The sequence below is a fragment of the Diceros bicornis genome, chromosome 26 (genome assembly GCF_020826845.1).
Source record: "Diceros bicornis minor isolate mBicDic1 chromosome 26, mDicBic1.mat.cur, whole genome shotgun sequence".
Taxonomy (NCBI): domain Eukaryota; kingdom Metazoa; phylum Chordata; class Mammalia; order Perissodactyla; family Rhinocerotidae; genus Diceros; species Diceros bicornis.
In genome coordinates, this window is record NC_080765.1 from 28,924,549 (window position 1) to 29,031,227 (window position 106,679).

At 44.6% G+C, this 106,679-nt stretch overlaps 1 protein-coding gene across 2 annotated transcripts; it reads right to left on the reverse strand.

Moving 5' to 3' along the window:
• Positions 1-34,914: 34,914 nt before the first annotated feature.
• Positions 34,915-92,039, reverse strand: OTOA (otoancorin). Of its 2 annotated transcripts, none has more exons than XM_058570579.1 (28): positions 91,949-92,039; positions 91,561-91,589; positions 91,438-91,468; positions 91,293-91,320; positions 89,736-89,823; positions 87,062-87,193; positions 83,112-83,347; positions 79,566-79,669; positions 76,398-76,498; positions 74,349-74,488; positions 72,176-72,299; positions 69,519-69,734; positions 67,265-67,432; positions 66,358-66,498; positions 63,067-63,125; positions 62,758-62,875; positions 60,257-60,330; positions 58,146-58,281; positions 56,263-56,453; positions 54,652-54,745; positions 51,713-51,842; positions 48,749-48,936; positions 47,173-47,328; positions 41,488-41,630; positions 41,125-41,261; positions 40,535-40,632; positions 37,288-37,483; positions 34,915-34,998 (listed from the first exon to the last, which is right to left on the reverse strand). In XM_058570579.1, exons 1-28 carry the CDS (start codon positions 92,037-92,039, stop codon positions 34,928-34,930), a joined length of 3,420 nt encoding a protein of 1,139 aa, XP_058426562.1. In that variant the 3' UTR covers positions 34,915-34,927. The 2 variants fall into 2 exon arrangements, with proteins under 2 accessions (XP_058426562.1, XP_058426561.1); XM_058570578.1 differs by having other exon boundaries at positions 72,176-72,321; positions 74,329-74,488.
• Between the last annotated feature and the right edge of the window lie 14,640 nt (positions 92,040-106,679).

Here is a 106,679-nt window from a genome sequence, read left to right on the forward strand (position 1 = left end):
CCCAGAACTGAGACTCGACACATTAAAATCTCTTTGTTCCTTCCACAATGCCTGTATCTCCATTGCATCTGCAGCCTCCTTTAATATTGTTCATTACTGAAATGAACACAGAAAACCAATTACCCAGGTGGCAGCAGGAGTTGGTCATGTGCCCAGCTGGCCACACTGAGAGCCTGATTCCCCGCTGAGATAAACAAGAATCCCCAGGCACAGCCAAACCCCTCACCTCAGGCTCCTGGGAGCCACCCTGAGGCAGCCATGGGGCTTTAGACATTCACGTTCAGCTAATTCAGCGCATGCTTATTGTCACGAGGTGCAGTGGGAGGGCTCGGCAGGTTTGAGGTGCCAGCCAGGCAGCTCTGCAGGCAAAGCAGTTGTTAACACAGTGGTGGAGAGCATAGACTCCCAGAACACCTGAGTTCAAATTCTGGCTCCACTAGTAAAGCTGTGTGACTTTAGACTGCTTCTTAACCTCTCAATACCTTGGATTTTTATCTGTGGAATAGAAATAATAATAGTACCTACCTGTTGTGGGTTGAATTGTTTCCCTCAAAAAGTCGAAGTCCTAACCCCAGGACCTATGAATGTGACCTTACTTGGAAACAGGGTCTTCGTGGATATAATGAAGTCAAGATGAGATCCTACTGGATTAGGGTGGCCCGTAAATGCAAGGACTGGTGTCCTTGTGAGGAGAACAGATTTGGACACATGGAGACAGACACAGGGAAGACTGCCACGTGATGACAGAGGCAGAAATTGGAGTGATGCAGCCACAAGCCAAGGAACACAGGCAACCACCAGAAGCTAAACGAGGCAAGGAAGGATTCTCCCCCAGAGCCTTCGGAGGGAAGATGGCCCAGACGACACCTTGATTTCAGACTTCTGGCCTCCAGAGCTATGAGAGAATAAATTTCTGTTGTTTTAAGCCGCCTGGTTGTGGCAATTTGTTACAGCACCGTGGGAAACTAGTACACTCCCTCAAAGGGTCGTTATGAAGATTAATGTATTATAAATGCAATTCACATAAGGTGCTTAGGAGAGTAGGTAATACCAAGTGAATCATATACAAGTCTAGCATAATTGTTGTTACTAATTCTGATTATTATTACCGTGGTTGCTTTGTCCCATAAACAGGCAATTGTCCCCCATCACACTGAGTACTAGCTGACAACTGGACAGATTGGGTGCCTCCCCCTTGCACAGAAGCCTGGAGCTTCTAGTCAGCAGGTAGGTCCTCAGACCCTCTCTGGGGCTGGTGAAGAGACCAAGTTCTCCCATCTACACTGCTGCAGTCACCTTGGCAGGGGTATTGTGAGAGGAGGACCTCAAGGGCATCTGCACAGGTTGACAACTTTCCAAAGACTGCGCTGGTTACTGTTATGCTGAATCATCCTGAGGGGAAGAACCAATTCCTTAGTCAAAGTAATTGAGGCCTGGGTAGCATTGTGGTTAAGCACATGGGTCTTGGAGTCAGACTGACTGGCTCAAATCCCACTCTCTCCCCTTACCAGCTCTGTGACCTTCAGCAATTCTTTAACCTCTCTGAACCTCAGTTTCCTCATCTGTAAAATGGGCAAAGGCTAACAAAATGTGTGTAATAACGGATAGGTGAATAATCTAGAGAATGTTGGAAAGGGCCGTTTCTTCAGGACCAACACAGCCCCTCTCCCTCCTACACACACACACGCAAGTCTGGTGGCACTTCTGAGGTTACTCTCACAGCCTACTGTAATTATCTGCTCTTTTGTCTGTCTCTCTGTGTTGACTAAGCTCCTTCAAGAGAGGGGAAGTGTGTTCCCAGTATTCTGAATGTACAGAGTAGTTGTGAAAAGGAACGCATAGTGAACAAAGTGAGAGCTTAAACCAAAGTTTCTCAATCGTAAGGTATTTGCATTCCAGCTTTATGATTTCTGCTATACCCACTTATTCCCTGAACTCTTGTTTTAATAATAATTTCCTTTAAATCAGGAGCTGGCAAACAATAGCCTACAAACCCAATCTGGCCACGCCCATTCCTGTACGTAATGTCTGTTGCTGCTTTCAAGCTATAACAGCAGAACTGAGTAGTTGCAACGTAGACCATTTGGCCCGCAAAGCCGAAAATATTTACTATTTGGCCCTTTACAGAAAAATTTGTCAACTCCTGCTTTCAATCAACTCATTTTTAATTTACATGCATTTTTAAATAGGAAACTTCATATAACTAATGTAATAGAAACCAGTATTCCTTGCCATAGATGGAAAGTAACAATCAGATAAATATTTAACTATTAAAATAAACCACATCCAGCTAAAGGTACCTACCTCGCCCCAGGAAGCCAGGTTGTAGTGGAGAAAACAGAAGGCTAGGACGAGGCGGAGAAGACGGATGGTGGAAACTTGGTAGCCGACTTCTCTACAGGAACAAATGTAAAGAGAGAAAAGGAGAGGGTTAATACTGGATCTTGAAGGACATTCATGTGTTAGTGTGGGAGGAGGAAGAATATGCCAATAAATGAGTCCAAGAAGAAACACGCAGGGCAGTAGAAGAACCAGGATTTATAAGAGCAGAGCATCAGAAGGAACGCAGGCAGAGGAGCCCTTGAAAAAGACAGTGATGGCTCCTCAGGAAAGAACAGAGTGAATAAAGGCGTAAAGGAAAAAGGACGCTGGGAACAACTTTTCAACATCTGAAAGTAATAAGCATAATTTATAAACTAGATTAGAAAAGAACATCGCAGCAGATTTATAATGAAAACAGCTGATGCTAATGAGAGCAATAACATTTAAATAGAAATCTGTTTACCTTTGGGAAATTCATGCATAACTTCAACGATGTACTGATTGATTTAAGGACCAGGGACCAGACTGATTAACCTTCCTAGTTTTTTCATTTTTAAAGGATAGCTGGCTGGGGTACAAAGGCACGCTGGGAACTCAACAGCTCAACCAGTGATTGGGAGTAATTGGAACCAGGTGGATCAGAGGTCGGAGCACCCAACCTGGCCATATGCTACAGTTCTCTCCTTTATGAGTATCACAGACTTCTTCGAAAACCTAAAGAAAGCTATGCCCCTCCTTCCCAGAAATATGCACAGAAATACATACATCAAAACTTTCACATTTAAATTTTTTCTACATTGGTAATGTATTCCAGCACATGAAGAGAAGTTAAAAGCAATCTTTAAAAGAAAAAGTCTTGGTCTCGTTTTTTTTATAACTTAAGATTCAAGGTCTATTTGAGTGCTAGGGAATAAATCTTTTGAATCTAAAATTGCACAGAAAACAAAAATTTTCAGTTCTTCTCAAAATCACATGTTAATGAGATTGCTGTGATTTCTTGGCTTGAGTAAAAAGTTGGACGTGTGGAGGGGTCTTTGATATCAATTTCAAATGCTCATTTAAATGGCACCAAGGGTCAAAAACCCTGACCCCCCAGAATGCATAGGAAAACAAAAAATTAACATTCCTGTTATTCACTTTGCCAACTTAGACTGGGTTGTGTCAATAAACACCAAATCCACCAAAATTTTTTCAATTTTTTACATTGAATTTATGTCACTTGTTTTCTTTTGTTATTAAGTTAATGAGGCTGGGTCAATGAGGGAAGAACTTACGAATCATGTTTAAATTTGAAGATGGTCTGAGTATAAGTAATTCTCAAGTGAATTCCTGTGATATTGTGATTTATAATAAATATGTATTTGGTCTTCGTCTCTTTCTGGCACAGAGCTCCGAGAATCCTTGGAATTTCCTAAGTGATGAGAGTGATCAAGGTGTCTTTTGTCATGTTAATGAGGCGACTCTTGTAAAGCACCTAAGGATGGGGCTGGTTGCCAGTGGAGCCAACCATGTGATTAGAGGGTTGGAATTTTCAGTCTCATGCCCCAAACTCTGGGAAGGAGAGAGGGACGGGAGGTTGAATCAGTCACCAACGGCAGTGAGCTAATCAATCTTGCTTATGTAATGAAGCCTCCATAAAAACTCAAAAGGATGGGGTTCAGAGACCTTCCTCGTTGGTGAACACGTGGAGGTGCTGATGATACCGGCCTTGATATCAATTCCCCTACATTAAACCCAGCGTATATGGGGTTAAAACCAAAAGCACCCATCCCCTTTCCTACTTCTCTAAGTTACATTCATATGTAAATATCGGTTTTTTAAACCTTTGTATCCCTGAACTTCACAAGGCAAATAGAAGTTACAAACTGTTAGAGCCCAGGTGGCCTCATGCTTACATTTTGGCTAGTTACGGGTCCTTTTAAGTTTTAAGGTCCTTTTAAGGGAAACTGATACCCAGAGAATGTCAAGAAGCTGAAGCTTCCCAGACCTCAACTCCTTGGCTTCCTGGTGCCAGAATCCACCATCCACCACGGAGACAGACAACCAAGGACAGCCTCCTGCGGATTCTCTTGTCTCACCATTCTCCTCCCTGCCAGCAGCCTCACAAGTCCAAACGCAGGCTGGTGGGAGGCGCCAACCTGCAGAGCCACAGCTCCCCCTCCCCTCCCTAAAACCTCAAATAAAAACCCCTACCTTTTTTCCTTCAGGGAGGTGGGTCTGAGTTCTAACTCCCGTCTCCTCCTCTGGCTGCCTTTTGATAATAGTAAACCTCTTTCCTTGCCACAAGCCTGGTGTTTCAGTTTTTTCTTTATTGGCCTTACTATGCGGCGGGTAAAAGAGCTTGTGTTTGGGTTTGGTAACACTGAGAGAGTGGCACTCTTGCAGACAGCATGGGAGCCCTGTGCCCTTTCCCCATACCTTGCCCTACGCATCTCTTCTGTCTGGCTGTTCCTGAGTTACATCCTTTTGTAATAAACCAATAATCTAGTAACTAAGATGTTTCTCTGAGTTCTGTGAGCAGCTCTAGCAAATAAATCAAACCTAAGGAGGGGAGTCTTGGGAACCTCTGTTTTATAGCCAATTGATCAGAAGTACAGGTGACAACCTTGCAACTGGTGTCTCTAGTGCGGGCAGTCTTGTAGGACTGAACCCTTAACCTGTGGAATCTGATGCTACCTCCAGGTAGATAGTGTCAGAATCAAGTTGAATTGTAGGACACCCAGTCGGTGTCTTGAGAACTGCTTGTTGGTGTGGGGAACCTCCTGCCCCACATTGGAACTGATACCAGAACTTATTTAGTTCCTCAGCATTCCTAGGTGTCTTCAGATTTTGGCACACCAAAAAATGAACAAGGTTCTCTCATTCTCAACTCTAGTCTGCAGAAGTGTTTTTGTTCAGCCTTGTAAAGTTTGGAGAGTTGTCTACCTGCAGGGTAACTGTTTGGCCAAATGAGTTCATGGTTTTTCTGCAACATCCATAATGGCAACTGAAGGACCTTGAGTGGAAATATTTGCTTCATTCAGATGGCCAATAAAGTCCTCCAAAGTAAGTCCAGTGGTGAAAAATTCACTGCCAAATTGTTCTGCCAGGGGATTTTTTCATTCCCTCATAAAGGCAAAAATTCTGTCTAGTGTTAATCAAGAGTTTCGGAATTTGATTTATGGAAAAGCAACACACTTGTGTTTAACTAAAAGGAACATAATATTGTGCATCCATTTCGTGACAAAAACTCCTGAAAAGTCCAGCTTGTAGACAAGACTCTTTCAAAGATTTTAGCTGAGTCTTTGATGCCAATGTAGACAGTCATGAAGCGTGCGGCGTTGCCACCAAAGCGAGGAAGCCATATGTGTTGTCAAGCACGCCAGGTACTCCCGTCCCTCCCCACACGTTTTTCCCAGTTAAAGTTGTACCTGAAAGAAATAATCTTCTCAGCATGAATGTTTCCAAAGGGACTCACCAAAGGAAAATGTTTCTTCTGATGGCGCCAGAGTGCACGTAACGGATGAAGAGCGTTGGCTCCACACTGAAAGGTGTAGGCAGTCTCATGCAATGGCAGGCTGAAGGAAAGAGAAAGAGCGACAATTCCTACTTTAAGATATCAGGAGAAATGTTCGTCTCTTAGAGTAGGTGAAGGTATTTGGCAGAGGCACCACTTTATTGGCATCTCTGCTCCAAGTCATAAACAGCTTGATCATGGCTAGGGCACAGGTCTTCTACAAGACATCCCTTATCGCACAGATACTCTGTTGCTTGGCAGCGTGAGAGACAAAGTTATAGAATGTTCCATGGTATGGCTTTGGGGCAGGGGCAAAGGCAAATTCAGGTGTTCCATCCTTTCCCAATCCAACCTTCTCAGGAAACACACTTACACCGCAAGACGCGATATGCAGATGCTGAGAAGGAAGGTGCTCCTTCAGCTGTTTGTTTTGTGCATCCATTGACAAGTAATTTGCATTCCAAGAACCACTGCGACTTTAGTGACCCATTATGTTCAATAGTAGAAGTGAAACCATGGGGTACATACATTGCTTTGTGCTTTTATTTCTTGATACTTCCCAAATTAACTAAGCTTCAGATTTCCTTAAGCATTATGGCAAGGTATACCTTCTTTAATTTCTATCGGTGAGAAATTAATCTAGGCATTGACATGTGACAACCATAGACTTTGTATATTACCTCACTGAGCAAGCATCTCATTCCACAGCACAATTGTTTGGAATGAAACAACACCTCATTATGTAATTTGATAACAAGGGTTTTTTTTCAGAGATGACTTCTGTTACTTCAAAGCAACAGAAAGAAAACTGGAAGAAAAGCATTGTGTGTGTATGACTCCCAGAACACTTGACACTCGTCCACAGGCGCCACATCTGCCCCGCCCCCCTCCCCTGCCCCAGGTTAAGAAACTCTGCACTTAACATTGACTAGTCCACTGATGCTTGTACAGTCTCTTGGAACAGGCACTTCAAGTAGGATAATCAAATGGAATTGTAGTGAGCTGTTCTGGGCAACCAGACCAAGGGACGGAGATCTACAGTTAACATATATTTCAAGCCCAAATTGGCCCATATTTCCCACTCTCCCTCCCATTTTTACACTCTAATGTTGTCCAAATCCCTATATGGATGGGGGCCTCCACTGATAACCGATATTCCCTTTGTGATATTTGAGGAGCCTAGATTATTAGAGCATGGGCCCTTCACTTTCCTCCAGAGACTCCATGCAGCCCTTGTCAAGTGAACAGATTTGGAAGTCAGATGGGCCTGAGTTTGACTCCCAGATCCACTATTTATTTTATTTCTTTAATAGTTATGTGGCAAATTTAATCCTTCTAAGGCTGTCACCTCATCTGTAAAATAGGATTAAATGATATAATGTATCTGTGATAAGGAGTCTGACTCCATTTTTGATTTTTGACTGCTGACAGCTTCCAAGCCCTACCCTTTCTCTTCCCCTTCTGCTCCACATCTGAACAAGCTGATAAGAAAGCCCGGGTGTTCTTTGGTGATGGCAAGATGTTCAAACCACACAAGCCGTGGCATGTGGGCAAAACCCCTCACCCCAGCCCTACACCCTAACCACCACAGAAGCCAAGCCAGTGTCCTTTCCTTGCTCTCTCAAGACATATTGGACCTGCTTGGGAAAGCTGCTCTGGTCTCCCCAGAAAGCCTCATTATGTGAGTAATAAGCCTTGTTGTACCTTCTTGGTGTGTGTGTGGCATATGAACCAAACTTTGGGTGATGGGGTCCATCCCACTTCTTCAGGGTGATCATAACAATTGGCGCTGTGAGCAGGATGTCTAGGCGATGACCACCGCCACTGAGGGTCTATCTTTTCTTGCTTTGGCTGGTTAGCTGGCTCTGCTGTCTGCTGGAGAGCACGCATTGTGAGCTGCTGCTGGCTAGCATGCTCTGGGGTTGTGCTGCTGCCTGCACTTTGAGCTGAGCTGCTTTGTGCTGTGTTTGCTGAATTCTTTCAAGCCTGTGTTATATTTAACCAACCTAAGTTAGAATTTTCAATAATCGGCATTTAGGAACGGGAGTGTGGAATTGAGGCTTTCTTAAAGTAGCCCGGGGTCATGTGTCTTGGTCTGGATGCATCTGTGTGTCTCAGATTGAATTGTGTGTCTCAATTCCAGTATAAGCCATGAAAGCCACTAGGCTCAGGAGAATGACTCTTACGCTGTGACCATTGTGTGTGTCTCAACCAGGCTTTAGCCCCCCGGAGGGCTCAGAGGAAAGACTGATACCCTATGCAACATGCATGCCCTTTGGGTGGTCACTCATACAGAAGAACAGGCTGAGGTCATATGGTTAAAAGTAGATGTCTCACTAGGACCCTCAAAATACTTTTGCTGCTGCCTATGCCTCTGTCGCAATGAAACTTTTATCCTCGGGGTTATAGGAAAAAACACTCATGGCACCCACATGGCACCGCCAAAGTGTTAATTCAAACATAACTTAAGTCATGAGTCCTAAAACCCAATAAAGCAACCACTCCATGGGGAAGGCCTCTAATCCTGACAATACTAATTTGAGGGTCTCTGGAGAAAGAAATTTCTAAATATGAGCTGGGTAGAGAGGACCCGCTCTCCGAACTATATCTAGTAACCACCACTAAACAATAATAATAATAATATCACCTGGATAGAGGAGGAAACAAAAACACTGAAACAGAGATCCACAATTTGGCCCAATTGGAAATCCAAAATTTACTAAAAGAATTTATACAATGAAAAGATAAAGGAGTGCAGATCGGCTTTTACAGCCCTACAGCATAGGTTCGGAATTAACTTTAAAATCTGCTGAGGTGCACCAGTTGGCAAACTTTCACGGCTTTAATCAATACTGAGACTCAAATTATAGTTATACCTGGGGATGCCACTAAATTTAAACAAGGTACTCCATATAATCTTAGGGGAGTTACTGAACATAAAATAGAAGAGCAAAAAGGTGTGCCTCTCATTAGCCATCAGAAATATTGCCTGGCTTAAATTCCCCATCGGCAAATTGCCCATTGCCCTAAAATATCCCACAGTGGGCATGGACACTCTGATTCAAAGTGTGATAAATTAAAGTTAAATTCACTCTTTGGCACTTACAATCTGCTTAACAAAAATGGGGCCCCATAGACCTCCCTACCCCTGGTTAAAATATTTAATACAGTCTAATATAAATCCAAACAGGGCATTTAAGATTGAAACCCATTATGCAAGACATATTTAGAGAAAGGAATTATTATCCCCATTACTGCTCCATTTAATAGCCCAATTTGGCCTGTTCTTGACCTTGGAAGGCAAGAATGGTGCCTCACCATGGATACCGCAATCTGAATGTCATGATCCCACCCATTGAGGCCCCCATACCCAGTATTATTTAAATTACTGATTTCATCCAATCAGCAACTGGTAAATAGTTTGCAGTCATAGATTTGGCTAAATCTCTTCTATTCAGTGCTTATTTTAACAGCCTGTCAGTCACACTTTGTCTTCACCATCGAAGGGCCACAATACAGCTTTACCTGGCTACCCATGGGGTACCTCAACAGACCTGCCATTGCACACAGTCTTTGCAGGCAAGATCATAACCACACCCAATGTGATGGAACATGTTAGAAAGCTGCTGCTTTCCATCCCTAACCAGAACATCCCTGAAAGAGGATGGGATCCAAGGGTCAGCACAATTGGCTGAACCTGAGGAAGTTATCTTAGCACTGAATGCCCTGGCTAACAATCACCCCATCTGCACACTTTTAGAGACTCTTGGACCATTGTCAATGGTCTGGCCATCTGGTCTTGCCAATGACAGAAACAATTCCTTATCCAAGGTTGCCCCCTTTGGGGTAAAGAACTCTGTGAATCTCTTGCGTCACGGATCCCCAAAACATAAATCAAGGTCACACATATATCTGTACATACTAAAGCTACAGTACAAGGCCTCACCAAGACGCTTCTTATCTCCTTCAGACTTTGGACCAAAGCATTTATTTCACCTCTCAATACACATAGTGCTGGGCTCTTTAATGTGTCATTCAATGGAATTTTCATCTCTCTTACTTATCTCAAGATACAGGCTCATAGAGAACCATAATGGCTTAATTAAGCAAGTTCAAGCTCAAACGAAGTGGCACATTTCAGTTATTAGTCAAACATCAAGAGTGAATTGTAATAAAGAGACTTTCTCAATTTTTGATGTTTGATTGCTGACATCTTGCAAACCCACCCCTCCCTCTTCCCCTTCTGCCCCACATGTGAGCAAGCTGATAAGAAAGCCCAGGCGCCAGCGGGAAGTTCATAGCCTTAGCTCTCACACAAGATCCTTCACTCCAGCCCCACCGCCTAACCACCACAAACGCTAAGCCAGTCTCCTGTCTCTGCTCTCTCAAGCCATTTTTGGACCTGCTTGGGAGTCTATCCTGCTCTCCCTAGAAAGCCTCATTATGTAAGCAATAAACCTTTTTCCTACTCTCTTTGTATCTGTGTGGTATCAACAATCTTGACATCTGAACTAAGTTTGGGGAGGAGGGGAGAGTCCATGTCATCCTTGCAGGGTGTCCACAAGAGTACCCAGCACATTATGTGTTTAATGAATGGAAATTAGTGTTATTTTCATTTCCCTATTTAAATTGATGGATATATGTGAGCCTGATAGTTATCATATTTATGCTTGGATACAAGAGAGGCAATGGATTAATCTAAGTGATATCCTTGCTGCCAAAAATGTCAGAGAGTTTCTGTGCCAATGGCAGATCCCTCACATCACAGGATGCTAAGAACTCATAATAAAAAGCACTGAATCAAAACTTAGAGGATAAATATCTCCAGATTAAGGGAGAAGGTTGTACATATTGGGCATTCAATAAACATTTGTTAAATGGATGAATGGCCTCAGTATGTGGGATTTGAGAACTGATTAGATATAAGGCAGGGAAAAGTCAAAAGTCAAAAATAATTCAGAAATCAAGAATGAGAAAGTTGCCCTGATGTGCTTCATCCTTGCACTCGGCAAACTTTAGTGATTAAGAAAATAACGTTTTTAAAAAAAGTTTTGGTGGTGAAACATTCAGAAAAAACTATCAATAAGCAGCAAGCCTGGTTCTTCTTAAGACACTATGTAGAAATAATTCCAAAAAGATTAAAATCAGTGCAGAAACCAAGGAACCATTTTTTCTATATCATATTGATCATTCCAAGTAGGACTGTTAGCTATCTTAGAAAAATTGTGGTTCTGAATTGCTTTTGCCTCTAACTCTGGACCTCTGTTCCTAAAGGATTATTTCCTAAAGGAAAACATTCAACCAGAAAATTTTAGCACATCAGACTCTTTCTAAAGATTAAGAAGTCTCTGTGAAGGACTGACTGTCTAAATTGAAAAGTTTTTGCTGTCACATTGAGGTATAAGTGAAATAGTTCTTCAAATCTCCTTCCTTTCTGTCTGTAGTTCACCTATGTCAACTTTTCTCTCAGAAGTGAAATAAAATTAAAGCCCATGACACTGAGTGCCAGTCATGGAGGGACATGTCCCCAAGTTTGCCTTTGCTCAAGTGTTTCCAGAGACACTTGTCCCACACCAAGTCTCCACTCTATTTCCTTTCTACCAATTTCACATAATCCAAAAGTCACATTTCAGGTGCACAGTTTCTACTGGGGTAACCTCATTAGGCCTGGCCACCTCTGTAACTATTTGAAAAATCTCTTATTTGAAGGATTCATCCCCCTCTCCAGACTGTGTGGGTTGACTTTCTCCCCATCTGGGGTTGCTTGGAACAAAAATAACTACCTCAACTCCTTGTCACTAAAGTAAGAGGAGATAGCATTAGATTTCTCAGAACAGGATGTCATTACGGGTTTTCCTTGTTAGCTACATGTAAGACATTTGAGTGGCTCTCTCTCTGCTGACCTTGCTACGCGGTCTTCCCACATCTGGCATTTGGCCTCCAGAGTGCCGCCAGAAAAGGGACTCAGGGTCCAGCAACTTAAGGACGATCCAACACAAGGCTGTGGGCTCCAACTTTAGTGACTCCACCGGTGTCTTTGTGCAGCTCTGCTTCTACATAGCCAAGAGAAGCGCTTTCAAAATGGCGGCCAACCCTCTCAACTGTTGGCTAATCTGAATATGTAACCCCACGTCCTCCAAATCCGACAAAAAGTCAGCTGTTGGCTGGACTTCAGGTGCCAGGGAAAGGCCAGGTTTGGCTGCTACCTTTGGAACCCTGGTAACATCACACGTGGACCTAGGATGGAAAGAGACACGGGAAATCAGATCATGGTTTTACTACTCTTCCCTCTAGCTCGATTCTTCTTTGAAACCAAGGTAATTTTCCTGCTTAAAGAACTATTTTTTTAGGGTAATGGGCAAGGTGGACATGTCTTACTTCAGTGCTGTCAAACTTTCATTTCATACCACCTTCACTATTTTAGCTGCGTACCATTTGTTCTATTATTTGCTTAGCATTGTTCTTTAAGTCAGCTCATTCTTAATTTATTTTTTTTAATCTTAAGTGATAATATCTAAGAACTAAGGTATTTGAGGTGTTAGTTATATATTTCTTTTCACAAAACACATTATACTAAATAAATACCCATTCAAATATTTCTTAAATATTCAACTTGGTACCATTTAAAATAATCTTATACACCATATGTAACAGTCAAGATTCAGCAGGACAACAGACACTGTGCAAGTTTATTTGATCAGAATTTTCTAAACAGTATGAGAGAACTAAAAATGCAAGAAAGGAACACAGAAAGGGTTAACACAGAAATAGTAATTGTATGAAGCAGTTACTATCCTGCAGGAACAGAGGGAAGAGTGTGGGGTTACTAGAATCTAGAAGCTTGGAAGAAGAATCCCACAGAGCTGGGAGTCAGACCTCCAAGGAGGAGACAATGCCTGGACAGTGCTGGTGTCTCTGAGGGGGCTCCAAGGCTGGTTCTGGGAGTGTGGGGAAGAAATTGGGAGTTGGAATTACCGCTGGTCTGATCAACTGCCCCTGCCACAATACAGAATCATTGCTGGAGTATGCTAACCAGAAGAACAAGCAAAGAAAAAGGAAGGTGTCCCTTCTTCTTCCTCCTTCCTTCCAGTCTCCCTATTAACAGATCATCCAGCTGGCAAAGGAGAAAGATGGTTCCCAGATCCCCAGCCCCAGCATCCCAGAGTATAGTCTAGAAGGATGGGCTAATTGAGAGACAATAGCTTAACAACCAGCACAGCACACTTGGCAAAAGACTGCCTTAAAAGATGCTTAGAAGGGAAATGCCAGTTTGGGCAAATATGCTTGTGTGTTGTGAGAGAGAGAAGTTGGAACAGGCTTTCCAGACCCCCCTCAAGGCCCAACAAACAAATTGTAATTTAGACAAGTCTGGGATTCTTCGCAGCTCAGCTTGTGGTGAGGGTATTAGCTTCACAGCTCCAAACAAGCTAAGCTGTCTGTATGAAACCTCGCCGGGAAGCCTGGAAGTGCGGAGAATATAAAGGTTTCGATTCTTGTTTCCAGCCGAGGTGGTTGAGCCAGCAGATGGGCTTTATGTCCAGTCCTGGCAAAGGATACCACAGACCTTGCATCTAAAGAGCTCACAACCAAGATGGCAAGGTAAGACATAGACTCTTGAAGATTTCCAGCACCACGCAGCACAAATCACCTTGGCCATGTGCCCTCTTACAGCTAGTTCCTGCTTAAACATCTCCTGTGCCTTCCAATCACAAAAATTCCCTACATAGGAGCAAAAATGCCCTCAATTGTTCACTCTTCCCTGTATCCCGCCCGCCCTTTGCAATGTGACTTTGCAGCTTCTCCTATCAAGAGTTGGAGTCTATTTCCTTACCCCTTGATTGGGTTGGCCATGTAATGTGCTTTGGCCAATAGAATGTGGCAGAAATGATGGAGTGCCAGTTCTGAGAGTAAGTCTCAAGAGGCCCTGCGTGCTTTCACTTCCTCTCAGAACCCTGCCACCACGTGAACAAGCCTGCCTGAGCCAGCCTCACAGAGGATGAGAGATCATGTGAAGGAGAGCCGAGGTGCCCCAGCCAACAGCCAACCTACTCCCAGAAGCAGAGGCACCTGCTGATCCATAGCTGACTGCAGATGCAAAAGGGAGTTCACCCTCGGTCACAGAAGCCTCTCAGCTGAGTCCAGCCTCAACTGCCTGTGTCAGCCTCAACTGCTGAAGCGTGAACTAATAAATTACTGCCATTTTAAGCCACGACATTTTGGAGTAGCTGATATGCAGCAATGGCTAACTGATACACATGGCCTACAAGGCTGCGGGAGAATTTTCCCTGTAGAATTTTTCTCTGCAGCCACATATTTCCTTTCTCTCCCCCTACTTCACTATTCTAATCCCTCTACCCAGACCACCCTTTCCCCTCCCTCATCCACCAGCCAACTCTAGCACATTCATTTTTTAGCTCTCAGCTTACATGATACTTCCTCTAAGACCTCCCTCAATCTCTAATTAAAACTAGGTCCCCATTTCATACTCTTCCACAGAAGACTCTATTTTCCTTCAAGGAATGCTTCATAATTTGTAATTATATATCTACCTGTTGGGTTCTTTGTTTAATGTCTACTTCCTCCCATCTCTTGGAAGCTCCATGAGGACCTCTGTGTACCCAGCACCTAGGCAATGCCTGGCACGTAGAAGGTGCTCCATTAATTATCCGTTAAATGACTGAACGGATTCCAAGTTAGATAACTGGGCATCCTTGATAGCAGATTCTTAAAGAAAGAAAAGAGGCCTATTTGAAAGATCAAAGAAGAAAGTGGTGCCATCCCCTCTTCCTCACTATTTTGCCCACTCCTGGTGCTGGTTCGGGATGCGTGGAATGGATGCGACTGATGACAGATGCGGAATTATTGCCTTTTCCTGGACCATCATCCTGCCAGGCTCTGAACTCCAGTGGCAGGGATAGCTAATTGTCCTCCAACATCTATCACCCTCTTCCTTTTAGACTCCCCTCATGGAGTTTTAGCAGGTCAGGTGGCCACTCCACTGGAATCTCACTTCTCAGCTTCCCTTGCAACTACGTATGGCCATATGACTAAATTCTCACCAAAGAAATGTGAGTGCAGTGATGTACCAGCATCTTCATCACTTCCCTTAAAAGGAAATTGCTGGCCCTTGACTTTCTCTTTCACCCTTCCCATGAGCTGGAACAAGGATGTGGTGCTGGTGAGTCAGCTTCAATCATGTGACTAAAGGCAAAACTCCACAGATGCCAAAGCAATAAGACAGAAGGAACCCAAGACTCTGGATGAGTTTGTGGAACCAGCAGCCTACCCCACCTTGGACCAACCTGGACTGGAACATGGAAAAGAAATAAGCTTGAATTATATTTTTGAGGCATTGTATTTTAGGGCTCCTTTGTTACAGCAGCTCAGCCTGGAGTCTAACCAATACACCTCACCAAGTCTCCTGTTCCTGGGGGAGTCAGAAGAGGAAAATGAGTCTCAGAACATCATCCAAACCGAATGGATATAGAACATGAACTCCACCAGCCTTGGTCTGTGACTAGAGCTCAGACTCTTTCAATGCTCCTTCTCCACACCCCCCAACCTTGCTCCTGTCATCAGACAGGACAAATTCCCACTGGTCCTTTCCCCTCACAGATGTTACGTTAGAAACGAGAGCTTGGTCTTCACTGCCCTGGGTCCTCCTAAGACTCATTCAGGAAAGAGGGACATGTAATCATTTCCAGCATAATGCTTTATCTTGCTGAGGCTGACAGGATTTAACTAATGGTAGGAATTAACACATTCCAATCACCAACTCATGACAACTCACCAAAAAAGATTATTTTAACTCATTATACTTTTTATTTATTTTTTCAATTTTTTATTTGTTTCGTTTTTTGTGAGGAAGATCAGCCCATGAGGAACATCAGCCCTGAGCTAACATCCACGCCAATCCTCCTCTTTTTGCTGAGGAAGACTGGCCCTGAGCTAACATCTATTTTTCCCTTTAGCTCCCCAAAGCCCCAGTAGATAGTTGTATGTCATAGTTGCACATCCTTCTAGTTGCTGTATGTGGGACGCTGCCTCAGCATGGCGTGAGAAGTGGTGCGTCGGTGCGCACCTGGGATCCAAGCCTGGGCCGCCAGTAGCAGAGCGCACGCACTTAACTGCTAAGCCACAGGACCAGCCCCTCATTATACATTTTAAATGAAAACAAACTTAATGTCTTCACCTAAACAGATTCATTACTTAGGAGATTCCTTACACATGTGGACACCTGCTCTCCTGAACTTTTAAGAAAATCGCCCTTATGCTGATGTGCAAGACTTCTCAAACTTCTCTCTCAGTTTCCTTAACAGGACAGGAAAGAGAATCTGTACCCAAAGATATCTGGGGATTTAGCGCAAAATAGCCCTTCACAAGCAGGAGATTTCTTTAAAGTATTATATTTTGTCTTTAAAATTCCAATGAAAATTATTTACATACTCTGCTTGTTTTAATATGAAATAATGTTTTCATTTGCCTGCCATCATTTTTAAGCAGTTGAAAATATGTTCAACCTCACTCATAATAAAAATAAAAGCAAATTAAAACTACAATGACATCATATTTTTCACCTATAAAATTGGGAACACTTTTAAATGTGATCATAGACTCTGTTGACAATGGTGTGAGAAAAGAATTCTCTCCTCCCTCCCTGACTGTAAATCGGTACAGCCTCGTGGGAGGAGAGGGTGGCTAGATGATGCGTATCGAAAGTTTTAACGTGAAATTGAAATTGACCCACAATTTGACCTCTGGAAATTTATTCTCCAGATATTCTTGTGCATGTGTGCAAAGACATGTGTGTAAGAATTTGCATTCAGCACTACCTGTAATACTGAAAGCAATCTCAGTGTCAATCAATAGAAGACTGAATACATGAGATGCAGTATGTGGGTATGTGTCGAGTGGGTCCTCTAAGAAGCAGATGCCGAGAAAGACTGCAAAAGGTTTATTAGGGAGTAATGGCTATGAAGGGACAAAAGGGTAAATAGAACTGGGGGTATGTGGCGGGGTGCCTTTAGAGCTAATGAAGTCCCCACTAGCCCACAGGAAAGCAAAGATTCCCTGTTAGAGAAATGGCCAGGCCCTTCCTTGTACCACCACCTTGCCCAGTCAAGGGCTGGAGACTGCCCTGAGAAGAGCGTGACCCCAACTCGACAGCTGAGGGGGACCCTGACATATCTGCCACCTTAAGGCTGTCAGCTACCCACTCCTGGGCAGCGAGCCCTTAAAGGTGGGTCTGAGCAGCTCATCCTGAGTCTGGCACAAGGGGTACCCATAGAATAAAGAAGAAAGAGATGAATCTGTATTTCCTAGTATGGGATAATCTGCAGGATATATTGTTAAGTGAAAAATAAATAAATAAAGAGCAAAAGAGAACACAACGTTTTGGAACCAGATAGAGGTAATAGTTGCATAACAATGTGAGTGTACTAAATACCACTGAATTGTACACATTGAAATGGTTAATTTTGTTATGGGAATTTCACCTCAATTTTTTTAAAAAGAGAGAGAACACAGTGTATATCACTGTGTGAATAAAAAAGGAAATGTATTTATGTGCATGTATGAACAGAAAGGCGTGGAAAATCTCTGGAAGGAGCCACAAAACGCTGCTGCTATGCTCGCCACTGAAGAGAGAGACTTAATTTTCACTGAACACCCTTGGTCTGCTTAAATTTTTGCAATGTGCGTGTAATTATACCACCTCTAAAAAGAACATCATTAAAGTTGTTTAATTGTTCTGATGAATGAATAAATTACTTGCCATCAGGAAAAACAAATGAAAAATTCCCTGCCAGATTTTATTAGCAAGTCACTGTTATACTGATCTTTCAATTTCTGAAAATTCAGCCTCTGGAGAGGTGAGCAGACATCAGATATCAGGTTCAGCTCTGTCCTTTCTCTCAGGGTCAGAGTACTTCCAGAACACAGACACTGTAAATTTCTGGAACCACATGGCAAATATCGATAACTTCCTGGAAAAGGAGAAGAATTATATCTTACTGAAAAGTCCTTCACCCACTTCTAGACCATTCGGCATTGAGCAAATCGGCATGCCTTCGTTATTTTAAAGACGGTAAAGTGGCCAACTCATTGATTTTTCCCCTTTCATCAAAAGTTAAATGACTGGCTGCCCCTGGGTCTTTCCACCAATTGCTCAGGTACATCTTTTGAACCCATTTGATGGTGTCACTCAATAAGGACACCTTTTTCAACTTGGCTGCCTCTTTTTGACCCAAAATAATTTCAACCATTTCCGCAGCTCCAGGCTCCACCACGTTTTCTGCTACTGCATGGACCTTCCACAGTGATTCTGAACCGATCTTGAAAAAAGAGACAAACAATTTTTTATCTGTTTGTTTGATTGTACTTCTCCAAGCCAAGACTTTTCTTATGAGTTGCAAAAGACTCTAGTTCTTGGCCTCCAAAGTCACACAGTGGTTTTTCAATGTCTCTGTAAGTGTTTAGTTTCATGCAATCAATGCTCAGGCTTTTCTCGATGGAGAGACATATGGTTTGGGCCCATTTTAGCAACTCCATAATAAAACCAATTATAAAAATAAGCATCTAAGAATATCTTATGCTTTTAAGATTGACACCACTGCTCACTACTCAATTGCTAGTTGTGGCTGGCAGCGCACTCAGCGTCTTTGTGGTCAAGTTAACTGTGGCAAACTCAGAGGCAGTGCCACATTACAGCTCAGGGACTTCGGGTTGTATGCAATCCATTCATTATGTGGCACATGTCACTGATTTCAAGTTTTTGCTTCAAATTCTTATACCTTGTAGGTGAAAATGTAACTTTAAACTTACTGCTCTTTAAGAAAGTAAATGAAAAATGATACTAATATCCCAAAAAGCTAGAATTGTCAGCAATCCTATTTGTATTCATTCATTCAATCATTCATTCATTCAACAAATATTTATCGAGTGCCTATTTACATGCCAGGCACTGCGTGGGGCCCTGGAAACACAGTGCTGAGGAATAAGAACGAGTCCCTGCCCATACAGTGCTTGATCAAACAGGGAGATAGAGATGTTAAATAAATCATCAAACAAAACATATAACTACATATTGTGAAAAATATACTACTCTAAATGAGTATAAGAGACCTACTTTATTTCGGTCAGGTAGAGAAGTGACATTTAAGGTGAGACTTCGTCTTAGTCTGTTCACAGTGCTATAACAGAATACCAGAGACTGGGTGGCTTATAAACAACAGATGTTTATTTCTTTTAGTTGTGGAGGCTGGAAGTCCAAGATCAGGGTGCCAGCATGATAGAGTCCTGGTGAGGATCCTCTTCCGGGTTACAGACCGCTAGCTTCTCATTGTGTTCTCACGTGGTGGAGAGCAGGGAGAGAGAGCAAGCTCTCTCATGACTCTTATAAGGGCACTCATCCCATTCATGAGGGCTCCACCCTCATGACTTCATCTAATTCTAATTATCTCCCAAAGGCTCCACCTCCTAAGACCATCACATTGGAGGGTAGGGTTTTAACACAGGAATTTTGGGGAGACACAGACATTCAGTCCACAACAGACCTGAAAGATAAGTAATTTCACTGGTGAAAAGTGGAAGGAAAAGTGTTTTAAGTGGAGGGAACAGCACAAGTGAAGACCATGGGGGAAGGAAAGAGAGGATGTAGTCAAGGAAATAAAGGAAGGTCAGCATGGCCGGGGTGCAATGATCGAGGATGGTGAAGAAGGTATGACCAGAGGGGTTGGCAGGGAGCAGACCATGCTGGGCTTTGTGGGACACAAGGAGAGTTCTGGATTCTACTGTAACTTTAAGGGAGACTTTGAAGGTTGTAACAGAGGGAATAGCTTTAGTGGGCATGCATTTGTTTGAGGTTCCTCTGGCTTTTGTTGAAAGAGCAGACTAGGCAGGAGGCAAAAGAGAAAGTGGGGGGATCAGCTGTTGCCAGGTACAGTTGGGACATCATGGTAGCCTAGAATGATGACAGAGGAGACAGAAAGAAGTAGATGAATTGGAGGTATATTTTGAAGGTAGAATAGACAATATTTGGAAAGAGAATGACTGTTGAGAGCACAGGAACGAGAGAGGGAGAGTGTCAAGAATGTCCCCTTTTTGAAACCCATCTGACCATCTTCAATATCGTAGCCAAGCCTTGGTTTCCTTATCTATGAGCTAAGAACACCACTGCTTATCTTTTCAGGTTCTTGTGCTGATTGAAGAGGATAATGCATGGAAAGCATCAACGGGCAATGCTTGCAAATGGCCTTTTTATGATTATCCTTTTTGCCCCATATCTTCAACTCTGCCCTTTGTAATACCGCTATTCTTCAAGTGGGCTGGATTTTGTCCTCACTTTACCTTCCACTCACCTCCACCCAAATTCCTCTCTCTTCCTTTTATGCAAGACTGAGGTTACCCCTTTTCCGTCCATAAGTGCCCCCATCAATAACTTTCTTGTCCAAGGCAATTTCTTCAGTAATGCTGAGCAGAGAGCTGGGTTCTCTTCTACCATCAGCAGGTCCTTTAGGTCCTAGGGTCTATTCAACAGTCCCTCATCTTTTGTTATTTTTGATGGCAACAGCGTTGGCTACGTATGGTTTTCCTCCTCCCCATTGTGGTTACTAGGGCATTTGCTCAAACAAATGAAGAGTAAAATACCCTCCAATAAGGTATTCTGGATGTGCTTGTTGACCACACACATCATTCTCAAAGAAGAGTCACCACAATGAAGAAAATCACCATTGGCCCCCTCACAACAGGGGACGTCATCATGGAAATTTCTAAAGTATGAGCTGTTGGCTGTTCTCATAGAGCCTAATTGCAACTTCTTAGGTCAGGAATTCCAAGGTTTGTGGTAGTTGGCTGTTTCTGGGTAACTCCCCAATTAAATTAATTAAGAAATTAATAAATAAACAAAGCTTAAAAGTTAATTGTGGGGCTGGCCCCGTGGTTTAGCGGTTAAATGCACGCGCTCCTCTGCTGGTGGCCCGGGTTCGGATCCCGGGCACGCACCGAAGCACCTCTTGTCCGGCCATGCTGAGGCTGCGTCTCACATACAGCAACTAGCAGGATGTGCAACTATGACATACAACTATCTACTGGGGCTTTGGGGAGAAAAAAGGAGGAAGATTGGCAATAGATGTTGGCTCAGAGCCGGTCTTCCTCAGCAAAAAGAGGAGGATTAGCATGGATGTTAGCTCAGGGCTGATCTTCCTCACACACACACAAAAAAATTAATTGGGAGAGTATTATGCCAACATCAATTTCCTGGTTTTGACAATGTCACAGGGTTACGTAAATATCATTGGAGAAGCTGGATGATGGGTATACACAAAATCTCTGGGCTCTTTTTGTAACACTTGTATGTCAAACTATTTCAGAATAAGAGGTTATAATTTTTAAAATCAAATGCAACTTAAAAAATTAATTATGGCAATTCAGTTATGAAACACTCTGTGATTGTACTGCTACATACTCTGAGGAGGAAGAAAATGCTTCACAATCATCAAAAGCAGAAAGCGAGTCCTGTGGAAACCCAGGTGGACACAGCACTATAAAAATACATCCATTGACAGAGTCTGAGTTTCGAGCCTATTATCCCAGAAACCTGAGCGGTAGCAGTGGTCCCCAGGTCTTGTGACAAAGATTATCTCCTATCCTGGGGCTCTCAGGACCCCAGTGCAAGAGCCTTCCACTATGCCGGCCATCCCCAGGGCCCTCCTCACCTTCCTCAGCCTAAATCCTGAAAAGTTCACCGGATCAAAAGGTCAACCACACATTTTATTCTCCCATAACGCTTGGCACAAATGTCCTCCAATATGCCTGGTCAGTTCACATGCAGAACTGAGGATAACAGCAGCCAACATTGACTGGACACTGCTAAGCTCTTTGCATCCATTATCTCACTTAATTCTTATAACATGACAAGAGTTCGATAAAATAATCCACTGTTAAGCCAGCAATCCTAAACCAGTGTCTCCTCCACGTGGTCTCCTGTTCCCCTGGCAATCAGGGTCTGTCTCCTCACACCCACCTTCATTTCTAACCCTTCTGGAAACCTCTGCCCCTCCTCCTCTGAGGTCGAAGAATTTATAAGTGAAACACCACCCCATCTTTCTGAGATGTGGAGGGAGGGGAACAATCACTCCTGCCTTCGACTAAGAGTGTGAAAAATAAGCTTAACCAAACCTGAGATAAATTTTTAAATGCCTTGGAAAAGACTTATAAATCAAATAGCATTTGTCTATCTCTCTGCTCTTCAAAATTATCATGCATGCACCCGAAGTTTAAGCAAAGAAATCCATTAAACAAACAAACCTACAATCATAAAACCCAGATTTAGAGATTTATGCCCTCACTCTAATGAATGTCCAATTCAGAATAGCATTTTGTCTTCAAAGAGCCCCGAAGGTTCTTATCTTTGTTATCTTTCTGTACTGTTAGCAGAAATATTACATCTTTGAAAAGAAGAAAAACATTATTCCCAGAGCTAAAACAGAAAAGGCTTTGAACTATTTAGGGATAAATCAACTCATAGTTACTATACACCAAAAGGAATAAAAGAGACTATTTCACACTAAGAACAGTAGTCCCCCCTTATCCACAGTTTCGGTTTCTGAGGTTTCAGTTACCTGTGGTCAACCTGTCTGAAAATATTAAATGGAAAATTCCAGAAATAAAGAATTCATAAGTTTAAAATTGCACACCATTCTGAGTAGCATTATTTAATAACGGCCCCAAAGCGCAGGAATAGTGATGCTGGCAATTTATTACAGTACATTGTTATAATTGTTCTATTTCTTATTAGTGATTGTTGTTAATCTCTTACTGTGCCTAATTTATAAATGAAACTTTATCCTAGGTGTGTCTGTATAGGAACAAACATGGTCTATAGAGGGGTCAGTACCCTCCGCGGTTTCAGTCATCCACTGGGGTTCTTGGAATGTACCCCCCTGGATAAGGGGGGACTACTGTAAGCCTCTCTTACATATATTCAAGTGTTAATTTCCAAATCAGCCTTAGAATATACACATATATCTTCACATTCTGCTGAAACGTCACACAAACCCCCGTTCAATCAGTTAAACAATTGAATTCTTTCTCTAAGGATGAATCAGGTTGTCAAATAAGCAAACTTCAAGTAAAGCTTCGAGCCCCTGATTCAGGTAGACATTACCAGTGCCATATAACCTCTTTCACCAGGACGGCCTCCCTTATAATTTATACACAAATTTACTTCAACGTCATTTAAATTTTAAAATGCTTCTCTCAGCTGAGCTGCTGAGTTTTGTAATGAGGAGGAATAGCAGGTACCCTCAGGTCCTCCAAGCACAGTTGGGCTGTGTGTGCACTGCACAAAGGCACCTGGCCAAGGTGAAGAGTGGGGACAGAAATCCGGTCCATGCTCTGATCACTAGTTAAATTATCTGGTCCAAAGTGCTTTAGCCTAGAGGAAGGGATGCTTTTTGGTAATTTGTCTGCCCTACCCAGAGGAGGCACTTTCTAAAATTCACCTGTGCAGGAGTGGCACCTCTTTGAACTTCACCTAAAGGAAGTGTAGGTGCCGGCTGTGGCTCTGGACATCACCCACCTATAACCTACCTCCCTAAGGTGATCCACACACCTCTTGTAGGCGGAACGGGGCTTTTGTCTGCAACACTCCTCAGATCCAGCCCTTCTCCACTATTGTCTCTCACGCTGCATCCTTATTGTAAACTTTGGATTTCCAGTTCCACATATTGCAAGTACAAGACCCATTCTCTCTGATCCTTATTTTACCTAGAATTCAAGTACAGATGTTTCCCGGAATACTCAACCTTTGACACACACAGACTGTTTTGTAAAATGCATAATACAATTTCAGAGATAAAGAAAATGTTGCATTACAGAGGAACACACAAAATAGTCTGGTGTCCACATGAACACCAAAGAATCTCAATATCAGTCAATTTATTTATTTTTTTATAATTTTTTATTTATTTTTCCCCCAAAGCTCCAGTAGATAGTTGTATGTCATAGTTGCACATCCTTCTAGTTGCTGTATGTGGGACACGGCCTCAGCATGGCTGGAGAAGCGGTGCGTCGGTGCGCGCCCAGGATCCGAACCCAGGCCGCCAGCATCGGAGTGTGAGCACTTAACCACTAAGCCACAGGGCCGGCCCAGTATCAGTCAATTTAAAATTAAGTTTCTGTCTTACAGTTTCATATGAAAATGGCTGGACAGATTGTCACCAAAGTTGAAGCATACGTTTTTGATGAGTTTGATTTAAAATATAGGACACATGACACACGGGGCATCCACTTTGGGGGCTGCTGGAGAATCTCAAAGAGGCAGATTTTTACACTCTGGAGTTCTACGAGAGGCCTCTGTGATCAGGAGACACATGCCATACACATCAAGACGCTGTCATTAGAGAAAACCAGCAGTGTTTCAAATAGAAGCCCCAGTCCATTGGCTGGGCAACCACTTTTTTTTTTTTCTTTTTTTGGAAATTTTTTTCCAGCTTTATTGGGGTATAATTGACAAATTAATATTGTATATATTTAAGGTATACAACGTGATGTTTTGATACACACATACATTATGAAATGGTTACCACAATCAAGCTAATTAACATGTCCATCTCCTCATATAGTTCCCTTTTTTGGTGAAAACACTTAAGATCTACTCTCTTAGCAAATTTCAAATACAATATTGTTAACTATAATCATCATGCTGTACATGAGATCTCCAAGACTTATTTATCTTGCATAACTGCAAGTTTGTACCTTTGACCAACATCTCCCCATTTCCCTCACATCCCCCACCCCCACCCCCGCCGCCCGGCAACCACTGTTCTGCTCTCTGGTCCTATAAGTTCGACTTTTTCAGAGTCCACATATAAGTGATCACACAGTGTTTGTCTTTCTATGTCTGGCTTATTTAGCATAACGTGCTCCAGTTTCATCTATGCCATCCCACATGACAGGATTTCCTCATTTTTTGAAGTCGAATAACATTCCATTGTATGTATATACCACATTTTCTTTATCCCCTCATCCATCGACAGACACTTAGGTTGTTTCCATGTCTTGGTTATTGTAAACAACGCTGCAATGGACATGGGAGTGCGGATATCTCCTTAAGATAGTGATTTCACTTCATTTGGATATGCATCCGGAAGTGGAATTGCTGGATCATATTTTTAATTCTATTCTATTCTATTCTATTTAGTTCTATTTTTAATTTCTTGAGGAACTTCCATCCTGTTTCCCATAGTGGCTGAACCAATTTACATTCCTACCAGCAGTGAACAAAGGGTTCCCTTTTCTTCACATCCTTGCCAACACCTGTTATCTTTGTCTTTTTAATAATAGCCATTCCAACAGTTGTGAGGTGATATCTCATTGCTGTTTTGATTTGCATTTTCCTGATGATTTGTGATGCCGAGCACCTTTTCACGTACCTGTTGACCATTTGTATGTCTTCTTTGGAGAAGTGTCTACTGAGGTCCTTAGGATAGCCACTCTTAATTACAGGTGCTGACTTGGAATTGAGCTACTTCTCACATGGGCAGCTCTATATATCCTATTCCCGAGAAGAGCAGTGAAGATTCACTTATTAAATGATGTCTAACCATTCTCCAGGCAATTGCTCAGAGGTTGAGTGAAAAATAAGAGGAAAACTGTACAAATATGGGAATGTTTTGCCCTTATTTGTATAAGTTACTCTCAAGAGTGTGCAATTTAAAAAGAATACTTGAATCAATTTGACAACTTGTGTGGAATTTTTCTACACTATTTGTAGGATGCTAGTATCTCCTTAGCAGCTACTATTTTCCTATGAACATACAGTGAGTTCTTGAACACATGGTATCCTTTCATTCATTCATTCAACAAATGTTTATTGAGCACCTACCATGTGCCAGACACTGGTCTAGGTACTGAGGATAGAGCAGTAAACAGACAGACAAAAATCCCTGCCTCGTAGAGCTTACATTCCGGGACAGGGATGGGGAGACAGACAATAAACCAAAACGGGAGCAAACTATGTAATATGTCAGATGTGCCACAGAGGAAAAAGAAGCAGGGAAGAAACACTGAAATGTCGGGAATGTGCTTTTATTGGGAGTGGTCTGGGAGATAACCAAGAGGTGACATTTGAGCAAAAACCTAAATGGGGTAAGGGAGGAGGCCATGGGGGAATAAGCACCTCGCAGGCACAAAGAGCCAGTGCACAGCCCTGAGGCAGGAGCAGGTCTGGGTTTCTGGAGGGACGGGGAGGAAGCTGGTGTGGCAGGAGGAAGGAGGAGGAAGCTCAGACAAGTCGGAGTAGGAGAGAGTGTTGAGCCTTGTAGACAATTTCAAGAACGTTAGTTTTGACTCTAACATGGAAAACCATTGGCAGGTTTTGAGCGGAGCAATGTCATGATCTGACGGTTTTTTTCATTCGTCCCTGAAACAACACACCTCTTTGATCTCTCACCATTTCTATCTTTGGGAAAGCTATGATGTGTTACTGGGTGTTGAGAATTCTTTGCTTTTCAATGTGCAGTCACCAAAATGAATTTATTCTTACTCAAGACTGGATAGGGACTGTAAATCCAGCGACTCTCCAAAATTTAAGTTTTTCATACATCTTTTTTTTAATAGCTGTAATTGAGATATAATTCATACACCATACAATTAACCCATTTAAAGTATACAAGTCAATGGTTTTTCAGTGTATTCACAAAGTTGTGCAACCATCACCACAATCAATTTGAGAACATTTCTATCACTCCAAAAAGAAACCCTATACCCATTAGCACTCACTCCCCATTCTGCCCTCCCCGCAAATCCTGGCAGTCATGAATCTACTTTTCATCTCTGTAGATTCTAGACATTTCATGTAAATGGAATCACATGACAGATGAACTTTTGTGACTGACTTCTTTCACTTAATGTTTTCAATGTTTACCCATGTTGTAGCATGTACCCGGGCCTCATTCTGTCATATGGATATACCACATTTTGTTTATCCATTCCTCAGTTGATGGACATTTGGGTTGTTTCCACCTTTTGACTGGTATGAATAATGCTCTTACTTTTTTTGAGGATCATGTTCATTGTTGTGTTGAAAATAGACCCTAAAGGGGCAAGTCTAAGACAGGGAGAACAGCTAGAAAGTTCTTACAAGGAGGCCGGCCCAGTGGCGCAGTGGTTAAAGTGCGCGTGCTCCGCTTCAGCGGCCCAGGGTTCGCAGGTTTGGATCCCGGGCGCGCACCAACATATCACTTGTCAAGCCATGCTGTGGCAGCATCTCATATAAAGTAGAGGAAGATGGGCACGGATGTTAGCCCAGGGCCGGTCTTCCTCAGCAAAAAGAGGAGGATTGGCATCGGATGTTAGCTCAGGGCTGATCTTCCTCACAAAAAAAAAAAAAAGAAAGAAAGAAAGTTCTTGCAGGGATCCAGGCTAGAGCTCTTGGTGGCTCACACATCAGTGGAGAAGTTAGAAATGGCCACATTCTGATGTATTTTTATATAACCTGCTCCTGAAGTGTTCCTTGCTTCTTTTTCTTTTTTTAACCATTATTATAAGTACTTCACTGCATTTTTGCCAGCTTCTTGGATCACGTATTTAAAACCTTGATGTAAACACTTACGTTTATATTTCTTGCTGGGTATGTGTGAGGTATTCAACAAAGTCTTAGCTCTCCCAGGATTTGCCTGCATAAACCAAATCAAAATCTGCAAAACAGGAACTTAACAATGTATTTACAGTTTCACTGTAAAGATTTCACAGCCTCAGCCTCCAGAATTATTTCATCAAGTTGAATGGATACATGTTCTTCAATTCTTTTCTAGTCCATATTTTTCCAGCAATGTTGCTAACGATATTTCTGTAGCAGCCTTCTCGTCTAAAATTCTAGCGGAAATGTCAAAAAGCGTAGGGTTTAAAAAGCTTCCTCCAGTGGAATGTACTTCTCCTTCACATGTGACATGATAACTTGATTCAGACAATGTCATAAGGACATTTTCTTTGTTAGATTAGAATTTTGTTTGCACGCATTTTTCAATAGTTTTAAGCTGTTGAATAGCAATCTGCGTAAGGAGAAGCTGAGAGACTTCTGTAACAGATATTTCCTATATCTGTAAGCTGCACTGTTCCCTAAGAAAGGTGGGCTGTGTGAACAGAGAAGACTTTGTTCTGCTGGACGTCCAGAGGAACTTGTCAACAGCTTTGGGAGTAGAAGTCAGAAAGAACTAAAATTCTCTGCAAAGTAGACAGAGAAAGAATTGAAAACCCAGAGGAAGATAACAGACAATGACGCTGTGCATTGCAAAACTGAAGAATGCTGTTAAGAGAGAGCAAGAGCAAGACAGAGGACCCCTCAGCACTGAGAGAGCTGAGGATGCACAGAAATGCCTGACGGGTTGGTCGCTTAGCTATTCGTTGTGAGATGTGCAACGCAAATACCATTTTGGTCTCCCCAGTGGACTCATCGGCAAAGTCTAGGCTGCTGTATTATCTTGTGCTGCATAACAAATTACCCCAAAACTTAGCAGCTTAAAACAACACACATTTATTATCTCACAGTTTCTCTGGGTCAGGAATTTGAGCATGGATTAGCTGGGCCCTCTGCTTCAGAGTCTCTCACAGGTTGCCATCAAGGTGTCAGCCAGGTCTCATCTCAAGGCTAGACTGGGGAAGGATCGGCTTCCAAACTCACTCACGTGGTTGTTGGAAGGATTTAGTTCCTCATAATCTGCTGGCAGAAGCTGCCCTCAGATCCTTGCCATGTGGGCCTCTCCATAAGGCAGTTTACAACATGGCAGCTTGATTTATCAGAGCGAGCAAGAGTGTGCCAGGAAGAAGGAAGTCCCAGCCTTTTCTAAACTCATCTCAGGGTGACAACTCATCACTTTTGCTGTCTTCTACTGACTAAAAACAAGTCAGTGGGCCCAGCCCACACTCAGGGGAGTGAGTTACACAAGAGTGTGAATACAGGAGGTGGGGATCATTGGGGGCCATCTTGGAAGTTGCCCACCACAATTACCCACTACTGCTTTGGTGGGAATGAATTATTTGAGGAGATTCACACCTGGGGCAATGAGGTGCCTAAAGAGCATACAATTAGGAGTAGCCCAGAGGCTGTGATTCACTGGGAATTCACAGAAACCCAAGTGAGGCTTTCGTTTTCCTTGGCCATGGAATTGGGAGCTCCTCACAGGCTGGATAGACTCAGCTGACACCCCGATGAATTTCACAGCTGTATCCAGGTCTTTAACTGCAGGTGCAGGGCCCAGCTAGCTATTTCTGAGCCAGAAGTAAAAGGTATGCATCCTCATGACATCAATAACAAACTTGATCAGATCAAATAGGGCAGCATTCATTGACCTGATTCAGGCAACACTGGAAGTGGAGGACCACCTCAAATCAGAGGGACGTTGGAGAAACTTCTCTGGGATTCCACTTGCAGCCTTTGGAGGGTGTGTTCTTGATATCACATATTTTAAATGGACCCATCAGGAAATGGATGGCTCCCTCAAAAGGGGTAAAAGAAGACAGTTTAATGAAGAGATTATCACAGAGGTGTGGGCAGGGTTAAGAGAAAACAAAGGATGTGAAGTACCCTGGAATGGTCAACAGTGGGGAGCCCTTGCCACTCAGGTCTGAAAGGAAAGGGGAGAGACAGGCTTCTGGAACCCAGAGAGAGCTGTAGCTTTAAGAAAGAGCTGCCCAACAGGAACTGTGGCCTTTGAGGAGGAACGCAGCCACTGCCACCCCTCAGGCTGGCAGGAAGGGAGCCAAGACCCTCCAGTCTCCTGCTGGGCCCCTTTGGCAAATTGCAGCTGGAAGCCAGAGGCAGAGGAGCCTCACCAGGCTGCCAGGGCACAGTGGAGGTGAGAGACGTCGTCGACAGTGGATCTGGAAGGACAAGTAGAAATTATCCAAAACATCAACCAAAAGCCAGGCAGCTTGATCTGAGCCTTTAAAAAGTACAGAAGTCATAGAAAGTCTCCTGGGAATCAGCAGACATCGCAGGCCTCGGAAGCCTGTATTTCAACCAGCATGGAGAAACACAAAATAGCTTTTAAAATAAAGGTCTTCTCTGGAAGGGACAAGGCATGCATGCCTGGCAGTATGCTTGGGAGGATTGAAGTGCCCACCCTCACCCCCACTCGGCTGCATCCCCCTAGAGAGGATTCCCCAGAGCCTGGACTAAGGCCAACCTCGGGCCCACTGGAAGAAGCTATGACTACCCCAAATGAGAGCCATGATTTGGAAGTGCAGTGCCCGGCACTGGAGAGAAGGTTTTCGAGCATGCCACAAGGATGCTGCAAGAGTGTCGGGCCTGGGGGGGAGGTGGGGAGTGAAGAACCTTAACAGCATGTTTATAGGGATCAGTGTCGGGGGTCAGCATCACTGCATATTGTCCCCAAGCTTCCATTCTTTCATTTCTATAGCCAAGTACTTGACAAGACCAGTGTGGGTGTTTGATTATGGGGACAGTCATGGACTAAACACCAACAAAGAGAAAAGCCCCCGCATCTGGGAGAAGACCGGAAAGGCCTTTATGAGAAGTCATATGACAAGGCGCTGCTGGATGCTGCTTAGAAAGTCAGACTTGACGAGAGCAGGCTGCTGTGTAAGCAAACCCAGATTCTACAGGAGAACCAAAGGCACCTCCCCTGCACCCCAGAATTCTTGCCCAGCATGATGCTAAATCAGAAGGAAGAAAAGCAAGAGACATATTGGCTGTCCTCAGGGGACAGGAAGCATCAACCCAGTTGGACAAGCAGATCAGCATCCAGACTTGGGTACCTGGAGTCAGTCAGGTATGACTCAGCCCCCTGAGGCCAAATTCCCAACAAGGAAGGCCCCTGGAGGGTGCAAGGAGCAAATCTCCTACCTCCATGAGAGTCATCTCCTGAAGAAGTCTAGGGCTCAAGGCAAAAACCTTGAACACTATTTTGCCATTTTATCGTCTGTGTATAAAGACAGTTTTCAAAAACAGGGCCCTGTAGCCAGACACCAGACACTCAGATGCATCTGGGCCAAACTCAGGGTAAAGCTTGGGCTGTTAGGAGCCTGTGAAGCCAAGGAGTCCATACCCTGTTTGTTCTGGTTATGGAGAGGATGGCACTTTGTGATCAGCTACACCCACAATAAAAAACAATCTGCAGACACCCAAAAATTAAGAAAATTAAGCAGGGAAGTGAAGTCATCCAAAACAGGTGTAAGTATCAGAAAATCCAACTTAAATTTGTTCATGTAACTAACTGAATGGTCCAGAAGCAGAGCTGCAGGTATGGTTTGATTTAGCCTCCAAAAACTTTTATCAGAACCCAGTTTTTCTCACATCATTTTTTAACTCCATTCTTCTCATTCCACTTCTTAATTCCACTCCTTCAAACAGCTTCTCTTCTCACGATTTCAAGATGGCCGACCAGTTCATGTCCAGAAGGAAAGAGGGGGTCTCTCTTTCTCTAGTCCAACAGTTGAACAAAAATCCAGGGCCTGGCTTTCATTGGTCCATCCCTGAATCAATCACCGTGGCCTAGGGAATGGGATATGCTGATTGCTTTAAGTGAATCAGAGCCCAGCACTGGGGCTGAGGGTGGGATTAATCCCACCTAATCCACATGAGTGAGTCCCAGAGGGATATTTGCCCAAAGGAAATTCACAGTATTGCAGGGAAGGAAGAATTGATGCTAAGTCACCATAAATGACAAATGCATGACAAAGTCACATAGCAAAAGGCTTAGATGTATAATCCTAATAAAGGGGGTAATCTGAGGGGTTAGGAACAGTCATCTAGCCCCCTACACACAGGAGTGTTCCAGGGGCTCTCAGAGACTGCAGGGAACTCCTCAGGGCCAGAGTTCTCCTGGGAAATGACAGCCTCTCCCTCCAGATTTCATCAGCATATATCTAGTCTGCCTCATAGAAGGCCAAGATGGAGATGAAGGCAAATAAGGTCTTCACTTGCCGGCAAGCTGCAAATATCTCCAAGGATCAGACAAGCCCATGTCCCCCCCCCTTTTTTTGTGTGTGTGAGGAAGATCAGCCCTGAGCTAACATCCGATGCCAATCCTCTCTTTTTTTGCTGAGGAAGATCGGCCCTGAGCTAACATCCATGCCCATCTTCCTCCACTTTATATGGGACGCCGCCACAGCATGGCTTGACAAGTGGTGCGTCGGTGCGTGCCCGGGATCTGAACCTGCGAACCCTGGGCCGCCGAAGTGGAGCACATGCACTTAACCGCTGTGCCACTGGGCCGGCCCCAGCCCATGTCCCTTTCTGAAACAATAGTAACAGAGGCAGTGAAGGCAGAGAGGTGTAAAACGAACCTCCTGTGGTGGCTGAGAGCCCCAGGACTCAGTGGACATCTGCATGGATTTGTAGAGAGGGCACTCACTTCAAGACATACTTTACGGAAGTCTCACCGAGACACTGTGTGGCCTGGCCATTCTACAGCACTTAGCTTTTTATTACACATATGTTTAATAGGGGGGCAATATAGATGTTTTTAAAGGCCCTCAGGAGGCAAAGATGGGCAAGAACTTTTAAGGACTAAGAAATACCTAATATTGAATATTAAGTTGTTTACTGTGTTGTCACCCTCTTCCATGACAGCATTTCTTCAGGAAAGCCAGGTAAAGACACACACACCCCCAAGACACAGCCACCTCTCCTCGGCAGTACAGCCCCTCTCTGCAGCTGTGGCTGAACCCCTGGGTACCAGGGCTGGAGAGAATAACTTAATTCTGACTCCCAATGGATGGTAGACAGAAGTTGTGGGAAGACTTCCAGGCCCCATCAAGCCGGGCTCAGTGTCTGGAGTGGGCCTGAAGGTGGGGGCTCTGCAGAAGGATCTAGCTGGGGCGATATTCAAAATATTTAGTAACCAGGATGGTATAGGTCCTGAGCAATCAGAACCATGGCTAGCACACTGTGACCTGCATGCAAGTGACGGTGATTCCTGCATCCAGCTGGGGGACATTGTAGAAGATGGAGGCTGGGAATCCAACAGCAGGGTTGACATTGAAAGGTGAACGGGAGCAGCACCCGGAAGCCAGCGTGACCCGCTGCTTTCCCACGTGCAAAGGACTGCACATTTCAACTGGAGACCCCGGGGGGCCTGCAGGGCATAAGCTACGTTTGTCTTCCTGCCTGAGGCAATCCCCAATTATATGAGCTGTGAGGCAAACTGGCCTCCTGCCAGAGGAGGAGGTGAAGGGATTTACAGAATCTGTCTCTGATCTGACTTATTGGAGAAGTTGAAGGACACCCATCCAGGAGGCAGCCTAGTGCGAGATAACAAGTCAGGATGCAAATCCTTCCGATCTGATAGGCCTTACACAAGAGTTCTTTCATGTCTCTTGGGCTCAGTCCCCTCACCTGGAAAATGGTAATTAGAACAGCATCCACCCGGCAGGGTCATGATGACAATGACCTGAGCTAATGACACAGGTGGAGCCCTTAGAGTAGAGGGCTGATGCAGATTTGGCCTCCAGAACAGGAGCCATTACTGTCATCCAAGACAGGAGAAACGATGTAGGAATTAAATCAAAAACAAAGGAGCAGGAGGGAAGGTGAGACCCCAAAGCTACATGACACAGGCAGTGTGAAGTCTGACTCAGAGGAAAGTGGTTTTGTTGTTGTCGCTCAGGATAATCCAAAGCAGGAAGAAAGTGGGATTCCTGAGCAAGTCCAAGGCCTTTCCGACGGGACTCTGTGCAGACACCTTCTCATCCAGCATCCTTCTCATCAAGCATCCCTCACCAAGCCACGCGTCTGGCCCCACTAGACCAGGGGCTGGAGTTGCATAACAAGATAAATGGTCTGCGCTTGAGAAGCAGCATTAGCTGCCACCTCCCCACCAGGATGAAAGAAAACCAAATCAGACCCTAAATAACACCTGCAGGGCCACACGTTCCACATGCTGGTCTTTTAATTTTCTATGATAACCATGCGTGACATCTGAAAATCCGCCAGTCTCTACCACACCTACCCACGCTGCTGTTTAAGATCCACCCACCTCTTAGGGAACACCAGAGATATCTGGAAACTCAAGCAGGCCTTCCTTCTTATCTCCAGATGAGACGTCTACTGTGGATGTGTAACCAGGAAAAGAACACAGGACATGCTGGTGGCAGAACAGAAGTGTCCAGGATACCTAACCACCTAAGGGAAGCCACGCGAAACAACTTTGCTGTCTTTGAAAAGGCGTAACACTTACGAGGTGGCAAAGCACCACAGGTGTCCCCCTTCCTGACCCGAAGGCCAAGGGCATCCTGTGACTTTCCAGAAGTAACTCCATCCCAGCCTTCAAAAGGATTGGGCCAGTGGGCTAAGTTTGCTCTGCTGTGCCATAATCACATGGGTGACTGACTTATACGATGTGTTTTCTTTTATTGCAACCCAGCCCCAGAGCCCAGAGCAACTTAAAACAAGAAGAGCCACCACCACCACCAAAAAAGGAATATTTTGAAAGCTTAACTGATCACTCCACAGCCATTCACTCAGCTGACTCCCAAGGAAATGGAAGGCATCTGGAAAATGTATTTAAAAATTGATTTAACGTTGAGCCATGTTAAATGTTTTAATTTCCAAGCAATGCAATGCCCACCAAAACATCAATTAGCCCCAGCAATCGGGCAGGAATATTGGCTTCTGTTGAGGGATTCATTTATTTTAGTTTTGCTAAGTACCTAAGTATCTAGCTCCGAGGAAGAGAATTTAAGTCAGAGTAGAAACCAGTTAGGCCCTGGCTGAAATGGTGCCTCTGTCTGCACCCACCGCTCCCCGGCATCTCTCTCTGGAGGGAGGGCAGTAACTTGTACCTAAGGTCCTCATGCTGATGACAGAAGACATCCATCTGTCCCACAGCTTCTCTGTCTCCAAGTTGGAAAACAGGAAAGGCTCCAAGGAGACAGACAACGGCTCCCTGCTGAGGACACAAGCCAGCTTAAGAATTTGCAAGATCATTTTTAATAATTATTCTTCCTCTTGGTGCATTTTAAATTTCAAGGCTCCAGGGTCTCCCTGCCCTCGTTGGGGCTCTGGATCCGGGTAGGGGTCTCCCGCAGACCGAAGCGGCCTCTGTCTCCACGCGCCTTGGGCACTGAAGGGCGACGCGTGCCCACCGCTCACCACACGAGCTTGGGCGTTAGAACCAGCAGGAGGCAGACAAGCCAAAGCCCCCTGGAGATGGAAGCTCCTAAAAGGAAACAAGGCAAGAGTGCAGTGAGGTCTCAGCAGCCGTGGAGGGGGGATGCATCTTACCCGACCCCCTGAGGCTCCCCTGGAACCACTCACTTGATCTTGCTGCACCTTGGTTTGCTCATCTCTTAAATGGGAATAATGACCCCAAAGGAGGAGTGAGAATTAAATGAGATTGTGTGAATCAGCAAGTACCAGAGTTGTCTTTAGCATAACAGTCAGCTGGGGAGATTGTTAAAAATGCAAATTCAGGGGTCCTCCCCAGGAGACTCTGCTTCAGCAAGTCTGAGACAAGGCCCAGGAGTCTGTATTTTAAGCCTCAGTCCCAGGGGATTGGGATAATGAAGCAAGTTTAGGAAATAAGCGATTAAGGGCCTGGCCCACAGGAAAGGTTCAGCCAAGGTCAGCCCCACTCAGGCCTGTGGGGTGAGGGGAGAGCATCTGGCATCCTGCCTGGCTGGGGACCTGTGGGCACACCTTTTTAAAGGGCCCTCCCCACTTTCTGACACTGCCGGTTCAAGGGAAAACTGATTGGGCCTCTCTGCGGGGGATTTGGCAACACCCACCAAAACCACAAACACACACACCCTCTGACCCAGCAATCCCACTCTGAAGACTTCATCCGGCAGACAAACTTGAACAGATGCAAAGTATACAAGGTCACTCACTGCAACATTGTTTGTAACAGCAAAAAAATAGAAACAACTGAATTGTTCGTCAGCAGAGATCTGGTTAAATATGGTTATGGCGTAGCCAGAAAACCACCAATTACACGGCTCCTGTGTGCAGATACGGAACTGTCTCCAAGGTATGTTGTTAGGAGAGAAACGCAAGGTGCAGAACAAAGGGTATAATAAGCTTTTGTAAAAATGCAGAGAGAATCTATGGATATGCATAGCACAAGAAGCTGGCAACATTGGTTGCCTCTGGAGTAGGGAACTGGGTGACTAGGGGACAGGGGACAGAGGGAGAGGTTTCACTGCACACCTTTTCAGATCTTACATATTTTGAACATGTGCATTATTTATTGTGTATATTACGTAATATACACAAAACACTACCATTTTAAAATAATTTTTAAACATATGCATATTATATTTCAATGAAAAGTTTTAAAAATAATAATAGTAATCAAAGGGTATGGCTCCTGTTTGTAAGTGCCACCTCTGGCCACTTGTGGCTGCAGAAATTGGGAATCCCGCAATTTGCCATCATCCCCAGGGGAAGGCTGGGGCTGACCTGGGGACGTTCGAGTCAGGAAAAGGGAGAGTGGAGGTTTTAGGTAAGCATAGAGTTCTCTTTGCTCTCTGGGTGTCTGCACACGCTGTTCTCTACCCGGGACACTCTCCACCTGGCTGAGTCCATCTTCTCCCCAGCTTGGGCTGCAGCTCAGACATCACTGTCTTCAGGTGGTTTCCATGGCCGTTTGCCGCCCCATCCCCCCAGCCTAGGTCAGCTGCCTCTCCTACGTGTTCCCTCTGTGCCTGTGTTCCCCCATCACAGCACCAGTCACATTGGCTCACGCTCGCCTGGGTACGTGTGTCTTCCCTCACTCTCATGCTCCACTGAGTGAGGACAGAGGACACATGCTGGCCATTCACAGCTGTCTCCCCAGAGCCTAGCACCACGCTTAGTCCAAAGATGGTGCTCACTAATGACTCCTGGTGCTCACTAAAGACAGGAGTTATGCAAAAGTGGGAGAGGGAGGAGAGGAGGAAGAAAGGCAAGAAGGAAGAAAGGGAAGGAAAGCCACGCCCCCCACTGCCCCTCCTCAGCTCAGTTACCATCACCTCCCTCTGCATCTTTCCTTCCCTGGTCTTCTCAGATCTGAAATCTTCCTGTTCATTTACAAGAGAGCCTTACCTGTCTTGCGCGCCTCTGTATTCCCAGCCCCTACCGCAGGCTTGGCACATCGTAGGTGCCCACTATATACTGATTGGATTTATTAATTAATACTGGACAGTGAGAAGCAGGGAGCATGCAAAGGAACCACTGAGATGAATTTAGTCCTGAGAGATTTTGATTCAATGGGTTCTGGGTGGGGTTCGCGAACCGGCGGTTTTTAAAAGCCCCCCCCGGGGTACTTGCAAGTGCAGCCGGAGTTGAGAGTCATTTATATACAGCTTGTAGAGACTCTGGATTTTTCTGTGAAGGCAGAATCTCCAATGACTGTCAGAGATCCCATCCTGAATCTTAGGAACCTTCCCGCCCCAGCCCCAGCAGGGCGGACAAAGGGACAGAGAAGGGGGCAGGGGTGGAGGACGGGGCAGGAGGCTGGCCCGCTCACCTGGGAGAGAACGGGAGGAGGGGGTCCGGATGGGGCGGGCGCTCGGGGGCGCGTCCAGCCAGGAGCGAGTCTTGGCGCCATCTAGCGCCCGCTGGAGGCTCTGCAGCTGCAACATGCTGAGCTGCCGGCGCTGAGCTGGGGTCACGGCCGCGGCGTTCTCGGGGCCCAGGGCGGCGATCTGCTCCGCGGACAGCTCCTGCAGGGGTGCAGGGGCAGGGGGCAGCGCCCTCAGGGCCGCCCCTCCGCGGGTTTCCCAGACCTCAGTCACCCGCCCAGGGCCCGCACAACTTTGCCCTATGCATGTGCCATTTGTGCTCTTTGGGATTTTTCCTTAAAATCAGATCACTCTTTCACTACTGAAATAAATTTATTTTTTAAATAGAAATTTCCAAAAATATAAAACTGGGATGACTTACCATCAGTAATCGTTAAAAATAAGCCAAAAGAAATAAAACAACATTATTGAATTCTAGCTAGATGGCCAACATCTGAACTGGAGGCCTCTTTAAAAAGAAAAAAAAAAAGAAAAAGAAAAAAGAGGGCATTTTAAAAGTGTTAAAGACATTTTAGCTCCAAATTGAGACTTCCCCCTTGAAATAATCAGTATTAAAGGAGAGTTGAACGAGTCGTGATTTTCTCACGGTGTGACTTAACGTTTAATGCAATACGAGGCACTTCCCCAATGCTTCAAGGCCCCCACCTGAGAAACGCTGCTGTGGAGGAGAAAACACAAGCCTAAAGGCCAAAGCCCTGAATCTGAGCCCCAGCTTTGCCACATACGAGCTGTGTGACCTTGGGCAAGTTACATAGCCTCTCTGGGCTTTTGGACTAGAGGCGGGATGGCACAGAGAACTCATCTCCTATGAGGATTCTGATCCTTTGCTATGACTGCCTGAACACCATAGGGGTGAGTCCTGTTGGGGCTCAGAGGAGGAAAGGTATGGCGATCTATTAATGATGTCTGCCATGGACACTGGGAGTGGGAAAGCTGCCACGCACACACTGTCTTTGAGGACCCTGAATAAGATGTTTTCTGAAGTTGCTTCCAGCGTAGAGGACTTGGTGACTAGCTGCAGTGGGTCTGGAATGAGATGGGATGGCAGGGGCCTCTAGAGTCATCCTGCTTATTTTCAAAGAGCCCCAAAGATTCCGAGATAGAGGGTTATGTTCCTTCACCCCTTCCTCCTCTCTCCTTCACCCTCTTCTTCTTTCCTGTCTAGGCAGATGCTTCCCTGAATCGTGTCATTCCTCTGCTTAGAACCTGTCCCTGCCCCCACTCCAGGACACAGTTCCAGCTCCTGAACGTGGCAATGAGGCCTTCAAGCTCTGGGTCCTCCCCACCTCTCCAGCAGCCTCCCCCCGGCACTCTTCACTGCAGAAAGAGCATCCATATTTGTAGACCCCAGGAGGCAGCACCTTTGCCATGCTCTTCCTTCTGCTGGAACACTGTTCCTCCCTCTCCACTAGCTAACCTGTCCTGCGAGATTCCGCATCACCTCCTCCCTCTCACCACACACGCGCGCGCGCGCGCGCGCGCGCGCACACACACACACACACACACACACACACACACACAGAGTATAGCTGCTCTTCTGGCCTACATCTTAACATCTACCATTAACACAAAGTCTGCATTATGAAAATGATCTATTTTTCCAGCATTGTTGACATGCAACCCAGAAGCCAGATTCAGTCTCTAGGCCTAATGCACTGTGTTTTAAAAGATAAATTCAAAGTGGTTGCCAACATTTAATTATCAGGAGATTCACATGAAAATGGAGACTTCTGGATTCTTCAAAAAAAACAAAATAAGGATAGAGCAATACTGTGCCCACACTGTCACACTGCATTAATGTGCCAGAGATGAGAAGCAGTTTCCTCATTTAGACAGGGCTCTCCAGTTCACCTTGGTCCCTACCCAGGCCACTGCACTCCTGTATGTTACCTTCCAAGCCCCTGAAGGCACTGTGTTGTACCCCATCACTGGTGCATCCCCAGGTGCACCTAGGCTGGAGCCTACACCCTAACACCTAGGCTGGAGCCTACTGCAATGTAGGCAGTCAATAGGAATTTCTGGAATAGATAACTACCTGAACAAAGCAGCAGCCACAAAGTATACTCAAAACAAGACCAGGAGAAAGTGCTCAGCATCCAGGACCAAGCTACCTATCCCATGCAGAGCCCCCCAGAGGGGACGCCCAATAGCCGTAAGGACTATGTATTTCCCCCAAACAGCTATTGCGCCTGCTCTGTGCTGGGAACTGTCCTCGGTGCTGAAGTGGTTCAAGGTTGGCTGTCTTGAAATGAACCAATGATGTGGCACCATGGGTGTTTGTCTAGCCTCGTTTGCGTGTCTTATCCAGTTGTGGTGGACAGAATGTGTTCCCAACTTACCCAGCAAGCAAGAACACCAGTTCACTCCTCATCAGAGCAGACCGTCCCCACCAAACGCTCTCCTAATCTGTCACATGGACGGAAGCCAGATCCTCTCACTGGACTCCCTGCTTCCCTAACTTCAGTTGATCCAATTCCACACTCTCAACTGTTTCCATAGCAGTTTATCACCTGTCTTGTTGTGGTTTTCTTAATATTTTTCTTTAAATTAACTAAAATATTTTTACTTAAATTTATTTTAAAAGGAAATGTTATCCAGGTCCACAATCCCTCATCTGCAATTCTGAAATCCAAAGAAGTCTGAAAACTAAAAGTTTTTCCCGAAGTTTAAGACAAACGTATTTGCCAGCAAAACCTCACCTGAATTGGCGTGAGGCCATTTATAGTCTCTAGTTATTACAATTAGTGTGACTTGTGACAGATTTCTTCACAGAAATATTAATGTGTTTCCTTACGAGGTGCTTCCTCCAGACGCTGTTACGTAGTGTAGATGCATGGAATGATCTTTCTAAAATCTGGAAAATTCTGAATTCTGAAATATATCTGTCCCCAAAGGTTTTAGATAAGGAAATATGAAGCCATCATACCATCATAAGTAGAAAATCAGTACCACTTGCTATGAAGAGATGGAATCAGAAAAAAATAAAATTGAAACATAAATTAAAGTTTTAAGAAAAAAAAAACCACCTAAAATTATCTTGTGACCCATCCACTGTTGGCACACAGCTCTTCTCTGGCCCTGTCAGCAGAAGCCTGGTTACAAGCCCCTAGAACCCAAGGCCTGTCAACTGCTTCCCTGTGCGATTTGAAATGGGGTCAGGCTCCCATTCTCCTTGAGGGACTGAGTACCTACTTTGAATATCTCATCAGGAAGGCATTTGATTGCTGATGGCTGGAAATATGGCATCAAATCCTTGTCAAGCATTTGGAGCTCTTCCCTAGTTAATCCAGCTGGGGAGAAAAAGGAATCACAAGGGTTTAGCTCAAGCCGTCGGAACTCCGCTTGTTTTATTAATGGTGCTGCATAATGTACAGATCCGCGTGTTCTAGGCAAGCACCACTCCTTACAAAAGGCCCTGAAAATCACACTGGGGAATCAAGTTCCTTAATCAACTTGGGGAAAAAAAATGTGGGTCACATTAGCCCTGATTGATCTCCTACAAGGAAATGTGTGCCCAGAAGGAGCTTCACTTTACACAGTTTCAGATTGTGTACAAACCTATTTAGGAGCCAACTAAATCACATTTTAAACCACTTTAAAGTGCACAAGAATCACCAACAGAGCTTGGTTAAAAAGCAAATTTGCAGACCCCACCCTCTGCGACTTCAAGTCGTGAAATCCAGGATCTCCTGTAACTCTATAGACATTCGCTACACATGGCCTCGGATTCTTTTATTTTTTTTGTTTTTGTCCCCAGTTTTAAGACTCAAAGTGCCTCTTACCTGCAATGGTCCCAAGCTCCTGCAAGACAGAGCTGGACCACTCAGTGGGATTCCCAAACACAACTTCTGCCTTCCTCTTAAACTCAGCCAAGACTTGGATGCTGCAGAGCAGGGTCCCGATTCTGGCCACCACCACTCTGGTTAAGAGGGAGGGATATAGTGTGAGCCTGGGAGACTCTCCAGCCAAAAAAGATGTGCAGAAGGTAGGTAGGCTCAGCACTGAGAAAGGATCCAGCTAATCCTACTCCCTATTTTAGCCCAGAGAGGTGGCAAAGCATGAGGAAGCAGAGAACATCTAGCTGCATGAATTAATGGATCAGTTATTCAATCATTTACCACTTTGCACACTAGTGGTTTGGTTACCTGAATTCTGAGATCTTTATAAGTGAGATTTCGGTGATGTTCACAGCACACAGGGTTGCACCAAGTCCTACTAAGTGGAAGCTCTTCAGATCCTGGATCCTATAGCCTGAATCCTCTAGGAACCCTTGCAGAATGGCTTTAGCCTATAAAAATGAGGAAGGATAGGAGATGAACTATCCAGGGATGATCAAGACCCCAAGGCCCAAGGGGATAACTGAGCATTTGCAGTAGCCTCTTGGCTGATCCTGCACCCTACTCCTCTGGACGACCCCCCATTCCAGCCATCCGAGCCACTGCATCCAGGTTAACGTCCCTAAGGTACTACTTCTTCTGAGTGTGTCCCTGATCTATGGAGGTAACTTTAGGCAGTGAAACTCTCATATCCTTCACCAACATTAAAGGAACTGTATCCTGTGTCTGCTGGCTTATTTGCTTCAGTCACTCATGACCTTCAGTTTGTTTGGTCACTTAAGTTCTCCAGCAGTAGGATCCAAGCTTTTTCAGCATCTGTTTCTGCAACTTTGTGACAAAACCTTGTAATTTTCTGCCTTTTTTCCTCTGCTCAGATCAGTCCCTCCATCTCAAATGCCCTTCCTGCATTCCCAACTGTTAAAATCCAACCATCCTTTTATTTGGAGGGTTCAAGTCAAATGTCACCTTCTTCATGAAGTCTTCCCTGACTATCTCAGCCAGAATAAATTTTTCTTTCTCTAAGGTCCTACTGAAATAGCTTTGCCCCTCACTCTTCAATTTCAGAGAGTAATACATTAAATTCTTTGGTGTTAAAAACCACACAGGGATCTCTTGAATGAGCTTTGATTCAGGGGGGCTGACGTGTAGGTTCCTATAACTTTAGCATAGTGGCCATTCATTGTGCATGACTTTCCCTGGAGAACCACCCCTCCCGCACTCTTACTTCACGTGGTCCCGTTGGAGCTAACTGCATTCTGAGTTCCAGGGGAGATGCTATGGCCCAGTCCTGGCCAGTCAGGTCATCTCTTAGCCTGGCTGCAGTGACTGGTTCCAGATTGGGCAAGTGATCCAGTCAAAACCAACCAGGACCCTGGCTGAAACAATTAGGACAGAAGAGCTTTCTTTACTCTGGACTGGACCTTGGAAGGATAAACAATTGAATCTGCTACAACTCACCACGTAGAAAGAGCCTGCCTCCGAAGGAAGCCAACACAAAGGAAAGCAGGGTCAAAAAATGATGAGAGACAGATTCCTGACAACAGTGTTGAAGCTCCTGGATCCAGCTATACCTGAACTCTGCCCTTGAACTTTTTAATAAATTCCTTTTCTTGCTCCAGCCACTTTGAGTTGGGTTTTCTGCCACTTGTAACTAAATGAACCTTGATTTGTTTGATCTACCTATGTTGGACCTGAGGAAGGATCCAAGTCAATCCCTTGGAGATGAGCTGTATAATAATGTCTGGATCCCTCATTGCTCATGGAGGCAGGTGCAAAAGATTACAAGAGGAGAAGAGCTCATAAGGCAAAGATGGGGAGGAGACATCCAAGGACGAACATCTCCTGACTGAGAGCGAGGGTCACAGGGATATAGTGAATCTTCCCATCTCCCTTTAATGTCAGTCCATCCCCATCCCACAATATGGATCATTCCAGTGTCGAGAGAAAGTGTTGGCAAAGATTGTGAAATGTTGCAATGGGATGCCCCTTCTTATGTGGCTGTTGCCTTCCCAGCCCTCAGGTCTGTTTAAACGCTACCTCCTCAGAAAAGACTGCCTGGATTCCCCCATCTCAAGTAGCCTCCCTCCCCACTATTTCTGTGAGAACCTTGTCCATTTTCGGCTTATCATTTCTCACGATTTCTTAAATTGTTCACTTCTTTAGTTTTTCACTCACTTTTTTGTCTGTATTACCGAGTAGAGTCCCCAAAGACAAGAACCATGTCCAGTTAGTGCACTATTGCATCCCCAGCACCTGGCACACAGTGCCTGGCACATAGTAGGGTCCAGTAACTACTTTTTGAATTAATGAATGAATGAACATCTGAGTGAGTGATCCATAGAAGTTGTAGGCAATATGTACTCCTTTGAAATGGCATCAGATTGCTTCCTTCACATGATGGATTGGCTTCAGAGAGATTTTCCATGTTTCTGCAAATCCGACTGCTCAGTGTCTCCATGAAGTTGCTCTCGGTGGTTACAAAGCTCACAGGTTCTATAAGGGAATTTCAGTAAAACCATGCGCAGACTTAAATGTCTTTGGCTGCATGGGAATGTGCATCGAAAATAATAATAGCTGATATTTATCAAATGCTTACTGTGTGCCAGCACTTTACCTATACCATGTCATCTAATCCTCACAACAATCCTATAAAAGGAAGTATTAATATTATCCCTATTTTACAGATGAGGAAACTGAGGCACAGAGAGGTTAAGTAACTATGCCCAAGTTACACAGCTAGTAAATAATAGTTCTAGGATTAAAACCCAGGCAGTCTGACTCCAGAGCCTGTACTCTTCACCAGTGAAGATGTCTGGGTATGGAGAAAAGATGGAGATTCAAGTTAGCTTTTGAACTTTTCTTATTAAGTCTTCACCATCAGGTTTCACTAGTTGACTCATAGCAATTTTTGCTCTCCAACTATCAGGCATGCCCATTTTAAAATGAAAGTGCAAAAATACAATTCAAATAAAATTACTCTGAAGATGTGATATTAAATTGTCCTTGCCACTGGAACCTGGAAAATGCAAGTGCAGCCTGCAAGGTGATAAGCCAAAATATATTTACTTGAACGACTAGACCAGTGTATCTGTAATGATGCCGAGACAATTAATGCCAACACTTTTCAGCAATATTAACTACTGAAAAATGAATAGCTGTAAGATTTCAATCTCTCTGTTCATCCCTCCGGCTTCTATAATAGTTTTTTTTCCCTTATATTGGTTTTTAAGCTGAACTATCTGTTAATGTAGTTCCGCCAGGTCTGACTATTAATCTAGAAATATGCATTTAAGGGTTTGATTGGGAGCTGAAGTTGAGGAACCGACTGCAAATGATATATGCAAATGTTAGGTTTTCATATCCTCTTCAAACATATTGATAAATCTCACTGCCATCCATGGGAATTAAAATTGGTGCAAAGGGAAAGAGAGACTCTAGTTTCTAAGTTGGATATGTTTTTCTGTTTTCTCTCAGACTGTGAATAGAATGATTTTAATATCAGAGGCATGATGTGGCACTTCTCAAATGTCAAAACTAGTTTCAGAGTCATGGAACCCCACGATTATAGAATGTCAGAGTGGAAGGAACCTCAGATTGCTAGGTCTAACCCTCACATCTTCCAAATGAGGAAACTATTAAACTGCCAGAGAGAGGGAGTGTGATGATGATGATGATGATGACAATGATGAGGAAAACAACCACTTTTTATTGAATGCTGCGCACCAAGCATTGTTCAAAATGTTTTACATCTATTAACTCATTTAATCCTCATGGCCAGGACCCCCATGTTGCCCAACTCCGGGGGGGCACAATTCACACTGTGTTCTATTTGAATGGTGCCACTCAGAGTTATGGGGCATGGCAATCCTGGTTAGAAAAAGCTCATGAAAGTAGGGGACACGCATTAGTTCTGCCCGCCCAGCACCCATTCTCCCTTTGTTGATAACACCATGCTTTTCCTTTGGCAAGCCGCAGCGTATTAGTTTTCTCTCGCTACTCTAACAAATTACCATAGATTTAGCAGTTTAAAACAACATAAATTTATCCTCTTACAGCTCTGGAGGTTGTAAGTCTTCAAAGGGGTCAGCAGGGTGTGTTCCTTCTGGAGGCTCTAGAGAGAATTCATTTCCTTGCCTTTTCTAGCTTCCAGAGGCTGCCTGCAGTCCTTGACTCATAGCATCATCCTCCATCTTCAAAACCAGCAGCACAGGGTCTGGCCCCGTAGCTTAGCGGTTAAGTGCCCACGCTCCGCTACTGGAGGCCCGGGTTTGGATCCCAGGTGTGCACCGACGCGGTGCGGCTTGTCGGGCCACACTGAGGTGGTGTCCCACATAGAGCAACTAGAAGGATGTGCAACTATGACATACAACTATCCACTGGGGCTTTGGGGAGAAAAAAGGGGGAAAGAAAAGGAGGAAGATTGGCAATAGGTGTTAGCTCAGAGCCGGTCTGCCTCAGCAAAAAGAGGAGGATTGGCATGGATGTTAGCTCAGGGCTGATCTTCCTCAAAAAAAAAAAAAAAACTAGCAGCACACCACCTTCAAATCTCTCTCTGTGTCCCTCTGCTTCCATCGTCACATTGCCTTCTGTAGTGGTGTGCCCTGCTGCCTCCTCCTTATGAAGGACTTTTGTGATTATATTGGGCTACTGAGGAGAATCTCCCCATCTCAAGATCCTTAAATTAATCACATCTGCAAAGTCCCTTTTGCCACATAAGGTCACGTATTCACAGGTTCTAGGGATTAGGATGTGGACATCTCTGGGGGCCTTTATGCAGCCTACACACACCCATTCCCTACTCCCAGTTCACATGGACATGGTGAGATGGACTCCACTCCCTGATGCGTACCTGGCCAGCCAACACCTTCTACCCCTGGCCAGATTCTTTATGGGTGGGCAATTACATGATTGGAGTCTATGCTGGGACTTTTTCAAAAATTAATGAGAAAGGGCAATTTTTTATGGGGTTGCTCATTAGATAATATGTAAGCCTAGTGCTGGAAGCAATCACTGAGAAAGAGCTGCCTGAGAATGAAGAATTAACTGACTCGGGACTCACCCTCCCACTGTAAACAGTGAGAAAACCGAACAAATGATATGAAACAACTGTATTCAGACACTGGAGAACAATGAGCATAGAACTATAATCCTGAGAGAAGGAAAACAAATAAAGTGAACCCTAAAACTGCCCTTGCTTACTGCCCAGAGGCAGTTGCCAGGCCATTGAGCAGGAAAAGGAACACAAATAAGCCTGGTGGTCCAGCTGAGTTGAGGATACAGAGATCCAAGTTCAGAGAGGCCAGGGCACCTGTAATCTGTAGGGCAAAGTAGTGGAGAGAAAGAAACTGCACAGAGAGCTCCAGAAATCTGCAGAGAAGTCTTCTCAAGCCTTTGGCTGAGTACCGAGTACATGCAAGGAGTGAAACTCCACACAAATATCGGAAAGACATATCAGCAAGCGGTAAGCTGAACAATGTCCAGAGCTCGTCTGGAGTTGGAAAGAGTTCATTCCCACCTGCCAGAATGGAGAGGTTTTGAAATACGTGGAGCATTGGGTAGAGTCCTCAGAAGACTCGTGTCTCAGTAATGGGGACAAATTAACCACAGAATAAAGGTCACTCTGGACTCGCCCTAATAAAGCTCAAAAGGAAGTCTCAAAAGGATCAAACTGAAAGTAACTTAAATGTACCCCAGAACAAAGCCCAATACTCTTCAAAGGAGTACAACTAAATCAAGCACTCAACAATGTTAAATTCACAATGCTCATCATCCAGTCAAAATTATTAGGCTTGCAATTAAGAAAATGTGACCCATAACTAGGAGAAAAATTAGTCAATAGAAACAGCCTCAGAAATGACAGTGACGACAGAATTAGCGGCAAAAATTTTAAAGCAGCTATTATAAAGACTACAGGTATGTTCAATGATATAAAGGAAAATATACAAAATTAAGACAGAAGTGGAATATTTAAAAGATCTAGCAACATCTACCTACCTGTCCTGGGGTCCATTCTGTCTGTTGGCTTAGGGAAGCCACAGTGTCAATGGAGCTGAGATCCAGCTGCTCCAGCTCACTTTCGTTAAGAGCCAGAGCAATGCGCCCCAGGGATACAATATGCTGTTCTCTCCAGTATGAAGGCATGTCCCAAACCTTCAGATTAAAAAAAAAAAAGCCAGTTAAGACTGAACACTAGTGACAGCATTTAAAACAGACATAGGGTAAATCTCCTTAATATATAAAGTTCTCTTATAAATCACTAATAAAAAATGACTACATTTGTTTAAAAAAAATAGACAAAAGACATGAACAGGAAATTCACAAAAGAAGAAATAAATATACAGAAAAAAGTTCAATCTCAGCCATAATTAAAGAAACGTACATTAACAACAATCAAAGAATACCATGTTGGCTGATCATATTGACAAGGAATAAAAAGAATGATCATTTCTGTTGGTGGAAAGCTATGGGGTAAAGGATACTCTCATATATTGTTGATGTTGAGAATATAAATTGGTACACATTTTAAGAGGGCAATTTGGCTATATTTAAAATACTTATACTCTTTGACCCAGAAATTCCACCTCTGGGAATTTAGCCTAAGTAAATAATGAGAGAAGTGCCCAAAGAAATATGTACAAATATGTACCTTGAGGCATTAAAAAATATAAACAATCTAAAAGTCTAACAATTAGCTAAAAAAAATAAGAACCAGCCACAAAATGAAATATTATACAGTTATTTAAAATACTGATATAGATTTATATTTCTCATATGGAAAACATGCATTGTATGCTGTTGAGTGTGGACAGCAAGTTATTGAACAGTAGGTGAGTATGATACTATTTTTCGTAACACATATATGTGAGTATACATGAAATAAATGTATGAAATATCCAAATATATTCTACACACATATACAGAAGTCTGGGAAGCTCTATATTTTAGTGACGATACCAAAATATTAACAGTGCTTATTTCTGGGTAAAAGATTATGACTGTTTTTTCCTCTTTATTATTTTCTGACTTTTCTACAATAAACTTGAGTTACGTAAAAAATAGAGTTATAATTTAAGAAATGTAATGTCTTAACTCTACCAGGGTAACTAGATATTACTAGACAGCTGAAACAAGCCATTCAAAGGGACTTTTATAAAGATGGCAAACTACTTCCAGCCCTCTTTTTACTTCTTTCTGCTATGTTTTCTGACGAATTCGCAACAGATTCTGAGAAAACCTGCTGTGAGCAGCAGCTGGGGTTCTCCAAATGGAGAAAGAAAAGACACAATTCCTGGAAACTGTCTCGGTCAGAGCACCAGAATTTGATTTACTGAGCGTCCATTAGATGCCAAGACGCATCTCCTTCTGTTCTCCACCACAGCCCTAAGAGGGAAGCACTAGAAATTTCTCAGATGCGGGGATCACAGCTCAGGCACTCAGCCGGTGGAGTGAAATTTCTACAAGATACCACAAGCGAAAACTCCCGGAGAAGGGCTCTATGCACAGAAGTGCTGGGACCGTTATGTTGGGTTTCTTCCTCTGTGGAATGCTTCCTCCCTGAGGTGGGCTGTACCTGTACTGCCTTCTCCTTCAGGGTCATCAGCTGAGGCCAGCTGAAACCCCGGACGGCCCCCAGAAGCTCCACGCTCCTGATGAACGTGTCTTCCTCCATGCAGAGCAGGTCCTCAGGGGCCCAGCAGGCATTGGCTTCAGCCAACTTGAAGATGTCTTCTGAAGAGGGAGCCGCAACTCCATGGCAACCTGAAGAATGGGGAGACGCAGGGAAGGAACAGAGGAAAGAGAATTTCAGGAAACGTTAGTCTGTTTCTTTATCGAAATGAGTAATATCCTTCTCCAGTTGGATTTATTCACGAGAAATTGAGAGCAGGGACTCAGGGACCAGTCTGAATCCCATTTCTGCCATTTCTTGCTAATTACGTGGTAACAAAATTGTGGAAATGCCAACTTTTTGCACAGCCACGTGCACAGAGTAGGAGCCCTGTAAAATTACAACTGGACTGCACATTGCCTTGTGGGAGTAGGAGCTGGTGGTGAACAGTTCTGGCTTTAGATTCAAATCCAAAGTTATTTAGCCCCTCTGTGCCTCAGTTTCCTCATCTCTAAAATGAGGATAAAATTACCTCATAGAATTTTTGTGAGGACTAAATGTGTTATTATATATAAACCACTTAGAAAAGTGCCAGGTATACAGTAAGCACTCAATATATGTTAGCCATTTTTATTATTAATGTTACCTGCCGCCACCACCCCATGCATTTGAGCTTGCAACCCAGAGTGAAGGCTTCCAGAATGATGAGGAAGGAGCACTCCTATCTAAGCATGGAAAGGGAGGATGATTTGCCCTCCATAAAAATCTTAGTGGGGGCTGTGGCCTTCCCCTCCCAGGAGAGAGGAGAAATGGGCCTGCTGCATTGTTCTTGGCAACAGGAGAAACCCATCCATTTCACTCTCTGAATAAGTTGAACCTTACCTGGTCAAACCAGCTCCCCATCATCAACACACAAATGAGATCTTGTCTTTGCTGGCTCAGATGTGCCCAACCTGGGAGAGAAGCCACGGCTCCTTGCCTTAAGAGCAATCCTGGACTTCTGGTCTCAGTGGCTGACCACGCGGAGGCTAACAGACTCACCTGCACCACCGGGGCCCCAGCATCTCCCAAGCCCTGTGGCCCCTCCCTTCGCACTGCATCTTCAGTGGAAATTCACTGGACTCCAATCAAGAGGCAAAAGTGGACCAGGTCAAGGGGGCCATGTGTGGTCCTCACACATCATTATCACAGCCCACTTGGTGGGGAGAAAAGACCCACCCCCCCCAGACCCCCCTCGACCCCAATTTCCAGTGAAAGGAGGATCCAGTGATCACAGAGGTAGAGAGGAGCAGAAGGGTTAAATAGTGCAGCAAGGACTTGGTCTTATCATTGCTGTATCCCCAGGCCTGGCATAGTAGGTGTTCAGCAAATATTTGTTGAATGAATCAATACACACATAAAAATTAAGTAAAATAAAACCAAGTAGTAATTCAGCTAATTCATTAATTACTAGAAGCACAGCAGCAATTAATACTCAGAACCAACTAAAGAAAACTGACTATGCACTGGTAACAGAGCATCCCCCCCCCCGAGCATGGAAATCCTACTTTCATATATCCTCGGGGACTGAGCAGGAGCATTGCAATATGACAACCAGACTGCTAGGCTGGGAGGGCAGTAGGAGCTAGGGGCGAACACCACCAGCTTTGGGTACAAATCCAACAGCTGCCATTTACTACCTCTGTGACTTTGGCCAAGTCTGTTAATCTCTCTGAACCTCAGTTTCCTTTGTCAAGAAAATGGAAGAAATCATAGTGCCACCTCATGGGACAGAGGTCAAGATGAGATAGTGCGTGGACAGATGAGCAACCAAAGTAAACATAAATCAGGTTGTGACACTTCTTTGCCTGATGGTCCCCAAGAAACCCCCACCCAGAGTAAAAGCCGAAGCCCTTAGGGTTTCCTTTATATATGACCAGTCTTGTCTCTCACTCCACTCCAGCCACACTGGCCTCTCCTTTCCCATTCCTCTCCATCTCCTGGCACACTTCCTTCTGCCTAGAAGACTCTGATGCCCAATATCCACATTGCCCCTCCCCTGGGCCTTTCCTCAAATGTCATCCTCTCATTTACTGAATGTCACCTTCTTGGATCATTCTCTTCTCAAATTAAAACCCCCACCCCACACTCCATGACCCCTTCCCTTGCTTTATTTTCTTTCTTGCATTTACCAGTACACAACACACCATGTATTTTATTTATGTATGTAATTTATTGCCTGGCTATCCCCATTTGAACGTCAGCTCTGTGAGGACACGGATTTTTGTCTGTTTTGGTCACAGAGTCAGCGCTCCAAAATTATTTGTTGCAGGACAGAAAGCGAGCACTGAATAATAGTCGGCTCTCACTATTACAATTATTATTGGCTCTGATTAGCTTTGTCTCCTCCTGCCTGGCACAAGTATGTGCTTAGTAGGTGCACAATAATAATAAAAATATTTGACACTTACTGAGCATTTCCCACATGCCAGACACTGTTGTGAGCAAGTTTACAGGTTTAAACCCATTGATCCACAGAATAACCTAATGAGGTCGGGACTTCCATTATCCCCATTTTACAGAGGATGAACACTGAGGCACAGAGAGGTTAAGGAGCTTACCCAAAGTCCCACAGCCAGGAAGCAGCAGACCCAGGGTTCAAACCCCGCCAGCCTGGCCCCAGCACTACAGTACATCGCCACTCAGCCATTTTGGCTTTTAAGTCTATCATTTTGATATGTTTGTTGCACATGTTCACCCACTAAACCTACTAGCCTGGGTAAGGAGTGCAGGATATGATTCCAAACCATTTTATAAAGATGTGGATTTTTGCATTCTATTGCCTTGCAAACATTTCATCCAGTCCCCTGGACAAGGAGGGCTCAATGCCAGGGACTGAGCCTAACACTACCGCCATGGCACGGGCTCGGATACCGCAGAAACACTCACTAGAGATGGGCTCAGAGCTGGGCCTCTTCTCATCGCTGTTCCGAACAGACTCAAAGACAGCCCAGAGGAATTCTTGTGGCGGCAGAGTCCCCGCCATCTTGGAAGCTGTCTGTTGAAGGATGTGAGGAAACTGTGTGGGGTAGAGAAGACGAAAGAGGAGAAACGTATAGTAATTCAAGCACATTAAACAGATTTAAATCAGAGTTTAAACTGTAACACTACCTCACTGCCTCCATTGTCTTTTTTTCTTTACAGCAGCTTCTCATATAAGTTTAATCCCTAGCCCAATTAACTTGGTCTCTAGAAAGAATCATATAAAATGGTACCCAACCTCAATGATAATCCAATAAATGTTCAATAACGTAAGTATACGTTGTTTTCCGCCCATCGGATTGTCAAAAATAGAATAGTGATAATACCTAGTGCTGGCCAAGATATAGGCAACATGCACACTTGTTTTTCTGTGGGACTGTTAGATGGTACAGCATTACCAGGGCAATCTGATAATTTCTATAAAAAAATGTAGGTGTGTCTACCCCTTTTTGGTTTGGTGCTGTTTTAGTTTTATTAAACTTTATCAGAAAAAGGAGGAAGAGAGGGTTATCTCTGGATTCTGGGTGAAGACTAGCCATGAGGGGACTTCTGGCTACCCTGGAGAAGGTGCCATTTCTCAGCTAGAACTGATGCACTTTGTCAAGACTTGGGATATTATTGGTAGACCTGTCAAGAGACCAGAGAATTCATCAGACGGTCCCACATGGCTGTGTGCCACTGTGTCCCCGTTCTCCCAAAGAGAAAGCGCCTCGGGTTCTACAGCTCCTCTTTCTAGTTTAATCTTGAGAATCAGAGCCACAGTCTAAACCAGTAGCTCCCAGCCCTGGCTGGAGGCGAGAATCACCTGGGAAACCTGCAGACACCCAGGCCCCACCCCAGAGATTCTGAGACCACTCTGTCCATTTTAGAATCTCCCCAGTGATTCGAAGGTCGAGATCAGCTGTTCTGAGATAAACAGTTAACTTTTAAAAATCAAAGTGCTGGGCCGGCCTGGTGGCCCAAGTGGTTAAGTGTGCGCGCTCCCCTGTGGCGGCCCGGGGTTCACCAGTTCGGATCCCAGGTGCGCACTGACGCACCGCTTGGCAAGCTATGCTGTGGCAGCATCCCATATAAAGTGGAGGAAGATGGGCACGGATGTTAGCCTAGGGCCGGTCTTCCTCAGCAAAAAAAGAGGAGGATTGGCAGATGTTAGCACAGGGCCGATCTTCCTCACAAAATAAAAAGCAAAGTGCACTGCAAGGTGAATGGTGTTTTCCATTTTGTATTTTTTAAAAGGAGAACAAGTATAGGCAGGAGGAGGATTTTTCTGAAAGGATGCGGAGGAAACTGGGAACAGCCATTGCCGCTGAGGCCCCAGAAATGTGGAATGGGAGGGAGACTTGTTCTCATCCTACGGCCTTTGGTATAGTTGGGAAATTTTAACAAGCAGCATATATTACTTGTTTTATTAAATATTTCAGGCATTAAAACAAAAAGTATAGAGAATAATACAACAAAACATCCATGTATTCACAACCCAGCTTAAGAAATAAAACATCACAACTATAATCAATAGGTCCCTACCTCAGCCTTTGGCCTCCCTCCTTCCCCAGAAGTAACTGTCACCTTGAATTTGATATTTGGTAACTAACCATTCTCGTGTACGTTTGCACTTCTCTTACATATAGAATTGTTTGGCATGTGCTTAAAATTAATTTAACTGATATTTATTTATTTACGTTCTTCTCCTGTACGTATTCTTTTGCAACTCACTTTTTTGTAACCCTACATTGTGTTTTTGAGCTTTAACCGTGTTGACACAAGACTTTTTCAATTTCTAAAGTTGATTTCTTTAAAGATTAGATACGTATATAATATTGATGCATCCACCACTTATGACTATGTGTTTGGACAGCCTGGAAGCTGACTTTCCCACGACTGGACATTGGAATGTATGCTGCGCACGTGTGAACCTGGGGGACGTGCCGTGTGTTCGGGCCCTGCTGAGCACGTGTGACAACATACATCGTGCGAGTGCAACCACGAGGATGTGCTGTGCAGTCGACCTGATTCTGGTTCGGCAAACATTTACTCCTTCCCCCGTCCACCTGCAGGGGGCACCTGCTTCCTGCCTTGCTGAGGTTGGGCTTGGCCACGTGACTTGCTTTGGCCAATGGAAAGAGTCAGTGTGCCATTTCCCAGCTTGGGCCTGAAGGAGAATTGCACTTTGCATTCTCTTTTTTGGAGTTTCAGACCTTCACAGTGAGAAGAACATGCTGCAGGTAGCCTGGGCCCCAGAGGCAGACTCACGAAGCAGAGCTGTCCCCATGACCTGCGGACCAGTCAGCAAGAAATCAATGCTTATTGCTGCAAGCCAGTGAGACTGTGTGGCTTTGTTATGCAGCACAAGATGGCGAATTCAGGCTTGTCTGGCATGCCTCTTGGCCTAGACCATCTGATTCTCGGACAGTTACTCCAAGTAGAGGGCTATACCCAAAGGCAATGCTCACTAAGATTTGTTTTGGGGTTAAATGTGTTTGCACCTGTGATTGCACACACTCGACATACATATACGTGTGCACGTGGTGCTGGTGGGTGTAAGACTTCAAACGGGCACGCGGGGGGAAGCACACAGACAGCAGAGTGGCAGCTAAAGGACAGCTCCCACCTTGGCATGTCTGCCTGGAGGGCCATGCAGAAGGCCGGAGTGTGTTCAGCTGCTGCCTCACTCTCTTTTCCTGAACCTTGGACATCCTGGAGTGGAGCTGGAAACATCTGAGCTCTTTGAGGCAGGGAGGAAGTTTCCAAAAACACAAACTGGCAGCAAACCCAGTGGAGAATAACTGACCACACTTTCTCTCCCCTTCAAACTCCTTCAGCCTTCTAAAGACAGAACACAGAGGTACCTTTGTGGCAATAGAGCTCAATTCTTCTCCTGAGAAAAGTTCTAGAAAGGGTCCCAAGTCCTTTGTAGTCTCGGCTGTCCAGTTCTGGGGAAGTCTAAGAAGAGATAATAAGCAGGAAATTGAAAAACCGTGCTGTTGTCCTTTTCCCCCAGCATCCTCTTCTTTCAGGAGATTAACGTCTCACCTGGAGAGGCTGTCAATCACATGGTCCCACTTCCCTGACCAAGAAAATGGGCATGTGATGCAGGCTGATCAATTAGAGTCATCCCTGGGAATTTTGATGGAACTACTAGAGAAGCTTTCTCTCTTTCTTCTGGGATCTCTAGCAGTAAAAAGAATATTGGAGGCCACTCCTATCACCAAGTGGAGAAAATAAAGACAACACCCAAGAACACAGAGCTGAGGGATGGGAGGAATATATTCCTGTTGACATCACTTGAGCCCCTGGATCCAGCCCTGACTGAAGTCCACTCCTGGAGTTTTCCATTACATTCAATTTCTGAACTTAATAAATTCCCATTTTTTTAGTTTGAATTGAACTACTGAATTTGTGTCATTTGCATCACAGTGACTCCTTCCTCCTCTTCCTCAGTAGAACAGTAGTGATATATTTGTTCCTTTTAAATTACCATAACAGTCTTCTCTTATAGCAAGATGAAATCTCGTCTTGAACTTGGCAAGATAATAACAACATTGACCCAGAATCCACTGTTGTTCTTATAGAGACCACAAATGTCCACAGCAAGTGCTTCACACTGTACTTTGTGACATCTCTAACGCAAGTCTGCCCAATTAGCAACAATAATCCTTCTCTTGGGGCCAAGGCAAACCATCTCTTTATCTCTCTGATTAAAAATATTACCCCACTCACTGGAAGTTCCATGAGGGCAGCAGCCATAGCTAGCTTAGTGACCACTGTATCTTCAGTCCTAGCAGCAAAGCAGGTAAAACGCTGTGTAACACACTCAGCACTGTGTGCCGGGCACTACTGTAAGCCTCATTTAATCATTGCAACAACCCTGTGGGGACCATTAGTGTCCCCATTCTACAGATGTGGAAATAAAGTGCAAAAAGATTAAGTAGCTTTTCCCAGGTCACATGACAGTAGACGACAGAAACAAAATTTTAACCCAAAGAGTCTGGCTCCTGAGTCCATGCTCTTAAACTTTATATAATAGGACAATGCCTGGGACTCAGGAATTGAGTTGTCTAACTGTTGACCGACAGCTAGGCCCTACTCAAACATCTGAGCTGACTTCAGAAAACTCTTCATGGGAAAGGACAGTTTTATTTTCCCCAGGGAGCCCTCATTCATGCCTCGATTATTGGCATTATTATTACTGTTGTTGTTTCATAACTAAAATAATAATACCATCTCCTTGCCCGTTTGTAAGATGCCGCCTTTTCAGAACTCTTTCCCTTTCCATTTGCGGAGATGTATTTTTACTTTACAGGGAATCTGAAAGAAGAAAGGTCACATTTCCAGAATAAACACAAGCACCTAAGCTCGTCCTAAGCCAGGGGCTCTCTCTGTCGGGAGGGCGGGAGAGCCAGGGCTGGGGGCCCCTCAGCCCGCGCGCCCACCCCGCAGCCGAGCCCCGCCCCGCTCACCCGCGCTGCTCCAGGAGCCTGAGCCTCAGCGCGGCCTTCTGCTCGGGGCTGAGGTCTGCGCAGTCTCTGAGGCCGTGCAGGGCGGTGGCCCAGGCCCCGGGGGACACCCCGCGGTGGACGATGGCCGCCGGCAGGTGGCAGAGCAGGTTCCCCATGATGTCCACGGCATACTCGTCAGCAACGGAGTCGTTCTGAAACCGACAAGTGGAGCTGATGGAAAGATCCAGCAGGGCTCCAGATCATCATCTCTTAAAAACACTTCCCGACCCAAAACCTCGTAAAGGTTCTGGAATCTGCATCGCCGACCTGCCGTGGACTAGTATAGACGGGGCGGGGCCTGACTTTCCCCCGGGGACGCAGGGCTCCGGAGTGGGGGAGACCCCACCGGGAGCAGATGTGGGCAGACTTGCCGCATGGTGATCACTCAGTAAATGCGGGCTGGACCACGTTGTTACAGCTCTGAGGACGCCCCCGAGTCAACAAGCATCATAATAATAGTACAATAATAAAAATGGCATTCAATGTTTGTATGGCACTTGAAAGCCTTCAAAGCTCTTTCTCAAAATGACAAAAACAGAGGCTGGCCCATGGCCGAGTGGTTAAGTTCCGCACACTCGGCTTCAGTGGCCTGGGTTCCCTGGTGATGCCCTACAACACTTGTCACTGGCTGTGCTGTGGTGGCAACCCACATACAAACAGAGGAAGACGGGCACAGATGTTAGCTCAAGGTGAATCTTCCTCACCAAAAAGAGGAAGATGGGCAACAGATATTAGCTCAGGGTGAATTTTCCTCAGCAAAGAAGAAAAGACAAAATTTGCTAATGTTTGTTGAGTGCTTACCATGTGCCAGACACCATTCTAAGGGCTTAGAGGTCTTAATCCCTTCATCTTCAAAGTAACTGTAAGAAGTAAGTACTACTACCCTCCATTTTTATATAATTTTTTTTTGGTAAGGAAGACTGGCCCTGAGCTAACATCTGTTGCCAATCCTCCTCTTTTTTCTTTTTTTTTTTTTAAAGATTTATTTATTTATTTTCCCCCCAAAGCCCCAGTAGATAGTTGTATGTCATAGTTGCACATCCTGCTAGTTGCTGCATGTGGGACGCAGCCTCAGCATGGCTGGAGAAGCGGTGCGTCGGTGCGCGCCCGGGATCTGAACCGGGGCCGCCAGCAGCGGAGCACGCACCCAACCGCTAAGCCACGGGGCCGGCCCCCTCCTCTTTTTTCTTGAGGAAGATTGTCCCTGAACTAACATCTGCGCCAATCTTCCTCTATTTTCTATGCAGGATGCTGCCACAGCATGGCCTGATGAGCGGTGTGTAGGTCCACGCCCGGGATCCAAACCCTTGAACCCCAGGCCGCCAAAGTGGAGCACATGAACTTAACCACTATGCCACCAGACCAGCCCCTACCCTCCACTTTTTAAAGATACAGAAACTGCCAGTTACTGCCAGGCTAGGATTCACACTCAGACCATCTGTCCTCTGTTTCGTGCCCTCAGACTCTATGAAGGAAGTGCTATTGCACCCATCTTACAGGTGAGGAGGCTGAGGCTTGGGGAGGGGATGTGACTTGCCCAAAGCCACATAACCAACTACTGGCAGAGATATGTCTAGAACCCAGATTCTGTGTACTGTGCTCTTTCCAGTCCCCCAGAGTGGCCTCCCCTCATTCAGGGCCCAGAATGGCAGTTTCCAGAACCAATAGCCAAGACTGTCCTACTCAGTGGCTTCAGAGCCAGCTTTGAGACCCAAATGTCAGACTCTGGCCATTACAGCAGGCTGAAGACTCCGGCCAGATCCCTTGAGGCTTCCCTGGAATGGCCAACGACACCCAGAGGAAGGGACACCAGTGAAACTGTCACCCAGGAAGAGTTTCCTTACCAGGCACTGCTGCACTTTCCCGAGGACCAAATTCTTTTTGTGGGAATCTAAAACCAAGGAGTCCAACTGACTCTTGCCCAGGCTGATGAGAAAGGGCACACACCGGGAGGCGGGGACAGAAGCCAGGTAGCGAGCCCTGGAGAGAGACGGGGAGAATGAGGGAAGGTAAACAGTGGCTGCTCTGTATTTGCCCCAGAAATCAGGGTCTGCATGCTAGTGCAGCTAGCATGTGATAAATCAGCTGGCGATAATTGTAAGGAGGAAAACAGAATGGCCATAGTGGAGAATGATGGTGGGACAGCCAGGAGGAGCCCCTTCTAAGGCAGGACTATTTGAGCTGAGACATGGATGAGTGGAGGGAGACAGCCATGCCAAGGTCGAGGCTACAGAAATAAGCTTCCGCCATGTCCCTCCTTCCAGCCAGGGCCCCTGCATTCTGTCCTCTCTGTGGGCAGTGGTGATGGTCTCTCTGAAACATACATCTGAGGGCTGTGCCCAGAATACAGGTGAAACAGCTCAGGTGTCACACAAGTCCTCCCTGATCTGACCGTCCCTGTACTCTCTCCCAGCTACTCTGCAGGTGCACACCATGGGTTCCCCAGAGTGCTTCACTTCCCTTACCCACTGCCGGACCGAACATCCCTTGTGTCCCGCCTGGAGTGTTCATCTTGAATCTCGAACCCCAACTCATTCTTCAAGCTTTAGCTCACTCTCCTCTGACTCCAGTCTGAAGGAGATATTCCTCCTCTGTGCCCAGTGTCCATCACCCCTTACCACGATAACAGCAGTTTGCTTTCTTGGAGAATCACCCCCTTCACTCTAAATCCTTGTGGTTAGAGGTGGAGCCCATTTCATTCTCAGCTCCAAGGGTGCAATACAGACCTAAGCCAGTCAAAGTTACCCATCCTCCCAACCCCAGTGATTAGCTCATGGAGAGCAAATTGGCCCAATTTAAGTCAATGAAAGTCAAAACCAAGACTTTTACTGAGAAGGATGGGAAGAGAAAGTCTCTTTCTTTTCCCTGAATATGAAATGAGGAAGATGTAATCTTGGATCTGCCAGGGACCATCACAGAGAAAGAACCTGTCTGACAGAGAAGCCTACAAAGGAAAGCTGGGCCAAGAAAGAGATAGATTACATCCTCTGAGCCCCTGGATCCAGCCATGCCTGAAGCCCATCCCTGGACTTTCCAGTTAACTGAACCCAAAATTTGCCTTTTATTTTATTTTTTGCTGAGTAAGATTCACCCTGAGCTAACATCTGTCACCAATCCTCCTCTTTTTGCTTGAGGAAGATTTGCCCTGAGCTAACATCTGTGCCAATCTTCCTCTATTTTGTATGTGGACCACTCCCACAGCATGGCCACTGACAAGTGGTGTAGGTCCACACCTGGGAACTGAACCTGGCTGCCACAGTGGAGCGTACAAACTAAACCACTTTGCCACCATGGCTGGCCCCAAAATTTGCTTTTTATTGCCTTAGCCAGTTTGAGTTAAGTTTGCATCACTTTCAACCAAATATCAACTTGATATTATAATTGGCTTCTTGCTCATCTATTCCCCCCCCACGAGGTTGTAAGCTTTTATAAGGGGAAAATTTTGTTATCTCTGAGAACTAGCTACATAGTAATCGCTCAATAAATATTTTTTGAACGAATGAAGACAATAACAGCAAGAGAAGGGAGCGGGAAAGAAAGAAAGAGGAAAAGAGAGAAACAGTGTCCAAACCATATTTAAAAAGCAGGGCTGCCCTCACAACCTGAACGCCCACACATCCCAGGAGAAGTCCCCACTGCTCACACCAGCTCTGGTGCCCCTGGAGCCTGGCCCGGCTATGAGGCCAGACCAGATGGACCTGCTTCCCTGGCACTCATTCAGGCTTGCATTGCTTTGGCATTGGTTTTTAAATAACAAAAAAAAAGCAAGAGAGTCTGTCTGAAATATCTACGTGGGGCTCAGAATCTAAATCCTAGTTCTCAAGGGCTTAACTGTCAAAGGCATGATCCACTCCGCCTCTGGCTCCTTGCAAAACCCCGGGGGAGAGACCACTTTGGCTCGAGTCATTCCCACCAATCTACTGCTCAGCCAGAAAGGGGGCCAGTGTTCACTCACGGGAGTGCAGCCAGGAGGAAGGGTGGCATAGAGGACCTGGAAACGTCCCAGTACTTCCACGCCAAACAATTAACCTGAAAGAGTAAAGCAGTTCTAGGAATGTAGTCCAATAATAAGAGCAAACACAGATTGTGCTTTCGGTGTGTCAGGCGCTGTTCTAAGTGCTTTATATATGTTTACTTATTTAATAGAACACCCCACGATGCAGGTACCACTACGGCGCCCAGTTTATGGATGAGAAAACTGTGGCAACAGCAAGACGAACACAAAAACTTAAGTCTGAGAATGCTCGCCACAGTTTTGTTTATAACTACAAGAAAGTGAGAGCTAACCTTAATGTCCCTCAGTAGGGGACTGGTTAAGCAAATTATGGCATATCCATACAATGGAATACTATGCAACTATTATGTTTCCATATGGTAGATTTATATAGATTAACATGGAATGATGTCCAGGCCCTATTTTATTTTATTTTTTAATTTTATTTATTCATTTTTTCCCCCAAAGCCCCAGTAGATAGTTGTATGTCATAGCTGCACATCCTTCCATTTGCTGTATGTGGGACGCGGCCCCAACATGGCCGGAGAAGCAGCGCGTCGGTGCGCGCCCGGGATCCGAACCTGGGCCGCCAGCAGCAGAGTGCGCGCACTTAACCGCCAAGCCACGGGACCGGCCCCAGGCCCTATTTTATATGTATGTGTGTTATATATAAAGTTAAACAGAACAGTGTGTATAGTATGAGCTCATTTGTGGTTTTTAAATTACACGTAAATATGTTTTATATATACCAAAAAACTCTCCAAGTCAACAGCAAACTTTTCCCTGTGGTTACCTCTGGAGCAGGGCTTCTCAGCCTCAGCACTATTGACATTCGGGGCTGGATAACTCTTTGTTGTGGTCCTGTCCTCTGCACTGTGGGATGTTAAGCAGCATCCCTGGTCTCAACCCACTAGACGCTGGTAACATCTCCTCCTGGCGTGACAACCAAAAGTGTCTCCAGATACAGCCAAATGGTCCCCTGTTGAGAACCACTGCTCCAGGGCAAATTTTACTTTCTCACTATTTCTTTTGAAATAATAATTATGTGTTTCCAGGAAAAATATAAACAATAAAGGTAAATTTTCCAATGAACTGGTATTTGAAGGTTCTGAGAACTGGGGAGAGTCTAGGTAAGGGGCTTTTTTAGGGCGACTCTTCCTGCTCGAACATGTAGGCCTTCCTCAAAGCAGGTCTGGCCTCCATCCATTTGATCAGCTATTGGCTTCCCTCCCTTCCCGGGCAAGGCTTTTAATATAGTTCAAAGGTTCTCACAAGGGAACTGGTTAGAAACATAAATTATCAGGCGTCACTCCAGACCTACTATAAGGGAAACTCTGCAAGTAGGGCTCTGCAATCTGTTTGTTAACAGTTTTATTGAGGTATAATTGATATGCAAAGAACTGCACATATTTAATGTGTACAATTTGATGAGTTTGGACATATGCAAAACCCATGATACCATCACCACAATCAAATAATAGACATATCCGACACCTCCCCAAGCTTCCTGTGTCCTTTTGTTTTCATGGTAAGAGCAGTTAACGTGAAATCTACCTTCTTAACAAATTCTGAAATGCACAATACCATATTGTTAACTACAGGCACTGAGTTGTACAGCAGATCTATAGAACTTATTCATGCAGCAAAACTGAAACTTTATACCCACTGAACAACTCCAGCCTTCCAGGTAACGCTGATGCAAGCTCATATTTGAGAACCACTGATAGAATGGACAATCGGAGGGAATGACAGGGCTTCATTAAAATTGCGCACATTCCTCTAATGATCTCAAAGGATTATAAGCCAAGCTTTACGCTTCCTGGCTCTCGGGGAGAGAATTCATTGTTTGGAAACTTCATTCAGATCTGAAGGCACTGAGGCCAGAGTTGGGAAGATGCCTCGTGTATCCGCCTGCTCACCCTCCCAGGACTCTGCACAGCTGGCAGTTTACTTTCAAAGTCCAAACGCTGTTCCCAAGGCCCATTTTCAGTTGCTTAGATACTGTGAAAAGTCAGTTACCGCCTCTGGTCTCCCCAAAGGGTTAAAGCGTCTCCATAACCGTTTGGAAAATGAAGTTTTAAATAAAAAGTGAAATGCTCTTAGAAGATTGTTCCCATTGCAGGCTTCCCCTGGGAAAGATAGGAATGTTGGATGAAGGAATGACCTTCAGTCTCCGGAGAACATAATTATGAACATGCAAAATGGTCCACCTTCCAACCGTATTTACGGTTCCAATCTGAGAATGGAATAACCAGTCTGTTGACACTCTGGCTGTGGAGACATTGGTATTTGGAGCCTTTAAAAAAGAAACTGGAGAAAACCTGGCTCAATATTTGACCCACATCATCACATCCATCTGAATAATCCTGATATAAATATCTCAAGACGCCACAGTCAATCCAGGCCTGGTGACTGGGGTTGGAAGAGAGAAAATAAGAAGCAGAAATGTGCCTCGATGATACCTGATGTGGTGAAAGCAGGGAGAGGTTGTTCTCAAAATACTGGAAATGGGCCAGAAAGGATTCCGCGCTCATGGCATCAATGTGGGAACACGTCACGCCTTTGACCAGCTGCCTCGTGCTAGAAAACAAAACAAGGGACCCAGGAGAAGGGAAGTAGGGAAGAGAGAGGAAGAAGGAACAGGAGAAGGCAGATCTGATCTGACACAGGCTGCCGACGGGACAGCCCAGCTCTCCTTCCGGGAAATCAGGCTCCCCACGCGGAAGGCTCCAAAGAGCCCATCAGCCCCAGGCTGGGTTACCGTCTCCTACCTCAGGAGCTCCGCAGGCCTTCTGGTTGTCTTGGACAGAAGTTCATACAGGAACAAGGCCTGAGGGGAGAGAATGATTGCCAGCATTGATGGAGGGATGGAGCACTCGCTCACCGTGATGAGCATGGCGGTGTGCCCAGGACGGGGAGGCCCTATGGGGAAGGCACGCCACGATCCCACTTTACAGATGGGAAAATGGAGGCTTAACGGGCTATGTTACTTATCAGGGACCACACAACTGCTAAGTGGCAGAGCTGGGATTTGAACTGGTATCCAAGTAATTGCAGAGCCCACGCCCTCACACCTCAGGTGATCCCCTATGCTCTAGGAGGCCAATGAGGAGCAACGCCACTGGGCAGCACGGCTGGAGGTTTACTTCCTGTGCTTTATGAAGCCGCTGTCCAGTCGAGGACCCTCTGTAGGCCCCATGTCCGCGCCCACCTGCCGGCAGCACGCGCCCCCCCTCAAACCCTCCCAGACGGGCACTCTGGGAGAACAATACCCAGTAGGCAGGGGAGTCGTTTGTTTTAAGGAACGTAATTTTACAGAACACCTAACTTGCAGATGCGATCAAGTACAATATTCATCTATTTTATAGACTCTGAAACTTTGAACATAATTCCCCAAACAGAATAAATCATGAGCTGGCATTAGGCGGAGGCGTCTGTGACGTGGCAGCTAGGCCCAGGAGAAAGGAGCAGCAGGGGAGGTTGGTTCCCAGCGCTGTGTGTGTGTGTGGCCCGGGAGATTTCCTCGGGCACAGGGTCAAGTTCTGGGTCACTCCCACAGTCTTCCCCATCTCAGGAATGGCAACTCCATTAATTCAGTTGCTGGGACAAAAATATCTTGATGGCCTCCATGGCAGGATGTGTTTTCCAAAGTGGCCACATATTTTCTGTCCAATATGCTCTTCTAGAACCTTCCAGAACCACTACCCTATCATGAGGTGGAATCTATAGCCCCTCCACTTGAAGCTGGGGGGCCTTTGTGACTGCCTCAAAAGAGTGCAGCAAAAGTGACACTATGTGACTTTCCAGGTGAGGTCATCAAAGCTGACAGAGCTTCTCCAGTCTCTCTCTCTCTCAGGACATACACCTTGGGAGCCCTCAACTGCCCACATAAGGCCAGCCCCCCTAAAGCCACCATTCTGGAGTGTGTTTGATTCCTAGGGCTGCCGCAACAAATTACCACAAACTTGGTGGCTTAAAACAATAGAATTTATTCTCTCACAGTTCTGGAGGCCAGAGGTCCGAAATCAAGGTGTCAGCAGGACCAGGCTCCCTCTGAAGCCTATAGGGGAGAATCTTTTCTCGCCTCTTCCAGCTTCTGGGGGCTCCAGGCGTTCCTTGGCTTGTGGCTGCATCACTCCAATCTCTGCCTCCGTCTTCACACAGCCTTCTCCTCTGTGTGTGTCCAATCTCTTTCGACTATGTCTTCTCTTCTGCTGCCTGGGTCTTCTCCTCTTACAAGGACACTTGTCATTGGATTTAGGGCCCATTCAGATAACCGAAAATGATCTCATCTTGAGATCCTTAACTGAATTAAATCTGCAAAGACTCTTTTTTCCAAATAAGGTCACATTTTCACCCACAGGTTTTGGGTGGCATATCTTTTGGGGGGCACCATTCAGCCCACTACATGGAGAGACCTCATGCAGCTAGAGAGAGACACCCCCAGCTGAGTCTCCCCAGCACAGGTGTCAGACACATGAGTGAGCTTCCAGATGACTCTGGTCTCTACCTGAATCTAATTCATGGGAGACCCTGAGCAAGAACTCCCGGAGCCGGGGTCTGGCCCCGTGGCTTAGCGGTTAAGTGCGTGTGCTCCACTGTGGTGGCCTGGGTTCAGATCCCGGGCGCGCACCGACGCACCGCTTGTCTGGCCATGCTGAGGCCGCGACCCACATACAGCAACTAGAGGGATGTGCAACTGTGACATACAACTATCTACTGGGGCTTTGGGGAGAAAAAGGGAAAAAAAGGAGGAGGATTGACAATAGATGTTAGCTTAGGGCCGGTCTTCCTCAGCAAAAAGAGGAGGATTGGCATGGATGTTAGCTCAGGGTTGATCTCCCACCCTCCCCCAAAAAAAAGAACTCCCAGAACCATGCGCGTAAATAAGAAAACGATCGCTACTGCCACTGAATTGGGAGGCAGTTAGGCAGCAATAGATCACTGGACCATCAGCCTTGACACCTCACTCTCTTTCACACCCACATCCAATCTGACGGCCAATCCTGTTGCCATTACCTTCAAAATGTATCCAGAATCTGACCATTGGTCACTACCTACATTGCCACCTCCTAGTCTGAGCCAGCCACTGTTGTCCCTCGCCTGAATTAGGCAATAGCCTCCTAACTGGTTCCTTTGCTCCCTCTCTGCTCCTCTCAATTCAGCCCCCACGCAGCAGCCCAGTGATTCTTTGAAAATAGAAGTCAGATCTCGTCCCTTCTCAGAGCCTCCTCCAGCTCCTCTTCTCACCCAGAGTGGAAGGCAGTCCTCACAGTGCCCGTGAGGTCCCAAAGATCGGCGCCTCCACTCTCTGAGCTCAGTGAGGTTGTCTCTGGCTACCCTGTCTAAAACACTCACTACCCGCCCTCCAAAACCCTTCCCCATTCCCCGAGTTATTTCCTCCTTAGCGCTCATCAGCATCTAACACAGCACACATTTGACTTACTAATCTTACGTATTGTCTATCACCCCCACAAGGATGGAAGCTCACTGAGGGCAGGGACTCTCCTCTGTTTTGTTCAATTCTGCGTCCCCAGCACCAGCACCATGAACAGCGCCCGGCACGTAGTGGGCAGGTGCTCCGCAAACACTGGATGAGTGAATGCAATGGAAGCGTGGACTCAACGAAAAGGAAGTCAGGAAAAGTCCTAAGGTAGCACATCGGCCTCCACAGCACATTCCACCCCATGCTTCCGTGCTGGCAGCATTAATAATACACATAATAACTGCTAATATTTATAGCACACTGCCCACGTGCCAGGTGGTGATTATGTATATATATATATATATATTTCTCTTATATCATTGATTCTCATGAGAAATTATCCCCATTTCCACAAGAAACTGAGGCCAAGTAAGGGGAAGTAGAGACCCCAAAGTTAATAAATGGCAACACCCGAATTCATGCTCAGGTCTTGTCTAACTTCTTAACACTACACTATTCTGCCCCCTGAGTTTAATCACATAGAAATAAGTTTCTTTTACCAAATTAACCTGAAAACAGACCCTTCCCACAAGACAGTCAGAAGCCCAGGCACAATCTGTGGGCCTCGTGTTCATACCTGACTCCTCCGAAGTTCCTTTTCCTTGAGGACTGTAGCGTTGAATCCGGGTTCCTTCCATAAATCAAAGAGAGACACTTCCTTAAAGAAAGCCCCTTGTATTTCCACAACACCTGAGGTGGTATCTCCTGCTTCGATCATCTGCCAAAGTGAGAAGAAACATAAGAAGAAGCATGTAGAAGGTGCACTGAACTTTGGGTAAGGGCCAGGCACTGTGGCAAGTGCTTCACGGGCAACAAAATCCATCAGATCTGCTCAACAACCCAATGAGGTGAGGACTATCCTTATCCCCATTTTACAGGTAAGAAAACGAGGCTTCATGAGCAATTGGTTGAAAGTCGGTAAGTCAGATTCAAGCCCGAGTCTGTCTTATTCCAAAACCCAGGCTCTTCAGTTTAACCATATGTGCTGCTGCCCTCTGCAAGGCAGATGCTGGTGTTCTAGGTAAAACCCCTTAACAGATTTTGCAACTGGACGTAGCAGGTCTGATAGAACAGGATGCCCCAAAGACCCCCTGCCAAATGAGAAAGAGGAACATAGGCGTGACTTTGCATCATGGAAGGGGCTTTCAGAAGCACTCTGGGAACTGCAGGATTCACTTCTAGATTTGAAAAACAAACTTCTAAAACATTATTATATCAAGAAACCTAATTTAAGAAAGGCTTCCAGATTAGACTGGTTAGGGAGAGAATGGGGTCTCGGAAGAAATACAGCATGACCCGAGGGGCTCTTTCTGGAATGAGGGAGGGTGGGCATCGGGAGAAGACATTCTCCAGACCAAACCCACAGCAAGGGCAGAGCTAACCCCAGCCCTGAGCCAATGGCCCAAAGTCACAGCCCACTGCCCACACCCAAACCCACGTGCTCTCTGAGCCATGCAGCCGAGGACCAGATGTCCTCCTCTCACCTTGCTGAGGATACCCTGCTGCTGGGCAGGCGACAAGTCAGACACGTGCAGGGAGATGGTGCTCCTCAGGATGTGTAAGAGGTCCCTGCGATCCATGCCGTAGAAGGCCTGGGTGCCGAGCCCAGCCAGCAGCACGCCCATCTGGCTGACACTGTAGAGGGACAGCACCTGGGCGAGGACCAGCCACAGGGAGGTGAGGCTCTGCTCTGGCCTCTCACCTCTCAGACATTTACCAGGCCCCGCTGCATGCTGGGTACTGGGATGGGCACTTGGGGCACCGCGGTGAACAAGACACACGCTGCCCTCCCAGACTTTCCTTCCTTCTATCAGGAAAGAGAGTTCAACATCAAAACACGAGACTGGTGGTAACTGCCCCGCTGCGGGAATTATCCTGCTACCTGAGGCCACAGTGTAAACATCAAAAGGCGGTGACCCATGCACCACAGCTGACTAGGCAATGGGCTTTTTTGTGTTTAATTTGAACCAGCTGACAACATTTAAAAATTGTAGGAATTCCCATAAAAATCCAGATTTGAGTTTCTGTTTTTTTCAAAAAAATCTGCACATCAGGCAATCCTGGGCCCACATCAGCAACAATGGGTAAGAACTGGCCAGCAGCCACCCCTTCAGGCTGGTCACAGGGCTCTCGGTTCACCCAGCCCCCACCCCCTCTCACAGCGCCTTGAGACAGCCAGCTTCTCTCACTGTGTCACCTGACAGGAATCTGACAGCAAAGCCCCACGCTCATCTATCTCCATGTAGAAGCTCTGAGTTGAAATACAGAAATGTTTCAGGATGTAAGTCTAATATTGTATGACAAATATGATTGTAGCTGGCTGCCCTATCAGGAATTATACTTGTTTTCTTCCCCTCCCTGGAAGTGAAGACGCCAGATAGTTTTCCATATAATCAGGGACAGTCCTTGGTTCTACAAAAAGACAGTTGAGTGGTTTCCTTTAGTTATTCTCTTAGAAGGGATAGTCTCTTACTGTCCCCAAAGAAGGCAAGATCTTTCGAGCTCTTGGCTTCTTAGTAAAAGTCGCCTCACCCCTTGTGGGAAGAGTTGGACACTGGGAAAGAAACAAGCCACTTTGTCCAAGGCTGGGAGGGGACAAGACAGTCTCCCTCAGCTCCCGAAAACCAAATTCACAGAAAACTGGCCAGATGGACCCACGTGGCCCCAGTCAAAACAGAAGGACTGCAAAGTCTTCAAACTAAAGTCACCATGAGGCTAGAAGTGACTAGAAGAATGGGCCAGCCTTGGCCTTGAGTCAGAAAGTGAGAATGGGTGTGCAGTGGTCATGGCGCCATCATGGATGTAGTTCGCATGGGCGTCAAGTAAGCAGGCTTTGGAGCCAAATGCCCTAGGTTCAATCCCAGCTGTGTCCCTTTTATATGGCCTTGGAAATTCCCTTATGTGCTCTCTGCTTCCCCTGAATGACCTGGAAAATGAAGGTTATAACACTACTGACCTCACAGAGTTGTTGGGAAGATTAAATGATTAACTCACTTAGAACAGAAGTGGCACACAGTAAGTGCTTAGTAAATGTTTGTTATTATCGTCATATTGGCATTGGTCCCAATCCAATCTTCACGAGCCAGTTTGCATCCTGGGAAGTGGATATGCATGTAAACTGAAAAAGCAGGACGCCAAAATGCTTAGGGGTCAAGTCTCTGGACCCTTTCCACTGGGTCTGGCACAGCGAGACTAATTCCCCAGGAAAAGGTCCATTTCCCACCCCAGGAGCAGCTAGAGCATGGACTAAGGCTCCTGTCCCCTCCAAACAGGACCTTCCATGGGGACAATTCTCTCCCTGCAGCCCAAGACTGGAATAAAATAGCATTATCTCTGATCCCAGAATGAGGGATGTGTTCACAGCCTCAACAACAAGCAAAGAAATCCTAGGGTGGGTGCCACACACTGCTCAGTATCTCAAGACAGCTAACCCTCATCGCTCATACTCCAGGTCATGTGTTGTGTCTACCTCTTCCTGTACTGACTCAAACAATCGCTGCAGCAGTCTTGTGGAGTAGGGGCTATTGTTATCCTCATCTTACAATTAGGGAAACTGAGGCAAAGAGAGGTTAAGCCAATCGTCCACTGTCACACAGCCAGTAAATGGCAGAGCAAGGATTCGGACCCAAGTAGTCCTCCTCAGCACCATCTTCTTACTGCTTGGCTGCCCCTGCTGTGTGTGGATAAGCGGCCCTCGGGTCTCAGGACATTAAAAAAGAGTTCTAAGCTCCAACTGACCTTCTCATGGGCCAAGTATTTGGCAGACAAGATGACGACCTGGCTCTTGGACCAGCCTGAGACCTGGTTGAGGGTAGAGATGGCGCTGTGCACAGCCTCGGGGGAGAGGGATTCCAGCTGACTCTGGGTCAAGCCCACAACCGCATCAGACAAAGAGCCCAGAGTCTCATTGAGGGTGTGGTTCTCCGTGGCGATGTCCAGGAGGTTGGCTTTGAGCTAGAAGGGGAGCAAGCCGGAATGAAGATAGACAGCAAGCAGAACGGTGGTTCCCTCTGACTACATCCTGGGATGGAAGGAGTCCACAACACCCTCACCCCACCCTGCCCCATCAGAGGGAGAAGGACTCCTCCAAGCCCGGACAATGAGTCATCCCACTGAGAACGCCGCCTCCTCTAGCCTTGGCCTTAATATGCCACAAATTCACTGTGGGCTTCATTTAAATATTAATTTGCTATTAAATCAACCTTAAAGCATGGCAGAAGGAAATTTTGTGCACTTCACCCATAACTCCACACTCTTGTAGCATCTAGTTTCCTTTTGTGACCTTGAACTCCATATCCATACATATGGCTGTTTTTCTTTCATAAAATATCCAGAGGAGTTTTCATGATAATATACAATCTGTGTAAAAATAACTCTCAACGGTAACATGAAAGTAAAAGTGTCCTGAAAATCCTACCTCATAAAAATAACTATGATTAGTGATTGGGTGTATATGTTTCCAAGACTTCCTATGCCTTTATAAATCCTATGCACTTCATAAACCACGGTATGTAGTTTTTACATAGTTGTAATATGAATGAAAGTGCGATTTTCTGCTCTATATTTTTCACTTAAAATTACGTCACGTTTCCGGGATCACCTAAATTATTTTATAATATGCCTGTCTAGTTATAGTTGTGTCTCCCAACTGCTTCCAGTAGCGAAAATGATACATTCACCTATCGTAACATGAACTCTGTACAAAAAAATGAGAACAGTTCATGTTTTTTGTTTTTAAATAGAGAATAACGCTTTTTTTTTTTTTTTTGCTGGGAAAGATTTGCTCTGAGATAACACCTGTTGCCAGTCTTCCTCTTTTTTTTTTCCTCCCCAAAGCCCCAGTACAGAGTTGTATATTCTAGTTGTAAGTCCTTCTAGTTCTATGCGAGCCGCCACCCCAGCATGGCTACTGACAGAGGAGTGGTGTGGTTCCGCACCCGAGAACTGGGCGCGGGCCGCCACAGTGGAGCGCACAGAACTTCAACTGCTAGGCCATCAGGGCTAGCTCAAAGAGTTCATGTTTCAACACCTGAATTTGTATGAACAATATATTCATTTCAGAGGTGTGCACACCAGTGTTTCAGGCAATACTGAAATGGCCACTGGGGGGCAGCAGAGAGAAGCGAAAGAAACAGCAGTTCCAGCTCCTGGTTCTCCACATTCAGCAACTTCTTCCCTGGGTCTGCTTCCGCTTCTGTATAAACGAAGGAGTGGACTAGAGCAGCGCTTCTCCGAGTGCGCTCCTCCACCAGCAGCATCAGCATCTCTCCTGGGAACTTGTTAGAAATTCTTAGGCCCCACCCCAGACCTCCTGAATCAGAGACTCTGCAATCTGTATGTCAACAAGCCTTCTGGATGATTCTGATGCACCTTCAAGTTTAAGAACTACTGACCTAGATGATCCCAAAGGCTTCTTTCGTATCTAATTGTACCTGACTTTCTCGCTCAGGGCTGCCACGGCTACCCTTGTGGCCTTAAAATACATTTATTTTCTTATTTTCACTTGAGCTTGCTTGGGAGGGATTCTTTTCCCTGAAAAACAAAAATATGTACTGACCAAGACAGATGGTAATGCCGAATGTCAACTGTGATTGGGGATTTTATGGTTATGTGTAAAGCTGCTGTGGAATTACTGATGGCATTATCAAGCTTTTCTTTAATATTGTTCTCATGTCATCTTTTCAATTAAAAAAAAAATGAGAAGGACCAAAAGAAGTCAGAGAAGCAGGACAGTACTGAGACTTCAAGGGGAGAAAGATGAGAGAGATGGGGAGGAGGGCGACAATGGGTGACAGTCTGCAGGTGCCAATTTGCCCAGAACTTTGGTCTAGAAATTCAGTGCATACGTTCTAACCCAGTGCCCTCAATCGTGGCTGCGCCGGAATCATCTGAGGAGCTTTTAAAACAGGTCACACCCAGGCCACACCCCAGACCAATAAGGTGAGAATCTCTGGGGGCGGAGCCTGGCAGGGTGTTGCTAAGCAGAGCCAAGTTGGAGAACCACTGCTTTATCTCCCTGTTCTTCCAGCGGGTCACGGGACCACCAGCAGCTTCAGGATCCCCTGGAAGCTTGTTAGAAACAGTCGCAGGCCCCACCCAGACCTACCTAATCAGAATGTGCATTTAAGATCCCCAGCCGAGGCTTATGCACATTTAAGTTTGAGGCGGCTGCTCTGATAGAATTTTGATCTATCCAAGCTTCTTCCTACACTGTTTTTTCTTGTTTCTTTCCACTTGAAGCTCATCCCAGGATTTGAGATACCACCTGCTATGGCTGGACTAGATCCGGATTAACCCACGTGTTTTCTCTCAAAGGCCAGGCAGGACCGTTGTCCCCATTTCTCTAGCGAGTGAAACTGAGGCAGAGGCCCCAGGGCCTTGCGTCCCATCTGCACCTTCTGAACTCCGGCCTGGAAGCCCCTCAGGTGGCTGCACTTGATCATCTGGTGAAGGAGGACTTGGGCCATGGCGGCATCCAGCAACTCCAGGTCATTGTAGAAACAAACCAGCAGGCCCAGCCTGTGTGAGAAAATACGGGATGCTGGCGGAGGGCCCAGGGCTGGGGGCCGCAACCACAGCCCCGCCCCAGTCGGAACCAAGGGGGTCATGATCATAGCAGCTGCCCCGTACCAGGTACTGTGCTGAGTCTATCTCATCACAACAACCCTGCGAGGAAGGTGGACTCATTAAGCCCATTTCACAGAAGGACAAACTGAGACTCAGAGGGATCACGAGACCTGCCCCAGGGAAGTAGTGGAGCTGGGACTTAAACCTAGATCCATCCAATTATGTCATCTCTCCTCCTGGGGCCATAAGGAGCACAAGGAAAGAATGGTGCTGAGTTGGCCACACAAAACTCCCCATTTTCCACATGGAGATAAGGGGTTTGTCCACCCTGAGGGATTCACTGAGGTAGAGATTGATTTCCAGGATACTTTACAACCTACATCCCCAAATGATGATGACCTCAAAAGGAAAAAAAAAAGACAGGAGGCAGAACAGTGTAGGGGCAGAGGTGGGATTTGAACGCTAGTCTAGCTGGGAGCACTATACCTAGTGGTTAAGAGCACCGCTTCAGGCCAACTGGAGTGTGAAGCCCAGCTCTGTGAGGTGTTTGACCTCCAGCAAGTTACTTAAGCTCTCTGCAAGACTGCTGCACACAGTTGTACAGTGCACACACTCTACTACTGTACAGGGTGGTCCTGCCTCTCTGAGCCTTTAATAAAGGGGAGGTTTGCTTTGTTCATCATAGCACAACATAATAAATATGATGACTGTAGGAGTGAGGAGTAGTATGAGAGTTAAATGAGATGAGGCATACCTACTAATTAACATACTTCCTGGTGGATACTAAGCACGCATTCATGAATGGATGCTCTCAGAGTTAGTATGAAATCTACTTGACTTAGCATGGCTGGACCACCTAGCCACCTAGCCACCATGCTCAACCTGGCTCCACCCTCTCAGAAGGACACTGATACGCCCAGACATGTCCACAGGAGAGCAACCAGGTCGGGAAAAGGATTTGAAAATGTGTCTGACGAGAAAAGAAGATGGGGGGAAGTGAAGACTGAATATTAATAACTCTAATATCTCTTGAGCACTTACAATGTGTCAGGTGTGTGTAATCCTTACGAGGACCTTACTGAGGTAGGCAGGTTACCATCTCCCATTGTACAGATGGGGAAATGGAGGCACAGCGAGGTGCAGTAACATGGCCAAGATCACACAACTTGCAAGTGGCAGACCCAGGATTAAATCCGGAAGTCTGGCTCCAGGTCCCATGTTCTTAACCACTCAGCTATTTTTGGTGTAACCATAGAAAAACAGGGCCCATGCTGATGGGTGAAAGTTACTAGAGATGGGGGAGAAGGTGTAATGGTTTTATATGAGAACATTCTCTACCGGTGCCTCTTTGCAAAAATTTAAGGTAATACGGTGATGTCAGAGGAAGCCCTGTGACAGCGAGGCCCTGGGAGATGGAGAGAAGACGGCTGAACAGTGCTCAGCACCCCTCCCCATTGCACGCTCCCTCCCCTGACATTCAGACCCTTTCTGGGATCACCCTGGCCCTCCCCTGCTGGAAATGGTTCTGGGGATCATGTTACAATCACTAAATTCTAGAGCTGATCTCATCCAGGTGCTACCCACCTAAGAGTCGAGATAACGAAGGGTTTGCAAATATAGGGACTCACGAGCTATTTCCAATACTCGACCCAACCTAATGGAAATTACACTTTTACGTCCGAATGGATGGAGGACTGAGTATTTAAAATGTTCCATTTCCATGCTCGGAGCTGGAATCATAGCACTTCATAAGGTTGCACAAAACGTCTGGCACACAGGAGATGCTCAGAAAGCATTCGTCCCCACCCTGCACTTCAGAACCCCTTCAAAGGGTGTTTTCTTTGGAGAACCATCTCCCCTCATGCACAGAGACATGAGTATTACAGAGATGGACCAGCCGCCCCCCGTCCCTCCCCGGGGTCTTTTGCTGCTCCCAGGAAGCTGATGCTTAGACGGCATCTTGGGAAACAGCTCCGAGGGCCCAGGGCCCGCGCCCCTCGCCTGTGGATGGTAGACGTATTCCTCATGTCGAAGCTGGAGGAGCTGATCCTCTCCAGAAACGCCTGCGCCAGTTCAGGCGTGATGTCATAAACCGTGTCCAGCTGCTTGGTGGCGTTGTCATAGCTGATAAACAGCCCAATCTGGCGGACAAGGACAGGAAGATGGGTGAGGAGGGCGGAAGTGGCCCCGTGCAGCCCCACCCTGGCGGTCTGTGCTGTGCCCCATCCCAGATGCCCGCTCTTCATGGTCATTGATTTCCTAGTGGTCACTGACTGCTACTTTGGTCTCCTCTTCAACACAACTGTTATTTAGGGAAGTATTATTTTTTAATATCCGAGCAGTTGAACTTTCTCAGATTTACACATTTATTTCTAGATTTGTTATACTGAGGTCAGAGAATGGGATCCACATATTTTCTGCTTAGTGGAATCAGAGGTTTTCTCCAGTAGATGAGGGAGTTTGTAAACGGCCCTCTGGTGATGAAAAAGTGTGTTCTCTTTGTAAGATACAAATATAAGTATATTCAACTTTATTAAACGTACTATTCAAAGTCTTTCTATTCTTGTTCGCTTTTTGCCTATGTGTCCAATGGTGTCACACTAAGTCTCCTGTATTTCAATGCACTGTTACTCTGTGCTTAAAGGACTCAAAAATCACCTCTCCCTCATGGATTGTACTTTGTCCATATAAAAGTCCCTTAGTGTTGGTGCTCTGTGGCTTCTCCTCTCTTCTCTACATTTTTAGATGATGAAAAAAAGTTGCAAATGGCCTCTTGATCTTAGAAATTCCCCCCAGGGGCCCAGCTTCCTAAGAATTTAACCTCTATATATTTCCCAAAATTCACTCAACATTGGGAGAGTAAAATGCAGGTTTAATCCATTTTATAACTGAGGGTTATAACATTAAAAGAGATATTCCTAGCCACCGAGGAAAAAGAGGAACCTAGTTACGCCTCTGGTTTCTTTCTTTCTTTTTTTTTTTTTTTTTGAGGAAGATCAGCCCTGAGCTAACATCCATGCCAATCCTCTTTTTGCTGAGGAAGACTGGCCCTGAGCTAACATCTATTGCCAATCCTCCTCCTTTGTTTTTTCCCTTTTTCTCCCCAAAACCCCAGTAGATAGTTGTATGTCATAGTTGCACATCCTTCTAGTTGCTGTATGTGGGACGCCACCTCAGCATGGCCTGACAAGCGGTGCATTGGTGCGCGCCCGGGATCCAAACCCCGGCCGCCAGTAGCGGAGCACGCGCACTTAACCGCCAAGCCACAGGGCCGGCCCCTGCCTCTGGTTTCATAATAGCCAGACATGGTTGGGTCAATCGGTTCTTGATCAAGCCAGTCATTTCATGTAAGCACTTCTCTTACTGACCAGGAGAAAGTCAGAGTACACATGATAAAAACTGGAGGCAAGCCCCAAACTTTTTATGAATGCCTCCTTGTTGGCAGCACTCTTAGAGGCTGCATTCCAGAATCATGATGCCCAAGGGATTTTAGTGTCATTGTGGCCACTTCAAGAGAAGGAGAGAGACAGGCTGACCAGTGAGTTAGGTAACCTTAGAACATGTCAATTTCTCCACCATCAACTCTAGAGTTAAAATCCAATCATTGCTCATGCTGCAGTAGCTATCAATAGAAGTAGCTATAAATAGAAGTAGCTATTCATCCATGTCGCTTTTGATGTGGGTTCATGCTTCCAAGGACTGGAAACTTTACAGCTATTGTCCTTGGCCTTTCTTGAATACAAAAATACCCTTAAATGATTTTTGGTTCAGAGCCAACACTCTCTTTCATGTTTGCTCACATCAGAGCTATCTTAGTTGTCCACAACTCTCTCTTTTCTTAGCTCTTCTATACTAGAACACAGTCCGATGGCTGACCACTTGAGGCCTCATTCCAAGAGTTTTCTTTAGAGGCTCAAGATATATGTGGCAGAAGTGGGTGTCCAATTGCCAGGGCACCTTGACTGGCTGGCCGAGCACGAAAGGTTTAGAATATACCTTACCCCAGATGTGTCAGTAATAGGAACATGGAAAGGTACTTTTCCAACTTACTTCTATAGGACTAATGTTCATAATTTCTTCAAATGATAGGTGAACCATATATCTGCCCAAAATCCATAAGTCTTCTGCAGTGACCCATGAAACAGAATCATCTGCAAAAAATAAATAAATGGGTAAATAAGTAAACAAAGTAAATAAATGAATAAAAGCCTTTGCACTGGTATGTGATAGTCAAAAGCATCTTTGATGTCAGGACCTCCTTCTTGCACTCATTAATTCATTAACTCATTCAACAACCATTTTGGGGGAGCCTCCAACCCGTGAGATGCTATACTACACAGGCAACCCCAGATGTCCGCCACCTGAGGCGGGTTTGTTACTCAATAGTATGGTCACGGGACCAGCCCCATCAGCATCACCTGGAACTTATTATAAATGCAGATTATGTTTTAAGACTTAAGACCACAAAATACAGTTTTATTTTTAGTTCACTTAGTAACTAACTTGAAATATGTTTGACTCTCCTTTATTACTGCCAGTAACAACCATTATCTTCCTTATTGATGATCACCATGCTACTACACTTGAGCCAAACTGAACTACTCATCCTTCCTCATGTGCACCTCAAATGTTCTCCAAATCTTCGCTCGCTTGGACCCTTCACATCAGCTGGAATGCCTTTCCCCTAACTCTTCTGCTTCCAAATCCTATCTTCAAAATTAAGCTCAAACGGTTTCCTCTTCCTTAAAGCCTTTTCTTGTCTCCCCAGTCAGTGGATGTCAGTGGGACTTTAAGAACCATCATGTCCAGGATGCAACTTCAGGTTTCACTGAGCTAGAATTGGCCACCATTGCCCCCAATCCTTCAGTAAAGGACTTTTACACACAACAACATTGTGTTGGTGGCATTTTGGGGAAATGAAAGCAGGAGGGGAGCATTTACAGGGTGTAGGGAATCAGTCACCAAGAGCTGTTGCAGGAAGCCGTGGGCAATGGCCGATGCCCAGATGAGATGGTGAAGTCAGCTCCTGTGTGGGCTGAGTCACAAGAACAACAGGGTGCATCCCCAACCCAGGAATCGGAGCTGTTGGGGGTAGCACAGCCAGATGTCCTACATTCCCCTAGATGGGGACTCTGGACATTTGACTCGGTTATGAGAAGGGTGGCCCCAGAAGGCTAGAGAATTTTGGGGGAAAATCACTAAATTCACCAAGAACCAAGTTGAATTGTTCATTTTTAATTAATCAGTAAGTATGAACTGTGTTTCTGCAGACCAGGGATCCCTAAGATTGGGATATTTTTAACACCCAAAGTATTTCCAGTTACCTTATGGAATTTCATGAAAGAAAAAAAAGTTCAAAGTCCAAATAGAAATCATTTTAATTCACTTTAGTTTAATAATGAAACATATCATATAGGAATTTTAGAAGGAAAGTCTGTCTTTAGAAGAAGTCTAAGGGTTGAATGGCTTTCTCAGGGTTACATAGTGAGATTCAGATTCTTGGAGGCCATAATTACACACCAGGCAGAGAGAACTCGGCTGCTTTGAAAACATTGACTATTCTGGTGTTTAATGCGGGCCGGCCCCCTATATTCAAATCTCAGAGCTTAACTCCAGGAAAAGGATTGGTTGGCACTCCCTACACTAGCTACCTTTCTGTTTACCCGACACATCCAGCTCATTCCTACCTCAGGGCCTCTGTGTCTGCTGGTGCCACTGCCTGGAACGCCCTTCCTCCAGAGCCTGGCATGACTGTTTCCATTTCTCATTTTTGTCTCAATTCAAATGTCACCTGCTTGGAGAGGTCATCTCTGATCTTAGCCCAGGGGTTGGCAAACTATAGCCCATGGGCCAAACCTAGCCCGCCACCTGTTTTTACCACCTGCTAGCTTGGTTTTTACACTTTTAAAGAGTTGAAAGGAAAATCAAAAGAAGAATATTTTTTGAAACGTGAAAATGATATGAAATTCAAGTTTCAGTGTCCATAAATAAGGTTTTACTGGGACACAGCCACGCCTGTTCATCTATTGTCTATGTCCATTCCACGCTATAACATCAGAGTTGAGTAGTTGAGACAGAGACTGTAGCCCACAAAGCCTAAAATATTTACTCTGGCCCTTTACAGGAAACATTTGCCAAGCACTGTTCTAGTCTAAAGTGGTAACCCTTTCCATGGCATTCATCCATTTTATTCTCTTCATAGCAGTACAAGCATCTGAGTTATCTCTCTCGCTCTCTCTCTTTTTTTTTTTTATTTACTTGTTTAAAATGTTTCTCCACCTACCCTCCCACAAGAAAACAACAGCTCCATGAGAACCAAGACTTTGTCTTCTTTTCCTCTCTGTCCCCAGTGGCTGACACATACTACACTTTTTTTACATGTTTATTCTGTTTACATGACTGACACTAAGCATTCAACAAGTTGAGGCTATCCAAGAAATTGTTTGCATTACTCTACATAGCCATTCTTTTCTACATTTCTCTTTTTTTCCCAATTGTGGTAAAATACACATAACAAAATTTACCATCTTAGCCATTTTTAAGTGTGCAGTTCAGTGGTATTAAGTACGTTCACTTTATTGTGCAACCATCACCACTATCCATTTCCAGAACTTTTTTCATCTTGCAAAACTGAAACTCTGTACTCATTAAACAATAACTCCCCATTCCTCTCTCCTCTCAGCCCCCGGCAACCACCATTTTACCTTCTGTCTCTAAGAATTTGACTACTCTAGGACATAGTTGGTTTTTAATAAACATCTGTCAACTAAATGAATCCTGACCTATTTCTGCTTTGGTTGCCAGAAAGCTTAGCACTAATTGTCTGTGCTTTATTGCTTAGATTTTCTTTAAAAAAATGATCTTGTCTCTCACTCTAATACAGATGTTTTAATACAGATTTTGAACTCGTTACCTTATTCTAAAGGTTCTCATTGAGTCTAAGACGCCATCACTATTTACATTCCACTAAGAAACCAGGATGCACCATTAATCGTGAGATACAGACGCATCCTTACTTCGGAGACTTCAACACGGGAAAAGTGCACTGATGAAATGGGCTGGGCGTTTTATTCCATAAGCCACATGAAATCCTTTTTGGAAGTTGTGGGAGGGAATCATAAGTGACAATGAAATCAAATCCCTCTTTTCAGAGATGAAGCACCTCTTTCGAGGATGAACGCCCCCTACACGTGATCCCACCTCAAAGCATGGGCTCACCAGTGGTGTTGGAGGAGGTCTGCAAAATCCCGGTCATCCACGAGTAGAGAGCTCGCTGGGAATGGGCCGAGGTTCCGTCGTAGAGCTCTTTGAACACAGCAGATCTAAATGACACAAACATGAGTGTCAGGTAAGGAACAAATAGGCGGCAGCTGCTCTGAGGCCGGGTCAGAACAGCGAGTGTACTTGAAGCCATCTTGTGCTAAAAACCTTCCTGCTCCCTTGCTCTATGTAGCTATGTTCCCATTTCTCCTCTTCCCCTCACAGCTACCTTCCAAAGAGTGGTCTCCACTTTCTCACCTCTTGGTCACTTTTTTTTTTTGTAACAGCTTTATTCAGATATAATTCACACGCCATACAATCCGCCCATTTAAAGTATACAATTCAATGGTTCCCAGTATATCCACAGAGTTGTGCAACCATCACCGCTATCAATCATAGAACATTTTCAGCACCTCAAAAAGAAACCCTGTACCCTTTAGCTATCAGCCCTGAACCTCCAGTCACCCCAGCTTCTAGAAACCACTAATCTACTTTCTGTCTATATAGATTTGCTTCTTCTGGACACTTCAGATAAATGGAATCATACAATATGTCATCTTTGTGTCTGGCTTCTTTCACTTGGCATGATGTTTTCAAGGCTCATCCACATTGTAGTGTGTGTCAGTCCTTCATTCCTTGGTATGGCCAAATTCTACTCCATTGTACGAATGTACCACATTTTGTTTATCTATTCATCAGTCGATGGACATCCAGGTTGTTTCCACCTTTTGTTGGTTATGAATCACGCTGCCATAAACATTCGTGTACAAGTGTTTGTGTGGACATAAGTTTTCATTCCTCTTAGGTATATACCCAGGAGTGGAACTGCTGGGTTAAATGACAACCCTATGTTTAGCCCTTTGAGCAACTGCCAGACTATTTTCCAAAGTGGCTACGCCATGTTACATTCTCACCAACAGTGATGAGGGCTCTGATTTCTCCACATCCTCACCAACAATTGTGATTATCTGACATTGTGATTATAGACATCCTGCTGGGTGGGAAGTGTCTTGGTCACTTTTTAAGCCACTGCAATCTCATTTTCCCACCACCACCCCACTCCTAGTGGCCCAAGTCGCCAAGGACCTCCTTGTCGCCATATCCAGGGGTCCCATTTGGTCCAAACACGATTTGACCTTTCACAGGATTTGGCCCTGATCACCGCTCTGGTTCATCCTGCAAAATAGCTGTGTCTCCTCATGCTGGAAGCCTTCCCTCACCCCCACCCACCACCACTGGATATCAGTTCACCAAATGACCAATTCGCCAACCTTTTCTAAGCTTAAAGTTTATCTCTGCCACTCTCCCAGTCATTTCATACATGAATAGGCAAACTTTCCCTGAAAGCCATCTTCTAATATCTTCTCTCTGTACTTTTCTTCTTCTTCTTCTTGTTTCGTTTTCTTGTTTTTTCATAAGAGCAGAGTAGATGAAAGGGACAGGAGATCGATACGTTCTGGACAAATGGTAAATGTCATTTAAGGGAAAGCTTGCCCATCTGCACAAATGCTGGCTCTATCATTCCCTAGAAGTCTTACCTAGGGCAAGTTATGTCATCTCTCTGTGCCACAATATCCTCATCTGAGAAATGGGGATGGGATTAATGACTTCATCCTCACAGAGAGAGGAGGGATGGCAGGGTAGGGGAGGAAGAGGGCAAAGCTGGGGCTCAGGTCACCTGGGTTCAGATTAAGTCAAGCCCCACGGGTTCACCTGAGGGATGCTGTCTCCTCTTTGGGCCTCAGTTTCTTCATCTATGAAAGAAAGCGTTGGATTAGATGAAGCCCATTAGGATGACTTCAGTGCAAGTGAGGACTCCCCTCAAGAACTGAGACTCTGGAGTCGGGTAATGTGATATCTGTATTATTCTGCTGTCTTTCTGTCTACAAGGCTTGTCACCTTTCCCCGGCTCATATTCAGGGTCTATACAAAGTTTCCATAGTGATCATCTGTGGGTTTTGACTGCCCAGCATCTATCCCCTCTTTCCTAATAACAACATCTCAGTGTTTCTTGGGGAAGTGACGTTTCTGCCACTCTTGGTTCATGTTGTTTGGGTGGGACTGTGACCCACATCTAAGCCTTTCAAGATATTAGATCGCATTGGACCACAGTGATTGGCTCGAGGATAGGCACATCACCCAGTCTAGACCAATGAGAATTGGGTCTAGGACTGTGCTTGGAAATTTTGGACAGAGAGACTCTGCCTCCTTTGCACAGGGCACTCTGAGGAGGTGGGTCTGGAACTGCCAGTGCTCCCTCAAGGAGAGAGGCTGCCTGAGAGTGAGGCCAACTTAGCTGAGAGATAAAGAGCCAAAGATGTTCTTGATGGCATAATTTCAGCTTCTGGATCCAACTGTGCCTGAAGCCAGACCTACACATAAAACTATTCAATTGCGTGATCCAATAATTCCCTTTGTGAAATGGGAATTTCAAAAAAGTTTGAATGGGTTTTCTGATACTTGCAATCAAGTGAGCAATAGCCAAATAAACTCCCTCTCCCAATTATGTGCTCTCCACCTCCACTCCCACCCACACACAACCTGAGTGAATGGGGGAGAGGGGAGATGCTGAGTTACGAGGGATTGTGTAATGGCCTGCAGAGCAAAGGGGTTTCACATAATATACGTCTTGGCCAAAAAATGGACACCCTGGAGACAGAATGAGATCAGTATATAGTCTGTTTCCCCTACAGTCCTTTGGCTGTAAAAAAAAAAAAACAAAAAAAAAAAAAAAAAAAACATTCTACATCACTTTTAGATTTAGAAAGGGCCTTTTGGGACCAAAAAGTGATGTCATTAGTAAAAGGGGGAGCTGGCAGTGGTCGCAATACCTAGGCTCTGTCAAGTCCTAGACACAATCCTCTAATCTGGTGTCCCCCAGAGTATAATTTCATATAGGGTAGGCGCTTACAAACATTAACTGGGACGACATCTCAAAAGGAGAAAAGTACTCTCTTTTCAGTGCTCTGTCAATCCTGCTGCTCCTCAAGGAGAAAGTCTGTCTAGTGCTAGTCAGTCTTCAACACACTCTCAGCTCCTTTTTTAACCAAGAGAACAGGCCCCAGGCTCAGAGCCTTGGAAAAGCAATATATCTAGCTAGGACGTAATGACACTGTTTTGGTGGTTTTTTTCATTGATTTTATTTATGATTACTTTTACTTAAGACAAATGATACTGGTTTCCTACTTACATAATTATATTTACTTTAAAAACAGATGTTTTTAAGTAAAAGGAATGATTCATTATAAAGAAATCATTTATTGGTGGTATACAGATATGGCAAAAATTGTGAGGATGGTACCAGAATGATTGAAATTTGGGAGACACTGTTTTAATCAAACCATCTCTAAACTCCACAGATTTTAAGCTTCTGTTCCAGACCTCAAATATTAACCTGCCCCTCCATCCCACCCTGTCTCTCCTTCCTCATATTACCTCCTTCAGTTCTCACAACAGCCTCTGAGGGGCAGTGAGTGGAGGTAGAGGGTTGGGGGGAACACTCACAGGTTCTTGAAGGCGTCCTTGCACAGGTCCCGGGGGAGCCTCTCTGTGATGTCTGGCTGGAGAAAGCTGCCCGAGGACCCCCTCAGCAGCCTGCCCAGGATCTCTACACACTCGAGGGAGTTCAGCACCTGGAAACACCTCTCCAGCGTGATGAGAAACAGGCTGCGGTTCACACCCGGGCTCTGCAAGGCTTGTTTCCGAATCTCTCCCAAGTCAATAACAATGTCTTCCAGCTCCTAAAGGAATGAAAGAAGGTAGGGTTGTCCTGAGAGATGCCTCTCGATTTGGAAGTCCTGGGAGGGATCACACTTAGCAGCAGTGGGGAAATTCAGGACCACTGTTTAACACCATGCCGCTACGTCAAACCTTCTAGAACTTTCCATGACCTACAGAACAAAGTCAAGGCCTCAACTGCTTTACCTATACTAGGCAACTTCTTGTTCTCCAGATACACCGTGACTGTCACTTCAGGCCCTTATTGTAGCTAGAATTCTCTCCCCAGCTCCTTCTCCTAGCAAAATCCAGCTCACCCTTTAAGGCCAAACTCAGTCACCACCTAACTGGAATCTTCTCTGATGTCCTCCTACTTTGGTTCAATCAAATCTCCCTCCACTATGTGCTCCCAAGAGCATCTTGAACCAAACTCTATGATGCATTAGAGATGCTTATGGACCTGTCTTTACTCCAGGCCAGTGGTTCTCAACCCTGGCTGCACGTCAGAATCACCAGGAAGCACCACTGTATGCAGTCTGATTTAACTGGTCTAGGGTGGAGCCCCGGCATCGGATTCTAGTATGCAGCTGGGGTTGAGCCAGGAAGTCCTAGAGGCCCAAGCCATGTGCCTAGTGGAATGCCTGGTACCTAGGAGACATTGAGAAATAGCCTGTTAGAATGAATGAATCCTTTGAACCACAGAACCCAGGAAGGCTGACGGGGTTTAGTCACAATCTGACTAGTCCCTCTGTCTTTCACTCAACATACCCTCTGAAAATAACAGCCACCGTTTACCGGGTATTGACTACACACCAGGCACTGTGCCAAGCAGAGTGAACTATTATGTAATTATCTCATGTATCGCGCATTGTCTCACGTAATTCTCATGACAGTCCTATAGGTTAAGCCCCATAGGTCCAAGGGTCAGACATTCCAAGGTTCCAATCCAAGGCCCTCTACTTATTGTATGTCCTTGAGCAATCACTTATCTTCTTTAAGTCTCAGTTTCCTCCTCTGTAAAATGAAGATACAATCGGTGCCTACCTCTCAGATTTGTATAGGAATTGAATGAGATAATGAATGGGGGCGCCTAGTTCCCAGTGAACACTCAACAAATGTTATATGCTATTATTGTCTCAATATCACAGGGGATGCAAACAAAAGAGAGAATAAGCAGCCTGCCCGAACTGACACAGAGCTGGCATCTGAAACAAGCGTATCTGCATCCAAGCCTGAACTTTATTTTTTTTGCGGGAGGAAGACTGGCTCTGAGCTAACATCCATCGCCAATCCTCCCCTCCTCTTTTTGCTGAGGAATATTGGCCCTGGGATAACATCCATGCCCATCTTCCTCTATTTTGTATATGGGATGCCGCCACAGAATGCCTTGATGAGCAGTGCATTGGTCCGCACCCAGGACTTGAACCTGTGAACCCTGGGCCACTGAAGTGGAGTGCGCAAATTTAACCACTGCACCACCGGGCTGGCCCCTAAGCCCATACTTCTAACCATGATGGAGTGTTTCCTGATGTTAGTCATATACTGTCAGGGCTGAACAGTGTAGTGGTTAAGAATGCAACTTAGGAGTTCTTAGGCAGGGCTCTCCGGATAGAATTTAGGGCATCTGTGATCATTGGGGGAAATTGCATCCTCTTTTTTTCTCTTTTTTCAGTGAGGAAGATTGGACCTGAGCTAACATCCGTGCTAATCTTCGTCTATTTTGTGTGTGGGACGCTGCCACAGCATGGCTTGATGAGCCGTGTGTAGGTCCGCACCAGGGATCCAAACCCACAAACCTTGGGCCACCAAAGTAGAGCATGTGAACTTAACCACTAAGCTACTGGGCTGGCCCCCTGCATCCTCATTTTTACTGCCATAGAACTGACACCCGGCATCTCCTTCAGGGATGAATGCAGCAACAAGCCACCAAGGCAGTAGCAAGACCTTTGATTTGTCATCAACAGAAATCACAGACACTCCCACAGTGTGTAACAGTTGTCACAGATGTCTTGAAATCCTGCTTACACTCAATACTTCCTCAAAATTCCAGAAGCTATTAGACCCACTGCTAAATCTTGTTATTGGATGTGTTAAAGCAGCACATGAATTACTATACTCCAAATTCGTTTGTTTTCTCTATTTTGATAAATGTCTTTCAATAGAATTGGCTTCCTTTGTAACCCTTTGTATTTTATTTTATAAATTTTAACACATTAGTCAGAGAAGGGCCCCACAGGCTTCCCCAGATGCCAGAGGGCTCATAGCTGGAGTCAGGAGCCCAGGGCCCAATCTCAGATTTCCCATTTTCAAGCTGTATAACCCAAGGTTACTTACTCAACCTCCCCAAGCCCGTTTCCTCATCTGAATATTGAAATGGTAAGATTCTAATTACCCTTATTTCAGAAGGTTCTGGAGGGATTCAATGGGCCCATGCATGTTAAACTCTTAGAATACTATTGGCAAACATAGCCCAGGCTAAATCTGCCCCAATGCCTGTTTTTGTGAAGAAAGTTTTATGGGAACACATCCACACCCATTCATTTACCCGCCTTCTATGCCTGCTTTCACACTACAATAGCAGAGTCGAGTAGCTGTGACAGAGATTATATGACCTGCAGAGCCTAAAATATTTACCCTCAGGCCCTTTACAGAAACAGCTTGCTGACTATTTCCTTAGAATAATACCTGACACATACAACCCTCAATAAACATTCATCAATATCACTTTCATAGACCATCATCCTCATTTCTGCCATATTTTTACACTACCTCTACTATTATTTACTTCATATTTTTCTTTAAATTGACTCTTTATTAAACTTAAATTTATTTCAAAAGGAAATATTACATGTCTACCAAACTCAGGTTTGATGTGTCCATTCTATTTTAATAACAGACATGAAAATAAATCTACGCAGGAGCTTGCCCAGTGGCATAGTGGTTAAGTTCACATGCTCCTGCTAGGGTTCACAGGTTCGGATCCCAGGCACGGTCCTATGCACCGCTTATCAAGCCATGCTGTGGCAGCGTTCCATATAAAGTGGAGGAAGATGGGCACAGAGGTTAGCCCAGGGCTAATCTTCCTCAGCAAAAAAAGGAGGATTGGCAACACATATTAGCTCAGGGCTAATCTTCTTCACGAAAAAATAATAAAATAAAATAAAAATAAATAAATCTATGCAAGTTAAAATGTTTAAATGGTTCAACTCCTTTTGGGAAACGCTGCTCCACCCTAAACTCTCTCTGAAAAAGAAAACTCTAAACCTCACCTATCTCGGTCCCAAGGATTTTTCTGGGTCTCAGAGGCTTGCTTTGCTCTTACATCACCACTCTCGTTTTGTGGAAATGATCTGTTTCTGCTTTTGGTCTCCCCTCCGGACAGTAAGCTCCTTGAGGGCAGGAACAGTCTTTCATCTCTGAACCTAGTGTCTGCTGGTGCATAGTAGTCATTCATGGATGTTTATCGAGCCAAACTGTTGGAAGCTCTTCAGTACCCTTCATTCCTTAGTACCCATAAGAATATGAATTATAAGGCTCTTCATTTGAACTTTGGAGAAAGTGAGTGAGAAAACCTGGGGTCCCAAACCTCCCGAGGAAGTTGTGGAGGGAGAAGAAAGGAAGAAGAGATAAGGAAGGGCCAAAGCCTGAGTCAGGCTCAATTCAATTCAGCTCAACACACATCAACAGGCCCTGGACTCCCTACTCCCCCTACTCCCTGGATGCCAACAATGCCTCACCAGGCGGTCTTTCTTGTCTTCTAAGAGATATTTCATGGCGGTGTGGAACTGCTGAGCATCTGTTTCCCTCAGGTCCTCCAGCAGCTTCTGGGGCTGGTACAAACGCTGCTCCAGGTGGTTTTCCATGGCTGCCTGGATATGGGGTGTTGGGAGAGTCAGTGAGCACAGGACAGGAGTACGTGACCAGCACCACGGCCAGCAGCCCCACCAGGCTACCCACTTCCCTGCCGAGACCACAAGCTGACAGCACGCACACGCTTTTGGATTGGCTGGCTCCCAAGTTTTTCATTAGCTGCCAACATTTAAAAGTCAGGGGTTGCCTCACAAAAATCCAGATTTCCAATTTCTCTTGGAAATCACACAGATTTGGCAAGGCCAGGCACGTATCCCCTTCCTGGCGATAATCGGTAGGCTGAGGGGCAGCTGCTCACTGTAATTACCCTCCTGCTCACCACCTGCCCAGCCAGCCGATTTCTCCGTGGCCTGCCTGGTCCCTGTAGGTGACTGAGGTTTCAAGTCCAGAGCAGCTGGCCTCTGCCCAGAAATTTTCCTACCCTAGATAGGCACTGTTCGAATCCTCTCCCATGCCCCAAGCTACCAGTGCAGGACAAAAATTCAGGCAGCATGAACAAATTCCCCGTGGCGTTCCCCTCAGGGTGAGGAGCAGAGGCCAGCAGCCTCTCCTGAAAGAGATTTCCTCTGCTATCTGGGGAATTAGAAGTGCTCTAGAAAGACAGCGTAGCATAATGTCGTGGGCAAAAGGGGGGCTCTAGAACCAGATAACCCACGTGCAAATCCCCACCTTGCCACTTACTGGCTACGTAGCCTTGAGCAAGTTACTTAACTAGGGTTGCTAGGTAAAATATAGGATGCCCAGTTAAATTTCAATGGTAGATAAATAGCGAATAATTTTTTAGCATAAGTATACCCCAAATTTTGCATGGGACATACTTATACTAAAAAAAATTATTTATTGTTCATCTGCAAGTCAAATGTAACTGGGCAGCGTGTCTTTCTCTTTGCTAACTGAGGCCACTACCTGTGGGCCTCAGTTCTCTCAGCTGAAAAATAGAGACAACAGTAGGACTCACTATGTAGGGTCGTTATGAGGATGGAATGAGTGTGTGCAGTGTTTTCAATAGTGCCTGGCACAAGGCCAATCAGTGTCAGCCATTATTCTCCATCCTGAATGAGCTGAATAATTATTTACTCAATGTCTCTCCCCATAGCATGAAAGGCCCATGTGGGTAGTAACATGACTGCCTGTTCTCTGAGTCTCCAGTGTCTAAAACTGTGCCCGGCACAGAGTAGAGGCTAGATAAGTGGATATTGAGTGAATAAATGAATATCTACATAGGAAGAGAGGTAGTCAGTATATCTACTAATCAGGGTAAAATATACACATCTCATGAGAAACCCTACCGCTAGAGAGAAAAGAGGCAGCCATTACCTCTCTTTAGGATGCCACAGACCAATGAACAAGAGAAAGAAAGCAGATGCCCTGAGGTCAACAGCCACCTCCAGCTAGAGAGGTGTCCTGGTAAATGGTTAACAACCAGCTCTCTGAGTGTAGTTCTCATGGGAATGTTGTTTGGTATTTTTGTTTTCATTAAAAAAAAGTTAAAAAAAAAAGAAGTAAAAATTGAAACAAGGATGTATGTCAGAACTTTATTTATCAATGATATGAATTCTTTGCCGAATCAGATAACAGTTCTTGAATACTGAAAGAATATTTCCTCAACTTTCTATGCTAGTCACAGTGTAATAGTAAAGACAGAACATACCACACTGGGCTAGTGGTCATGCTAAGGAGGCACGTGTTGTCCAGTTCACCACAGTCCCCACCATGCCCTATTGCTTCCTAAGGCAAATATCCACTGCCATCTATTAACATGCTTGAGTTACTGGTTTTCTCATAGTAGATTTAGAAGAGAAAAAAAATATTTCTTGGACTCATAATTGAAAGACTAACAAGTATACTCAAAGATTCACTCTCCTGCTGTTCCTTTTAGAAACAGAATCCCACAAGTCTTAGCTGTGTACATGGTGTCTCAGAAAGGCCTCTCATCTTACTCCTCTGCAGGCAGACGTGACTATGGACTGTGAGCCAATGGAGGGAAGCAGAAGGAAGTGTGCAACTTGCAGGTCATATCCTTAAAAGAGAAGACGCTCACCCTTCACTTCCTCTCTCCTCCCACCCCCTCCCTGGGGCTGGAGAAAGAATGTGCTGTTTCAACCACATGTGCAACAACTCCCTAAAGGATGAGAAAGCAACAAGAAAGAAGAAACCGGGGCCCCTAGGCGGCCTTTTGAAAGAGAGCTGCCTCTCCTCTCTGGATCTCCCACCTAGTTCTGGACTATTACATGGGATAGAAATAACTAAATGGTTTAAGCCACTGTAATTTTGGGTCTGTTTGTTACAGCAGCTCAACCTATACCCTAATACAACATGTCTCCATCAAAGGTGGAAAAATGAAAGACAGACAGAAAAGAAGATACAAGAAAAACTGGTATCATGCTTCAAGAAAAACTGGACAGAACACATTTTTGTGTGCGTGTGTGGAGTGAAGACTAGCTCTACACCTAGCCTGCTTCTCCAACTTACCAGCCCCCTGAGTTTGCAATCCCTGAGCACTGAGAGGGGAACATATACAGATGGGTCTCAGGTACACACCTGCAGGCTGGGGATGGTGAAGGCAACATTCCGTGAATTCAGATAGGCCAGGACTCTGTGGGACAGGTCTGCCGTCCACATGGGGGAGCTTCAGTCGAAGACAGACGGGAAAAGGTCAAAATGACAGTTCCTCTATGATGAGTAGTTCCCCTACTAGCTGAGTGACCAGGGGATCAGGGTTCAGAGAGGGTGGTGGGCTCAGGCTGGGGATGCTAGAAACGTTGTGCTTGGAGGTAGGAGATGTGTTAACCTGCCACAGTGGTGGGGAGTTTCCAATTCTAGGAATCTATCTGGATCTCATTCTCTCAAAGACAATGATCAATTTCTGAGCTGTGTGCCATATTCTAATTCCCATAACAATCCACTTAAATTAACTGTGATCCAAACAGATTGACTTAGGAAGATGTCAAAGCTACATTAAGTTTAAAAAAAGATACTGTGTATACCATGAGAGGCTGGAACAGCATTGTTAAGAGTGTGGGCTCAAAATCTGGACTTGAATCCTGGCTCTACCACCTTAGGCAATTTACTGAATTTTCCTGTGCCTCAGTTTCCCTTTCCATGTAATATAGTTAACAATTGTGAGGATTCAATTCATTCACACATGTAAAGTGCTTAAAACAGTGCCCACCACATAGAAAATGCACAGTTCCATTCATAACAGCCAAAATTGGAAACAACTCAAACATCCAACAACAGGTGAAAGGTTAAACAAATATGGTATAGCCATTCAATGGCATACCACTCATCAACAAAAAAGGAATGAGTTGGACTTTTGCTTCCAGATATGATGGAATAATTGGCAATAGATTACCCCTCTTGCTGTAAGCAATTAGAAGACCTTTCATAATCTCACTTTTGTTATAAGTGAATGAATGAATGAATAAATAAATAAATTTTAACCTGAAAGAATATACCCAAAACTATCAACTGGAGTTATCTTAGGGAGAGGAGTGTCTATGGGGATCTTTCACTTCAGCATAATTGGGTGCCCCTGTCATGAGGCCCCAAGGCTCCCATTTCTTCTCCTTCATGGTACTCCTCATATTAGAATTATCTGTTAATATCTATCTTTCCACAATACTATCTAGCACCCTGCCCCATATCCGGGTATCTAACACCGGCCCACGTACAGGGTATAACCTGACAGAGGGCAAGGAACTCTGGAGCCAGGCACTGGAAACACCTCAGCTCCCTCACTTCCCAGCTGTGTGAACTTGATTCACTCTCCCTGGGCCTCGGTTTCATCATTCTATCCAATGGGATAATAACAGGCCTACCCCCAGAAGCACTCGTGAGGATGAGATGCATACCTATGCATAAAGCACTTAGAACAGTACCAGCTACATAGTAAGCACTTAATAAATGTTAGCTCTCGTGCTAGAGCAGAGAGGAATACAAGTTTGTGGAGCAAAGGTGTCTACTTTAAAACACTTGTGCATTGGTTAACATTGTTTGTAATGAGTATGTATTACTTTTTACAATGAAGAGACTTCCATTAAGAATTTTTAATAAAAATCTATTCCATCCCTTCCCCTCCCCTCTAAGGTGGGTTACCTTTGAAACTGTATGAGATCCAGTAATGCTACAATGGGAATAAAATGAAAAGACAACTTAAAAAGGAATCATTCCAGAAAGATCACAGGCGCATTCTGTTTGAAATTCTGAGAAGCAGCAAGTGGGGACAGAGTGAGTACATTACCGTTCAGATAGCTTCCTTGTATTATCTCTTCCTAAAAGGCAAGGAGATAACGTCGAGCATAACATCCAAAAGTTGGCAGTTCCAGTAGAGGGGATTTTGATTAAAAGAACATGGAATACTCACTGCCATTTTTTGCAACAATGGATGCAAATCTGCAAGAAAGCCATTGAGTGTATAACTAGAATTGAATTGTGTGACTTTCAAAAATACAAATATAGGTTAGGAAAAGAGCCCCCAAAAAGTCACTGGTGAAGGACAATTTTAGTGACTTTTAATTATACCTGTGCCCATATGTACCCAGCATGAGAAAACCGTGGTTTGAAACACCTTTTTAGAATAATCCTGAAAATCCTACATGTGTGTGCATGCACACACACATGCACACAGGCACACACACACATGCACATATCCCAAAACACTTTATAGCAACATGTACCTAAATTGATCTAACCTCACTCCATTCCTAGGATGTGTGGAAACCCTGACAGGTGATTTCTGCCTCGGGACTTACCCTGCTTGGAATCTGGAACTGTAGGACTTGCCACTCCATGGCTCAGAAAAAGGCACAGGAAAAGGGAGTATGTCCTGGGTTCCTGAGACATTCTCCTGTAGTTAATTCAAGCATAGAAGTGCTTCAGGTTTGTATTTTTGGAATCTAAGAAGATTCAAAAGACAAAGGGCAAGACAGATATACCCTTGAGGTTTTTAAAAAAATAATTTTAAATTCCATCTACTTTGCTCCATCTAAACCCCTATGCTAGTCTAACACACAATCATCTCTTTCCTGTTTAAATTCTTAACCCCCCCACCCCATTCAATCCAGCAGAGGAGTAGTTAAAAGCATGGACTCTGTTATATCTGACAAGGGATTTATATCCAGAATATAGAAAGAACTCTTATAATTCGTTAAGAAGAAGATAAACAAGCCAATGGGAGAGAATAGAGAAAAGATATGAACTTACACTTCATAAAACAAATACAGACTGGGCCACCCCAGTGGCGCAAGTGGTTAGGTGCGTGCACTCTGCTGTGGCGGCGGCCCAGGGTTCGCCGGTTCGGATCCCAGGCGCGCACCGATGCACCGCTTGTTAAGCCATGCTGTGGTGGTGTCCCATATAAAGTAGAGGAAGATGGGCACAGATGTTAGCCCAGGGCCAGTCTTCCTCAGCAAAAAGAGGAGGATTGGCATGGATGTTAGCTCAGGGCTGGTCCTCCTCACACACACAAAAAATAGAAAAAAATACAGACTGCCAAGAAGCACATAAAAGATTATCAATACCTTTAGTTATCAGGAACATGCAAATTAAGTCCACAATGAGATACCACTGCATACACGCTAGAATGGCTAAAAGGACTGACAATACCAAGTGTTGGCGATGATGCGGAACAACAAGAACTCTTGTGCCTTGCTGATACAGCCACTTTGGAAGACTGTTTGGCAGTGCCTTATAAAGTTAAATATACAATACTCTATGATCCAGGAATTCCACTCCTAGGATTTACCCAAGACAAGTTAAAACATATGTCATACAAAGACTTGTACAGTTTAACTGATAATAGTCAAAAATTGGACACAACTCAAATGTCCAACAGGTGAAAGGTTAAACAAATATGATATAACCATTCAACGGAATACCACTATCAATAAAAAAGGAATGAGTTGGACTTTTGCTTCCAGTTACAATGGAGTAATTGGCAGTGGATAAACCCTCCTGCCTTAAACAATTAGAAAACCAACCAAAATATATAAAACAAATAAAAAAATATTTGAAGAAATAATGGCCAAAAATTTTTCAAGTTTGATAAAGCTATAAACCCACAGATCCAAGAAGCGCAACAAACTCCAAGCAGAAGAAACATGAAGAAAACCATACCAAGGCGCATCATAATCAAATTGCTAAAAAACCAACCACACACACAAAAAAATCCAACAAAAGAGTTGCATCTAGAATAAAGAACTCTCAAAACCAAAGAATAAAAAATAAATAAATAAATAAACAATTCAATTAGAAAATGGGCAAAAGATATGACCAGACATTTCACCAAAGTGGATATACAGATGGCAAATAAGCACGGAAAAAGACATGCAACATCAGCTATTAGAGAAATAAACGTTAAAACCACAATATCACTATAGACCTATCAGATGGCAAAATTATTATTATTATATTTTTTTTGCTGAGGAAGATTTACTCTGAGCTAACATCCATGCCAATCTTCCTCTATTTTTTAGTATGTGGGCCACGAGCACAGCATGGCCACTAACAGAGGGGTGTAGGTCCACGCCCAGGAACCAAACCTGAGCTGCCAAAGCAGAGCACACTGAACTTAACCACTAGGCCTCCGGGGCTGGCCCACAAAAATTTTGTTTTAAGTGATAATGCTAAATGCTGTAAAGAATGCGAAGAAACTGAATCACTCATACATTACTGGTGAGAAAATAAAATGGTTAACAGCTATTCTGGAAAATAGTTTAGTAGTTTCTTATAAAACTAAAATATGCATTTAACATACAGCCCAGCAACTACACTCTTGGGCATTTATCCCAGAGAAATGAAAAGCTTACGCTCACATAAAAACCTGTACGCAAATGTCCACAGCAGTTTTATTTATAATAGCCAAAGAACCAATCCAAACATCCTTCCCCCAGTGAATGGTCAAACAAACTGTGGTATATCCACGCCATGGAATACTACTTAGCAATAAAAGGAGCAAGCTATGGATACGCAGAAATTTTGGTGGACCTCAAGGGAATTATCCTGAGTGAGAAAAGCCAACCACAAAGGTTACATACTATATGATTCCACTTATACAACATTCTTGAAATAAAATTATAGAGAGAATAGTGTTTGCCACAGGGAGCGGGAAGTGTGGCTACTACGCAGAGGAGAATTTTGGTCGTGGAACAGTTCTGGATTTTGAATGGGGTAACAAATGTTGTGACAAAATTGCAAACTATATACAAATACACATAAATAAATGCATGTAAAACTAGTGAAATCTGATTAAGTTCTGTGGATTCTAACAATGTCCATTTCCTGGTTTCGATATTGTACTACAGTTACATAAGATGTAACCACTGGGGGAAACTGGGTGAAGAGTACGTGGGACCTTGTCCTTTTTTCTTTTCTTTTTGCAACTTTCTGTGAATCTATAATTATTTCAAAATAATAAATTTTTTAAAGCACCCAAAGAAAAAAATGCACATGTGCATAGTAAAAGAAACAAACTCACTTATGCAACAACATGGGCGAACCACAAAACATTTTGCCAAGAAAAAGCAGCCAATCCAAGAGAGTACATATCGCGTGATTCCATTTCCATGACACTCTAGGATAGGCAAAAGAATCTACAGTGACAGAAAACAAATCAGGAGTTGCCTGGGGCTATACGGGGGTACAGTGGTACGAGTTTATTGCAAAATGGCACAAGGGCACTTTTTGGGGGGATGGAAATATATTTTGATTGTGGTTGTTGTTACACAGATACAGAGATTTATAGAATCTCATTGAACTATACACTTAAAATGGATGCATTTTATTATAATGTAAATTATACCTCACAAAAGTTGATTTCAAAAGAGAAAGGAAAAGCATGAACTATAGGGCCAGACTGCCTGCTTGAATCTCACCTCCACCATTTACCAGCTGTGTGATGTTGTACAAATTATTTAATCTCTCTGTGCTTTCATTTTCTCATCTGTTAGACGGGGTCAATAATGGCACCCACATCATAGTGTCATATGAAGAGAAAATGAGTTAGTAATAGTAAATCACTTAGAACAATGCTTGGCACAAAGAAAGCTCTCTATATGGGTTTATTAAATAAGCCAGACTGATGTTTTCAAAATTCAAATCATGGGAATGTCTGAACGCCTGGGGAAAGAATGTTTCAGAAAAAGGGAACCACAGTGCAAAGGCCTTTGGTTAGGTTATGAGGTTAGGAATGCAGTTTTCACGTTCAATAATTTCCATGAGGATGAGAGCAACAGGAGATGAGATTAGGCCATTGTAAGCACCTTGACTTTTACTTGGAGGGAGAGGGGAGCCACTGAACGGATATTAGCACAAGAGTGGACTCTGACTTTCTTTTAACTGGATCAATAACACTGATTGCTGTGTTGAGAATACCCTGGAGGGGGACGATGGCTGAAGCAGGGAGACCAGTCTAGGTTAGAGATGATAACAATGACTTAGTCATGGATCGCAGTGAGGGTAGTGAGAAGTGATTGGATTCTGGACGTATTCTGAAGGTGGAACCAAAAGATTGGATGTGGGGAATAAAAGAAAGAGAGAATTCATAGATGACTCCAAGGATTTCAGCTTGAGCATCTAGAAAGATGGGAAATAGGGAAAACCAGAGGAGTTGCAGGTTTTGGGGAGAAGCCCTGGAGCGCAGACATGGACACGCTAAGCTTGAGATGCCTATTCAATATCCGAGTAGAGATAGTAAGTAGTTTTTTTAAAAGAAGAAGAAGATTGGCCCTGAGCAACATCTGTCGCCAATCTTCCTCTTTTTCTTTTTTCTCCCCAAAGCCCCAGTACATAGTTGTATATCATAGTTGTAGAGTTGTAGCTCTTCTATGTGGGACACTGCCTCAGCATGGCTTGATGAGCAGTGAGTAGGTCTGCGCCCAGGATCCAAACCAGTGAACCCCGGGCCGCCAAAGCCAAACGCATGAATTTAACCGCTAGGCCACCAGGCTGGCCACGGGCAGCTTGGTATCTGCATCTGCAATTAGGGGAGAGCTCCTAAATGGAGCTGTCTATACAGAGCACTCAGCCTGTATTTAAACCCACAACACTGGGTGAGATCACCCAGAAACTAAGCATAGGGAGAAACCAGATGAGTTTTAAGGGCTGAGACCCAGGGCATTCTTTTGTTAAGATACTGGGTAGACCAGGTGCAACCAGCAAAATCAAGACTGTAGGGGGGCCGGCCCCGTGGCTTAGTGGTTAGGTGCGCGCGCTCTGCTACTGGTGGCCCAGGTTTGGATTCCAGGCACGCACCAACGCACCCCTTCTCTGGCCATGCTGAGGCCGCGTCCCACATACAGCACCTAGAAGGATGTGCAGCTATGACATACAACTATCTACTGGGGCTTTGGGGGGAAAAAGGAGGAGGATTGGCAATAGATGTTAGCTCAGAGCCGGTCCTCCTCAGCAAAAAGAGGAGGATTAGCATGGATGTTAGCTCAGGGCTGATCTTCCTCACACAAAAAAAAGAAAAAAGAAAAAAAAAGACTGTAGGGAACGCCCCAGAACAACTAGTTTCTTCAGCAAACATGTTGCTAGGAGAGAGACAGAGACAGCGACAGAGAGAGGAAGGAACTATGGACTTAAAAAAAAAAAAAAACCTTAAGAGATCTATCAATCACTTCTAGCATAAAGACTTTATTTGGATCCTGATTCAAACAAACCATAAAAAACAAAAATGATGAGACAATTGGGGAAATTTGAGAGCTGACTGGATAGTTGAAGATTTCAAAGAGTTGTTGTTAATATTTTTAAGTTTGATAACGGAATTATGGTTATATTTTTAAAGGAGTGCTTATCTTCCAAAGGAATGGCGTTGGTTGGCAAACTGGCCCCCATACTCGGAGGGCAAGGAGAGACCAAGGAAAGAGTCAGACCCCTCCAGGGTGGTAGGTGGCAGTTGTGGCAATGGAACTTATTACATAGGAGGCTTGTCTGTGGGTGGCCGCAAGACACGTAGATCTCTGCACCTGCCTGCTAGAATCTTAAGGGTTTATATAGAGGCCTTAACGGGGTTCAGCCACGTATACCAACCAGATGGTCTCAACAACACCTTACTCTCTCAAGGCTACAACCTTGAAAACGGCTCCCACTGTGGGAGCGGTGGGCAGAATGTACATTCCAAGCACAGGCGGGGGGTAAGGAGTCACTAATTGCCCAGGTCCAGCTCATGGGTCAACCGGCGGTCACGCCCTCTCGATGACCTCCTCCAACAAGGGGTCAGCAAACGACAACCCAAGGGCCAAATCCAAATGGCTGCCTGGTTTCGTGTGGCTCACAAGCTAAAAATGGTTTTTACATTTCTAAATGGTTAAAAAAAAAAAAAAAAAGAACAATATTTTTGAAGTATGAAAATTTCCTGTATGAAATGTAAAGGTTAGTGTCCATAAATAAAGTTTTGTTGGAATATGGCCAGGCTCGTTCATGTGAGTATTGTCTATGGCTGCTTCACGCTGTGGTGGCAGAACTGAGAAGTCGCGACAGAGACTGTGTGGTCTACAAAGTCGAAAATATTTACTCTCTGTTCCTTCACTGAAAAAGTTCGCCAGATCCCCTTTTAGAGCTACATATCTACATACTTACAGAAGAAATGTGATGTTTGAGATGGCTTCAAAATAATACGGGAGGGAGGAAACAGGTGGGAGGTGGGTATAGATGAAACAAGATTGGCTATGGGTTGACAGTTGAAGCTGGGTGATGGGTGCATGAGGTACGTTATATTCTTCTGTCTACTTTTGTATATGTTAGAAATTTTTCACATAAACGATTTTTAAAAAGAAAAAGCAAAACAAAAGAGGCTGTGTGTTTTTAATAGAAGAGGGTGGATAGATGAGGAGGAACTGGGAAAGAGGGGTGAGAGGAGAGCAGAAGGCCAGGAGAAAAGCAGGTCAGCATGGTGTCCTTGAGGTCAAGTGCAGAGAGGGGAGGAGGACCACTCAAGAGCTACTTCTGGTCCAGTCAGATGAGGACTGGGAATTGCACTTTGCCGCACCTCATTCTCAGGCAGCCCGCACCCCAGTTATAGGATGCCACCGTCTTAACAGGAACTTGACAGGAACACCGTAATGCACACCCGCGGTTTCTTGAGATATTTTATAGGTGCCCCAGCATCCTTTGATACAGACTTCCCTGGTATTGTCTGGCTTGTAATGCAAATGGATTCTTTATCCCTCAAGAGGACTTCCACAACCAGCTTTGGAAATAGTTATGCTCATTTTACTGCCCAGGGCGAAAACAAATGGAAACTTTTGAAACCTCCAGACGCGAAAAGCCAAGCATTCTAACAGGTTTTGAGCAAACTCGATCCCAAAGCACCTTGCAGATGTGTTCTGCCCCCCACCAATCCCACCCCACGCTGGTATGTTCAACTCTCACAATAACTCTTACTGGGTTTGGGGCTTTGGGGCTTTGAGGCACCTCTGGCCCTTTTTTCTCCCTTCCCTTTGGTCAGCTGCCCTGGGCACTGGCCTCATTCACAACTCTCCAGTTTCCCAGACAATGAGCTTTCTTGTGCTTCCTGCTCCAGCGTTCCTGCTAACTCGGAGAGGTTTACGGTTACTGGAACAGATGCTTCGCTTTCTGCTACGCATAATGTCTTCGTTCCAATGAAACTCCAGCCCATCGCCAGTACAGGATTTGGGTTTAATTAAAGGCCCTCTGGGTCACTCTCTTTCGGGAGATTGGCCAAAAGGATGGAAAGGATTGTGCAGGGCAATGGAAATTTGGGGGTCACTGGCTTTCTCCACGGGCCCCGCCCCGTCCCCAACAAAAGGCTCCCCCGCGGCAGACCAGCAGAAATCTGGCAAGCAAGGACTTTGGTGAAATCTAAAATGAAAACAGCAACAATAACCACAAACCTGAAATGAACACGGCCTCCTGAGAAACTGCCCACGTTTGGATGAGCAGGGAGACCAACCGTCACGGTTTCCTGGGACTGAGGGGTTGAGTTTAAAAACCAGGAAAGTCACAGTCAAAGCTGGACGAGTTGGTCACCCTATGGATGAGAGACATTTCGTCTTCTATGAAACTTGCAAAGGTGCCAGGAGGTTCCCCCAATGCTGGGGCCTCCCATCCCAGACACAAACCAACAATTCACAATTACATGGAGTTTTACTGTTGCAAAGCAGCTCCATTTAAGTTCTGTATTATGGATACATACATATGGGCCTATAGATACTAACTTGGAGATTTTCCATAAAAAAAAGAAGACACGAGACCATTTTCATTACTACTAATGCAAAATGGGCTAACTTGTCTAGCTTGTAGAATTCCAGGCGAATTGAGCTGGATTTGGATTTTATTTCAAACCTTGGTGCTGGAACGGCCCGGCTCACAAGGGTTGTAGAAGTCAAGCGAATGGGCACTTTCTGGACTGGAGGCATGGAGGCCTGAGCTTTCGTCCCAGCTCTGCCCCTGATGGTGAGACTCTGGACAGTCATTCCCCTTCCTCTCTTTTAGTCTCAGGGGAGCAAAATGGAAGGCTTGGGATTCCATGATGAAAGGTGGAGAGGGAGAAACTGGTCTCGCCAAGCATCTTCCATGCGCCTGCATCATGCCAGGCGCCCGCATCATGCCAGGCATCCCCTTCTATTTATTCTTTCCATCAGCCCTGAAGGTTTATTTTCCTTGGTTCACAGATGAGTTCAGTGGACACGCAGAGGTTGCACAGCAAGCAAAGGACAGAGAGGGGTCCCAACGCAGAGCTGCCTGTCTCCCTAGTAATCACAATCCTAGCAACCACTGAATGAGAGAGAATAAGTATATGCCTCTCCTTATACGTTGTCTCACTTGATCCTTGCAAAATCTTTGAGGGAAATATTACCATTATCTCTATTTCACAGATGAGGAAACAAGTTCTAAGAGGTCAAGTGACCTGCTCAAGGTCACACAGCTACTAAGTGGCAGGGCCAGGTCCCAAACCCAGAGGCTTTGCTCTCCAGCCTCTCTGCTCTGCAGCCCTGAACCTAAAACTCCAGGCGGCTGGCGCCACCTCAGGGATAGAAGCCCTAGCTTTAATTTGGACCACTCATCATGAGCTGTGTGCTCTTGGGCAAATTCCTTAACCTCTGTTAATTCCTCCTCTGTACAATAGGGATGGCTATAGTACCTCCCACCCAAGGACTGTGTAAATGTTTTTAAAGTTCATAAGTTTATCCAATGCATAGTTGGTGCTGTCTGCCTTACCTGCATTTTCCCATTTCTTGCTCACAACAGCTATGAGGTAATACATGTAAACAACTTTCCTTGTATGTAAAATATGTAAAGAACTGAGCCCAGCATTGGCACACATAAGCACTCAGTGAATAGTAGCTATTATTATCCTTGATGCTATTGTTTTTGCTGCTGATATTATTATTGCACAGCTGTAGTCATCATTGCTATTCTTATTACTATTATTAAGTGGGCTCGGATCCCCTTCCTGGAAGCGTCATCACCCACCCTCCTATGGACGCACGCACCCCATGAGCTCTCCTTTCTCTCTCGGTCATTCCCCTCCCCGTGCACATCTCGTGCCCCTCCCCTGGGAAGGCCCCGCGGCGAGCCCGCAGCCCGCACCCCTCGCGCCTGCCCGCGGGGTCCTCCTCCCCGGCCCGCCGCGCGCCTCACCTGCGGAGCCCGGGTCGGCCGCTCTGAGTCCCCCGCGCGGGCGGGCGGGCGGCGCGGGGCGGGGCCGCGGGACACACCCGGCGGGGCTCCGGCGCGGAGGCAGCGGGGGCGATGGGGGCAGCGCCAGCCTGCACGGCGCGACCTGCTCCCTGCTGTGGCCCAAGTGGAAACCGAGGCACCGAGAGCCGCGGGGCTCCCAGTCCCCGCCCGGGGCTTCCTCTCCAGACCGCAGCGCGCAAGACGCCGGCGACAACGCACTCTCCCTCGCCCCCCTCTGAGACTGCAGCTAGGGAGGAGGATGAGGAGCGCTAAGGACATATCCACCAATTGCAGTGTGGGGACTGGATTGGGATCCGCATTCAACAACTGAAAATGTATAAGACAACTGGAGCTATGTGGTCACTGGATATTTAATGCTTAGGTTTTTAAGGTGTGATAATTATACTGAGGCTCTCTTTTAAGAGGCATTTTTTGCAGATATAGATTTACAAAACTGAAATATGATGTCTGGGATTTGCCTGGAAATAATGGGGACCGAGGAGTGTGCATGAAACAAGATTGGCCATGCGTTGATAACCGCAGTAGCCGTGTTAGCAGGGTCATTATTACCTCATTTTCTTCTTTTATATGTGATTGGAATTTTCCCTAATAAAAAGTTTTTCTTTTTAAATAAAAGAACTGTAAAGATGTTCAGACCCCTTCATCAGGAAATGTGACTAAATTTATCTAAAGGAAAAAAAAACTCCTCAGAAGTAAAAAAGTTTTGTGCACCAAAATATTTACTGCAGCAGCATTACATATATATACAAAACAAGGGGGGAGTAGGGGGAAAAGATCCAACTTAAGCGTCCACCAATAAAGAAATGGTTACATAAACTGATACCTCAACTCTATGGGTTCTACAGCCATTAATATGAGCGTTAACCAAGACCGTGTAATAGTAACACAAGGAAACGATTTTATATCCCCCAAAGCCAAATATTAAGTAATTAAGTGCATATGTGTATGCACTTTTATTAAAACAGAAAGAAAATATATTGAAGCATTAGGTTTGCATGATGAGATCATGCACAACTTTTCTCTTTTCTAATGAAAATATAATTGCGAACTCGAGAGAGTCTCTTGCAATCCCTCACATTTAATGAAACACATCTCAATACCTGAAAAATTTTTAAGTAGCAACTGAAATGTGTACTGCTGACCGTCAGTGGCAAAATTAGACATTCTCTTCAGAAACGGGCAAGTGCGCTGTTCTGTTGTTCATCTGGTGGTGATCTATATTAGTGCTCAGCATCCTCAAAAACATCTTTTATCACCCAGCTCTTGGTTTCATCCTTTGAAAAAGCAGCTTACTCTCAAGCCCTAAATGATGGAAAATGTCTTCCAGCTTTTGTCAATTTTTTCTTTTGGTGAGGAAGATTGGCCTTGAGCTAACATTAGGGCCAATCTTCCCCTTTTCTGTATGTGGGACGCCACCACAGCATGGTTTGAGGAGCGGTGCGTAGGACCGAACCCGGGATCAGAACCCAAGAACCCCGGGCTGCCAAAGCGGAGCACACGAACCAACCACTACACCACCAGGCTGGCCCCTATCAATTTTTGATTTAGAAAATAGGTATCTGTGAGTTTCACATGATTCACCTTGGAAGGATGAAGGTATCTTTTCATTTTTACATTTTTTAATGTTAAAAGTTTATAAATGTGTATGTGTGGGTACATACATGCATAGAAAAGAGTCTGGAAGGGCATATACCCAAACGTTAATAGTGGTGCTCTCAAGGTTATGGGATTGGTCAAGTTTATGTATATTTTCTTCTTTCCAACCATCTGTATTTTCTGCTTTTTCTATAACAAACATGTTACTTATAATGCAAAAACCAGTAGGGCTTTATGATCAGTTATAGCCACCTTATAAATAATAAATAATAAAAACATGCAGGCAAAATCAAGTGCAGGAAAAACTGTTTCGTTCTGCTGAGTATAAAAAGGACTGCCAAGGTATTCTCAACCACTTCAACTCTACTGTTTGAAAAGTGTGGAAGGTTCGAAGGCATGTAAAACCAAGATTCTGTGTTGACTCCTGAACGTCTTATAAGAAAATAGCATTTGGGCATTCTGTCTGTTCTTAACTATTTTCCAGAACTTAAGTGCAGATGTATAAGACATTCCAATTTTACATGGTCGTTTATTTGGGGAAAAAATCTTTACTGGATTGTATCATTTTACATGTATTGAAAGTAATTTTTAAACGGCCTTGTAACAAAAATATAGTATTTAATTCATGTGAATATAGCATATTGACTCTAAAGTCCAGAGGGAAATCTTAAGTTCTAGTTATGTAATAATATTCTCCTAATTCTCCAAAAGTATAAAATTTCATAGCTAAAAAGATATACTTCGGTATCAGTGAACACTTGTTCCAATTCATTGATATCAATATAGATAGCAAGCTACAAAGCACAAATTACTAGTAAATGGAACCCAATGCCATACAAGTTGTACTATAAAAACAAATCACTAGTGAAATGCAAATGAAAACCACAGAGAGATACGACCTCACACTCATTCGGATGGCCACTATCAAGAAAAATAGAAAATAACAAGTGTTACTGAGGATGTGGAGAAATTGGAACTCTTGTGCACTGTTGGTGGGACCATAAAATGGTGCAGCTGCTGTGGAAAACACAATAATTCCTCAAAAAATTAAACATAGAATTACCATATGATCCAGCAATTCCACTTCTGGGTATCCACCCAAAAGAAGTGAAAACAGAGACTCAAACAGGTATTTGTACACCATGTTCATAGAGGCATTATTCACAATAATGAAGAGGTGGAAGTAACGCAAGTGTCCATTGACAGATGAGTGAATAAGCACAATGTGGTATATTACATACAGTGGAATATTATGCAGCCTTAAAAAGGAAATACTGACACATGCTACAACATGGATGAACCTTGAGAACATTAAGCTAAGTGAAATAAGCCAGTCACAAAAAGACAAATGTTGTATGATTCCACTTATATGAGGTACCTAGATTGGTCAGACTCATAGAAAGTAGAATGGTGGCTGCCAGGGGCTGGTGGGAAGAGGGAATGGGGAGTTAAGTGTTTAATGGGTAAAGAGTTTCAGTTTTGCAAGACGAAGAGTTTTAAAGATTCATGGTGATGATGGTTGCACAATATGAATGTACTAATACCACTGAACTGTACACCTAAAAATGGTTAAGATGGTAAATTTTATGTGTATTTTACTACAATAAAAAAAACTGGGAGAGAGAGATAAATAACGGTACTGTGTCAGTGAACACTAATAATTTTAAAAGTAAGCAACTAAATGGGATGTGGTATCCTGAATTGACTCCTAGAACAGAAAAAAGTCGTTAATGGAAAAATGGGCAAAATCCCAATAATGTGTAGTTTACTTAATAGTAATGTACCAGTGTTAATTTCTTAGTTTTGACAACACACCATGGCTATGTAAGATAGTTAACATTATGAAAACTAGGTAAAGAGTATACAGGAATTCTCTGTCCTATCTTTGCAAGATTTCTCCAAATCTAACATTATTCCAAAGTAAGTTTATTTAAAAATAAAATTTCAAAAGGCAAGTGATAAATAAAAGGAAATTAAAATCAATTCCTACATAGACTACACAAATGTATTAGAAGAATTGATAAAGCAGCAAAATATGAATGCCTATACAGATAGCTACAGTAGGTGTGAAATTTTTATTTTTATTGGGCTGTTCACTGTTGTCTAGCTATTGTCTCATCATCTACTAATTGCAAAAAGGCAGGCTGTTGAATTTTACATTGTAGCAAGATTTCCTTAATGATTCCAGGTGAAGTTTTTTCACTTAGATCAGAAATGTTTTTTAGCATGGAAACAGTGTGAAATTCCTTCTGCCAATCCATGACTTTATATCTTTGATAAGTTGGTTCTAAGTTTGTGAGCATCCTGACTGTTTCAAGTCAATTATGAATTCAAGTTTGGGTTCAGTGGACTCCTAGGTGGTACAACTCAGCCAGACAGACCTGAGTCAGTGCGCCGTCTCCAGCTGTAATATGGATACGTTGGATATAAGCTTATTTGGTGGTACTTAGGCACCTGCACATACAGCGTAGGTGGCTTTAGCCACTGGAAGTCCATGTGGAATGTGCTGTAGTTGTTAGAGAAAAAGGATCAAGAAACACTACTATCAGTAAAAATGGGGTGGGAAGCAATTGCTAAAAACATCTTGCTTCATTACGAGTCTAGTTAAACACTATCCTCAGAACTAAGTGAAAACAAAGCTTTACTCAGAAAGACGACCTGAAACAACTAAGTTTTACTTTATCTCCCAGCCCAGCTTCTTTTCTGTTAAAGGTCAACTATGTAAGTTTTGATGACATATGGAAGGGTAGAAAATACACTATTGCTTTTAACGACTCTGCACAAGGGACAAATGACTAAGGCTATTGTATCTCCCTTCCTGGCCTTCTCTGAAATCAGGGGTCTAGACATTCAGGGGACTTACAACTGCAGGTGCAGAGAGCTCGGACTCCCAGGTGCAGCTTGCATTTCCTTTCTCCAGAACCTTTAAGGTCAACTGGTTAGCTTGCTTTGACCATAAATAGAGCTGTCTTAATTTCTCTAGCACAACCCTAACTTGATATGAAGCACTTACACGAGGAATGGTGCAGACAAAAAGGCAGCTTTATTACACTTTGGGAAAAAAAACAAAACATGATTCCATTTCGGGAAAACAAGCCATTGACACTTGATAACCAACACTGCCATCTAGCGGAATGGTGAAACACCACCAAGACTTTCAAGACCAGATACGAAACGTGAGCGGATTTGCTGGTTTAAATTTTCACCATAAAAGGGAACTTTTAATATGCTGGTCTTCAGAGAACCCTAGATTTTGAGAAACTATTTATCTGTGACATGCATAAATGTTATGTGCTTTCTCCGCTTTTTTGGGTAAAGAATGAGTTTTTAAAAAAATAGACCATCAAATTAATTCTCGATTTCAAAACGATGGAACACTTTGGGGCTACCTGCCTCTTTGAACATCCATCACTCTTACACTCTTGTTTGGCAGTCTAAACAGCAACCCCTGATTATGACAGAGAGGTTATAAAGAGGCAAAACTCAACTGTACAAGAACTACATTAAGTTTACTCATTTCCTCTGTTTTTACAATCTAGGGTGCTAAGTATTTGCATTGCACTTATTTGAATTCCCGGAAAAAAGCATTAGAATGCACCAATAACAATTTTGCATAAATCACATAACCCAAAGCTTATTATGACTACAGAATAACAGTGGAAGACATTGGTGTGAGGATGTGGGAATGCTGTTCTTAATGAATAATAAAGTAATTCTTGTCAAGGCTTTAATTCTTCTTTATACCCAGGTGTTGCAGTAACTGTGTTAATTTGATGACTTCTATGAGCATATAAATGAGAATATCTAATGAAACACCTGGATGAAAAAAGAAATAAAGTTGTGAGAATGACATATTGTTAATAACCACAATCTCAAACTGGCATCCCTGTTATTACTGAGATTTTAGATTCTAGGTTAAGTGCTCTGCTCTTTGGAATATCCACAATGGTTATTGATCTTGCTAATGAGTTCCTCTACTGCAACATTTCTGGGTATATGGTTGGAGGCACTCACGGATTCCAGAATGCATGAGTCTGACACGGTCTTCAAACCATATTCTTTGCAAATAATCAACTCAGTTAAGGAATTCAGGAAGAGCCAAGTTCTGGGAGAGAGGTATACAAGTCTAGAGTAAGAAGTTGAATTAAAACATTTTTAGGTTGCATCCCTGTCAGTAGACACAACTGAATGTTTCAATTCTGAGAGCCTGAGATAGTCCAGAAA

Bases quoted from the DNA above. Each gene is read 5' to 3' on its own strand.
- OTOA (XM_058570578.1), bottom strand. From the start codon at position 92,039: ATGTCTCAGGAACCCAGGACATACTCCCTTTTCCTGTGCCTTTTTCTG. The intron at 54,746-56,262 runs GTGAGCGGGGCG...ATCTCTTCTTAG, and splicing joins AGGCTCCTGGAGCAGCGCGG to ACTTCCCCAGAACTGGACAG. The intron at 41,262-41,487 runs GTAACCAAACCA...CCTCTTAACCAG, and splicing joins ATAAAGATCTCAGAATTCAG to AGTGGTGGTGGCCAGAATCG.